At 40.2% G+C, this 139,313-nt stretch overlaps 5 protein-coding genes and 1 pseudogene across 6 annotated transcripts in view; 3 read left to right on the top strand and 3 right to left on the bottom strand.

Annotated features, from left to right (window-relative positions):
* Positions 1-15,587, bottom strand: part of LOC131943821 (neuroendocrine convertase 1) — an 18,266-nt gene extending 2,679 nt beyond the window's left edge. The window contains exons 1-11 of the mRNA XM_059304113.1: positions 15,297-15,587; positions 12,550-12,654; positions 12,176-12,292; positions 11,556-11,634; positions 7,991-8,028; positions 5,835-5,911; positions 5,204-5,292; positions 3,204-3,376; positions 2,865-2,987; positions 1,515-1,595; positions 1,254-1,354 (exon numbers count right to left, since the gene is read on the bottom strand). Coding sequence (XP_059160096.1) covers positions 1,254-1,354; positions 1,515-1,595; positions 2,865-2,987; positions 3,204-3,376; positions 5,204-5,292; positions 5,835-5,911; positions 7,991-8,028; positions 11,556-11,634; positions 12,176-12,292; positions 12,550-12,654; positions 15,297-15,476 — 1,163 coding nt within the window. The 5' untranslated portion in view covers positions 15,477-15,587. The remainder of the gene's footprint in view (positions 1-1,253; positions 1,355-1,514; positions 1,596-2,864; positions 2,988-3,203; positions 3,377-5,203; positions 5,293-5,834; positions 5,912-7,990; positions 8,029-11,555; positions 11,635-12,175; positions 12,293-12,549; positions 12,655-15,296) is intronic.
* Positions 15,588-16,827: 1,240 nt separating this feature from the next.
* LOC131943732 (neuroendocrine convertase 1) lies at positions 16,828-48,102 on the bottom strand. 2 transcript variants are annotated; one of them, XM_059303955.1, is made up of 19 exons: positions 47,543-48,099; positions 39,931-40,035; positions 34,631-34,777; positions 29,652-29,754; positions 29,036-29,073; positions 28,787-28,863; positions 28,243-28,331; positions 27,640-27,812; positions 26,927-27,052; positions 26,690-26,776; positions 26,338-26,438; positions 25,866-25,946; positions 24,925-25,077; positions 23,744-23,901; positions 23,153-23,286; positions 22,584-22,703; positions 20,313-20,444; positions 20,211-20,223; positions 16,828-17,817 (listed from the first exon to the last, which is right to left on the bottom strand). In XM_059303955.1, the coding sequence occupies exons 1-19, from the start codon at positions 47,723-47,725 to the stop codon at positions 17,807-17,809; spliced, it is 2,031 nt and encodes a 676-aa protein (XP_059159938.1). In that variant the 5' UTR covers positions 47,726-48,099; the 3' UTR covers positions 16,828-17,806. The 2 variants fall into 2 exon arrangements, with proteins under 2 accessions (XP_059159938.1, XP_059159937.1); XM_059303954.1 differs by lacking the exon at positions 20,211-20,223 and having other exon boundaries at positions 47,543-48,102.
* Positions 41,226-42,080, top strand: LOC131943733 (5-demethoxyubiquinone hydroxylase, mitochondrial-like; annotated as a pseudogene).
* A 27,697-nt stretch (positions 48,103-75,799) lies between the features above and the next one.
* On the bottom strand, positions 75,800-117,699 carry LOC131943815 (voltage-gated hydrogen channel 1). Its single transcript, XM_059304106.1, has 10 exons — positions 117,641-117,699; positions 108,356-108,677; positions 97,895-98,019; positions 89,581-89,716; positions 88,309-88,423; positions 87,356-87,409; positions 79,425-79,563; positions 78,555-78,670; positions 78,016-78,126; positions 75,800-75,865 (listed from the first exon to the last, which is right to left on the bottom strand). Exons 2-10 carry the CDS (start codon positions 108,598-108,600, stop codon positions 75,800-75,802), a joined length of 1,107 nt encoding a protein of 368 aa, XP_059160089.1. The 5' UTR covers positions 108,601-108,677; positions 117,641-117,699.
* Positions 115,931-116,329, top strand: LOC131943814 (coiled-coil domain-containing glutamate-rich protein 1-like). Its single transcript, XM_059304105.1, has one exon. It carries the CDS (start codon positions 115,997-115,999, stop codon positions 116,327-116,329), a length of 333 nt encoding a protein of 110 aa, XP_059160088.1. The 5' UTR covers positions 115,931-115,996.
* Positions 117,700-127,206: 9,507 nt separating the features above from the next.
* LOC131943786 (putative G-protein coupled receptor 139) lies at positions 127,207-134,704 on the top strand. Its single transcript, XM_059304063.1, has 3 exons — positions 127,207-127,346; positions 130,734-130,915; positions 133,885-134,704. Exons 1-3 carry the CDS (start codon positions 127,299-127,301, stop codon positions 134,702-134,704), a joined length of 1,050 nt encoding a protein of 349 aa, XP_059160046.1. The 5' UTR covers positions 127,207-127,298.
* The last annotated feature ends 4,609 nt before the right edge of the window (positions 134,705-139,313 follow it).

Here is a 139,313-nt window from a genome sequence, read left to right as displayed (position 1 = left end):
TCTATCTATCTATCTATCTATCTATCTATCTATCTATCTATCTATCTATCTATCTATCTATCTATCTATCTATCTATCTATCTATCTATCTATCTATCTATCTATCTATCTATCTATCTATCTATCTATCTATCTATCTGTCTGACAAGAACGCTCTAGAGAAAACACAAGCAATTTAAAAACATGCATAGTAATTCGAAAAACGAAGTATGACGTCGACACATTTAGCGCACAGAGTAGAAAATAATCTCAAGCCGGATAGTGCACACATTGATATGACGTCATTGATTATCGAGTAAACATTCAATACAAAGGCAATTTGGTGTAATCTAAGTGGTTTGCGTGAAGAGTTCCTTTCATACAATTCTTCGGGTAGGGGCGAAGCCCCACCCCCGCGTAAGAACGTTTGAGCCCCCCCCCCCCTCGGGGAGGGGGCGGACACTGGAAAAAGTATATAATTATATTTCGTTGAATGGGACGGTAGACATGTTTTTTTAGGGGGGTGGAATGGGGTGTGTGTGTGTGGGGGGGGGGGGTGGGGTGGTTTTAATTTAGACTTTTTCCTCCCCGGAGAGGGGTGGTGGTACTTGAAATTTTCGGTGGCGGGGGTAGAATTTTCGGGGAGGGGGCGGACACTGGAAAAAGTATATAATTATATTTCGTTGAATGGGACGGTATACATGTTTTGTGGGGGGTGGGGGTGTGGTGGGGGGTGGGGGTGGTGTGTGTGGGGGGTGGGGGGGGTGGTGTGTGTGGTGGGTGGGGTGGTTTTAGTTTAGACTTTTTCCTCCCCGGAGAGGGGTGGGGGTACTTGAAATTTTCGGGGGCGGGGGTAGAATTTTCGGGGAGGGGGCGGACACTGGAAAAAGTATATAATTATATTTCGTTGAATGGGACGGTATACATGTTTTGTGGGGGGTGGGGGTGTGGTGGGGGGTGGGGGTGGTGTGTGTGTGGGTGGGGGGTGGTGTGTGTGTGGGTGGGGGGTGGTGTGTGTGGGGGTGGGGGGTGGGGGGTGGGGGGTGGTTTTAGTTTAGAGAAAAGAGACAGCACTATCAGCCTAGCGCCCGGTGTATCCTTCCTCAACGGGCCATTTTTCTCGTATATATATATGTATATAATGTATATAACATATAATATTTGTGTGTGACAATATTAGAGATTTAGAGTGTTTGTGTGTAGATTTAAAATGTGTGCGTATATAACGTCAACACATTCATGTCTAGTATTCTCTTGTACCCAGAATGCCTCACTTTGATTCTAGAAGAAGTGCTAAAGCACCCGCAGCCATCGGTGCAGAAGCAGATGTCCCTGTGTGGCTATCTGTGCATCCGTTGTGAATATCTGAACTCACCTATATATATATATATATATATATATATATATATATATATATATATATATATATATATATATATATATATATATATATATATAGTGGTTTTGTAGAAGAGCCTAGTAAGTATCGAGTTGTTTTATGAGGTAAACACGAGAGGGACGTGTAGATAAATTACCACCCCCCTTCCGTAGCCGTTGCTGTAGGTGGTCGTCATGGTGGAGGCACAGCGTTCAGAGTAGCTGGGGATGGTGCCATGCTGGGGAGCAAACACGTACTGGTGGTTATGTAGGTACTAGACATGTGTGTGGGGGGGGGGGGGACTTACAAGTCACGTGACATCGACACTAACAAAAACTTCTGCTTCCGCCAGGTCCTATACTTAAATGTACCTGGCCAGTAGTTGTAATCGTTAACATGCTTACACTCACACCCATATCAACATGCAGAATAACACCTAATATTAAGTTAACATGTACACACCCATATATATATATATATATATATATATATATATATATATATATATATATATATATATATATATATATATATATATATATATATATATATATATAGGCCTATGTATGCGTGTGTGTATCGACAAAGACTTACTTCAGTAGCACTGTTGACACTGATGATGTGTGTGTGTCTGTGTGTGTGTCTGTGTGTGTGTCTGTGTGTGTGTGTGTCTGTGTGTGTGTGTATCGACAAAGACTTACTTCAGTAGCACTGTTGACACTGATGATGATGTGTGTATGTGTGTGTGTGTGTGTCTGTGTGTGTGTGTCTGTGTGTCTGTGTGTGTGTGTGTATCGACAAAGACTTACTTCAGTAGCACTGTTGACACTGATGATGATGTGTGTATGTGTGTGTGTGTGTGTCTGTGTGTGTGTGTCTGTGTGTCTGTGTGTGTGTGTGTATCGACAAAGACTTACTTCAGTAGCACTGTTGACACTGATGATGTGTGTGTGTGTCTGTGTGTGTCTGTGTGTGTGTGTCTGTGTGTGTGTGTGTGTCTGTGTGTGTGTGTATCGACAAAGACTTACTTCAGTAGCACTGTTGACACTGATGATGATGTGTGTATGTGTGTGTGTGTGTCTGTGTGTGTGTGTGTGTATCGACGAAGACTTACTTCTGTAGCACTGTTGACACTGATGAATGTGATGATGTGTGTGTGTGTCTGTGTGTGTGTGTGTATCGACGAAGACTTACTTCAGTAGCACTGTTGACACTGATGATGTGTGTGTGTCTATGTGTGTGTCTGTGTGTGTATGTGTCTGTGTGTGTGTGTGTGTGTGTCTGTGTGTGTCTGTGTGTGTGTATCGACGAAGACTTACTTCTGTAGCACTGTTGTCACTGATGATGATGTGTGTGTGTCTGTGTGTGTGTCTGTGTGTGTCTGTGAGTGTGTGTATCGACGAAGACTTACTTCAGTAGCACTGTTGACACTGATGATGATGTGTGTATGTGTGTGTGTGTGTCTGTGTGTGTGTGTCTGTGAGTGTGTGTATCGACGAAGACTTACTTCAGTAGCGCTGTTGACACTAATGATGTGAATGTTTGAAGCGTAACCGTCAGCGTTACAGTGGTCATGTTTACCTCCGTCACCTGAAGCCCAGACGTACAGGCTACCTTTGCCACCCCGACCCTAGATAGATGGGGTTAACAGATTAGACCTACAGCAAAACATTAACCCCCCCCCCCCCCAACCCCACAGATTAGCCATACATCAACCCATAAACGCGAGGTCTATGTTGGGCGAGGTCTATGTTTCTGTGTAAAAACCAATAAACTTTGTGTGAAGTCACATCACATCTACAACTACCTAACCAAACAGAAAGTTAGGATTAAATCAAAGGTTAACCTCTTTAACACCAAGCTCATAAGCTTTCTGTGCTATGAGGGATGGGCCATCCAGCAGTTCGCCGTTGTCCTGTGGCCCCCAGCTACAAGAATAGATGTCAACTTCCTCCCGCTTGTAAGCAAACACCTCGCCGTCCAGCCTTTTCGTCAAGGCACCGTCCAACACTCGAATTGCTTCAAAAACACGTCACATTTAGTAAACGAAACAATTTGAAAGTGAGTTGCTTTTGTTATGAAATTTGCTAAACAATCATACAGAGTTTTTAAAAATATTAATTTTGTGCTTTAATAAACTTCACTATAACAAAGAATTTTAAATAAATTACCAAATTACCAATGTAATGTACCTACTGTAGCACTAATGTAATGTACCTACTGTAGCCCTAATGTATTGGACCTACTGTAGCACTAATGTATTGGACCTACTGTAGCACTAATGTAATATACCTACTGTAGCACTAATGTAATATACCTACTGTAGCACTAATGTACCTACTGTAGCACTAATGTACCTACTGTAGCACTAATGTAATTTACCTACTGTAGCACTAATGTACCTACTGTAGCACTAATGTACTGTACCTACTGTAGCACTAATGTACCTACTGTAGCACTAATGTACCTACTGTAGCACTAATGTACCTACTGTAGCACTAATGTACCTACTGTAGCACTAATGTAATTTACCTACTGTAGCACTAATGTACCTACTGTAGCACTAATGTACTGTACCTACTGTAGCACTAATGTACCTACTGTAGCACTAATGTACCTACTGTAGCACTAATGTACCTACTGTAGCACTAATGTAATTTACCTACTGTAGCACTAATGTACCTACTGTAGCACTAATGTACTGTACCTACTGTAGCACTAATGTAATTTACCTACTGTAGCACTAATGTATTGGACCTACTGTAGCACTAGTGTAATATACCTACTGTAGCACTAATGTAATATACCTACTGTAGCACTAATGTACTGTACCTACTGTAGCACTAATGTACTGTACCTACTATACTACTAATGTACTGTACCTACTGTAGCACTAATGTACCTACTGCAGCACTAATGTAATGTACCTGGTGTAGCACTAATGTACTGTACCTACTGTAGCACTAATGTACTGTACCTTCTGTAGTACTAATGTACTGTACCTACTATACTCTTAATGTACTGTACCTACTGTAGCACTAATGTAATATACCTACTGTAGCACAAATGTACTGTACCTACTATACTACTAATGTACTGTACCTACTATAGCACTAATGTACCGTACCTACTATACTACTAATGTACTGTACCTACTATAGTACTAATGTACTGTACCTACTATACTACTAATGTACTGTACCTACTGTAGCACTAATGTACTGTACCTACTGTACCTACTGTAGCACTAATGTACTGTACCTACTGTAGCATTAATGTATTGTACCTACTATAGCACTAATGTACTGTACCTACTGTATCCACTGTACCACTAATGTACTGTATCTACTATAGCACTAATGTACTGTACCTACTGTATCCACTGTACCACTAATGTACTGTACCTACTGTATCCACTGTACCACCAATGTACTGTACCTACTATAGCACTAATGTACTGTACCTACTATATCCACTGTACCACTAATGTACTGTACCTACTGTACCTACTGTAGCACTAATGTATTGGACCTACTGTAGCACTAGTGTAATATACCTACTGTAGCACTAATGTAATATACCTACTGTAGCACTAATGTACCTACTGTAGCACTAATGTACTGTACCTACTGTAGCACTAGTGTAATATACCTACTGTAGCACTAATGTAATATACCTACTGTAGCACTAATGTACTGTACCTACTGTAGCACTAATGTACTGTACCTACTATACTACTAATGTACTGTACCTACTGTAGCACTAATGTACCTACTGCAGCACTAATGTAATGTACCTGGTGTAGCACTAATGTACTGTACCTACTATAGTACTAACGTACTGTACCTCCAATGTTGCTGTTGAAGGCTATGCCGACACCGCAGATGTGGTTGTCTGCCATCATGGAAACGACCCCAGCACACCTCGTACCGTGGCTTATAAAACACATTCTTTTAAAAACTAATGGTTATTGATGATCTTACTTACATTTTGTAAACTACAACTTATTGATGATCTTACTTACATTTTGTAAACTACAACTTATTGATGATCTTACTTACATTTTTTAAACTACAACTTATTGATGATCTTACTTACATTTTTTAAACTACAACTTATTGATGATCTTACTTACATTTTTAAACTACAACTTATTGATGATCTTACTTACATTTTTAAACTAAAACGTATTGATGATGTTTCTTACATTTTTAAACTACAACTTATTGATGATGGGATGTACATTTTTAAAGTACAACTTATTGATGATGTTACCTACATTTTTTAAACCTAACACTAATTGTTGATGTTATTTTTATGTCAAAACGTGGCTAGATTAAACTGTGTTCCTGGGAGGAGTCACTAATTAGATAAACTGTGACTCTAGGAGGAGTCACTAATTAGATAAACTGTGACTCTGAGAGGAGTCACTAATTAGATAAACTGTGACTCTAGGAGGAGTCACGCATGGACTCACTTGTTAGAATTCTCATTGTCATAACGGGGAGTAGGGTCGGTGTCATTGTCGAAGAAATCATGGCTGACGTTTGCATTCTGGGGAAGAAATACTATTGGTGACACACAACACTGGTGACACACAACACTGGTGACACACAACACTGGTGACACACAACACTGGTGACACACAACAATGGTGACACTAGGTGACACACAACGTTGGTGACACACAACACTGGTGACACACAACATTGGTGACACACAACACTGGTGACACACATCACTGGTGACACACAACAATGGTGACACTAGGTGACACACAACGTTGGTGACACACAACACTGGCGACACACAACATTGGTGACACACAACACTGGTGACACAAAACACTGGTGACACCAGGCGATACACAAAATTGGTGACGCACACTACTGGTGACACTAGGTGAAACACAACGTTGGTGACACACATTGCTGGTTATGGTGATTATACATATTTTTACACGGTCATGTAAAGTGTTGAAATGCAACGCTGGTCAAACTACATTGATGCTGGTGATACAATATTTGTGACACTATAGTCGTGACACAACAATGGTGAGACACAACATTTGTGGTGGTGACACACAACAATGGTATTATACAAAATAGGTGACACTTGATGATATACGACTTTAGTAACACAGAATTTTCTGATATTTGGTGACACACAAGTCGTGGCAGACATCATTAGTGGAACACAACATTTGTCAAAAACCTTTTTGTCAAAAACATTTGTCAAAAACCTTTTTGTCAAAACAATTGTCAAAAACATTTTTGTCAAAAACATTTTTGTCAAAAACAAACTTTTTTGGCAAAAAACATTTTGTCAAAAACATTTTGTCAAAAAACATTTTTGTCAAAGGTTAAACATCTTTGTCAAACATTTTTGGCAAAAAACATTTTGTCAAAAACATTTTGTCAAAAAACATTTTTGTCAAAGGTTAAACATTTTTGTCAAAAACATTTGTCAAAAACATGTGTCAAAAACATATTGTCAAAAATTGTCAAAAACATTTGTCAAAAACATTTGTCAAAAACATGTGTTAAAAACATTTGTCAAAAATTGTCAAAAACATTTGTCAAAAACATTTGTCAAAAACATTTTGTCAAAAAAACATTTTTGTCAAAGGTTAAACATTTTTGTCAAAAACATTTGTCAAAAACATTTGTCAAAAACATGTGTCAAAAACATTTGTCAAAAATTGTCAAAAACATTTTGTCAAAAACATTTTGTCAAAAATATTTTGTTAAAAACATTTTTGTCAAAGGTTAAACATTTTTTTCAAAAACATTTGTCAAAAACAATTGCCAAAAACATTTGTCACATTATGTGTCAACAAAAGTGGCAGAGAACAAAGTGAAGTTCCACTTTCAGACCGAACGAACCATAGGGCAGATGAAGTAGAGTTAATATGTGAGCTCGGCGTATGAAGGGATAATGTAGTTAGCATTATGCCCAGCCGCTTATATTTTCCCTAACGTGAGCCAGGTACTCGTCAGAGCTGAGTGGACTCAGAGACGTCCTGCAGTCTCCATTCATGACCGAGATACGAACTAGAGACCATCAGGCTAGCAGTCGAGCGCTCTACCGCCAGACCACGCCGTCCAAAACAGACCAAAGTAAGAACTTTAAAAATGATGTCGTGGACATTAATGAATAAAACACAAGTGGAGATGTATTATAACAGAGATAATAAGAGAAGGACAATAAACATATAGTGATGACAATAAACAAGGGGCGGAGTGGTCTAGCGGTAGAGAGCTCGACTGCTAACCCGTAAGTCTCGAGTTCGAATCCGGGTTCAAGTCAGTAGACCGTCCCTGAGTCCACCCAACTCAGATGGGTACCTAACTCACGTTAGGGAAAGTAAAGGCGGCTGGGCATAGTGTTTACCACACTATCTCTTCATATGCCGAGGTCACAGAAACAAGTGAACTCTACTTCACTTGCCCTATAGACCGTCAGGTTTGAAAGGGAAACTTTTTACTACTTTACTTTATGACAATAAACATATAGTGATGACAATAAACATATGGTGATGACAATGACAATAAACATATGGTGATGACAAAGACAATAAACAAATGGTAATGTGCTAAGAGACCTATCACATAACAATGCTGAAGCACTCACGTAATTGTCTTTCAAGTCTGGATGATTGAACTCCAATCCTGCAAAAATACGATTCGTTTATACTTATTTCTCTTGTTTGTTTCTACTTATTCCCCTTGTTTGGTTTTTACTTATTTCCCTTGTTTGGTGTGTATGGCCTACTTATTACCCTTGTTTGGTTTTACTTATTTCCCTTGTTTGGTTTTTACTTACTTCCATTGTTTGGTTTTTGCTTATTTCCCTTGTTTGGTTTTTGCTTCTTTCCCTTGTTTGGTGTGTAGGGCCTACTTATTTCCCTTTATTGGTTATGCTAATTTCCCTTGTTTGGTTTGTACTTATTTTCCTTGTTTGGTTTATACTTATTTCCCTTTTTACTTTCTCGTATATACGTAGTATAGAGAAAGTATTGTAATCGTGCAAAAAAAAAAAATCGAGATTTTTACAAATCTCGACGTTTTACACCTCACTGATACGGAAAAACATAATTTTGCAATCTTGTCCGTATGTCTGTGTGTGTGTGTGTCTGTCTGTCTGTCCGTGTGTAAACACGATAACTTGAGTACCGTTACAGCTAGGTTGATGAAATTTCATATATAAGTATTTTATCAAAATCGTAGATCCGTATCAACTTTTGAGCGATTTCCGATAACCGGAAGTGGTACTTTTCCTACTTTGAATTTTTCAAAAGCCTATAACTTGAGTACTATTTCAGATAGATAAATGAAATTTCACATGTAAGTAAAAGATCTAATTCTCTACCTTCTGTTAAATTTTGAGTAATTTCCGTTGACTGGAAGTAGTAATTTACGCTACTTCCGATTTCTCAAAAAACTAATGTAAATTTTTAAAGTACTAATAATATTGCGCACTATTATACGCGTTTTTATTCGGCGTTTGCTTGGTGCGCAATGTTTTTTTTTATGAGATTCTATTCTATTTTTAAAAGTTTAAGTATTTAAAATGGATTAAAAATCATAACTATATCCCCAGTTACCATCCCCTGTTGTTTTATATAAGAATATTCGAGAAAGTTTAGGGGAGATCACTACCGGTTTATTTGGTTTGTACTTATTTCCCTTGTTTGGTTTATACTTATTTCCCTTTTTTGGTTTGTACTTATTTCCCTTGTTTGGTTTTACTTATTTCCATTGTTTGGTTTTACTTATTTCCGTTGTTTGGTTTTACTTATTTCCATGAACTTAAACATGACCTTAACTTTAATGGTTTGACCTTAAACGTGAGATATTAAAACATGTGCATGCTCACGGTGTAAAGATTTGATACATTCGCATTTAACGCTCACGAAGTTTTTATTTGTATGGAAAACACAATCACGTTCTAAAAGATATTTTTTAAATATGGGTGCGACTAAGAAGGTGGTGAAGAGATACCTGAAGCACTGTATCAAAACGTGATTATCTGCAGCAAAAATAGTAGCATTAGCACGCAAAAACATTTATATCTTCGGGCTTCAATAAAATATAAGCTTGGGATAAAATTTCTTTTTATTTAGTTTTTTTTAAATTAATTTTTATATTGCCTGTATTTTTTTCCATTTAAAAACTTTTTTTTGATAAATCCATTTTTTAGAACTTGAATGGGTGTAGTACATTAGCGGCATTAGCGGTGTGTAACCCTACTCGTATTGTTTGGTAGATTATATTTATACGAGCCGTCCCGCGGCCTAGCATACGCCGCTATACGCCGCTATTTATTGACGGCTGAAGACTTCTCGAAAGACACAGTTGTCCGAATGGGGTGGGTGGGTACACGCTGTTGCGCATGCCTGGAGAGCGATGGATGGGGGAAGGGGGGGGGGGGGCTGGAGGAGGGTTAGTGAGTCGGCGTAGAGAATTATATTTGTATACGATGTATATAAATATGTATATAAATATGTGTACATATATGTATATATATATATATATATATATATATATATATATATATATATATATATATATATATATATATATATATATATATATATATATATATATATATATATGTGAGTGCATATATATATATATATATATATATATATATATATATATATATATATATATATATATATATATGTGTGTGTGTGTGTGTGTGTGTGTGTGTGTGTGTGTTTGTGTATGTGTTGATAGATACAGATATAGATATTGTTTTTAAAATCGACTGTGAGATGGAATGCGAGGGTAATGACACTTAAAGTGTGCCCGAGTAAAGTAAAACACCTGTTCCATGTCTAACTAGCACACGTGACACGTCCTAGTTTGTTCAAATAGACATGCCGACCAATCAATACAAACTATTCGATGGGAGTCTAGAGACTTTTGGAGCTGTGGGAGTCAATACATTTATAGTGGGAGTCGGATTTATAGTCGGATTTAGTACATTATAGTTTGAGTCAATAGCTTTATAGTGGGAGACGGTACATTATAGTGGGAGTCAGTAGCTTTATAGTGTGAGTAAGTAACTTTATACTGGGAGTCAGTAACTTTATACTGGGAGTCAGTAGCTTTATAGTCGGAGTTAGTAACTTTATCGTACGGACCAGAAAATCGATTAATAAGAAATGATAAATATTAAATTGAGAAATGATAAATTAAATATTTTTTTTTGTTAAAATATAAATATAAACAAAAAAGTATAACTCTACTGAGTATTCGTTACTCCTTATATCCACAAGTCAGCTCTCTTATAATGCAATGCTCTGATCTAGCATTAAACATGACCATTGTGGTAAAGGTTTTGTACATTGAACTAATTGCTCTCACTTTGAGTTGATTTATAGCAGACCAGTGATCGTGTTTAAAGCAAATATTCGCCGTGTACTGTCGACTTAATTAAGTACGTGAAGAACGTTATGTCATTTGTTTACAAAACATCGACGTACAATTACTGGATACTAAAAGTGTATTAATCTTATGGTACACATCATAGTTTTCTATTGAAGTAATACGCATCACAATCTTTGGTAGCGCTCAACACTGGAAATATTTTTAATCAATTTAAGCTATCTAATCTTTTACTGTTAAAAATCATAAGTATGGATTATTTTCATAGTTCAAAGAATATTTTTAAAAAATTGTTTTACTTGTAAAGTTAAATTAAATTTCTGTAATATTTATTTATCAATAATATATAGTATGATAGATGCAGTAGAGTTTTATGCCTATTAGGGGTTAAACGTGCAGGCGACCGATCTTATTAGGTACGGTGGGTTGATTAGTAATCAAGGCCCACCTAACAAACATTTAACATTTATTATCTAACCGCCATCAAGTATCAAATAACTAACCGTCATCAAGTATCACATAACTAACCGTCATCAAGTATCACATAACTAACTGTCATAAAGTATCACATAACTAACCGTCATAAAGTATCACATAACTAACCGTCATCAAGTATCACATAACTAACCGTCATCAAGTATCACATAACTAACCGTCATCAAGTATCACACAACTAACTGTCATAAAGTATCACATAACTAACTGTCATAAAGTATCACATAACTAACCGTCATCAAGTATCACACAACTAACTGTCATAAAGTATCACATAACTAACTGTCATAAAGTATCACATAACTAACCGTCATCAAGTATCACAATCGTGACATTTCTGCCGGTATAGCCCATCTCCCAACATTCCTTGACATTCATATGCGGTTTCTAGGATTATATATATATATATATATATATATATATATATATATATATATATATATATATATATATATATATATATATATATATATACATATATATATATATATATATACATATAAAATATTATATATATATACATATTTATTTATATAATTAAACAATATATATAATCCTAGATTTAGATTTACAGCCTATATATATATATATATAAATATATATATATATATATATATATATATATATATATATATATATATATAAATATATATATATATATATATATAGATAATCCTAGACAAATCATGTCTAATATATATGTATATATATATATATATATATATATATATATATATATATATATATATATATATATATATACACATTTATATACATTTATTTAGATAATTAAAAGAAATATATATTCCTAGATTTATATTTACAGCCTATTTATATATATATATATATATATATATATATATATATATATATATATATATATATATATATATATATAACTATACAGTAAACAGAGTTGCAGTCTTACATTGTCCTCAAACATTAGATACCACTCGTGCTTATAATCTGGATCGTTAAATCCCCTCTCTGTGTAAAATCCCCTTTTTTCTAGTTTGACAGTTTTTTGCTGCTCGGCTAAAGTCACCTGTAAAGGACAGACACATGCCGTGAGTGTTGACACAAAAACAACAGGATCGTATATTGTACTCACACATAGCCCGTCTCAGAGGCCTTGTTGGCCTACCCATAGTTTTATATGATCTAACCCCACATACATAAAACCTACGCTATAAAAAAAGTTAAATACCATACCCTGTCCGATCCCATTCTACCTGTCCCCACCCAACCTGCCGCACCCCACCGGCTCAAATGAGCCACCCCCACCCCCACCCCCACCCCTACCCTATCGTCCTCCAGGAGCCTCTTGGTGTTGGCTGTTGCTTCTCGTCGCGAACGTTTTCGTGTCCCTCGTCTCTCCAGCACATAGTGGTCAGGTATATACGTCATCTGAAACATAGTGGTCAGGTATATACGTCATCTGAAACATAGTGGTCAGGTATATACGTCATCTGAAACATATGGGTCAGGTATATACGTCATCTGAAACATAGTGGTCAGGTATATACGTCATCTGAAACATAGTGGTCAGGTATATACGTCATCTGAAACATAGTGGTCAGGTATATACGTCATCTGAAACATATGGGTCGGGTATATACGTCATCTGAAACATAGTGGTCAGGTATATACGTCATCTGAAACATAGTGGTCAGGTATAGACGTCATCTGAAACATAGTGGTCAGGTATAGACGTCATCTGAAACATAGTGGTCAGGTATATACGTCATCTGAAACATAGTGGTCAGGTATATACGTCATCTGAAACATAGGGGTCAGGTATATACGTCATCTGAAACATAGGGGTCAGGTATATACGTCATCTGAAACATAGTGGTCAGGTATATACGTCATCTGAAACATAGTGGTCAGGTATATACGTCATCTGAAACATAGGGGTCAGGTATATACGTCATCTGAAACATAGGGGTCAGGTATATACGTCATCTGAAACATAGGGGTCAGGTATATACGTCATCTGAAACATAGGGGTCAGGTATATACGTCATCTGAAACATAGGGGTCAGGTATATACGTCATCTGAAACATAGGGGTCAGGTATATACGTCATCTGAAACATAGGGGTCAGGTATATACGTCATCTGAAACATAGGGGTCAGGTATATACGTCATCTGAAACATAGGGGTCAGGTATATACGTCATCTGAAACATAGGGGTCAGGTATATACGTCATCTGAAACATAGGGGTCAGGTATATACGTCATCTGAAACATAGGGGTCAGGTATATACGTCATCTGAAACATAGGGGTCAGGTATATACGTCATCTGAAACATAGGGCTCAGGTATATACGTCATCTGAAACATAGGGGTCAGGTATATACGTCATCTGAAACATAGGGGTCAGGTATATACGTCATCTGAAACATAGGGGTCAGGTATATACGTCATCTGAAACATAGGGGTGATAGTATGTGGTTTTAGACTGTTATATAGTTGTACGTGAGATAGATATAACTTTTGCACGATCTCCACATATGTGACAGGTTGCTAAATGGGCGGTCGGAAAAATATCAGCAACGTGACGTAAAGTTTTGAATGTGTACGTGTATTAAAAATAAATACTGTTCAAAATAAGATTTATCCATGCTATCAAATTATGAATAGTAATGAGTTGCTATTATGTATGCAGAAATTAGATTTCTTAGTTAAAATTACTTTAATACTAGGCAAAGCCTTCCTATACCATAAAAAAGAAATTCTCACCATTGAAAATAATGTAGTGGTTTGAAAATCAAGGGCGTGGAGGGGGTGACCGACGAAAGCATAGAGGAACATAACATACAAATATACTTACACAAACACATATATCTACGCCTACTCTTACTCTTATGTCAATGCCAGCGCCTAAGCCTACTCATTCACGTACAAGTACACATACAACCACACCCACACTGACAACCAACAACCAACAACCTACAACCTAAAACCTACAACCTACAACCTAAAACCTACAACCTACAACCTACAACCTACAACCTAAAACCTACAACCTACAACCTACAACCTACAACCTACAACCTACAACCTAAAACCTACAACCTACAACCTACAACCTACAACCTACAACCTACAACCTACACCTACAACCTACAACCTACAACCTACAACCTACAACTACAACCTACAACCTACAACCTACACCTACAACCTACAACCTACAACCTACACCTACAACCTACAACCTACACCTACACCTACACCTACACCTACACCTACACCTACACCTAAACCTACACCTACACCTACACCTACACCTACACCTACACCTACACCTACACCTACACCTACACCTACACCTACACCTACACCTACACCTACACCTACACCTACACCTACACCTACACTTACACCTACACCTACACCTACACCCACACCCACACCCACACCTACACCCACGCCTACACCTACACCTACACGCACACCTTGTACATCCACACCCACACCCATACCCACATCCGTACCACAGTAGTTAGAAAAATGCGCAACGGAAAAATGAGCACATAAAAGACGCAAAGGAAAATTGTGCAAACAAATGCGCAAATAGAAATGTGCGCACACAGAACAAAACGAAAACAGTTACACTCACAGAAAAATAAATGATAGAAAAAAAACGAACGTAGGAAAATGGGCAAAAAAGTAATTCCTTCAAATTAAAAACACAGTAAAGCATTTGTGTGTGATCGTGCATGTGTGTTTGAGTTTATATATATATATATATATATATATATATATATATATATATATATATATATATATATATATATATATATATATATATATATATATAAGTTATTTTTGTATCGGTCAGTGTTTTACAACTATCACTTTTGTACAAATATCATTAGTGTACAAATATCATTTTTGTAGAAATATCATTATTGTACAAATATCATTAGAGTACAAATATCATTAGTGTACAAATATCACTGGTGTACAAATATCATTACTGTACATATATCCATGTTAATCTTGAACGAAGACTTACCGCTACCCAGGACAAAACTTACCGGTCTTATCAACGTGTAGCCATGCTGTCTTGCTACCTCCATGGCTACATCTAGCCCGCCTTTGATCCCAACAGCCCACTCGTTGAGGTAATGCAGGTCTTCACCATCGTCAGCAGTGGTCAGTTTATGCTGACTGTATATCCCCATTACCACCAGCAACGCTATCTCTAACTTGCCCATAATGTGACGGCCTGCTGTGTTGTATGTTTTCTCTGAGTGTTAGTTGTTCTATTGCCTGCATGTGTTGTTTGTGTTATGGCGTGTAAGTATTTTAAGACCATTTGATCCCGCCTGCTGATTGAGATATTAATACCATGTTTTAATCAAAGCCAGCTGCTGCCGGGGCCATCTTTCAATCAGTTCAGGTTTGCTTCAGTCGTAATACAGGCTGTCTCTCAGTTCTAACTAAAGTAGCGCCTCGTCTATATCTGGGTGGGCTTACATCATGATTAGTTATTGTGTAATCGCGTGTAATTGTGTGTAATTGGTTTGGTCTTGTTGGACTTCAGCACGTACATTTGCGACATCTGGTTGTCTTGGCAACGTCAATAGTGGAGTTATTGTTTACGTTCTACACGCTCATTGTCTAAACTCTGAACTCTGTACCTGCTCACACAGACCAGAAATACAGACCAGACATACAGACCAGACATACAGACCAGACATACAGACCAGACATACAGACCAGACATACAGACCAGACATACAGACCTCTAACAGACCAGACATACAGACCAGACATACAGACCAGACATACAGACCAGACATACAGACCAGACATACAGACCAGACATACAGACCAGGAATACAGACCAGACATACAGACCAGACATACAGACCAGACATACAGACCAGACATACAGACCAGACATACAGACCAGACATACAGACCAGACATACAGACCAGACATACAGACCAGACATACAGACCAGACATACAGACATACAGACCAGACATACAGACCAGACATACAGACCAGACATACAGACCAGACATACAGACCAGACATACAGACCAGACATACAGACCAGACATACAGACCAGACATACAGACCAGACATACAGACATACAGACCAGACATACAGACCAGACATACAGACCAGACATACAGACCAGACATACAGACCAGACCTCTAACAGACCAGACATACAGACCAGACATACAGACCAGACATACAGACCAGACATACAGACCAGACATACAGACCAGACATTCAGACCAGACATACAGATCAGACATACAGACCAGACATACAGACCAGACATACAGACCAGACATACAGACCAGACATATAGATCAGACCTCTAACACAGGTTCATCCAATCAAGACCCAAAACAAATCAATCCCGCTCATGTACGCAATGTGTACAGAATGAGGCCTTATAAAGTGAGTGCGACAATATGAAATATTTGGACCAGTATATGTATGAGACCAGTTCTGCTAGTAAGACGCAACAGGCGACACCACATAAAGTAGCAAATGGTACCACATATAATGAACACATATAATAACGGATGAAACCATATGTAAACAGTCAGAACATTTTATTTTGCAACACCAAACCAACGAATGCCAGAAAAATATCTGGTTTAAAAATAAATTAAAAACAGTCACCAAGTTTCTAAGTAAGAATCCGATCACAGCATTTAGTAAAATACAGTCAACAAATTAATCAAACAAATCATTCAGTTTTGTTGTCAGGTTTTTTAAAACATGAGTTTTTAACATTGCCTAGAAATGCAGAGTTGAGCGAAAATAAATAAAATATTTTCTTACGAAAAGAATGTCCCCAAGATCTTTGAAATAATCGTCGATTTGAATATAAGTAATTTCTCTATAGTTTTATTTTGCTTAAAAAATATCTTAAGTAGTTTCTCTATAATAGGATCCAGAAAATAAAATATAAGTATCTTTCTTTTAGTTGTATGGCACTTTAAAATTTAATATAAGTTCCTTCCCCTTAGTATGGAACACAATAAATATAACGTAAATTACCGCCCCTTATTTGCTCGACAACTTAACTTGCTCACCACTTAGTTGTATAAGATTGTAAAACTAATATACGTCACCTCACTTAAGTCGAATTTTACCGAAAATGTTTATACAGAAATTAATTTCTTTTATTTTAAGAACTATATATTACATAATTACCCCCTTTTGGTTAAATGATAGTTTCAAAATATATAATTTGCCTCCCCTAGGATTATAATAAACAATACATCAGTTGCTTCCCTTAGTTGTGTTATATTGAGTTAATAAGACTACAATGAGCTCTTGATTTCAACAACAACAACAAATGATGTCCAAGACAAAAGAATTATTCTTCTCTTGTGCCACAAAGATGACAAAACAGTTCACACTTTTTAAATAACTCTTGACCTGATTTTTATTCATTTTTCAATCACCTCTACTGAGTATACTTTTTGTTGTTGACAAATTGCCGAAACGAAACTATAAACTTAAAATTTCTGTCAGCAGCTGATTCAGAGGGACCTGATGAGCCGCTTTAACTTGAAGCTGAGGAGACGAAGACAAAATGTTAGTACCGGAATATGGAGAAGTCAAGTGAATAGATCAAATTAGTGTAGTAGCGAGGTAAATACGAATGCATACATATATACTAGCACTTGGTGTAATTATTAAGTATACATTAAATTTAATGTACAGAAACATTGAATAAGAAGTCCAATGTATGAATTCAATATACTTTCAAGTTATTTAAAAAACTAGAAAAAAAGCACGTACCGCAAATTAAATATATATATATATATATATATATATATATATATATATATATATATATATATATATATATATATATATATATATAAACCGCAACTTATATTTATATATATATATATATATATATATATATATATATATATATATATATATATATATATATTGTGTATTATTTTAAAGGAAAACTTAAGAGAGTAGGCATTTTAAAAATAAATTTTTAATTGTAGGGGAATCGGGTAAATGTATCTAATTAAGTCCATAGTGGCAGATGGTTCTGTTAAAATAGTCTCAGAATCTCTGATATTTCTAAACATGCATTACTGTATACTAGTAGTTCATTAACCAATAAAATAAAATAAAAACTATGCCAACTACAGGTGGACAAGATGTACTTGGACTAAGTCCTGGACTTCTTATGTTGGTCAAAGTTAAGTCACAAAAAGTTCTTTTTTAGTGGGGGTGGGGGGGGGGGGGTTGTGGTTTTTTTTCTTTTTGGAAGTGTTAATTTTGTAAGTAGTGGGATTAACTATGATTAAATCAACAAGTTTGATAATATTTTTTTTATAATCGCCAACTAAACAAGTTAAGCGTATTTATAAATAATAATTTTGTATACGTTGATAAAAATTAATAAAATGGTTAAAAATATAAAGCAGTAAGCCTTTGGTCTATATATTTTGGGAGAGCAACTTTACCAGTAGATGTACAAAGCAAGTTAAAAATCAAAGCAATAGAGAATAGCTTATACGATGAAGCATTGTTGATTAAATGGGCTAAGCCAAGCGATGGATACATGTTTAATATGAAGCAATATTAGCTGAATGAGGTAAGACAGTAGGTAGGTACAATGGTAGGAATTTTACAATAGCTAAAAGCAGTATGAGCGCGCTGTTATCACTAGATATAACTTACCACCTAACAACTATAATTTCCGGAATTAACGGAGGGGGGGGGGGGGAGATAATCCACGTAACCCAGAAAGTCATAAATCCTAAGTTATTTAACAAACCACCATTGACCACCATATACCAAACTGACCTTATAAACCACCATGTACCCACCTTATAAACCACCATGTACCCACCTTATAAACCACCATGTACCCACCTGACCTTATAAACCACCATGTACCCACCTTATAAACCACCATATACCCACCTGACCTTATAAACCACCATGTACACACCTGACCTTATAAACCACCATGTACCCACTTGACCTTATAAACCACCATGTACCCACTTGACCTTATAAACCACCTTGTACACACCTGACCTTATCAACCACCATGTACCCACCTTATAAACCACCATGTACCCACCTTATAAACCACCATGTACACACCTGACCTTATAAACCACCATATACCCACCTGACCTTATAAACCACCATGTACACACCTGACCTTATAAACCACCATGTACCCACTTGACCTTATAAACCACCATGTACCCACTTGACCTTATAAACCACCTTGTACACACCTGACCTTATAAACCACCATGTACACACCTGGCCTTATAAACCGCCTTGAACCCACCTGACCTTATAAACCACCATGTACACACCTGACCTTATAAACCGCCTTGAACCCACCTGACCTTATAAATCACCATGTACACACTTGACCTTATAAACCACCTTGTACACACCTGACCTTATCAACCACCATATACCCACTTGACCTTATAAACCACCATGTAACCACCTTATAAACCACCATGTACCCACCTGATCTTATCAACCACCATGTACCCACCTTATAAACCACCATGTACCCACCTGACCTTATCAACCACCTTGTACACACCTGACCTTATAAACCACCATGTACACACCTGACCTTATAAACCGCCTTGAACCCACCTGACCTTATAAACCACCATGTACACACCTGACCTTATAAACCACCTTGAACCCACCTGACCTTATCAACCACCATGTACACACCTGACCTTATAAACCACCTTGAACCCACCTGACCTTATAAACCGCCTTGAACCCACCTGACCTTATAAACCGCCTTGAACCCACCTGACCTTATAAACCACCATGTACACACCTGACCTTATAAACCACCTTGAACCCACCTGACCTTATAAACCACCATGTACACACCTGACCTTATAAACCACCATTTCTGACCTTATAAGAAACTCAAATCTTACCTGGTGGATGATACTGTGAGAAACACAACAATGGGTTATTTACTTGTCTAAGATCTACTCACTAGCTCTCAACAACAACTGATCTACAAGCCGTCAAGTTACCTGTCCCTCTAGATCACTAACCAACTGCAACATCTCCGACTGGACGTTGGGGTTTTTCACATTGTTGTTGTTGTGAAGCAGGGACTTCAGCTCGGCTATTTTTAGCTTGAGTTGACTTGGGTTGGGAACGTTCTGGAATATACAGGAGGAATTAGTTATCTAAATATTATCTTGTATCTGTCCGTCGATATGTCTGATCTCTGTCTGTATTTTATCTGCCTGTCAATTATATGATTTTAACAATTTTCTGTATATTTTTCTGCCGTATTTATGCATATCTATATAGATTCAAGGTCTCTGTCTGTCGTTTTTGTGTCTGTATGATGTCCTATAACGATCTAGAAAAAACAACTGAGTTAAATGTTTGGCTCGCCAGTCATGACATACATACTCTCGCTTAATGTGTATGTGTGTGATAGACAGAGAAAGAGTGAGAGAAAGAGAGAAAGGGAGAGAGAGAATGGTGTTAATTCTAATGTATCGGGTTTCTTTAAAACATAAAATAGATTACGTTATTTACAAGAATTTCAAACTTTGGATTATAATTAAATCACCCATTCCCTTAACACGTGAAGCGTATCATAATTTAGCTATGACGACCATGTTAATTATTAGCAACATTAGGCGGACGCACCAGGAAATTTATTTTAAATTACACCGTGTTTGTCACATTAAAAGTGGTTTTCTACCATAACGAAAACATGTTGTCAATATGTCCTCCCTGTCGGTTTGACTCTTACAAACAAGTAGCCAGAAAAATGTTCGCTCACTGAGGAAAAACTTTTTTTTTTTGCTCGGCGATATAATAACAATTAAAGTAACTGTCCGACCAAGAAAAATATATAATTAACTGAATGTCAGCAAACAAAATAAATAAGCTTTATAACCATATTTCATAAACAAACAGAAAAAACAAATATAATTTAATAAAGCAATTATCTGAAATGTCAACATAGACGCACATAAATGAAATATTAAATTACATTAAATATTTGCTTCTAACCAGTATCGGTAACAGAAGAGTTTCTTCCAGGCATCTCTTCGGGGGGGCGAAGCCCCCCCCCCCCCCGAAAATTTTTTACCGCCCCCCCGAACGAAATGAAATTTATATAATTTATATAGAAAATATATACTTTTAACAGTGTCCGCCCCCCCCCGAAGAAAGTCTACCGCCCCCTCGAAAATTTCAAGTGCCCCCCCCCCCCCGGAGAAAAAAGTCTGGAAGAAACACTGGGTAACAGAATTATTATAAAATATATACATCAAAATAAAAGTACCGTAAATTCCAAAAATAGTAGTATAGTAATAATTTACTCATAACAAACCATAAGTATATTTTACTTGAATTATATGTGTATATTTGTATATATATATATATATATATATATATATATATATATATATATATATATATATATATATCGTAAGCGTATCCATCAAGCATATACTAGAAAGAAAATAGAAAAATGAATTGTTCTGTTTCACCTGTTCCCCAGGTACCAACGCTTCAGTTGGTTGTTGATTCTCAACAGCTGGTGCCTATAAAATTAACTCAACTTTAAACTCGAAACTTGAGCTAAATACTGTTTTTTTTTTACTGGTGGGGCTATTTATAGTCATATCAACACGTAATATTTATTTCGGTTAACTCTAGAGGAAATACGCCAGGTGTTTATATAATTTCACATCCTGTCATACTGTCAAGGAATATAAGCACCTTGCGTATTAAATGTCGTCTTGATGACATGTACTGACCACCTAACGACATATAATGACCACCTAATGACATTGACCACTGGATGTCGTTTACTGTCCATCTAATGATATATACTGACCACCTAATTACATATACTGACACTAACATCACGAAGACAAACAAGCCCCACTGACCACTGGATGACATGTACTGACCACCTGATGTCATGCACTGACCACTGGATGTCATATACTGACCACTTGATGTCATCTACTGACCACTTGATGTTATGTACTGACCATTGAATGGCATGTACTGACCAATGGATTACATGTACTGACCACCTAATGACATTACTAACATCACGAAGACAAAAAAGCCCCACTAACCACTGGATGACATGTACTGACCACTTGATGTCATGTACTGACCACCTAATGACATGTACTAACATCACGAAGACAAAAAAGTCCCACTGACCACTGGATGACATGTACTGACCACTTGATGTCATGTACTGACCACCTAATGACATGTACTGGCACTAACATCACGAAGACAAAAAACCCACTAACCACTTGTGTCTCTGTCTTGCCGCATCCCTTGATGTTAGTCTGGTGCTTGGGCTTGTCCTTGGTGCCGTACAGGACTAGTTTGGCGCTGTTCAGTCTTCCACGGGCGGTGCCATTCACATTCTAGATCAGGGAAGACAAGCAACTTTTTAAACGATGCCAGAGTTGTCTCCGTTTGCTGAATAGTGCTAACGGTTATTAGGTCAAAGAGCAAACAGGTTATTCGGTCAAAAAGAAAACATGTCACTGGGTTGAAAAAAATAGGTCATTGGGTGAAACAGCATCAGGTCACTCAGAAAATAGGTCATTAGGTCCAATAACAAACAGGTCATTAGGTCCAATGTGCGGACGGAGTGGTCTAACGGTAGAGAGCTGGACGGTAAGTCTCGAGTTCGAATCCGGGCTCATGTCCGTAGATCGTCCCTGAGTCCACCCAACTGTGTGTAAAGGCGGCTCTTGATCGACAGGTTTGAAAAGGGAACTTTACTTTGTATTAGGTCCAATAACAAAAAGGTCATCAGCTCTTGCAACAGACAGGTCATGAGGTCATAAGGTCACCAGCTGTAACTTACCCTGTCCGCAACACGGAACCTCCATTTACCCTGTGGCCTCTCGCCCCAAGTGTGAACGCTCATGAGCGGCCATTGCTTGAAGCCTTTTTTGGATGTGTCGTAGGACCTCTCATAAAACAGGGTGGTCTTGGTGCCTGTAAGGATTGGTCTAAGTTAGACAGTCGTAGACTGTGGTGTGGGGGTGGGGCTGGTTGGTCTAAGTTAGACAGTCGTTGACTGTGGTGTGGGGGTGGGGCTGGTTGGTCTAAGTTAGACAGTCATAGACTGTACACTCAGGTCTTCACGGTGGGTGGTGTGGGGTGGTGCTGGTTGGTCAAGCGAGGGGTGGAGGAAGGAATTTCTTATGGAGGGGGGGGGGGGGGCTCATTTTGTAAATTTTTCACACACACACATATATCTATACACACACACACACACATATATATATATATATATATATATATATATATATATATATATATATATATATATATATATAAATATATATATATATATATATATATATATATATATATATATATATATATATATATATATATATATATATATATATACATGTCTCCGCCACTGGAAGGGTAAAGGTGTACCCACCCATAGGCGACTCTAGGTCGGCGTAGATCCTGCCCCTGTTCTCGTGGTCCACGTCGAAGACGACCTGGATGTGTTCCAGCCAGTTGACCTCGTTGTCCTGACCTTGACATCCGTCTGTTGAAAACTCCACCTCCACGAACTGGCCGGGGGTGATCTCCCTGGGTGAGATACGCATCATTTGACCTCAAATCTCAAAATCTCAATACATCTTTTCATAACTATTTATCTAAAAATAATTACCACATTTTTAGACGAAATATTAAGCTTAATTAACTAATATGCTAAACTTTTAAAGATAATCTAAAAGATCTGTAACTGATTAACTAAGATGTTTAAGTTTTTACATTTTAATTACAAATTTTAACTTCTACAGTTTAAGTTACACAAACAGTTTAACCTACGTTCTGGCTAAAATGTTTAAGTACTAAAGATAGCAGCGTAGCGCGTGTGGTGTTGTTACTGTACCCTATTCTAGAAAGTGTAACAATATGACCCCCTACAGTTGAAAGTCTAACCATATGACCCCTGCTGTCAGAAGTCTATGACCCCTGTCAGAAGTCTAACACTATGACCCCTGTCAAAAGTCTAACACCATGACCCCTACTGTCAGAAGTCTAAGACTATGACCCCTGTCAGAAGTCTAACACTATGACCCCTGTCAGAAGTCTAAGACTAAGACCCCTGTCCGAAGTCGAACACTATGACCCCTGTCAGCTAACACTATGACCCCAGTCAGCTAACACTATGACCCCTGTCAGCTAACACTATGACCCCTGTCAGCTAACACTATGACCCCTGTCAGCTAACACTATGACCCCAGTCAGCTAACACTATGACCCCTGTCAGCTAACACTATGACCCCAGTCAGCTAACACTATGACCCCTGTCAGCTAACACTATGACCCCTGTCAGCTAACACTATGACCCCAGTCAGCTAACACTATGACCCCTGTCAGCTAACACTATGACCCCTGTCAAAAGTCTAACACTATGACCCCAGTCAGCTAACACTATGACCCCTGTCAGCTAACACTATGACCCCAGTCAGCTAACACTATGACCCCTGTCAGCTAACACTATGACCCCTGTCAGCTAACACTATGACCCCAGTCAGCTAACACTATGACCCCTGTCAGCTAACACTATGACCCCTGTCAAAAGTCTAACACTATGACCCCTACTGTGGGAAGTTGCTGGTACTGGTTGGCTCCACAGTGCAGATGTGCTGCTCCCCCACATTCTCCCACTTCTCTGCTGCCTCTACCAGACCCAGGGCGTTGATCAGACCAAAGCCAAAACGTTCGTTGAAGCAGTAGCCAGCTCCGTTCTGTTGCCTAGGTCAAAACATTCAATGTTTTATTGGCCAGATAAAAATGTTAGCGTTTTGCCTGATCAAATAATAATTTTTGGGTCGAATGAATCGTTCCTAATATATATATATATATATATATATATATATATATATATATATATATATATATATATATATATATATATATATATATATATATGAAAACATTTTCTTTTGTCAAATAATTCATGCTTATCTCTTAAAATAATAATCAAATACTGTTGGTTGTTATTTAGATAATAAGTGGAGCGATAAAGTACAAGCTGTTTAGGTTGAAGGTTGATGATGCTTGTCTAATACAATATGTAAAGCAGCAATTAAATGTAGGCCACAAAAAACTTTCGAAACCATGACAACCAAAAGTAGGTCACCTACCAGCCAACTCTTGAAACCATGACAACCAAAAGTAGGTCACCTACCAGCCAACTCTTGAAACTATGACAACCAAAAGTAGGTCACCTACCAGCCAACTCTTGAAACCATGACAACAAAAAGTAGGTCACCTACCAGCCAACTCTTGAAACCATGACAACCAAAAGTAGGTCACCTACCAGCCATCTCTTGAAACCATGACAACCAAAAGTAGGTCACCTACCAGCCAACTCTTGAAAACATGACAACCAAAAGTAGGTCACCTACCAGCCAACTTTTGAAACCATGACAACCAAAAGTAAGTCACCTACCAGCCATCTCTTGAAACCATGACAACCAAAAGTAGGTCACCTACCAGCCAACTCTTGAAACCATGACAACCAAAAGTAGGTCACCTACCAGCCAGTCTCCGATGCCAGAGGTTCCATCCTGGAGGTGTGCATGACCAGGTGTTGGGCGTCACGCCAGGTGATGTTGTTGCTGGGGGAAACAGGTGGAGGTGGGGGTAAACAAATGTCTAATTAAAGGGGGGGGGAAGTTGTTGCATCGCCAGGTGATATTGTTGCTGGGGGAAACAGGTGAAATTGTGGCATTCTAACAGTCGAGTTGGGGGTAAACAAATGTCTAATTTGAGGGGGTGGGGGGAGGTTGTAGCTGAAGGAAACAATCAAGTTGGAGGTAAAAAAAAATCTATAATTAATAGGGAGGGGGAGTCACATAATGTTTTTACTCGGCCTTTAGCTCAGGAATATTTACTTTAGAGGTGACTTTACAATCTAAGCAGTACACATCAAATGTAACCCGTATATACTTAACAGCCCATGTGACTTGTCACTTATTTTACAACCCACGTGACCAGTGAGTGACTTACTTGGCCTGTAGCAGGAGAGCCAGGACACCAGCGGCCATGGGGGCGGCAGCGGAAGTTCCAGTGTGACCGTCGGTACACTTGCCGTGCAGGTCAGAGCTCACCTGGAAATAGGCCATCTATTTACACGACTTTTGTCTAAATAGCCCATCTACTTACACGACTTTTGTTTGGATTTAGAAACACGATTAACTTACAAACATGAGGCATTTTACATCACATTTTAAATCGTGACTATTGACATTACATAAATTAACATTATATAAAAAAATAGCTACAGTTAATGCGAGAACACATTTGTGCACCTAGTTTACAGTTTGGTAAAGAATGTCCAAGACGAATAAAAAAAACTGACCACTTTCTTCTCGGTGGCTGAGCCACTGCTGTAGGCTGCTGTGAGGGTTGAGGAGCATTTCTCCCCGTACCAGGGGCTCTTTCCAAACTGTAGGAGAGAGAGGAGGGTGTGAAAATAATTGTGGAGATAGCATGGTGACATTGTCATGGGGATAGTGTAGAAAATAGTCGTGGAGATAGTATGGCTAACTAGACGTGTGGCTACATAAACCAGAGCTAGTATCGGCCTTGACCTTACCTGTGAGGCGCTGCTGACGCTGATGGTGTAGATGCTGGAGGTGTAGCCGTCAGCGTTGCAGTTGTCGTTGATCCTCCCGCCGTTACCGGATGCCCAGGCGTATAGACTGCCCTTCCCCTTGCGGCCCTGCACTCACAGAGTAGACAAACATGCACAGGGTGAGGTGTGGGATTATCGTTTACATGGTGGAGCATTTATCTTGATTGGTTTATGAGTTAATTAGTTGATTAGTAAATTGTGCATTGTTGGTCAGAAAAGATATGTGTTCTTAGCTCTGTTAAAGCTGGTCAAATTGGAACAGTTGTACAAGTGTCTGATATATGACTTATATCACTATTATACTAGATGTAGGCCTGGATACGACTAGTTTTTTTCACGTTTGTATTGAGGTTTTGAACTGAGTGTAGTTCGGGTTTTTCAATTGTGTATATCAGTATTCCCATATTAAAGGGGTGGGTTCTGACAATAATCCTTGATTACCGCATCTAGTACTGTGGACTGGCTAGAAGGTGTTTACCTGTTTGATGCCTGTGGCTAGAATGTGTTTACCTATTTAATGCCTGTGGCTAGAATGTGTTTACCTGTTTGATGCCTGTGGCTACAATGTGTTTACCTATTTGATGCCAACCTGTAGCTAGAATGTGTTTAACTGTTTAATGCCTGTAGCTAGAATGTGTTTACCTGTTTAATACCTGTGGCTATAATGTGTTTACCTGCTTGATGCCAATCTCCAGACCTTTCCTGGCCAGGATGCCTGGACCTTCCACCGTCTTGCCGTCGTCGTTAGGTCCCCAGCTGGCGGAGTACACGTCGATGTACTCGCTGTTAAAAGACAGGGCATCACCCTCCAGGCGGTCAGTGACCCGACCGTCAAGCATGCGGACACCTGGGGTAGAAACCAGAGGTCACGGGAGTGTGTCAAGTGGGGGTGGGGGCAATCAAAGGTCACGTGATTATGTGTGTATGGGGAGGGGTAGAAACCAGTATTCTCAAGGGGCATGGGGACATTTGGGGTAGACATCATCTACCAGCAGTCACGTATGTGGGGGGGGGGGTGGTATCTTCCCCGTTAATATAGCAAAATAAACAACTAACGAAATTGAGCTCAACCGTTGGTTGATTAGCCCACCTCACCTACTCCTCCGACTCCCCTCTCTCACCTACATTATCTACCCCTCCTTATACTCCCCTCTATACTCTAGCTATACTCCCTCGGCTCCATATTAACTCTCGTACCTCCCTCCCATTGAAACTAAACCCTCTCCCTCCCATCAAGCGACCCTCCCTCCTCCCTACTCCCATACATCCTCTCTTACCTCCGATCTTGCTGTCGAAAGCTATACCAACACCACAGTTGTTGTTGTTGGCAACCATGGCGATCTCTCCAGCACACCTGGTGCCGTGTCTGGCAGAGAAACAAAGGGGGGGGGGTGAGGACATTAGTATCAGGGGGGTGACATGTCTTAGGGGTGGTGAGGACAGTCTTAGGGGGGGGTTAGGACATCAGTCTTAGGGTTGGACATTAGTCTTAAGGGGGTGAGGACATGTATCTTGGGAGGGGGGAGGACATCAGTATTAGGGTTGGACATTAGTCTTAAGGGGGTGAGGACATCTATCTTGGGGGGGGGGGAGGACATCAGTCTTAAGACTAGAGTCTAATGATATGAATCTGCCAAGATGTTCTTAACTTCCTAGGAGGCTGGACTTCTAAAAACTAGCCACATGGCGCTCTAGACAAGTCTAGGTCTAAGAATCAGTTGGATGTACAGCACTACCTCAAAGTTGGCGCCTAACCTAGACGGTAGTACAAATGTTATCCCATCCAAGATGGCGTCACATGCCCGGATGTTGAGAACTTACTTGTTTTCGTTGGTTGGGTCGTATCTGGGTGTGGGGTCATCGTCATTGTCGTTAAAATCATGTGAGGCCTTGGGGTCCTGTAGAGGTCAAGGTCACAGATTATTTCCAAAATTTATGAATGACAAATTATCAAAGAAATATAATCAAATTAACATGTACTTAAGCATTTTACTGTCTTGTTCAAAAGTGATGTAAATTAGCAGATATATTAGGTGTGAGAGATCACTTGAGTGCACGTCCAATACTTACAAAGTTGTCCTTTAAATCTGGGTGTCCTGCCTCCACTCCTGAAAACATCAAAATGTCATTTAGTTTCTGTGGTACAGTTAGGACTTTTAGTCTTTGGGGTATGATAGGTCTTTTTGTCTATGTGGTACAGTTAGGTCAATTAGTCATTGTTGTTGGTACAATAAGTTCTTTATGTTTTTTTTTTTGCGTAATTAGGCCTCTAGTATTGGTCTAATTTATTTAGTTCAGTTTATCTCAATATCAAGTATTTGTCAGTCTATGTAATCATTTTGACTTATCTCAACATTAACAGGCTTAAAATCACATTTACATGAAAGGTAACATACACGCCTGCATCTTCTTAAGCAAGTTATGGTATAGTATAGCTAGGCCCTGTACTGACCACACAATTTGAGATGTGGACCAAATTACCAAATTACCAACCTACCATCGTCCAGTACAGTGGACCAACCTCCCAACCTCCCAACCCACCAACCTACCAACATACCAACCTACCAACCTCCAAACCCACCAACCTCCCAACCCCCCCAACCCACCACCCTCCCAACCCCCCCAACCCACCAACCCACCAACCTCCCAACCCCCAACCCACCAACCTCCCAACCTCCCAACCTACCATCGTCCAGTATACAGACTGTGATGCCCTTGCCCGTGTATCCTCTCTTCCAGGCGTCACGGACTCTCAGATTGTCGCTGGCACCGTCACGTCTGCCATACTCCTGCAACATTTGGCACTTTTAGAAGGGTGGGGGGTGTACAGGGTGGGGGGGGGGGGGGGTGTACATGGTGTGGGTGGGGGGATTAAAGTTTGCACACTTTTAACAGGGGTGGGTAGTGTACAGGGTGGGGGTGGGGGGATTAAAGTTTGCACACTTTTAACAGGGGTGGGTAGTGTACAGGGTGGGGGTGGGGGGATTAAAGTTTGCACACTTTTAACAGGGGTGGGAAGTGTACAGGGTGGGGGTGGGGGGATTAAAGTTTGCACACTTTTAACAGGGGTGGGTAGTGTACAGGGTGGGGGTGGGGGGATTAAAGTTTGCACACTTTTAACAGGGGTGGGTAGTGTACAGGGTGGGGGTGGGGGGATTAAAGTTTGCACACTTTTAACAGGGGTGGGTAGTGTACAGGGTGGGGGTGGGGGGATTAAAGTTTGCACACTTTTAACAGGGGTGGGTAGTGTACAGGTTGGGGGTGGGGGGATTAAAGTTTGCACACTTTTAACAGGGGTGGGTAGTGTACAGGGTGGGGGTGGGGGGATTAAAGTTTGCACACTTTTAACAGGGGTGGGTAGTGTACAGGGTGGGGGTGGGGGGATTAAAGTTTGCACACTTTTAACAGGGGTGGGTAGTGTACAGGGTGGGGGTGGGGGGATTAAAGTTTGCACACTTTTAACAGGGGTGGGTAGTGTACAGGGTGGGGGTGGGGGGATTAAAGTTTGCACACTTTTAACAGGGGTGGGTAGTGTACAGGGTGGGGGTGGGGGGATTAAAGTTTGCACACTTTTAACAGGGGTGGGTAGTGTACAGGGTGGGGGTGGGGGGATTAAAGTTTGCACACTTTTAACAGGGGTGGGTAGTGTACAGGGTGGGGGTGGGGGGATTAAAGTTTTCACACTTTTAACAGGGGTGGGGGATACAGGGTGGGATGGGGAATTAAAATTTTGACACTTTTAGAACGGGTGGGTGGTATACAGAAAATTAGAACTTTAACATTTATAAGTGTGGGAGTGGGGGAGATTTAAACTTTGACACATTATTGATTAATATTGGACGGTGGGTGGGGGTGATGTAGAGAGAGGGTGGTGGGCTGTGTTATGTGGCGGGGTGAACCTTAAAACCTCATTCCATCCAACACAAGGGCACTAAAACCCAAACTTCCTATCGTGAAAAGCTAGAAATCCACAGTTACAGCCCTTTTGTCTGATATGGTAAGGCGATGGTTGTTCTGTGTGTGAGTATATATATATATATATATATATATATATATATATATATATATATATATATATATATATATATATATATATACATATATATATATATATATATATATATATATATATATATGTATAAAACCGCCCCTTCAAGAGTCCATCCTGTTTGATGTCATTGATGTCAATAACTGACTGTGTAGATAGGATGAGAAGGTGACGAGCACACTCTTAGTGTACTCATTAAAGGTCCAACATAAACTGGGAACTGCTTATCGTTGTCTACATGACTATGTAAAAACAGCTCCTGCCTTAACAGGTCTCATCATGTTTCTCAGGCTGTTGTTCTATACAGCCAACACATCACTGCTGTACCTGCGGTGATGTGGAGACTCTAACAGCTTCTCAAAAAGTTGTTTCGGCTGCTCCGGGGATTCGTGGGTGCAAAGTACCCCCCCCCCCTCCCAACCACACACACACACACACACACCGTTTTTACAGTAGAAGATTAACCCCAACATACTTTTTAAAAATACGCTTGTAATGTGTAGAATAAATCTTTACGTAATGTAGGAGAAATGCTTACACTGACAGTTCATTTATTTTGTGTAAGGGAAAATTCTTACATTGAGTAAACGAAAATTAATATCCTTTGTATGGAACAATTTTATACCGTGTCAGATACTTTTGTTATATCTGGTAAAGAACAATGCTACTACAGTGTAAGAGATGATTCTGTGTAAGGTACACATCTTATACTGTGTAAGAGACAGTTCTTTTACTGTGTAAGGAATATTTCTTATAATGTGAAAGGGACAGTATTTATACACTGTAAGGGACTTTTTATACAGAGTAAAACACAGTTCACCAACACATGTAAGCAAATAGAGAAAAAGATTTAAAATAAATTCTGGAATAAAAAACACTACATCACAATTGTTTACAAAACACGTTAAAATGTTTGATAAACAAGATTTGGTTTCAAACTATTTATTGATCTGATCTTTCCATGAGTCCATTTTTATTAAGTGTGTACCGTTGTACACATACACAAATTTTGACAAGTATAGAATTATTGTGTACAATTGTTTCTTAATATGTGTGGTGTGTTGTGATGTATACTGAGTCTAGATATGTGTTGTGTACATTAGCCTAGATGTGTGTTGTGTACATTAGCCTAGATGTGTGTTGTGTACATTAGCCTAGATGTGTGTTGTGTACATAAGCCTAGATGTGTTGTGTACATTAGCCTATATGTGTGTTGTGTTACATATGCCTATATGTGTGTTGTGTACATTAGCCTAGATGTGTGTTGTGTACATTAGCCTAGATGTGTGTTGTGTACATTAGCCTAGATGTGTGTTGTGTACATAAGCCTAGATGTGTGTTGTGTTACATATGCCTATATGTGTGTGGTGTACATTAGCCTAGATGTGTGTTGTGTACATTAGCCTAGAAGTGTGTTGTGTACATTAGCCTAGATGTGTTGTGTACATTAGCCTATATGTGTGTTGTGCTACATAAGCCTAGTTGTGTGTTGTGTACATTAGCCTAGAAGTGTGTTGTGTACATTAGCCTAGATGTGTTGTGTACATTAGCCTATATGTGTGTTGTGTTACATATACCATATGTGTTTTGTGTACATAAACCTAGATGTGTGTTGTATACATAAGCCTAGATGTGTGTTGTGTACATAAGCCTAGATGTGTGTTGAGTACATAAGCCTAGATGTGTGATGTGTACATTAGCCTAGATGTGTGTTGTGTACATTAGCCTAGATGTGTGTTGTGTTACATAAGCCTATATGTGTGTTGTGTACATAAGCCTAGATGTGTGTTATTGACCTGTGTTGAAGTTGGAAAATATCGCGTCAGCTTGAATTCACTAGACTCTAGCCGATGGCGATGATAAATGGGATTAGATATTCAGACTTTTTTCTGTGAGTCCACCTAGAAACAGATTAAACTTTCTAAGTGTCGAGTTTATCATAAGCTTTTTAAAAGAATACTGTTGGCCACATAAACCCACAACCCCCTCCTACCCCAAACCCTAAATGCCGAAGTTGATAAGGGACACAATTACACACATTGTCACACAAAAGTTGATAGTTGTTAAACAAAATAAAGGAAAATACTTAAAGGGAAGTAATAATTTTTTAAAATTATATTTGACGAGTTAAATCCCTTGAATAATTAAAACAGCAAGACACTTAAAACAATTTGATCAAGCTGATGTAATTCAAATAAACAGAGTTCAGGTCAACAAACTTTGACCAAACTGTACTGACCTAACATGTACAATAAATAAATTACGATTCATTACAGCCAGAAATCTAGGACAGTTAAAAATAGAGTTAAAAAGTCAGCTCAAGTCTACCAACGTAGTTGTCTCAGAAGTTCGCAAAGTTTTGTGTTACTACCAGTCATACTTTTAAAAAATATGTGTGTTATTTAATCGGGTGGTCACGTGCTAGACCCTACGGCTGTTTCTGACATGTGTTTGACCTGTATGTACTGTGCGCAGCTGCATGTGTCAGATGTCTCTCGTCAGCACATGCGAAAGCCTATACTTGATACCTAGATCTGTTTACAATTTATTCCGGCTTAATAAAAAATTGATTGACTTTCTGTTTCATCAGTATACGTGTATGCATTTTACAATCGACATTCCGATATGGCACACACACACACACATACATGCATACTGATATATATGTATATATATATATATATATATATATATATATATATATATATATATATATATATATATATATATATATATATATATATATATATATTTATATTTATATTTATATATCACCGTACGTCGTGGCTGTAATCCAGCCAGTTTCAATTTTAAATTTCTGCCTTGGGTAGTGCATATATATATATATATATATATATATATATATATATATATATATATATATATATATATATATATATATATATATATATATATATATATATTTGTGTCTACCCCTACTAGATATACAGCTTATATACAATGCTAATTATCTACGAAGTAGTAAATTAAAGCTCGTCATTAACAAAGTAGTTCTGTATCAATGCTCAAGTATTTTCAAGTTTACCTTTACAAACCGAAGATGCGTATAAAAACATGTTGCAGGTAAAAATGTATTTTAAAAAGTTGCAGGTAATAATGTAAAAACAATGTTGCACGTATAAATGTAAAAAAAAAAATGCGTGTAAAAATGTAAAAAAAAATGTTGCAGGTAATAATGTAAAAAAAAAGTTGCAGGTAATAATGTAAAAAAAAAAGTTGCAGGTAAAAATGTAAAAAAAAAAAAAGTTGCAAATAAAAATGTAAAAAAAAAGTTGCAGGTAAAAATGTAAAAAAAAAGTTGCAGGTAAAATGTAAAAAAAAAGTTGCAGGTAAAAATTTAAAAAAAAAAAGTTGCAGGTAAAAATGTAAAAAAAAAGTTGCAGGTAAAAATGTGAAAAAAAATTGCAGGTAAAAATGTAAAAAATGTAAAAAAAAAAAAAGTTGCAGGTAAAAATGTAAAAAATGTAAAAAAAAAAAAAAGTTGCAGGTAATAATGTAAAACAAAAAGTTCCAGTTAAAAATGTAAAAAAAACCAGTTGCAGGTAATAATGTAAAAAAATGTTGCAGGTAAAAATGTAAAAAAAAAATGTTCTCACCGAGACGTCAGGCAGCAAGTACCACTCGTCTGAATATCTGGGGTCGTTGAGTTGTCCTCCGTTGGTCACAATGTCCCTGACCAGCTCGCGGTCAACAAGGTCACGCTTGACGCGGGTCTTCTGCTGTTGCTGCTCTACAAACACTACCTGCAGGGTGAGGTGGATGGTTAGATGGTGTCGGCCAAAGTATGCCGGTTAGATGGTGCTACTAGGTCATGCCGGCTAAAGTATGCCGGTTAGATGGTGTCGGCTAAAGTATGCCGGTTAGATGGTGTCGGCTAAAGTATGCCGGTTAGATGGTGTCGGCTAAAGTATGCCGGTTAGATGGTGCCGGCTAAAGTATGCCGGTTAGATGGTGTCGGCTAAAGTATGCCGGTTAGATGTTGTCGGCTAAAGTATGCCGGTTAGATGATGACGGCTAAAGTATGCCGGTTAGATGTTGTCGGCTAAAGTATTCCGGTTAGATGGTGACGGCTAAAGTATTCCGGTTAGATGTTGTCGGCTAAAGTATGCCGGTTAGATGGTGCCGGCTAAAGTATGCCGGTTAGATGGTGTCGGCTAAAGTATGCCGGTTAGATGTTGTCGGCTAAAGTATGGCGGTTAGATGGTGCCGGCTAAAGTATGCCGGTTAGATGGTGCCGGCTAAAGTATGCCGGTTTGGATGGTGCGGCTAGTTCATGCCGGCTAAAGTATGCCGGTTAGATGGTGTCGGTTAAAGTATGCCGGTTAGATGGTGTCGGTTAAAGTATGCCGGTTAGATGGTGTCGGTTAAAGTATGCCGGTTAGATGGTGTCGGTTAAAGTATGCCGGTTAGATGGTGTCGGCTAAAGTATGCCGGTTAGATGGTGTCGGCTAAAGTATGCCGGTTAGATGGTGTCGGTTAAAGTATGCCGGTTAGATGGTGTCGGTTAAAGTATGCCGGTTAGATGGTGTCGGTTAAAGTATGCCGGTTAGATGGTGTCGGCTAAAGTATGCCGGTTTGGATGGTGCGGCTAGTTCATGCCGGCTAAAGTATGTTGGGTAAAGTAAGCCGGCTAAAGCATGCCGGTTGAAGTATGTCGATTTGATAATGCCGGCTAGGTCTTGCCGGATAAGTCATTCCTGTCAGTTATTTAGGGATAGATAGTTACGGTTGGTTCTTGCCGAAACAAGCCAGTTAAAACAAGTCGGTATTGAAAAGCCGGCTACAATATGCATGTTAGAATGTGCCGGCTAGAATGTGCCGGCAGGTCGTGCCGGTTAGATTATTCCGGTTAGTCCATGCCATAACATGCCGGTTAGAACCTCTCGGTATTGAAATACCAGGTTATGTTAAAACATAATTTAAGACTGTTTTTCAAAATACGCCGGCTAGATTTTGCCTGTTAAATCATATGGGTTAGATTTTGTCGGCTTAACATTTATTGAGCATTAAAAACACGCCGGTTAATTTATTATTATGCCGGTTGAAATATCAAAATTAAATGTTTCCCAGCGTGTTTGAGTGATGTGTTTGGTTGTATTAGGGTGTGTTTGGGTGATGTGTTTGGTTGTATTAGGGTGTGTTTGAGTGATGTATTTGGTTGTATTACGGTGTGGTTGAGTGATGTGTTTGGTTGTATTACGGTGTGTTTGGGTGATGTGTTTGGTTGTATTACGGTGTGTTTGAGTGATGTGTTTGGTTGTATTACGGTGAGTTTGAGAGATGTGTTTGGTTAAATAAAAAATTTCACCGTGTATTCGAATGTGTTTGGTTTGATCAAAGTATAGATAATCGATTCTAATCGATAGATGGCCGTGCTGGTTGTCCGGCGAAAATTCTAGAAGTTGACTGGATGCCGACCATTGTTCAGACGTCATAGAGATTTCTTAATACAACTCTTCCATTGTGTGACCCCCGCACGTGGTGGGCATGCGCAAAGTGCCGGAAATTGCTGTTTTCTCTGCGACTTAATTGGCCAATCGTATCCTTCATTCGGAACTTGGCATTTCCGGAGGCTGACGGCTCGCGCAAGACAACAGCCGAGCTGTCTGCCCAAAACTAATTTACATTCAAACGGCGATGCCAAGTTTCTATTGGCTGTCCTGGAAAAATTTCAAGTCCGGAAGATATGGAACGGTGGATTAAAGAAGGATTTTCATCCAGTCATTTCAATACACCATGACTTGGTACATCCAGTCATTTCATATGCCCTAGATGACTTGGTCCATTTTTTTGCCGAAAAATGAATTTAAATTTAGATTTAAAATATCTCTAAAATAAGACCACGATATACCTTATTTTGCTAGAAGGTGACGGCTAGGTCATGCCGGCTAAAGTATGCCGGCTAGATGGTGACGGCTACAGTAAGCCCAATAATAATAAATATACCTGGTCGTGCTTACATTAAATATAACGCAGTGGGTAGACGGGTGTTATAACGTTTTGTTATATAGTGTTATAAGGTTTACGATGGTGGTGAAGATTAGTGTTATAAAATGTTTATTTTGTTTGTTTTTTTCATCTGATATGCTAGCATAAAATATGTTATTTGATTTCCTTTTAAAGTTTAAAAAAATAAAACGTGCACGTTTTGGTGAGTGTGTTATATTACTGGCTTACATACTGTTTACGGTAACTTTAGATACGTTTTTATAGTTGATTTTAGTGAGGGAAGTAATTTTTCTTACATGTATCTGATTCTCATTATTTATATTAGCAATCACGATATTGTTTACTCAATTCCGTCGACTTCTGTCGTATGTGTGTGTATGGCGGGGGGGGGGGGGGGGGGGGGGGGCTACTATACATATTATATGTATTTGACTAGGGTTATAAATCTGTGTAAATGTTACATACGTTTAATAGTTATATGGTTAGGTATAATCTGGCTGAAAGTTCCCTTTGTTGTGTTTTATCAATGAACTATCGTTTCCTCATTGTCTGGGATTACACGAACCATGTCACAGGTAGGGTATAGGTCTACAAAAGCTACATTAGATTATCTAGTCTGTTTTAGATAAACTAATTAACTCTAACAGTTTAGTTCGTTTTACTAAGTACATTCGTATACGCAAGTCTGGGAACTAATGAAACAAATTAATGAAACACGTAATAATTGATACGCTTAAATAACATTAGCCTTGATTGGTTATCTGGTTAATTAAATATCCATGTCCAGATTTTATTTATGGTCTGTTTTCATATCCACGTCGTATTAGCTATAAGCCACATTGCCGCTACAGCGTTAAGCGAGTAACACTGGCTTCATTGGTCTATCTAAATAGTTCAGTGGTTTGTTTCAGCGTTATGTGAGTCCCAATAGCCTCCATGGTCTATCTAAATGATTCAGTACTTTACGTTTCAACGTTAAGCGAATCACAATAGCCTCTATTGCTAATCTAAATGATTCAATGTTTTACGTTTCAACGTTAAGCGAATCACAATAGCCTCTATGGTCTAGAATAATGATTCAATGTTTTACGTTTCATCGTTAAGCGAATCACAATAGTGCCTCTATGCTCTATATAAACTGTTCAGTGCTTTACGTTTCAACGTTGAACGAGTCACAATGGTGCGTCCCACGGAGCGGTTAAGTTCGTCACACCGTCATCACGGCGGCAGGTGGTTATCTCCCCCATCATCGATCTGGTCAAGCCGGTGATGAATGTTTTATTTTAGAGACACAACTTGCTCCCCCGTCTGTACATAACACGATATTAATTGGCGCAACACGCATTGCTTCCCTTGACTGATCGGTTGCTTCCCTTGACTGATCGGTTGCTTCCCTTGAATAGACAGTGGCTTCCCTTGGTTGATGTTTTGAGGTTGCACAATAAGATGTAAGAGAATATTGTTAAGAACATGACGTCTGTGGCTAACAGCTGTGTAATAGTGTAGATATGTCCGAGATATCTAAATGAGTACATCTGAGTGTAGTTATTACATGGGTGTCGTGAAAGAGAAATAAAGAGTTATGGGTATTTGTGGATATTGTTCATTATAATGGTACCTAGTTATTGTGATACTTCAGTTTATTTTGATATCCTCCCCCCCCCCCCCCCCAGATATTATGATATTGTCTAGGTATCATAATTGTGCTCACATCTCGTCTATTGGGTCACAAATAAGTTCATAAACCTCGCTACAACGAGGGACTCTCATAACAATCGGATCAACTCAATGTAATTGGTCCAACTCAGTAAAACTGGACACAGCCTGCACATACCCAGTAAAATTGTACTTACCCCAGGGACCCCAACCACAGATTAAAATTTTCACTATGCTTTTTTTTCTCTATCACAGCCTAATGTAGAAATACCTACCAATTATTTGAAAAAATTCAAAACACGAGTAGGATTTTTACAGCACCATTCCCGTGGACCTACCCAGTGCAACTGGACCTAACCAGACCACACTGGACCTACCAAGACCACACTGGACCTACCCAGTGCAACTGGACCTACCCAGTCCACACTGGACCTACCCAGTAAAACTAGACTCACCCAATAAAGCTGGACCCACCCTATAAAACTGGACCTACCCTATAAAACTGGACCTACCCTATCAAACTGGACCTACCCTATAAAACTGGACTTACCCTATAAAACTGGACCTACCCTATAAAACTGGACCCACCCTATAAAACTGGACCCACCTTATAAAACTGGACCCACCCTATAAAACTGGACCCACCTTATAAAACTGGACCCACCCTATAAAACTGGACCCACCTTATAAAACTGGACCCACCCTATAAAACTGGACCTACCCAGCGCAACTGGACCTACCCTATAAAACAGGACCCACCCTATAAAACTAGACTCACCCTATAAAACTGGACCTACCCTATAAAACTGGACCTACCCTATAAAACTGGACCTACCCTATAAAACCGGACCTACCCTATAAAACTGGACCCACCCAATAAAACTGGACCTACCCTATAAAACTGGACCTAACCTATAAAACTGGACCCACCCAATAAAACTGGACCTACCCTATAAAACTGGACCTACCCTATAAAACTGGACCTACCCTATAAAACTGGACCCACCCTATAAAACTGGACCTACCCTATAAAACTGGACCTACCCTATAAAACTGGACCTACCCTATAAAACTGGACCTACCCTATAAAACTGGACCTACCCTATAAAACTGGACCCACCCTATAAAACTGGACCTACCCTATAAAACTGGACCTACCCTATAAAACTGGACCCACCCTATAAAACTGGACCTACCCTATAAAACTGGACCTACCCTATAAAACTGGACCCACAGTATAAAACTGGACCTACCCTATCAAACTGGACCCACCCTATAAAACTGGACCTACCCTCACGTCCTCCACGAGTCTCTTGGTGTGATGGCTGGCACTACGACGCGACCTGTGTGGGACGTCGTTACGTTCTAGGATGTAGTGGTCTGGGATCGATTTCAGCTGAAACACAGGGTTGAGTTGGTTAGTGGCAGGTGTTAGTGGCAGGGGTTAGTGGCAGGTGTTAGTGGCAGGTGTTAGTGGCAGGGGTTAGTGGCAGGGTTTAGTGGCAGGGTTTAGTGGCAAGGGTTAGTGGCAGGGGTTAGTGGCAGGAGTTAGTGGCAGTGGTTAGTGGTAGGGGTTAGTGGCAGGGGTTAGTACACGGGTTAGTGGCAGTGGTTTGTGGTAGTCGTTTCTGCCCGAGGTTAGTGGCAGGGGCTAGTAGCAGAGGATATTGACAGGGGTTAGTGGGGCAGTGGTTAGTGGCAATGTTTAGTGTCACTAGTTTGTGTCAGTGGAGAATATATATAAATATATATATATATATATATATATATATATATATATATATATATATATATATATATATATATATATATATATATATATATATATATACTAAAACACTAGTTTTGGAATTGCTTGAGTTACTGCCCCATAAAAAACTTCACCTAAAGATATTTTACTGTGATTGTAGACTGTGAATGACGTCAAAAGGGGAGATAACAGCTGTATTGTAATTGGATAGATATGGGTGAGCTACATACGTAGGCGGGGGGATGGGGAGAATAGCCTAACGTGTGGCACACACACATGTGTGGATGTATAAATATATGGGTGTGTTCACACACACACACACACATATATATATATATATATATATATATATATATATATATATATATATATGTGTGTGTGTGTGTGTGTACACATATACATATATAGATATAAATAGGGTATAGGCCTAATTCTATTATTAAAATCCAATATATTAGCTAATTGCGCAAAAATTTCATTTAATGAAATGTTTATGTTAATTACTTCCCATGTTTGAACTCAAAATATGCAGGGGAGACAGCCAATAATTATATTCTTAAACATTGTTTAACACACGTAGTCATTCAATAATTAGAAAGCAAAAACATAGTTTCTCATAAATTTATTATATTAATAGGGAAAATTATTGTGTGCATTTTACTACTTTGTCTAATTTTATAATTCTAAAGTTTTAATATCACTATGATGATCTAATTTGGAAAGAAAACTTTTAATTACTTTATTTTTGAAGAACATCATTTTTCTTGTTATATGTGATTGAGTAATTGCAAGCTCTATAAGGTTTATTCAATGTCTGATGATAGTTAAATTTTTGTTTTAAAATGTCTGTGCCCATAGAAATTGAATGTTTGCTGTGTCAATTGAAAATCAACTTATGAACGAGATCTACAGTTAGGGATAGATCTATAACGAGTCGCTTATTAAGAGACAAGCCTTGTGTCTGAGAAAGAGAAGACGTACAACATGTTGCCAGTTGTGAGAAGGTTTTCTACAGCTCCTTTACGCGGCTTGAGCTCTTCATTAAAAGATGCAAATACCAAAGCTCTAATAGATAAGATTGTCAGAGTGGACCATGCAGGAGAGTTTGGAGCTGACAGAATATATGCAGGGCAACTTGCTGTCCTGGGAAAATCTGAAGTCGGTCCTCTCATGAATGAAATGTAGGAAGAGGAAAAAGTACACAGAAAAACATTTGAAAAGTTGATGGCAGATGACAGAGTCCGCCTTTCAGCTCTACCCTTCTGGAACATCGCAGGCTTTGCTCTAGGTGCAGGCACGGTTCTGTTGGGGAAAGAAGCTGCAATGGCCTGTACAGTAGCTGTAGAGGATGTCATAGGAGACCATTACAACAGCCAGATCAGACAACTTGTTGAGGACAACCCAGAGAAACACAAGGAACTATTAGAGATTGTTAAAAAGTTTCGAAATGAAGAACTTCACCACCATGACGTTGGACAGGAAAATGATGCAGAAAAAGGCCCCATTTTACAAAGTATTGTCTGAAGCTATCAAGATTGGCTGCAAGGGTGCAATTTGGATATCAGAAAAAAATATAATTCCGTACAGGCTAACAGAAAGGCATGCAAGCCCAAGGACTTATCAGTTGTGTAAATACATATTAAAATATGGTTTCTTTTTAATTTGTCAATAATAAATAAAATGAATGATAGAAACAAAAAAAAATTTTTACTCTCTCGTATATACGAAGTATAGAGAAAGTCTTGTAATCGTGCAAAAAAAATTGAGATTTTTTGCAAATCTCGTCGTATTAGGGCTCCCTGAGTCGGAAAAACATAGTTTTGCAATCTTGTCCGTATGTATGTGTGTCTGTGTGTGTGTGTGTGCGTAAACACGATAACTTGAGTACCGTTACAGCTAGATTGATAAGATTTCATATATAAGTATTATATCAAAATCGTAGATCCGTATCAACTTTTGAGCGATTTCCGATAACCGAAAGTGGTTCTTTTTCTACTTTGAATTTTTCAAAAGTCTATAACTTGAGTACTATTTCAGATAGATAAATGAAACTTCACATGTAAGTAAAAGATCTAATTCTCTACCTTCTATCAAATTTTGAGAAATTTCCGTTGACCGGAAGTAGTAATTTACGCTATTTCCGATTTCTCAAAAAACTAATGTAAATTTATAAAGTACTAATAATATTGCGCATTATTATGCACATTTTATTTGGCGTTCACTTGGTGTGCAATTCTTTTTTCTACGAGATTTTATTCTATTTTAAAAAGTTTAAGTATTTAAAATTAATTAAAAATCATGTTTTATATAAGAATATTCGAGAAAGTTTAGGGGAGATCACTCCCGGTTTATTTCAAAGTGAGAGCCATCCTACCAGTAGCGTAGCGAGGGGGGGGGGGCGGGGGGGGGACAGATGTCCCCGGGCGCCGACATTAGGGGGGGGCGCCAAATTGAAAGTATGTCACCGGGCGCCGGGAAGGGTCGCTACGCCTCTGCATCCTACATCTCAAGGTAAGTTGTCTGTCATTAGAAAAGGTTACTAAAAATCACTTTGGGGAGGGGTGAGAAGGATGAGTTTGCCAGATACCTAATTGAACGTATCTGCATTAAAAAAAACGAAAGTGTTTGGGTGTTGGGCTCTGAATTTCTCTGGAATAGTTTATTTTTTCGAGACATAAATTAGATTTAAATGTAGAAGGGTTGTAGAACAATTATCTCATGGCTGCTTATGCGCCGAAAAAAAAAAGTTCCCTTTTCAAACCAGACGGTCTATAGGGCAGTATTCTTATGTTTGTTAATTTCCCTTTAATTTTAGCATCATGAACACAAGAAATTTTATTCTGCACATGTTTTATTGGTGTGGATTTGTTGAGATTTTGTCAACTACTTTTAGATTAATTTTTATTTATTTTTTGTGAATTTAAAAAAAAAAATTGTACCCAATTGACATGAATCTTCAATAAAAGTAATTTTGAAATTCTTTTTCCAAAATAATTCCGCTTTTGTATTTGTTATTTGTCAGTTGTTACTATACTATACATTAAAAAATTTTTTAAATCAAATTAAATTTTCTTGCAATTGAAGACAAATAAGAAAACAAGGTAATTAAAAAGTCTAGTGACAATTTTAGCGCAATTTCCTTATGTTATCTAAAAATAGCTCTGTCGTAGCGTAAATCAAGAGCAGGGTTAGTAAAACCATTGGTTAGTTATTAAAACGTTTTTTATTACATTTTTTTTCAGTATTTTACATGTTTTATTTACAATAAAGTTACATGACTAAAAAACATTGCGCGCCTAGCTACCGAACGTGATGTCGCAGCCATTGAACGTGATGGCGCAGCTATTGAACGTGATGACGCGTGTGGTGTGGTTGGATAAAAATGCCTACTAATTCGGTCCAAATTTTAATTAATTAAAAAAAATTTTGTGACCGAACGAAAGGATATTTTTGAAAACTTTCTTCGGCAATATCTATATATATATAATTCTCTTCTGGGAGCCGCTAGAAAACAAGCTGTAAACGCTCTCCCTACCTCCCCACCCCTACATGGTTTTAGTGAGCTGTGTTCACTCTATTTACAAGCAGAGCCAACAATTTTAAACGTAAGGGGGGAGAGAGGGGGGAAGGAAGGGGGGGGGGTTATGGTCCTTAACGAGCTACTTATAGTGTTTTAAAGCAAATATTTTAAGTGGCAGCGTTGGTACTGTCGAATTCACAAATTATGAATTACTGAAAAGTAGAAAAAACAACAACTAAATAGCGGCGTATGTTATGCCGCGGGCCGGCTCGTTGTTTTAAATTATGGCAGGAATCGATTGGTACATGTTTCAAGTCGCTAAGTGGTCTGGTTGCCGAGATATGGGCCAAAAACTGCATTTTTTCGAGGTTTTTTGGCTTTTTCCGGGAAATCCATGAAAGAAACCCGGATTTTTTTGGGCCTATGTTCATCCTCGTAACTTGCTTAACATAATTGCTTTGGAACTAGTCCTCGATATTTCTTCGTTGAGGAGGAGATACGACTTAAAGCTGCGGACACACATCCATTCATTCATACATTCATACATCCAGAAATGACGGGTTAATAAACGCAATTCTCCAGAATGGAAATTGCGCTAAAAAATTAGTTAACAGATTTAAAAAGAAAGTAGAATAAAATATCAGAACCAAAAAAAAATTGTAAACAGATAAAGAGAAAACATTTTAAACCAATTCAGGTCTAGGAATCTATCGTCGGAGTTTAGATTCCCATATCTAGCAGACGTAAAGAGGTGATATTTAAACAAATAGAATGGAAACATTTGTCCCACAGGACGAAATATTTGACCGAGAGGTAAAATGTTTCTCCGATGGCTACCGGACTTTCACCGAGTTCGTGACGACGTTACATCACAGACCGACCACACGACAGGCGATAAGGACGCACCTGTCTGCTTCACACCACAGCAACACAAGAAATCGTTCAGCTTCGACAGCTGCACACTTAGACATACATAGATGTACATACATACATAGACATACATAGACGTACATACACACATAGACATACATAGACGTACATACATACATAGACATACATAGACACACATAAACACACATAAACACATAGACATACATAGACATACATAGACACATAGACATACATAGATGTACATACATACATACATAGACATACATAGACGTACTTACATACATAGACATACATAGATGTACATACATACATACATAGACATACATAGACGTACTTACACACTCAGACATACAGAGACGTACATACATACATAGACATACATAGACACACATACACACATAGATATACATAGATGTACATACATACATAGACATGTATAAACACATAGACATACATAGATATACATATATAAATAAACATACATACGTAGACGTGCATACATACATAGACATACATATACACATAGACATACATACATACATAGCCGTATAATACAGAGAAACGTACATAGAACTAAATTACTAATATACATTGAACTATATAGGCATACATGAGTATGTAGACGGTAGACATACATATACAGACATACATAGTCATACATACATAATACACAGACATACATGGAGAGACACATATGGACATACATGCATACATACATACATACATACATAGACAAATATGCACATTCATACAGAGATATGTATACATATACATACCTAGACATACATTCATACATTGATATATAAATATATACATACATACATGTAAGTTTAGAAATTTAAAACATTAGTTACACAAAACTTTGCATGTATTTCAGCCTTTTAGAATTTACATTAACTGTTATTAAAACAATTTAAAAACTCATTTTTCTTGAGATGTAGTTTTTTGGACCTACTGTATTTTTACACGTATATATATATATAACTTAAGTGTTCAGCGTAAGAAAATAGACACGACCTTTCAGAAAAAGCTGTCAGTATTGTTTCAAGATTCCTGACTGAAGTCAAACACCTGACCGTGACAGGGACTGTCGTTAATTGAATGAGCGGCACTAGACGATTGACTGCTCACTGAGATTTGGACTGCTCAAAGGGTTGCTTCAATATTTTAGTGAGGGTGGGGGCACAGTGGACTGGTGGTTAAAGCTAGATCACCACACAGAAATTGATCACCACACAGAAACTAGATCACCACACAAAGATAGATGTGAGAAACCAGATCACCTCAACAGTAGCTTGAAGTAGCTAATTTAACGAATGGCTGTTAGAAGCTATAGAAAGCTAGACGGTGTTAGCTGAGAGAAATCTAGATCAGATCACCGCTGGTAGACAGTGATAATACAGCTTTAGCCAGCAACAATGATTGAGTTTATCCAATAAACATTTACTGAAACGACGCACAACATAAACTACAAAGGCAATCATGAGCTAACTTAAGACACATTTAAAAGAAAAAAAATGTGTGCCCAAAATTAAGATATAAACTTTTTTACAGTCCTACTAAAAAAAATTTTTAAAGACGTATGTTCAACTATAATTTAAAAATTAAAAATTTAAGAAGTCAATTTTAATTTATAAAATTACCTTGCTAATCATTTCTACAAATTGATTAATCTATGAGATGTATTGTAAATTTTACCTTGCTACTTTTAAACTTATGACAATTGTAAGGATATACCTTAAAATAATTTATTAAAATAGTTTATTTCTTCTCAAACTTTTTTTTTTACACTTTCGATTCTGACGGTGAATGAAGCAGATGAACTAGAACCTCGGATCCGATTTAGAAATTGTACGCTCTAACATATGTGCCTTTAACTCAAATCTATCCACAACTTTACTCTTCACTTTTGAATATATTGTATTACAAAAGTTTTACTTGTTTCTGTAACGTATCACTAATACATGTAAAAAGTACACAACATTTTACAAAACGTGTAGCAAAAATCTCAACAAAATATTGGACGTTTAGACACATTGTCTTCGTCAACAGAACGATTGGTTAAAGAGATGATAGATGGATGAACAAGTTTGAATGAGGCAATACATTCACATGCATGTAACTGTGTTAATGCATACGCATACATAAAACTGTGACAATACATAAACAGACATAAATGTGACAATACATACACATACATATAACTTATTGCATCACATAAATAAAACTGTGACAACACATATACATACATGTAACTGGCAAAAAACTTCTTCTCACACCCACCCCTCACTCACCACGACATATTTTTTCTTCACATCATAGCTACATAGCTACAATGAAACATACTACAACACCGGGTATACCATTATTATAACGCCATCTTTACTCCTACATATGTAGCACCAGCTACAGCTGTAGCAGTAGCTACAGAAACAGTGTAGCGCTGGTTCAGTAGCTTCAATGCTAGTACTAATAATATTACTTTAAATTCAGATTTAGCTGGTAGCACTACTATTAGCTGGTAGCACTTCTAACAGCTGGTAGCACTTCTACAGCTGGTAGCACTACTTACAGCTGGTAGCACCAGTTACAGCTGGTAGCACTAGTTACAGCTGGCAGCTAATTTAGAGACTTCCTTGGGTCAAATTAGTAGGACGGCATTTGTATTGAGAGATGGGCTGGGTGAGGGAATGTGTGTGGAGGGGGGGGGGCGAGGTAGGACTTGAATCTAGACAAACTTACCGGTCTAAGTAGCGTATAGCCGTGCTGTGAGGCTACCTCCCTGGCTACCTCCAGCCCACCGTCTATCCCAACAGCCCACTCGTTGAGAAAATGACTGTCCTCATCGTCTGCAGTGGACAGCTGGACCCCGTGCTGCCCGAAGGGTAAAGCGATGAGCAGGAATACAAGACAATACTTGTCCATGTCTCTAGTCGTGTTCGTGCACGACTTGACTTAGGTCTATGACAACAGATAGCACGCCTTGCACTACCTTATAACTCCCTTGTGACGTCAAGGGAAAAAAATTATCTAATCGAACTGCTTTAATTCCCGACTTCCGGTTTTGGAGAGAAAAAAATGGCGGATGATTTTGAAATGAAAAATAACAACACTGATTAATTACAATTACTTAACCTTTAAAAATCACAACACTGTTTTATAGAATTTTATATCCAAGATTTAAATTTTGAGGTTGCTCCGCTGCATGAAAGCTCCAGCGGAGATTTTATCGTTGACTTTACGCCATGGTGAGTGGACAAAGTAGAGTTGTCGATGAATGTATATCTCCCATATGTCGAGGTTAATGAAAAAGACAGAGATGTTCGCTTGGCTGAACCATGGGACCAGATGTCGCAGTTCTCACACCCTGCGTCTGTCCCACTCACCTGAGGAAGAGCAACACACGGGAATATTAATACAATAGATACAACTACTCAAGTGTGTACATGTATTTAAGGACGTTTGTCTTCATTGACATATTGGTTGGGAGATTAATGTAAACAAGGCCTATTTAAAAATCAAGCGTGTGTTTGTTAACATTTTTGTACTGTAATAAATGTAAATAAAGTCTGTTAACATATAACATTTGTCTTGGTGAATTGTTGAGTCAGTAAAACAAATAAAAACAATAACAATTGACGGAGTTATGTCCCTGTATATTCTTTCATACCGCGATGTAGGGGGAAGATATCAAGCCTGTAGTGGGGGTGGGGCTTACTGGCATAATTAATGAGATGTAAACGTGCATGTTGTACTCACATGACGAGTTGTGAACTTGATGCTAAATGTAATATAGCATTTGTGAGCAGAAAATTATGGTTATATTCGTGACTTGTGATATATCAGTGAAAGTTGTGTGAATGTGTGTGTGTGTATTTATTTCAGTGTATGGGTGTTGTGTCAGTGTGTGTGTGTGTGTTGTGTCTGTAAGTGTTTAAATGTCAGTGTCTATGTGTGTGTTGTGAAATTATGTGTGTGTGTTTATTTCAATGTCTATGTATGTTGTTTCAGAATGTGTGTTGTGCAATTGTGTGTGTGTTGTGTTAGGGTGTGTTTTGTGTTAGTGTGTGTGATTTTGCGTGTATTGTATCAGTGTGTTTTTTGTGTGTGCTGTTTGTCAGTTTGTATGTGTTGTGCCAGTGTATGTGTGTCTTAATGTGTGTTTTGTGAAAATGTATGTGTGTAGTGTCAGTTTGTATGTGTTGTGCGAGTATGAAATGGTATTTAGTAGTTTATTCTATGCGAAAAACACCAACACATATAAATTACATCCAATCTGAACACATATTTTAGCTACAACAACAACACATATTTTAGCTACAGCAACAACACATATTTTAGCTACAACAACAACACATATTTTAGCTACAACAACAACACATATTTTAGCTACAGCAACAACACATATTTTAGCTACAACAACAACACATATTTTAGCTACAGCAACAACACATATTTTAGCTACAACAACAACACATATTTTAGCTACAACAACAACACATATTTTAGCTACAGCAACAACACATATTTTAGCTACAACAACAACACATATTTTAGCTACAGCAACAACACATATTTTAGCTACAGCAACAACACATATTTTAGCTACAACAACAACACATATTTTAGCTACAACAACAACACATATTTTAGCTACAGCAACAACACATATTTTGACTACAACAACCACACATATTTTGGTTACAACAACAACACATATTTTAGCTACAACAACCACACATATTTTGGCGCAACAACCACACATATTCTGGCTACAACAACAACACATATTTTGACTACAACAACCACACATATTTTGGCTACAACAACCACACATATTTTAGCTACAGCAACAACACATATTTTAGCTACAACAACCACACATATTTTGGCTACAACAACCACACATATTTTAGCTACAACAACCACACATATTTTAGCTACAGCAACAACACATATTTTAGCTACAACAACAACACATATTTTAGCTACAGCAACAACACATATTTTGACTACAACAACCACACATATTTTGGCTACAACAACAACACATATTTTAGCTACAACAACCACACATATTTTGGCGCAACAACCACATATTTTAGCTACTACAACAACACATATTTTAGCTACAACAACCACACATATTTTGGCGCAACAACCACACATATTCTGGCTACAACAACAACACATATTTTAGCTACAGCAACAACACATATTTTGACTACAACAACCACACATATTTTGGCTACAACAACCACACATATTTTGGCGCAACAACCACATATTTTAGCTACTACAACAACGACACATATTCTGGCTACAACAACGACACATATTCTGGCTACAACAACCACACATATTCTGGCTACAAGAACAACACATATTTTACCTACAACAACCACACCTAATGTGGCGACAGCAACGACACGTATTAAGCTTGTGACCTACGGCGTGTTTAGCCTGTATTTTTTATCATTAATGTAAAATGACCCATGACAAGTGCCCATATTGAATACTTTTAGCATGTAATTATTATCATTCGATATTTAGCATTTACATATTTATCTGATGCCATAAAATAATTTACCATACGGCATCATTTAATTTCTCGATCAGCATACAACACATGGTCTTTCATAGAGGAGGGGATTATAGAACAAATTAAAAGAACTACTAATTAAAAAATCAAAATCTAGAAAATGTTTTGATTAAGTTCAAATTTGTGATAGCTCTTACGAAATTGTTTGGCCGCTGTACATAAATGTATGTTTGATGTTTCAGTCAAGTGTGTAGTGTCTGTCATACGATTGTTAGGTCTGTCATAAGTTTGTTCTGCCTGTCATTGGTTTGCTCTGTCATAATTTTGTAGGGTCCGTCACTTGTTCTGTCAGTTCCATTGTTTGTGACATTGACAGCTATATTGACAACGACATTGACAGGGGCATTGACAACTACATTGACACGCTTTTGACAACTATATTGACAACGCTTTTGACAAAGACATTGACAAAGACATTGACAAAGACATTGACAAAGACATTGACAAAGACATTGACAAAGACATTGACAAAGACATTGACAGGGGCATTGACAACAACTGCGGTAGTGTCAACAGCCAAACATATTCCAGCCTCAGATTTCTACAGGACTTTTTCCGTGTTGATCTAAACATGGTAGGCCCTTGGCTCACACTACTCAGCTTTGTTTTCCGGAGGGGGAGAGTAGGGGAGGCACTAAATTTCCGAGGAGGTTGGGTGAAAAATGAAGGTGTGTGTGGGGGAGGGGGAGTTTCCTCCAGGAGGGATTCCTCAAAGCTATGTACCCGCCGCAACCCCCCCCCCCCTCGGGAATACCAATACTGTAACACCCCCCCCCCCCCTCTGACCAGCAATACAATGTACCCACTTGGACCACTAATACAGTGCACCCCCGGAAAATACAGTACACCACACCCCTTGACCACCTATCCAACGCCCTCCCCATCCCCATAACCACCAATACAATGTAACCATCATAGACTGAGGTGTGCTGTTAATGAAACGATTGACCGTCATTTTGTCGTCCCACAGCGCAGCTGTTAGCTTCCTAGCTCCAGGCTAAAAATAGACGTGAACAACGTCACGCTGGTGTATTTATATGGATACGAGTGGTAAGGTTTGTGAGGGGATAGTGGACCATAACTTGTGATGAGATTGGTGTAGGAGATAGTGGTCTATGCTATAATGTGTGGAGAGTTTTGTGTGGGCGATAGTGGGCTATAATATGTAGTGAGCTGTGTGTTGTGGATAGAGGGCTATAATGTGTAGTGTGTTGTGGATAGAGGGCTATAATGTGTAGTGTGTTGTGGATAGAGGGCTATATTGTGTAGTGTGTTGTGGAAAGAGGGCTATAATGTGTAGTGTGTTGTGGATAGAGGGCTATAATGTGTAGTGTGTTGTGGATAGAGGGCTATAATGTGTAGTGTATTGTGGATAGAGGGCTATAATGTGTAGTGTGTTGTGGATAGAGGGCTATAATGTGTAGTGTGTTGTGGATAGAGAGTGTAGAGAGAAGTGGGCCTTAGTCAAATGAATCCTCTATTAAGTACAGGCGAACGTTTTACTTAGGCATAATGTAAGTGTAACGAGACATAATACTTGACCTAAAATGTAAGTGTAACGAGACATAATACAGGACCTAAAATGTAAGGCTAACGATACAACACAGGACCTAAAATGTAAGTGTAACCATAGAAGACACAGGACCTAAAATTTAAGTGTAACGATAGATGACACAGGACCTAAAATGTAAGTGTAACGATAGACGACACATTACCTAAAATGTAAGTGTAACAATAGATGACACAAGGCCTAAAATGTAAGTGTAACGATAGAAGACATAGGACCTAAAATGTAAGTGTAACAAGACAGCACATGATCTAAAATGTAAGGGTAACTATAGATGACACATGACCTAAAATGTAAGTGTAACGATAGATGACACAGGACCGAAAATGTAAGTGTAATGATAGATGACACAGGACCTAAAATGTAAGTGTAACGATAGATGACACATGACCAAAAATGTAAGTGTAACGATAGATGACACATGACCTAAAATGTAAATGTAACGATAGATGACACAGGACCTAAAATGTAATTGTAACGAGACAACACAATAACTAAAATGTAAGTGTAACGATAGATGACACAGGACATGAAATGTAAGTGTAACGATAGATGACACATGACCTAAAATGTAAGTGTAACAATAGATGACACAGGACATACAATGCAAGTGTAACGATAGATGACACATGACCTAAAATGTAAGTGTAACAATAGATGACATAGGACCTAAAATGTAAGTGTAATGATAGATGACACAGTACCTAAAATGTAAGTATAACGATAGATGACATAGGACCTAAAATGTAAGTGTAACGATAGATGACATAGGACCTAAAATCTAAGTGTAACGATAGATGACACAGGACCTAAAATGTAAGTGTAACGATAGATGACACAGGACATGAAATGTAAGTGTAACGATAGATGACACATGGCCTAAAATGTAAGTGTAACAATAGATGACACAGGACATACAATGCAAGTGTAACGATAGATGACACATGACCTAAAATGTAAGTGTAACAATAGATGACATAGGACCTAAAATGTAAGTGTAATGATAGATGACACAGTACCTAAAATGTAAGTGTAACGATAGATGACATAGGACCTAAAATGTAAGTGTAACGATATATGACATAGGACCTAAAATCTAAGTGTAACGATAGATGACACAGGACCTAAAATGTAAGTGTAACGTTACATGACATAGGACCTAAAATGTAAGTGTAACGATATATGACATAGGACCTAAAATCTAAGTGTAACGATAGATGACACAGGACCTAAAATGTAAGTGTAACGTTACATGACATAGGACCTAAAATGTAAGTGTAATGATCGATGACATAGAACCTAGTTTTGATAGAACTCGAGATGTTGGTCAAAAAATGATGACGTAACAGAAGGAAAACTTTATAACATGCGATATTTTCACATTTTCTACACAAAATCAGCCATACCAATGAATATAGGGCTGGTAAGTAGGTCACCAACCAGTTCTACGGCTCAATAAAACCTGCATGAGCCATAGAACTGGTTGGTGACCTACTTACCAGCCCTATACCCGTAACTACATTCAACAACAAAATGGGAGATAACAAGGCGGTAACGATCACCTGACCAATCACTTTAGCTGGTGTAGACGCACGTTGTTGGCGAATATTTCGTTAACACAGGTGGACGGTGTTAGTACTGATCACGTGATTATAATTGGATAAACTGCTGGACAGATTAAAATAATGGAGATCAGTTTCAGGGGATAGGGGACTATTTGACTTTAAAATGTGTAGAAATCTGCATTGGCTACTATTCCTTTATTACAAGCTTTTATCTTACTTTCTCTGTCTTTTGGCGTATTTGGTCCATCATGGATCGAAACTGCCGAGAGAAATTTCGGCCACTTCTAACGGACCGATTAGTTTGAAATTTGGCACGTGGGTCAAGAATTGAACGACTCAATCTGACATCAAATTTCATATAATTGAATGCCTAATTATTTTTAAGTCATGTTATTAAATTGTTTAAAAAAATTTTTAAGTACTCCAGTTGCAAGTAAAAAGAAAAGCGTAGGTATTGACTACCTTTACTAAACATTAAGAAATGGCCCACGCTTTTCTCTTTAGTTATCTAAATAGTGTTGTATTATTATATATTTAATAAAATTCATTAATTTTCTTTTTAGTGCATAATTATAAAAAAAGTTTGTTATTTTTTTATGAATTTATTGTTTCTTTTTTGTTGCATTCAGGCATTCAGGGGGTGGTCCTGAAGGTCAAATTGTAATTGTTTTTATTTTATTTTGTTGCAATCAAAATGTTAAATTTCCGGGGTAAAAGTTACAACATCACTTCTTGCTTTAAATGTGACAACATAACTAAAATAGGTAAAATAATTTTCGCAGAGCCTAAACGGCCATTACAATGTGCTACGGTAATTTGTTACAACATCACCAGCAGCTTCAAACTTTACAACATAACTAGAAGCTTTACATGTAACATCACTAGAAGCTTTACGTGTAACATCACTAGAAGCTTTACTTGTAACATCACTAGAAGCTTTACGTGTAACATCACTAGAAGCTTTACATGTAACATCACTAGAAGCTTTACATGTAACATCACTAGAAGCTTTACGTGTAACATCACTAGAAGTTTTACATGTAACATCACTAGAAGCTTTACATGTAACATCACTAGAAGCTTTACATGTAACATCACTAGAAGCTTTACATGCGACATCACTAGAAGCTTTACATGTAACATCACTAGAAGCTTTACATGTAACATCACTAGAAGCTTTACATGTAGCATCACTAGAAGCTTTACGTGTAACATCACTAGAAGCTTTACGTGTAATATCACTAGAAATAAGTTTCTCAAATCCTAGATGGCCGTTACATTGTACCACAGTAATTTGTCCTCTCATTCAGTCCTCCAATCCAGTGATTTGGCATATTCATTAAAAAAGTCTTTACTGCTCTATTTCGTTTCGTAGCTGCATAGTTTTTAAGTATTTGTTTTCTTTTTTTTTTCTTCAAATTGTGTTATTCTTATTGAACGATCGATTTTCTCAACAATAATGCTAGAAGAATCACTGAGCTTTAGCCCACACGTCATACATTTCAAGGACTGTTGAAAGGGTTTTGTCTCTGACTGCCCAATCAATTCATTGGAGAACAGGAACAATGTCATCACAACTTTTTGACATTAGAGGTCTGTACCAGAATGTTGGTGCCACCAAATTGGCTAATTAGTCAAAAATTTAATTACTTCTCATGTTGTAAGTTTTGGATATCAAATAACACCCCTCGTTATTTTAAATTTTAAATCTCAGACACTCTTTACACTGGTCCACGCGCGTCCCCACCACCACCCCCACCCCGCCCCCACACCCCCCCCCCCCCTTAGCCGATATGGATGTCAACAAATATTAAATAGTGGCTTCTAAAACTTTTTTTCTTTCTTGTATTGGTTGATCTGTTTTATTTGTACTTGTGAGCAATGACAATTAAGTGAATCAACTCACATTTATCATTAAGTAATGATTTAGTATATTTTATTTCTTTAAATATAAGCTGTTCTACCATTAATTAAATTTTAAAAAAGAATACCATTGAACAACAACAGATTGTTGTCAAATGTAAGGCAACATAAGCATAGTTAAATTATCTATTTGATGAATTATTACGAGTTTTAAGTCTGGACTGTTTATCTTTTTCATTATGGCCTATGCTTATTCAAAAACGTGTTGTGTAGAAAAAGATTGTGTTAGACCAGGGGTCGGCAACCTGCGGCTCGCGAGCCGCATGCGGCTCTTTTGCTGTCAAGATGCGGCTCTCGAGCTCCTTGCACAAATATTAATAGTCATGTTATTTCATTTTCAAAACTCATATCAAATATCATAATGTAAAGAAAAACAACTTTGAACAGAATTAAAACACGTATCAGAGAACACTGAGAATATGTGCAGTAGAAAGTATACGGACAGCTGACAGCAGCTTGGGCACCAGGCCCAGCCCCACAGCCCCTTGGCAACAGACCCATGTTTGCCACTGCCCAAGGGTCGACTTTTTCGAAGAAAAAATGAACAGCTTCTAAAGTGGATTGGGATAGTCCTATGGCTATATTATTTGATTACTAAGTTTATTAATCTGGCGAAACTTGTGTATGCTTTTATATGAATAAATATTATTTCATATTTAAAACTATTTATTTAAAACACAAATCACAATTATTTACTTAATCCTAATCAAATAATAATATATTGAAATAAAAATGTTAGTGGCTCTTTAAAAACTGGGAAATTTTGAAAATTGTTACTTTTGGCTCTTCAGTCTCAAAAGGTTGCCGACCCCTGTGTTAGACAGCTGTGTATTTCCTCATTCAAGGGTTTTGTTCACAGTACATAGCATGATTGCAAGTTAATATTAACTTCAACAAAAGTTAAGTTAGTAAATTTACTCTAAATGTAAAGGCAAGCAACAGGATTAGAATTTTTTACTTTCTCGTATATACGAAGTATAGAGAAAGTCTTGTAATCGTGCAAAAAAAAAAATCGAGATTTTTACAAATCTCGACGTTTTACACCTCACTGATACGGAAAAACATAATTTTGCAATCTTGTCCGTATGTCTGTGTGTCTGTGTGTGTGTGTGTGTGTCTGTCTGTCTGTCCGTGTGTAAACACGATAACTTGAGTACCGTTACAGCTAGGTTGATGAAATTTCATATATATGTCTTTTATCAAAATCGCAGATCCGTATCAACTTTTGAGCGATTTCCGATAACCGGAAGTGGTACTTTTTCTACTTTGAATTTTTCAAAAGCCTATAACTTGAGTACTATTTTAGATAGATAAATGAAGTTTCACATATGAGTAAAAGATCTAATTTTCTACCTTCTGTTAAATTTTGAGTAATTTCCGTTGACCGGAAGTAGTAATTTACGCTACTTCCGATTTCTCAAAAAACTAATGTAAATTTTTAAAGTACTAATAATATTGCGCACTATTATACGCGTTTTTATTTGGCGTTCACTTGGTGTGCAATTAATCTGTCTACGAGATTTTATTCTATTTTTAAAACTTTAAGTATTTAAAATGTATTAAAAATCATGTCTATAGCCCGAGTTTCCATCCCCTGTTATTTTATATAAGAATATTCGAGAAAGTTTAGGGGAGATCACTCCCGGTTTATTTATAAAACAAAAGTTTTATGCAAATGTTAAGTAAAAATAAGTATTCTCTAATCAATAAGAAATAAAATTAAAATGTATATTTTATATTGATAGAATTAGTATAGGCCTTTATTCATTTTCGGAAAAATAGGATAATAAGAGAAGAACATTGGGTTTGTTGAGAAAATAAAATAAATGTTTTAGAAATATTAAAAGGTATCTAAATAGTTAGCACTTAATTTATTTTACTTTTTTAATCTGTTTATTTTTTTTTATAGAAGAAGGCTTTAAAGGATACTAGAATACCCGTCATCCGTTGGATAACTGTGGGTTTCGGGGGTCATCCATCAAAAAACATCACGTCTGTCACTCAGAGGCATAGCGAGCCTTCCCGGCGCCCGGGGACAAACTTTTCGATTTTAACCCCCCCCCCCCCCCAAGATTTCGATTTTCAACCCCCCCCCCCCCCCCCACTCAAACTTTCGATTTGAATCCCCCTCTACCTTTCAATTTATTTTTCCAAACCATTTTGGCGCCCCAACATATGTCCCCCCGCGCCCCCTCCCCCCCCCCCGCCTCCCCTCCCGCCCGCCCCCCCCCCCCTCCTCGCTACGCTACTGCAGTGTCACTTATCGTCACAAAAAACAGACCCCACATTCAAAAATATGTTTCTTATCTTTTAAAAACACCGAAAACACCGATTTCGGACTATCCCTTCATATACTGACGTCACATGTGACCTACTCAACTCTACTTCACCTGCCCAGTGTCCCGCCAAGTCTCAGACAACAAAAACGATTCCAGCCGAGCATGTCTCTGACCACACTATCCCTTCATTTGCTTAGGACAAAGAAACAGATGAACCCTACTTCACCTGCCCTGTGCCCCGCGAGGTCCTGATAGTCAACCTTATCATTCACATATAGGGCTTAAGAAAAAATAATTGAAAACGTAAAAAAAAAAAGTTCTATTAATGTTTATGACACTGACTTTAAAATTTAGCCTTCATTCTCCAAAGCAAATTTTAAAATGCTTTTCTGGCATATCTAGCCCTGGCCACCTATACCATGTTTAAATAATGTGAACACCCGCCATTTTGCTCGTGGTAAACATGGCCTAAAAATGGTCGGCAGACATGCGTCCGGTCCGTACGCCATATTGTTGTTAGCAGCCGACCACGCCTCCAAGTTAGTGAGTAATCCTACTATATCTAGATATAGAACCTAGATAACAAAAAAATCCCATGTATTCTCGAATTAGATGATCATTGAAGCTAAACAAAGATTTATATAAAATAATTAAGGCCCGAAATAGATTCTAGATGTAGAATTTACATTAAGTCTAGATCTAGAATTTACATTGAGTCTAGTGACCTAGATCTAGAATCTACATCTAGGCCCTAGGCTAGATTCTAGATTCATAACTTTCCTTCGACAGCTGATCTTTAGATCTAGAGAAATTTATTGTAAAACTAAATGAAAAAGACAGTTGAAAATTGATATAAGTGTTGGAACGTAATAAATACAGCAAACGGACGTATTGTTAAAGTTATGACCGACAGAAAATTAGATTTAGAACGCGTTAAACTTGTGAATGGGAACACAATTTTCTTCGATAGACGCCGCCATTTTATTGTACTAAAGAGTAAACAAAAACCTGTGACGTCACGGTCCCGCCGAGTGTAGTGGTCGTTTTAATCTTTTTAAAAAAAATGGGTTACTCTGCATATGAATAAATCAATAAATTAATTAACGTCTTTAAATAAATTTGTGATTAACAGTCTGTCTTAAAACAAAAAATTTTCTCTACCTACATACTATTTTACAGCTTTCCACGATGAGGGCAACCATGAGCAATAGTCAATCAGGCAAACAAACAAACAAACAAAAAAATAAATATTCAAACATGTAAACAAACTTGACTTTTAGTAGTATACTAGAATACCCGTCATCCGTTGGATAACTGTGGGTTTCGGGGGTCATCCATCAAAAAACATCTCGTCTGTCACTCAGAGGCATAGCGACCCTTCCCGGCGCCCGGGGACAAAGTTTTCGATTTGAACCCCCCCCCCCCTCAAACTTTCGATTTGAACCCCCCTCAACCTATCAATTTATTTTTCCAAACCATTTTGGCGCCCCAACATATGTCCCCCCCCCTTCCCCCCTCCACCTCCCCACCCCCCCCTTCCCCCCCCCCCCCGCCTCCCCTCCCCACCCCCCGCCTCCCCTCCCCACCCCCCGCCTCCCCTCCCCACCCCCCGCCTCCCCTCCCCTACCGCCCCCCCCCTCCTCGGTACGCTACTGCAGTGTCACTTATCGTCACAAAAAACAGACCCCACATTCAAATATATGTTTTTTTATCTTTTAAAAACACCGAAAACACCGATTTCGGACTATCCCTTCATAAACTGACGTCACAGGTGACCTACTCAACTCTACTTCACCTGCCCAGTGTCCTGCCAAGTCTCAGACAACATGTTTTTATCGTTTAAAAAACAATTCCAGCCGAGCATGTATCTGACCACACTATCCTTTCATATGCTTAGGACAAAGAAACAGATGAACTCTACTTCACCTGCCCTGTATCTTGCCAAGTTCAGATAGGCAACGTTATCATTCACATCTAAAAAAAAAATTGAAAAAAAAAATTTCATTGACATATTGGTCTAGAACCCGTGCCTCCTGCATGAGAGCTGGCTACGCTACCATTTTAGCTATTTACTCGTGACGTCACAAGTGAATTTTTATACTATACTATGTGTCTCCTTATGCAACTTGATTTACGCGTATAGATTCTAGATCTAGATCTAAAAATAAGTCTAGTAGTACTAACTTTCAAATTAAATTTTATCTTAAATAAGCCAAACAAAGATTTATATAAAATAATTAAGGCCTGAAATAGATTCTAGATGTAGAATTTACATTGAATCTAGTGACCTACATCTAGGCTAGATCTAGATCTAGATCTAGGCTAGATTCATAAATTTCCTTCGATAGCTGATCTTTAGATCTAGAGAAATTTATCGTAAAACTAAATGAAAAAGACAGTTGAAAATTGATATAAGTGTTGGAACGTAATAAATACAGCAAACGGACGTATTGTTAAAGTTATGACCGACAGAAAATTAGATTTAGAACGCGTTAAACTTTTGAATGGGAACACAATTTTCTTCAATAGACGCCGCCATTTTATTGTACTAAAGAGTAAACAAAAACCTGTGACGTCACGGTCCCGCCGAGTCTAGTGGCTTTTCAAATATTTTTAAAAAAAATGGGTTATTCTGCATAGGAATAAATCAATAAATTAATTAACGTCTTTAAATAAATTTGTGATCAACAGTCTGTCTGCATTAAAAAATTATTCTCTACCTGCATACCATTTTACAGCTTTCCAGATAGAGTCGAACATATCACAATTTTCGATCAGGCAAACAAATAAATATTCAAACATGTAAACAAAGTTGACTTTTAGTAGTATACTAGAATACCCGTCATCCGTTGGATAACTGTGGGTTTCGGGGGTCATCCATCAAAAAACATCACGTCTGTCACTCAGAGGCATAGCGACCCTTCCCGGCGCCCGGGGACAAAGTTTTCGATTTGAACCCCCCCCCCCCTCAAACTTTTGATGTGCACCCCCCCCCCCCCACTCAAACTTTCGATTTGAACCCCCCTCAACCTATCAATTTATTTTTCCAAACCATTTTGGCGCCCCAACATATGCCCCCCCCCCCTTCCCCCTCCCCACCCCCCGCCTCCCCTTCTCCCCCCCACCCCCCGCCTCCCCTCCCCTACCGTCCCCCCCCCCCCCTCCTCGGTACGCTACTGCAGTGTCACTTATCGTCACAAAAAACAGACCCCACATTCAAATATATGTTTTTTATCTTTTAAAAACACCGAAAACACCGATTTCGGACTATCCCTTCATAAACTGACGTCACAGGTGACCTACTCAACTCTACTTCACCTGCCCAGTGTCCTGCCAAGTCTCAGACAACATGTTTTTATCGTTTAAAAAACAATTCCAGCCGAGCATGTATCTGACCACACTATCCTTTCATATGCTTAGGACAAAGAAACAGATGAACTCTACTTCACCTGCCCTGTATCTTGCCAAGTTCAGATAGGCAACGTTATCATTCACATCTAAAAAAAAAAATTGAAAAAAAAAATTTCATTGACATATTGGTCTAGAACCCGTGCCTCCTGCATGAGAGCTGACTACGCTACCATTTTAGCTATTTACTCGTGACGTCACAAGTGAATTTTTATACTATACTATGTATCTCCTTATGCAACTTGATTTACGGCGTATAGATTCTAGATCTAGATCTAAAAATAAGTCTAGTAGTACTAACTTTCAAATTAAATTTTATCTTAAATAAGCCAAACAAAGATTTATATAAAATAATTAAGGCCTGAAATAGATTCTAGATGTAGAATTTACATTAAGTCTAGATCTAGAATTTACATAGAAACCTAGTGACCTACATCTAGGCTAGATCTAGATCTAGGCTAGATTCATAAATTTCCTTCGATAGCTGGTCTTTAGATCTAGAGAAATTTATTGTAAAACTAAATGAAAAAGACAGTTGAACATTGATATAAGTGTTGGAACGTAATAAATACAGAAAACGGACGTATTGTTAAAGTTATGACCGACAGAAAATTAGATTTAGAACGCGTTAAACTTGTGAATGGGAACACAATTTTCTTCGATAGACGCCGCCATTTTATTGTACTAAAGAGTAAACAAAAACCTGTGACGTCACGGTCCCGCCGAGTCTAGTGGCTTTTCAAATATTTTTTAAAAAAATGGGTTACTGTACGTATGAATAAATCAATAAATTAATTAACGTCTTTAAATAAATTTGTGATTAACAGTCTGTCTGCATTAAAAAATTATTCTCTACCTACATACTATTTTACAGCTCTCCAGATAGAGTCGAACATATCACAATTTTCAATCAGGCAAACAAACAAATAAATATTCAAACATGTAAACAAACTTGACTTTTAGTAGTATATAGATAGATAGATAGATAGATTATTGTCTCTAGTGGTCACGATATTATAATAAGTGAAATAAACCGGGAGTGATCTCCCCTAAACGTTCTAGAATCTAATATATATATAATATAGTTCAATTCTGTTTGTGATCGCGGACAACGGATTCCAAAATCTAAAGTGCTCATCGTCTAAATTCATGATTTAAAAAAATTAATATTGAAGGTGTTGTAAAACAATTTTCACTTTTCAAACTTATGGTGATAATTGTTGGCATGTCCATCAAATCAAAATCACATGTGAAATTTTGTTTGTCTATCTAAAACAGTAATCAAGTTATATGCTTTTGAAAAATTGATAATAGAATAAGTTCTATTTCCGGTTACTGGAAATCGCTGAAAAGTTGATACAGAACTACACATTTGATACGATACTTATATATGAAATTTCATCAACCTGGCTGTTACGGTATTGAAGTTATCGTATTCACAGACACACACATTCACACACACACATACATACACATACAGACATACGGACAAGATTGCAAAACTAAGTTTTTCCGACTCAGGGAGGTGTAAAACGTCGAGATTTGCAAAAATCTCGATTTTTTTTTTGCACGATTACAATACTTTAAAAAAAGACATAATGGGATAGTATCGAGTTTCTACATACATTACCCTTAAAGCACGGATTAATATTTTAATGTTACATTTAAAACTGCATGCGATTATTACCGATTATTAAATAAACATTAATTTTTTTAACTGAAAATTATTTTTATTGGTAGACAAATATCGTTTTATAATCTATTGTAACTCTAAACCTTAGAATTTCAACTTTAAAAACGTGTTTGAAAACTAAAATATGTCCGCCAAAAGTATGCAAATATCTGCCCCTCACCTTTGACCTTTGACTTGACCGTCGTCAAACAGTAGCCATAATGAGATCTTACTGAGGGCACCCCGTGGGTCCCGGGCTACACATTGCAGTCGTGTCAAACACGAAAAAACACAACACAACTATTTCCCATTTACCACTTTAAATATCACACAACTGGAGCTATGCTGGGTGTACTGTAACAGCAAACTGCGCTCATTTGCTTAATTGGTTTAATTAGACTGGAGCATCTGCTTTCTGGGGCTGACAAATATATAGTGACGGAGCTTGATTGTTTCTTTAATTTAATTGGCAACTTTGTTTTATATTCAGTCATTTCAGTAATTTTTAATGTTATATTGTACAAAATGGTTGTATAATTATAAGGCGTTAATTCATATCAAAATAGATCAGTAAACACAGAAATAAAACTAACAACAACACTAATACAACACTAATCTAGAGCATCAACAGCATTGATACCACACTAATCTACAGCAACAACATTGATACCACACACACACACATATATACATATATATATATATATATATATATATATATATATATATATATATATATATATATATATATATATATATATATATATATATATATATATATATATAACGAGTCCAAATATCTTTTACGTGTTTGGCTATGATACAGAAGTTAAAATGTATATAAATGTAGTGTTACAAAGTATGAAACATTACTATTATTGTCTGAATAATTTTCTTTAACTACACTACAAAAAATTAACTTTTTATACCTTTGTGTTTGTAAAATTAGTTTGTTTTAATTTGTTTCTGCAATGATCAATTTACCACATCATATATTTAAAACACGTCACGCAAACTATTAAAACAAAACAACAAAAAATTCTTCGCCCTTTTTGTTCTCATGGTTTTTACGCCGTCTATTTAATAACCAACATTGTCGCTCTATTGATTTGTTCAAAATTCTTAAATTTGCAAAACAAGTTCAAACAAATCTGCAAGTCAGTTGTTTTTTTTTTCTCTTTAACGACGGGCTTCTACACCTTGTATGATAAGTGTTCTAGGGAATCTACTGCTAGAGGCTGTTGTATAAGCTCCTCCACAAACTAGCACCGTCCAACTGTCTGTCTTAATAACGAATGAATACTAAAAAAATTAGTCTACTAACAATAACGAAACAATGAACGCTAAAAAAAATTTCTACCAACAGTAACAAAACAATGAATACTAAAAAAGTATTCTACTAACAATAACGAAACAATGAATTAAAAAAATTTTCTTCTAACAATGACGAAACAATAAATACTAAAAAATTATTCAACTAACAATAACGAAACAATAAACTAAAAAATTATTCAACCAACAATAACGAAACAATGAATACTTTTAAAAAATTCTACCAACAGTAACAAAACAATGAATACTAAAAAATTATTCTACTAACAATAACGAAACAATAAATGCAAAAAACTATTCTACTCACACTAATCTATGGCTTGAAGAAAATGAAGAAAAGAAAAACTCTCAAAACTTTTCTCAAATTCTTTCACAATCTGGCTTCAACTTTTAGGTCCAAATTGTGGGTGGGTAAAATGTTCTTAAAGAAAGGAAATATTCCCTGCTCTTATACAGAAGTAAACGACTGCACCTTGTGAAATTCTAAGTTTTTCTTTAAGAAGTTTCTGGTCTTGACGCGATGTGGAGTTTTATTTAGACGTCCTACGCCGTGACTACAAAATCTAAACTTTTGTTTCTGGTGTTCTTGTTTTTGTTTTCTCCTAGACCAGTGTGTGGGTGTTCTGGTGATCCTGTACCACACTGCCCCCGCCACAGCTCCATCTCCAGGCCGTCCTTCTGGCATCGCCTGGTTCCATTGCCGTGCGGAGGATTGTATCCGTGTGGAGAGCTAAGCGCCAGACTTATATCGTCAGACTGTTGTCGTCAGCGGCGGCGGGTTGGTGACGTGGTGAGGTGGTGAGGGGGTGAGGTGTCGTAGCATACCTCAGCGATCAGCTGACACCTGGATTTCATTCAACTCCAAACTTGAAATCAACCGTGACGTCATGATGAAGTCATAACGACGGATCAAATATTGTAGACGGAAGCGTGACAATCGTGAGATGTACTGGTCACGTTGACGTGATTACAGACGTGACACAATGACAGCAGACGACAGTGTGTGCCAATGCCACAAGAGGCTGACACCAAGTGTGTTGTCACGTTGTAAACCAGTTGGTATGTGTAACCAACAAAACAACGCTCTCGGTAAAGGTCGTGCCAATTACGGAGGTCGGAGGTTAAAGCACAGCTATTTATACCTCGCTACAGATTGAGTGGGAGTTCGAAGGTCAACACGCACCCAAAGACCACAAGTCAAAATTTGTTTCATTTGCAATTTTTGTCGGTCTTCAGTTAACAACGGGTGAGGCTGGTCTGCCTTTTGTATTGGTTAAAGTTGGTGTGGATCCATGATCCGGCTAATACATTTGACGTATTGGTTAAAGTTGGTGTGGATCCATGATCTGGCTAATACATTTGAAGTATTGGTTAAAGTTGGCGTGGATCCATGATCCGGCTAATACATTTGACGTATTGGTTAAAGTTGGTGTGGATCCATGATCTGGCTAATACATTTGAAGTATTGGTTAAAGTTGGTGTGGATCCATGATCCGGCTAATACATTTGACGTATTGGTTAAAGTTGGTGTGGATCCATGATCTGGCTAATACATTTGAAGTATTGGTTAAAGTTGGCGTGGATCCATGATCCGGCTAATACATTTGACGTATTGGTTAAAGTTGGTGTGGATCCATGATCCGGCTAATACATTTGACGTATTGGTTAAAGTTGGCGTGGATCGATGATCCGGCTAATACATTTGACGTATTGGTTAAAGTTGGCGTGGATCCATGATCCGGCTAATACATTTGACGTATTGGTTAAAGTTGGTGTGGATCCATGATCCGGCTAATACATTTGACGTATTGGTTAAAGTTGGCGTGGATCCATGATCCGGCTAATACATTTTACGTATTGGTTCCAGTTCGCGTGGATCAGAAGATTTCACAGAATAAAATAATGAAAAAACGTGTAATAACTACCTTTTTACAAGCTTTTATTACAAGCTTTTATTTAACTCACTTCCTCTGTCGACAGTCTGTCGTCAGTCTAGACGGAAACGCAGGAGTGAAAATTCGGACAGTTCTACTTGACCGACACGATTCACAGTTGGCACGTGGGTCAAGACATGAAGACAATGCAATCTGAAACTAAATTTGACTTAATTGGATGCCTAATTGATTTTTTATGAATTAATTAAAATTTGGACCGAATTAGTAGGCATGTCTAGCCAACCACACCACACGCGTCATCAATAGCTGCGCCATCACGACCACGTAATGGCTGCGTTCAAAAACCATTGCGCGCCTACTGAACGTGATATTCAGTAGGCGCGCAATGGTTTTTAGTCATGTAACTCTATTGTAGATAAAACATGTAAAGTACTGAAAAAAAAATTCATAAAAAACGTTTTAATAACAAGCTTTTATGTAATGATGCACTAAAAAGTAGAAAATAAATTATAGACTACTATTTAAATAACTATAAAGAAAAGCGTGGGTGTCTTCCTTAACATTAGTAAAGGTATCCAATAGATACTAAAGTGACCCACGCTTTTCTTTATAGTTATTTAAATAGTAGTCTATAATTTATTTTCTACTTTTTAGTGCATCATTACATAAAAGCTTGTTATTAAAACGTTTTTTATGAATTTTTTTTTTACAAGCTTTTATTTAACTCACTTCCTCTGTCTGTCGTCAGTCTAGACGGAAACGCAGGAGTGAAAATTCGGACAGTTCTACTTGACCGACACGATTCACAGTTGGCACGTGGGTCAAGACATGAAGACAATGCAATCTGAAACTAATTTTGACTTAATTGGATGCCTAATTGATTTTTTATGAATTAATTAAAATTTGGACCGAATTAGTAGGCATGTCTAGCCAACCACACCACACGCGTCATCAATAGCTGCGCCATCACGACCACGTAATGGCTGCGTTCAAAAACCATTGCGCGCCTACTGAACGTGATATTCAGTAGGCGCGCAATGGTTTTTAGTCATGTAACTCTATTGTAGATAAAACATGTAAAGTACTGAAAAAAAAATTCATAAAAAACGTTTTAATAACAAGCTTTTATGTAATGATGCACTAAAAAGTAGAAAATAAATTATAGACTACTATTTAAATAACTATAAAGAAAAGCGTGGGTGTCTTCCTTAACATTAGTAAAGGTATCCAATAGATACTAAAGTGACCCACGCTTTTCTTTATAGTTATTTAAATAGTAGTCTATAATTTATTTTCTACTTTTTAGTGCATCATTACATAAAAGCTTGTTATTAAAACGTTTTTTATGAATTTTTTTTTTACAAGCTTTTATTTAACTCACTTCCTCTGTCTGTCGTCAGTCTAGACGGAAACGCAGGAGTGAAAATTCGGACAGTTCTACTTGACCGACACGATTCACAGTTGGCACGTGGGTCAAGACATGAAGACAATGCAATCTGAAACTAATTTTGACTTAATTGGATGCCTAATTGATTTTTTATGAATTAATTAAAATTTGGACCGAATTAGTAGGCATGTCTAGCCAACCACACCACACGCGTCATCAATAGCTGCGCCATCACGACCACGTAATGGCTGCGTTCAAAAACCATTGCGCGCCTACTGGTTTTTAGTCATGTAACTCTATTGTAGATAAAACATGTAAAGTACTGAAAAAAAATTCACTATAACTATAAAGAAAAGCGTGGGTGTCTTCCTTAACATTAGTAAAGGTATCCAATAGATACTAAAGTGACCCACGCTTTTCTTTATAGTTATTTAAATAGTAGTCTATAATTTATTTTCTACTTTTTAGTGCATCATTACATAAAAGCTTGTAATTAAAACGTTTTTTATGAATTTTTAAATTATTATCTTTTATTTCCTTTGTATACCCATCCCTAGAGAAAAATATTCCTGTTAACTTCCTGTTAACTTTCTAATATGTCGGGGAATTAAAAGCTTCTTTTTTTTATAAAGGTAATTTTTTTCAACCTTTTTGTCTCTAGATATTGTAAGTCTTTTAACTTAAGAATCAACAATTGTAGATCTTGTGCATTTATGGGTCAACAGCCCGCAAGAACAGGAAAACTTTCCTTTACATCGGGTCGACTAACTCCATATGACTAGTATCTGTGGTTCAATCCCCTCCATACGACTATTATCTGTGGTTCAATCCCCTCCATACGACTAGTATCTGTGGTTCAATCCCCTCCATACGACTAGTATCTGCCAATGTGTAAACAAAATGTATGAACCTCTATCAATTCACCAGACTTGATTTCGCCCAACTATCCCGCACCCACCCCCCCCCCCCCCCCATCTTTGTGAGTGTGTGGAATAGCGTAATCTGTAAATTAATGTCTGATTTTATTGGAAATTATAATTTCTTGTAAATAACTTGATTGCAATTACTTTTTAAAGAAATCGTTCAATTAGACATTGGTCAAGATCAGGTAAAAAAAAACGGCGAGAAGACATTGACCACATGCCGATGTTGAAGTTCTTGTCATAAACGAACGAAAAAAAACTCTAATCCGCCTTCGTGTTCAGTGTGAGCGTTTGTCTGACTTTGTTCGCATAATTTGTGTGTCGAGTGATTGGTGTATTTTGTGGATGTGTCGCATCCAGTGATTTGTGTTGTGTGTCCAGTCATTTGTGTTGTGTGTCCAGTGATTTGTGTCGCGTGTCCAGTGGTTTGTGTTGTGTGTCCAGTGGTTTGTGTTGTGTGTCCAGTGATTTGTGTTGTGTGTCCAGTGGTTTGTGTTGTGTGTCCAGTGGTTTGTGTTGTGTGTCCAGTGGTTTGTGTTGTGTGTCCAATAGTTTGTGTTGTGTGTCCAGTGATTTGTGTTGTGTGTCCAGTGGTTTGTGTTGTGTGTCCAGTGGTTTGTCCAGTGGTTTGTGTTGTGTGTCCAGTGTTTTGTGTTGTGTGTCCAGTGGTTTGTGTTGTGTGTCCAGTGGTTTGTGTTGTGTGTCCTTCTATTTAAAAACCTTCCAGTTATGTGGGACCATGCGGACGTATCACAACATCCACACATAAAGTACTTATTTATAAGAATCCCCTAACAAATTAACCACCGTTGTAATTAATTAGGGTTCACCTTTCCTTAGTTTATGGACCAGATTTTGTTAACCACAAAATGGACCAACTTTTTTACCACCAGATGGACCAATTTTCTATCGACCAGTATTGACCAGTAGATGGACCAAATGTTGTCCACGTCTGCTGAGGACTTGGTGCGCGTGCTGTAGTGTGACGTGGCCAGCCAATCAACGACGAGTTCAACGCGTCTGCAACACACACCGATCTGTCAAAACGTTCATCCGCCCTAATCCCACCCCCACCTAGCTACTCCCCCACCCCACAATCCTAGCCCCACCCGTCCACATTCCTCCCTTCCACCTCCTCCACCCACCCTATCGGTTTATCCCCTGTTATATTAACACTAGCTGCATCCCGTGCTCCGCCACGGTAAATCTTTTTTAAATGTACCAACTTGTGAACAGAACAAAACTAAACACAACACAAACGAACGCAAACAAACAAACGAACGCAAACAAACAAACGAAAAAAAAACATAACACTCATAACATAAACACAATTTAAATGCAATAAAAAAGGCATATTGCTCACAGTCTAGCCCGTAGCGCCAAATCGCGCCCTTTCCGAGCGCCGCCGGACGCGTCTGACACAGTGAATGACTATAAAACAGACCCTTTCCGGCGCCCGGGGAAAAACTTTCAATTTCAGAACAAAACTAAACACAACATAAACGAACGCAAAAAAAAAACAACGAAAAAACAAACACAACACTCATAACATAAACACAATTTAAATGCAATCATAAAGGCATATTGCTCACAGTCTAGCCCGTAGCGCCAAATCGCGCCCTTTCCAGTGATTTGCACCCCCCTCAAACTTTCGATTTGCACCCCTTTCCCCCCCCCCCCGCCCTAAAACTTTCGATTTCCACCACCCCCCCCTCGTAAATTTTTTCCAACCCACTTTGGCGCCCCCTAAGGGATATTTTAAATACTGCCTATTATTTATACTGTTTTACCTACAATATTTCACTTTATCCATTCACGCATTTTTTTTCCAGTACTTTAAATTTTAAAAATTTACAATTGAGTTTCATAACTAAAACCATTGCGCACCTAATGAACGTGATGACGCGCCTATAATAGTGCTGAATAGTTGATTAAAAATTATAAGTAATAAACAGTAGGGCCTACATTCAGTGAATAAAATAAATAAATGATTGCCTTTTATCAATCCATGCTAATTATAATTTTCTAACAATAATTTCCTCTTACACATCCGAATAATTTGCATTCACATTTTGCTAATTATATTATTGCAACACTAATTCCTTCTATGACGAACGTATATTTGCATTCACATTTTTTATTAGCGTGAGTTTAATGTATTTTTAAATTACCTCCTTTGTCAAAATTAGAAAAGAGTTAAATTAATTTGATTTTTCTACCCGACTGTTATTACGTTATTAAAATGTTTACATCTTTTCAAGGCATAAATAAGAAAATAATATTTGACATTGATCTTTTTAATATGTTTTAGCAGTGTGCGTGTATTTAATATTCTCTTTACGTTATGCAAAATTGTACAAACAGTGGAAATTATAAAATAGCTCTATGCCGCTATATAAACAAACCCTACTCTAATACTTAAAATAAGACACTGCGGTGCACTGAAAAGCACAGCATGGTGCGAATGTTTACTTTTATAGTCCCAAAATCTATAGCGATGACGGACGGAAGGAAGGAAGGAAGGACAGACACAGCCCGCTTATATTATAGATTATATTATAGATTGCGACAAAATGTTTTGGTCGCCATTGTTGTTTTTTCAAGGGAAACAACTATGAACCAACTCCGTCAAAAATGTAATAAAAAATTTGATTCCTTTGTCTTGATATTTTAAAGCCATGTTTCTAAACATAGAATACATAGTGAGCAAAATGTCGACTTTGTTACTGGAACTCTGGGAAATATCTTGAACAGCATTGCTGTTAGCTGTTGTCTGCTGTTGTGTGCTGTTTGCTGTTTCCTTTATCATGAACGGTTGTCACCAGCTGACTTTCAGTGGTTGTCATTTCATTGTTTCACCTATAGATGATGTCGCCTTTTTGTTTCACATATAGGTGGTGTCACCTTTTGTTTCACACATAGATGGTGTCACCATTTTGTTTCACATATAGTGTCACCATTGTTTCACATACAGATGGTGTCACCATTTTGTTTCACATACAGATGGTGTCACCATTTTGTTTCACATATAGATGGTGTCACCATTTTGTTTCCCATAAAGATGGTGTCACCATTAAGCAACACACAAAGTGTGAGAGTGAAATGTTCTAAGGCGGAGGTTTTAAGTAAATTACACTTCCGTGCCTGACGGTCCATAGGGCTGGTGAAGTAGTTCGCCTGTTTTCTTGGTCGCATGAAGAAGGTTTGCTGTGTTTAAATATTATACAAATATAAAGTTAAATGAGGTTTTAAAGTGTGTAAATATGTCCATATTTGTGTGACATAACATGCAGCTGACCTCTAGTCGACTCACAGCTGATCAGAAATCAATGAACTCATACATCTATGTGTGATAAGATGAATAAATACGGTTTTATATCAATTCTGATCTAATTTAAAAAAATTTCTAGATTTCTTTACTTTTCTATTTTAAACACACCAAAGCGTAAAGGTGTTAAATTTCGTAGCAATATCTCTTGCCATTATTACACAATTAATTTCACCAAATACTTAATTAAGAAATGTTACGGGGAAAAACACCTACAAGCATTGTTATGAAGATTTTTTTTTAAACCGGAGTTAGAACAACATGGTTACAAGGAGGCGATATTCGAGTTTGGTTTTTCTCCTTTTTACTGTGTCTATAAGCTATAAATACTAGACATGACACTATTAAATTTTATTGTTTAAATTCTATTTTAGCTCAACTTTCGTCAACTGTCAACTAAATATTATGAGTAGGTTCATGGTTGGTGTGTTGGCAAGATGGCAGCCAATAATGTCTTAGACAGCCGGAGTCCGTGAATTACTCTCTTCCGTAGTCCCAGGTCACTTCATTTAGGTCAGTAGTTCGACTCATGTTGATTAGATTTTTATTTAATTAGGAAAAATTGAAGTCGGTGATTTCAAATGGATAAGTTAACGTAATCTCTAGTTGAATCCACGATTGGGTACAGATTCTACAAACGAAATTACGTCATACATTTCAGCGATGACGTGGCACTCAACTTACTTTCACGCATTCGCAGCAACACAACAAGACATTTTTATTGCTGAAAGTTTGTTTTTATTCCCTGGAAGCAAAGACAAAAGCAAGTACTTGCAGCAGGCGTATGTTCTGTACTGCAAGGATCTAAAAATAGGAGTCTGAAGTTTAGATGCTGCATTGTATAGATCGGCACAGAATACAGCGTTTTGTACTACGGTAATAAAAATGAATATGTTCTGAGCTTTTCATCAAGGCAGTGAACTCCGTGTAATTTCAGATAAAAACGCCCCCCCCCCCCCCCAAACAAGTCTTTGTGTTCCTCCCTCCCCCTTCTCCTTGCTACGTACACAGTTTTCAATAAAACATACAACGAGTTCTATTATCTACAACAGTTCAAAGGTCAAACGATGAACGTCACTCACTAACACAAGATCATCTAACACAAGTCATCAGCTGAGTACAAAGGCGCTAATTTAAAAAATATTCATTAAAAACAATGGACGACAACTACCAATGAAACCCTACCACACTTCCGGTGTTCTGGTGTACCACGTGACGTCTAATTAGCTTTGCTGAAATAATTAGATACGAAGTTGTTGAACTTATTCAAAGCGGTTGCGATAAATAAAATATCTAACAACGACATAGCAGTATAGACGGGCCTTGTTTCGTTTTAGCAAAGAGATGGTGCTTAAACTGATGGTTGAAAAATAGCATCAAGTTCTGATTCTTGCCAAAATCTATCGCAGTTCCTACCAAATAGGTTTTTCATTGGTTATTTATGGAAGGTTTTTGTTAATCTTTTGATGTTCTTTTTTAGATGTTTTGAAGGAGTTCTTTAAGAAAATTTTGTATGAAATCTTTCTGATTTTGTTTTGTGAAATTTGAAAAAGAAATTGGAATAATTCCTAAAATTTTTACACTCCAAAAAAAGGGCGTTAAATTAAAAATGTAAATTAGAGGGTCTCTTAATTTGTGGAAATGCGAGTGACGTCACTCAGCAAAATATATTACACGAAGTGAGGCAGGGGTTCGTTGATGACGTCGTCCTTTTGTGACGGTATCAGTACATAGCATGAGTAAATGACAAATCTTCAAAGACAATAGAATCAACATTCAGATTATTGCTACATTAAATTGGCTAATTAATTAGCCGCACTGGCTATCAATTAGCCGAGATAAATTATGTTTATGGCCACAAAAACATCTGGACAGATAGACATGCAAGAATTAACAGGCGTGTGATCAAGGCCTACCCACCCACCCTGAATTGATTTCATGTTGTAACCCCCCCCCCCCCACCCACCAGCAAACCACACGATACATCACCCACATAAAACAAAATAGACCCTAAGATTCCTTACCCCCACCAAACACAATACAATAAGCTCGCTAGAGAGAGAAAAAAAAGCAAAAAACTCCTAACCTACAACTGAAAGTTATTTCCACAGTTACTTCCCTTCGCTGATCGTCATTCATGTATTCACTCCCCTTACGGGTTGCTTAGCTGTTGTACAATCATTCGTCAAAAGAACAGGAATATTTTCAAAACATAAGTGAATTGTTTTAAAGTATGAAGCATCACAAAACGTTTGAAAAAAATATCAATCACAGAAACCATCAACAGTAACGAGATGTGGTGAGACAGCATTGATGAATAATTCAAATGAGCTTTATCACTGAGCAAGCTATATTGCCAGTAATTAACTTTGATTAGTGTTATAAATAATTTGTTAATTATAACTGGTTATTTGTTTCATGAAATGTTATGTGAAACATGGTTGGTTATTTACTGAGCAGGCATGAGTCACTGGACACTGTCTAATATCAAGACTGGCTATTGGTTATTAATAAAACAATTAGCTATTTCTACCACTGGCAATTGGCTATTGTTTGGCTATAGGCTAATGTTTAATAAGCGTAACGAGTAAATTTAAAAAAAAAAGATCAGCTAAATTTAACATAGTCAATAATCAAGGATCGGAGAACTGAAATGTAAGGCAAGTCAAGTAGTAAACTAAAGTCATTCAGTCAGTCAGGTGGACAGACAGGGTTAGACTGCAGACGTGTTAACTTGACTGCAGACGTGTTAAACTTGACTGTAGACGTATTAAACTTGACAGCAGACATGTTAAACTTGACTGCAGACGTGTTAAACTTGACTGGTGTTAAACGTGACTGGTGTTAAACTTGACTGCAGACGTGTTAAACCTGACATCAGACGTAGCTACCCCAACAGTGGAGGCTGGACACCAAGGACAACTCTGCTAACCAGCTGACGTCACCCACGTGACTTGAAGCAGCAGGTCAAAGGTCAAATCAACTTTAGCACTAAAAGTAGACACAACCTGTCTGTCTGACACAACCTGTCTGTCTGACACAATCTGTCTGTCTGACACAACCTGTACGTCTGATACAACCTGTTTGTTTCGACACACCTTGTCTAGACACAATCTGTCTGTCTGTCTCATGCTACATACAGACTGTCTGAAAATGGACCATGTAAATAAGATCGTAAAAGAACAATGACCCCCAGACGATGACCTTGGCTAACATCAATTACCCAGTTAAATATCATTTTGTTCTAGCTCAAAAAATAATTCGATGTCTCAATTTAAAAAACAAAAAAAAAATAATTTTAAATGCCTTAATTTAAATTAATATCAAATTTCGTAGTCAAAAGTTCGACAACCTTACAATGAACAAAAAATATTTTAAAATTTCCTCAGTTATTTCCCTTTGTCCGATTGTTGAAATAACGTGAACCAATTCTTGTGTCGTCTTGTTCTCTCGCGTGTTTTTCCGGCGTCAAGCGAGAACTCCATCCACGACGCAAAGAAAGGGTCTGCTGTGCGACGATGTCTGTCTGTCATTCCATGACAGTCTGTCATGCTCATGACAAACGAGATAACATTTTGCAACAAAATTAAAGTATGGCACTGTCAATATCTTGCAAAACACCATCTTGCACCCAAACAGGTAACGCTGATGTATACAATGTATCGTAACGTCTGGAGCATCTAAAAATAAAGTGACCATCGTCTGCTGGCCAAGACAAATATACGTCACAAAATATCCAGATTTCTATACGGAAGCTCATATGCTACAATACTTAAACTAATCTAAAACATGAAGTAAGTTATATCCTTTAGATCAAAAGGGCTTTAGGATATTGAGCTGATAGACTGTACACAGAAAGACCCCAACGCTTCATAAATATAGGTCACGTGATGCTCAGCATCGACCGGAAGTTGACAAATCTGAGATGTTTGGTTTCACTTTCTCGAAATGACTTCCTGATGAGTGAGTTGTGAACTGTTTGTCAGAATGTGGTTCAGGGACTGAGGTGCTGACAGGAGCCGTGCATTAAGTACGTCATCGCCTCGTCTTGTATGGTTTGTACGTCATCGCCTCGTCTTGTAATAGTCTGGAGACACAGGAAGTGCCAGATGTTTTTTTTATGTTTTGTCGCTGAGGTCACGTAGTTCAATTTCGTGCATGTTGTTCTCGAATAGGCAGTTGTTCTGTTGGAGGAAACAAATGGTGAGTACAACGTCGCAAAGATGTCATCAGATGTGAATAGGGCTGGTAAGTAGGTCACCAGCCAGTTCTATGGCTCATGCAGGTTTTATTGAGCCTGAGAAGTGGTTGGTGACCTACTTACCAGCCCTATTACATCATTACCTTGTCGTCATTTAGAAGTGAACCTTTAAGCTTTTATGTATAACGAGCCGACCCGCTGCGTATTATACGCCGCTATTTAGTTGTTTTTTTTTTCTACTTTTCAGTAATTTATAATTTGTGAATTCGACAGTACCAATGCTGCCATTGAAAATATTTGCTTAAAAACACTACCCCCCCCCCCCCCCCCCACGTGAAAGCAGCCTCCTCTTAGTTACCTCCTCTAAGTTTAAAATCGTTTCAAACTAAATTATCTGCCCCTAATAGCCGTCACCAAACCCGTCTCTGTGATTGTAAAATGTAAACAGAGTGAACACCGCTCACCAGATCATGTGGGGGTGGGGTGGGGGTGGTAGTGTTAGTGATAGAGAGGAAGAGAGGGGACTGCAAAGGCGCGCTTGCAGCTTGTTTTCTAACGGCTCGAAGAAGAGAATTATATAGATAGATAGATACTATCAATGAATATTGGAAACGGAGTTTTCAGATGGTAGAGCTTATGACTGTAGTAAAGAAGCTGGTGACACTTAAACTTTACCTGAGCTAACACCTGAGACTTTACCTAACTAAGACCTGGAATTTTACCTGAACTAAGACCTGGGACTTTACCTGAACTAAGACCTGGGACTTTACCTGAACTAAGACCTGGGACTTTACCTGATCTAACACCTGGGACTTTACCTGATCTAACACCTGGGACTTGCTTGAACTAACACCTGAGATAAGACCTACCACCAAACAAATTATCTCACCTGAGATAAGACCTACCAACAAATGGTCTCACCTGAGATAAGACAAATGGTCTCATCTGGGATAAGACCTACCATTAAACAAATGGTCTCTCCTGGGATAAGACCTACCACCAAACGGTCTCACCTGAGTGTCAGACTGTATGGTGAGGTCACCACTTAATCTCACCTGAGTGTCAGACTGTATTGTGAGGTCACCACTTAACACCTGGTCTCACCTGTGTATCAGACTGTATGGTGAGGTCACCACTTAATCTCACCTGAGTGTCAGACTGTATTGTGAGGTCACCACTTAACACCTGGTCTCACCTGAGTGTCAGACTGTATGGTGAGGTCACCACTTAACACCTGGTCTCACCTGAGTGTCAGACTGTATTGTGAGGTCACCACTTAATCTCACCTGTGTATCAGACTGTATTGTGAGGTCACCACTTAACACCTGGTCTCACCTGTGTATCAGACTGTATTGTGAGGTCACCACTTAATCTCACCTGAGTGTCAGACTGTATTGTGAGGTCACCACTTAATCTCACCTGTGTATCAGACTGTATTGTGAGGTCACCACTTAATCTCACCTGAGTGTCAGACTGTATTGTGAGGTCACCACTTAATCTCACCTGTGTATCAGACTGTATTGTGAGGTCACCACTTAATCTCACCTGTGTATCAGACTGTATTGTGAGGTCACCACTTAATCTCACCTGAGTATCAGACTGTATTGTGAGGTCACCACTTAATCTCACCTGTGTATCAGACTGTATTGTGAGGTCACCACTTAATCTCACCTGTGTATCAGACTGTATTGTGAGGTCACCACTTAATCTCACCTGTGTATCAGACTGTATTGTGAGGTCACCACTTAATCTCACCTGAGTGTCAGACTGTATTGTGAGGTCACCACTTAATCTCACCTGTGTATCAGACTGTATTGTGAGGTCACCACTTAATCTCACCTGAGTGTCAGACTGTATTGTGAGGTCACCACTTAATCTCACCTGAGTGTCAGACTGTATTGTGAGGTCACCACTTAATCTCACCTGTGTATCAGACTGTATTGTGAGGTCACCACTTAATCTCACCTGTGTATCAGACTGTATTGTGAGGTCACCACTTAATCTCACCTGAGTATCAGACTGTATTGTGAGGTCACCACTTAATCTCACCTGTGTATCAGACAGTATTGTGAGGTCACCACTTAATCTCACCTGTGTATCAGACTGTATTGTGAGGTCACCACTTAATCTCACCTGTGTATCAGACTGTATTGTGAGGTCACCACTTAATTCTTTATTCATGTGCCCCACGTCCCCACTCAGCTCTTTGTTCATCCTTTTGCCCCGTAGTACACCGTTTTCTCTCTGTAATACATGACAGTCAGTTATCAGGCAGGCATCGTCTGTCATACAATATACATCAAATGTCCTTCTAGCATATTCTGTCATACAGCATACATCAAATGTCCTTCCAGCATATTCTGTCATACAGCATACATCAAATGTCCTTCCAGCATATTCTGTCATACAACATACAACAAAAGCCCTTATATCGTCGTCTGTCCAACGACTTTATTAATATTAGGCCACATAAATATGATGAGACAACCCACAATTTGACGTCACCAGATAACCCACAGTGTGACGTCATCAGATAACCCACAATGTGACGTCACCAGACAACCCCAGTGTGACGTCACCAAACAACCCCAGTGTGACGTCACCAGACAACCCACAGTGTGACGTCACCAGACAACCCCTAGCATGACGTGAGCTGGCCAGAGGTCACTGACCTCCAACTTGTCCACCTTGTGCTGAAGCCTCTTGTTCTCGTGCTCCGCGTGACGCAGCGCGCGCTTCATGACGTCAATTTTTTTCTTGGCGTCCAGCTTGACGGACAGGATGACGCCTGGGGGTGGGGATACAGGGGGTTAGTGGTGTGACGTAGATGTGGTCAATGGTGTGACGTTTGGGGTGGTCAGTGGTGTGACGTGTAGTATGGTTAGTGGTGTGATGTGTGGGGTGGTCAGTCGTGTGACGTGTAGGATGGTTAGTGGTGTGACGTAGATGTGGTCAGTGGTGTGATGTGTGGGGTGGTCAGTCGTGTGACGTGTAGGATAGTTAGTGGTGTGACGTAGATGTGGTCAGTGGTGTGACGTAGATGTGGTCAGTGGTGTGATGTGTGGGGTGGTCAGTCGTGTGACATGTAGGATAGTTAGTGGTGTGACGTAGATGTGGTCAGTGGTGTGACGTAGATGTGGTCAGTGGTGTGACGTAGATGTGGTCAGTGGTGTGACGTAGGTCTGGTCAGTGGTGTGATGTACGGGGTGGTCAGTGGTGTGACGTAGATGTGGTCAGTGGTGTGACGTAGATGTGGTCAGTGGTGTGATGTTTAGTGTTGTCAGTGGTGTGACATAGGTCTTGCTAGTTGAGAGAGGTATGTGGTGGTTAGTGTTGTGACGTATAAGTGGTTAGAGGTATGACGTAATGGAGGTTTGTGTTGTGATGTATAGTTGGGTACTTAACATATCATATCATTAATAATTTGGGGGACCTAAAAAAAATTCCATTTATAATTCGGGTGACCTTAATGACCTACCATTGATAATTCGGGTGACCTAAGGGACCTACCATTAATAATTCGGATGACCTTAATGACCTACCATTGATAATTCGGGTGACCCTCCAGAGCCGCAACAAGACCATGAGACCCGCGGCGTCCTGGGCAGCGCTGGCCACTGAGATAAAGCTGAAGACCACGTCCAGCGTGAAGGAGACGATGACCACGATGGCGTCAAACACCTGGGGGAGATATAAGATAGGAGGGTCACAGGGGTCACGGGCAGACACGGGTAGACATGGGGGTCACGGGCAGACACGGGCAGGCATGGGGGTCACGGGTAGACACGGGGGTCAGGGGCTGACAGGGGGTCACCTGCAGACAGGGGGGTCACGGGCAGACACGGGGGTCACGGGCAGACACGGGGGTCACAGGGGTCACCTGCAGACAGGGGGTCACGGGCAGACACGGGGGTCACAGGGGTCACCTGCAGACAGGGGGGTCACGGGCAGACAGGGGGGTCACGGGCAGACACGGGGGTCACAGGGGTCACCTGCAGACAGGGGGGTCACGGGCAGACAGGGGGTCACGGGGGTCAAGGGCTGACAGGGAGTCACGGGCAGACACGGCGGTCACGGGCAGACACGGGGGTCACAGGGGTCACCTGCAGACAGGGGGGTCACGGGCAGACAGGGGGGTCACGGGCAGACACGGGGGTCACAGGGGTCACCTGCAGACAAGGGGGTCACGGGCAGACAGAGGGGTCACGGGGGTAAAGGGCTGACAGGGAGTCACGGGCAGACACGGGGGTCACGGGCAGACACGGGGGTCACAGGGGTCACCTGCAGACAGGGGGGTCACGGGCAGACAGGGGGTCACGGGGGTCAAGGGCTGACAGGGAGTCACGGGCAGACACGGGGGTCACGGGCAGACACGGGGGTCACACGGTTCACGGGCAGACAGGGGGTCACGGGCAGACAGGGGGTCACGGGCAGACAGGGGGTCACGGGGGTCACGGGGGTCAAGGGCTGACAGGGTTCACGGGCAGACACGGGGGTCACGCGCAGACACGGGGATCACGGGCAGACAGGGGGTCACGGGCAGACAGCGGGTCACGGGCAGACAGGGGAGTCAGGGGCAGAAACGGGGGTCACGGGCAGAAACGGGGGTCACGGGCAGACAGGGGCAGATACGGGGGTCACAGGCAGACAGGGGAGTCGCAGGAGGCACGGGGTCGATGGCTATTGTAGATAGCGTGCAGATAGAGGCGACAAAGGCAGACGTTGAACAAATACAGACCTGAGGCAGAAACTCGGGGAATGTGGGAAAGTGTCACTTAGAATAATTAGCATATTTATCGACTTGAAGATTTGACGTCTACGTTTCTTGGTAGTGGTTCTAGACAGTGCTTTCTTTATGTGCTAGACATATGTGGCCATGTACAGCCCCACATGTGGCCATGTATAGCACCACATGTGGCCATGTACAGCACCACATGTACAGCACCACATGTGGCCATGTACAGCACCACATGTACAGCACATGTGGCCATGTACAGCACCACATGTACAGCACCACATGTGGCCATGTACAGCACCACATGTACAGCACCACATGTGGCCATGTACAGCACCACATGTCGCCATGTACAGCACATGTGGCGATGTACAGCACCACATGTGGCCATGTACAGCACCACATGTACAGCACCACATGTACAGCACCACATGTGACCATGTACAGCACCACATGTGGCCATGTACACCACCACATGTGGCCATGTACACCACCACGTGTGGCCATGTACAGCACCACATGTGGCCATGTACAGCACCACATGTACAGCACCACATGTGGCCATGTACAGCACCACATGTGGCCATGTACAGCACCACATGTGGCCATGTACAGCACCACATGTGGCCACGTACAGCACCACATGTGACCATGTACAGCACCACATGTGGCCATGTACAGCACCACATGTACAGCACCACATGTGGCCATGTACAGCACCACATGTGGCCATGTACACCACATGTGGCCATGTACACCACATGTGGCCATGTACAGCACCACATGTGGCCATGTACAGCACCACATGTGGCTATGTACAGCACCGCATGTACAGCACCACATGTGGCCATGTACAGCACCACATGTGGCGATGTACAGCACCACATGTGGCCATGTACAGCACCACATGTGGCTATGTACAGCACCGCATGTACAGCACCACATGTGGCCATGTACAGCACCACATGTGGCCATGTACAGCACCACATGTGGCCATGTACAGCACCGCATGTACAGCACCACATGTGGCTATGTGCAGCACCAAATGTGGCCATGTACAGCACCACATGTACAGCACCACATGTGGCTATGTACAGCACCGCATGTACAGCACCACATGTGGCCATGTACAGCACCACATGTGGCTATGTACAGCACCATATGTGGCCATGTACAGCACCACATGTGGCTATGTACAGCACCGCATGTACAGCACCACATGTGGCCATGTACAGCACCACATGTGGCCATGTACAGCACCACATGTGGCCATGTACAGCACCACATGTGGCCATGTACAGCACCACATGTGGCCATGCACAGCACCACATGTGGCCATGTACAGCACCACATGTGGCCATGTACAGCACCACATGTGGCCATGTACAGCACCACATGTGGCCATGTACAGCATCACATGTGGCCATGTATACCACATGTGGCCATGTACAGCACCACATGTGGCCATGTACAGCACCACGTGTGGCCATGTATACCACATGTGGCCATGTACACCACATGTGGCTATGTACAGCACCACATGTGGCCATGTACACCACATGTGGCCATGTATAGCACATGTGGCCATGTACACCACATGTGGCCATGTACACCACATGTGGCCATGTATAGCACATGTGGCCATGTACACCACCACATGTGGCCATGTACAGCACCACGTGTGGCCATGTACAGCACCACATGTGGCCATGTTCAACACATGTGGCCATGTACAGCACCACATGTGGCAATGTACAGCATCACATGTGGCCATGTATACCACATGTGGCCATGTACACCACATGTGGCCATGTACAGCACATGTAGCCATGTACAGCACCACATGTGGCCATGTACAGCACCACGTGTGGCCATGTACAGCACATGTGGCCATGTACAGCACCACATGTGGCCATGTACACCACATGTGGCCATGTATAGCACATGTGGCCATGTACAGCCCCACATGTGGCCATTTACAGGACCACATTTGGCCATGTACAGCACCACATGTGGCCATGTATAGCACCACATGTACAGCACCACATGTGGCCATGTACAGCACCACATGTGGCCATGTACAGCACCACATGTGGCCATGTACAGCACCATATGTGGCCATGTACAGCACCACATGTACAGCACCACGTGTGGCCATGTACAGCACCACATGTGGCCATGTACAGCACCGCATGTACAGCACCACATGTGGCCATGTACAGCACCACATGTGGCCATGTACAGCACCACATGTACAGCACCACATGTGGCCATGTACAGCACCACATGTGGCCATGTACAGCACCACATGTACAGCACCACATGTACAGCACCACATGTGGCCATGTACAGCACCACATGTACAGCACCACATCTACAGCACCACATGTGGCCATGTACAGCACCACATGTGGCCATGTACAGCACCACATGTGGCCATGTACAGCACCAGTTGTGGCCATGTACAGCACCACATGTGGCCATGTACAGCACCACATGTGGCCATCTACAGCACCATATGTGGTCATGTACAGCACCACATGTGGCCATGTACAGCACCACATGTGGCCATGTACAGCACCACATGTGGCCATGTACAGCACCACATGTGGCCATGTACAGCACCACATGTGGCCATGTACAGCACCACATGTGGCCATGTACAGCACCACATGTGGCCATGTACAGCACCACATGTGGCCATGTACAGCACCATATGTGGCCATCTACAGCACCATATGTGGCCATGTACAGCACCACATGTGGCCATGTACAGCACCACATGTGGCCATGTACAGCACCACATGTGGCCATGTACAGCACCACATGTGGCCATGTACAGCACCACATGTGGCCATGTACAGCACCACATGTACAGCACCACATGTGGCCATGTACAGCACCACATGTGGCCATGTACAGCACCACATGTGGCCATGTACAGCACCACATGTGGCCATGTACAGCACCACATGTACAGCACCACATGTACAGCACCACATGTACAGCACCACATGTGGCCATGTACAGCACCACATGTACTGGCCTGATGTAGCACCGCCCACGTCCTATGTGGCACTCGGCCTACATCAACCAGAGACCAGAACAAACATGGCCGACACGGCCAACATCGATGACAGTCACTTTTATGTCGGCCCGAGGATGAAACATGTTTGCTCGCCCCGAGTGGTGGTGGGGGGAGGGGGTGAATGGACGGCTGGGCTTTTGATCAGCTTTTTGCCCGTCCGGCAGATGGCTAGCTCACATGGTAGCTGTGTTATATAAGTCTTGTGTCATGTGGCAGCTGTCTTGTGTCATGTGGCAGCTGTCTTGTGTCATGTGTCAGATGTCTTGTGTCATGTGTCAGCTGTCTTGTGTCGTGTGTCAGCTGTCTTTTGCCATGTGGCAGATGTCTTGTGTCAGTCTTTTGTCATGTGTCAGTTGCTGTCTTGTGTCATGTGGTAGCTGTCTTGTGTCATGTGTCAGCTGTCTTGTGTCATGTGTCAGCTGTTTTGTGTCATGTGGCAGATGTCTTGTGTCATGTGGCAGCTGTCTTGTGTCATGTGGCAGCTGTGTTGTGTCATGTGGCAGCTGTCTTGTGTCATTTGGCAGCTGTCTTTTGTCAAGTGGCAGCTGTCATGAGGCAGCTGTCTTGTGTCATGTGGCAGCTGTCTTGTGTCATGTGGCAGTTGTCTTGTGTCATTTGGCAGCTGTCTTTTGTCAAGTGGCAGCTGTCATGTGTCAGCTGTCTTGTGTCTTGTGTCAGCTTTCTTGTGTCACGTGTTAGTTGTCTTGTTTCATGTGTCAGCTGTCTTGTGTCATGTGGCAGCTGTCTTGTGTCATGTAGCAGCTGTCTTGTGTCTTGTGGCAGTTGTCTTAAGTCATGTGACACAACAATAACAAACGGACAACATTAAATATCCGGACAACAAACGGACAACATTAAATATCCGAACAACGTTAAATGTCCAGCTCAAGGACAGCAACTCCACACCAAAACGCTGACGGCTAAATGTAACATTAGAGCCTCAATGACGTCATTTGATGCGGTGGTCACTACTAGTAGTGGACATTAGAACAAGATGGCGGCTCTTTGGATCATTTACAACTGTGGACACACCTATTATCCACTGCATCCTTACACAAATCCACTACAACACACTTTAACCCGCGGCAACCCGCTACAACCCTCTACAACCCAGTACACATTCCAAAGATCCATTCAAAACGACAGCCCGACCTGTCAGTTATTCTGACTTTCGATAGACAGACCTGAAGACAATTTGACAGACAACTTGATAGGCAGACATCTTCTGTGATACAATTTGAACCTTTGACAGACAATCTTCTGGTAGACAGACACAGCTGTCTGATATCGTAAGTCATCACCTCACCACAGTGACGTGAGACTTCAGCGAGATGTACTTTTTTTGGGCAAGTGACCACAGTCGTGGGCCTCCTCATCACATGACCCCACAAAACTTGAATCCTCTCCTCAGGTTACCCCCACCCCCCAAAAAAATGTGCCTCTCTTCGGAAGAGCTCATAAAAAATTCAAAGCAAATGATCTGTAATAGGTATGCTGCCTTAAAATGCGCCTACAATTTAGCATCCTCTCAACAAACGATCATAGAAATGAACACCTCCTCAACAGACGACCCCAGAAATGTACACCCCCTTAACACACGACCCCAGAAATGTACACCCCCTCAACAGACGACCCCAGAAATGTACACCCCCTCAACAGACGACCCAAGAAATGAACACCCCCTTAACACACGACCCCAGAAATGAACACCCCCCACCCCTCAACTAATGATACGTTGCAAGAATTTTCGCCATGACCGGAGTGGGGGGACTGTGTGAGACTTGACCTACATTTGTTATCAGAACTTGTATGCAGCCGCTTGAAGAAATCGATTTCAGCGGCAAATCGATCGTAAATCTTGGAGCAGGAGAGATGATAACTAGTGTGCTCACGCTGGCTGTGATTCACATACACATACAGGCACGCGCGCTCTGTTATCATATGGTCATGACTCACGATCACATACACATAAGATATGGGTGTATATTCACAGACATACAGATATACATCAGCACATAGGCAAATACAAATAAAATCTACAGACATATCTACAGAGAAGTAAACTTACATAAATAAAGCTTTTATAAATATGTAAATACATACAGACATATATACACACATTTAGTCGACGTGTGACATACATATTTTGGTAATGCCCTGATGCTATATAAAATAATATTAACTAATTCATATGTATATATGTATTTGTGTGTAAAGGTATTTCGCAATGTTGACTGTGTTCTCGTGATACGCAGCAAGCAAACAGCTGATCTTGGCTTGCATTAAAGCGGCTGTAGGATCAGATAGGCAAGTCCGGAGCTTCTAATCATGATGGATGTCTTTTCTCATGTGAGAGCCACTGGTTAATGGGCTGCATAGTGGGGTGGGGTGGGGTACTGTGGTGAGGTAGTGTGGTGAGGTAGTGTGGTGAGGTAGTGGAGTGAGGTAGTGTGGTGAGGTAGTGTGGTGAGGTAGTGGAGTGGGTTAGTGTGGTGAGGTAGTGTGGTGAGGTAGTGTGGTGAGGTAGTGGAGTGGGTTAGTGTGGTGAGGTAGTGTGGTGAGGTAGTGTGGTGAGGTAGGGTGTTGAAATAAACTTAACCCCAGGAAACTAGCAGTGCCGATTTGTTATGTTACCTACTTTATACCGTAGTGTCACCAACAATGTTAGACGGTGTCTGATTACCACACACTGAGGTATTTATCGTAATTAAAATGAAACAAAAACATTACAACTCCAACACCTGATCCCCACCACCTGACCCCCAACACCTGACCCCAACACCTGACCCCAACACCTGACCCCAACACCTGACCCCAACACCTTACCCTAACACCTGACCCACCTGACCCACCTGACCCAACACCTGACCCCCAACACCTGACCCCAACACCTGACCCACCTGACCCCAACACCTGACCCACCTGACCCCAACACCTGACCACAACACCTGACCCCAACACCTGACCCCAACACCTGACCCCAACACCTGACCCCAACACCTGACCCCAACATCTGACCCTAACACCTGACCCTAACACCTGACCCCAACACCTGACCCCAACACCTGACCCCAACACCTGACCCCAACACCTGACCCCAACACCTGACCCTAACACCTGACCCCAACACCTGACCCCAACGCCTGACCCCAACACCTGACCTCAACACCTGACCCTAACACCTGACCCCAACACCTGACCCCAACACCTGACCCCAACACCTTACCCTAACACCTGACCCCAACACCTGACCCCAACACCTGACCCTAACACCTGACCCTAACACCTGACCCTAACACCTGACCCCAACACCTGACCCTAACACCTGACCCCCAACACCTGACCCCAACACCTTACCCTAACACCTGACCACAACACCTGACCCACAACACCTGACCCCAACACCTGACCCCAACACCTTACCCTAACACCTGACCCCAACACCTTACCCTAACATCTGACCCACCTGACCCCAACACCTGACCCCAACACCTGACCCCAACACCTGACCCCAACACCTGACCCCAACACCTGACCCCAACACCTGACCCCAACACCTGACCCCCCACCACCTGACCCCAACACCTGACCCCAACACCTGACCCCAACACCTGACCCCAACACCTGAGAGACTGACAGACAGTTCTCACCTCGGCAGGTTGCTTCAGCAGGTGTTTGCCTTCTATAAAAACTTTGAGTGAAACCTGCAAGCAGAAAGGTGAGACTAGAGTGAGACTAGAGTGAGACTAGAGTGAGACTAGACTGAGACTAGAGTGAGGCTAGAGTGAGGCTAGAGTGGGACTAGAGTGAGACTAGAGTGAGATTTGATCTAGATTTGCTGTAAAGATTGCTAATCCTAGTGACCAGATGGTCAAGTTATCTTAAGGAGCTTAATCTGTTTAAACATGCTTAATCTCAGAGCTAGCCAGTCAAGAAAGATTTGGTGATAAATTGACGGATAAATCTGAGTTGATACTTCAGCAAATACAAGAATTAATCCACTGACAAAGTAGACACTATGGACATTTTCGAGAATGTGGACATTTGTGGACAACATGGACATTTGTGGACAATGTGGACATTTGTGAACAGAGTTTCTTCCAGGCATCTCTTCAAAGCCCCCCCCCCCGAAAAATTTTTACCGCCCCCCCCCCCCCCCCGAACGAAATGAAATTTATATAATTTATATAGAAAATATATACTTTTAACAGTGTCCGCCCTCCCGAAGAAAGTTTACCGCCCCCCCCCCCCGAACGAAATGAAATTTATATAATTTATATAGAAAATATATACTTTTAACAGTGTCCCCCCCCCCCCGAAGAAAGTTTACCGCCCCCCCCCCACCCCCGAAAATTTCAAGTGCCCCCCCCCCCCCGGGAGAAAAAAGTCTGGAAGAAACACTGTTTGTGAACATAAGTGGACATTTGTGGAAAATGTGGACATTTTTGGACATTGGTGGACAAAGCGGACAAAGTGGACAAAGTGGACAATATAAACATTTGTGGACATTTGTGGACATATGTGGATATTTGTGGACATTTCTGGACATTTGTGGACAATGTGGACATTTGAGGACACTGTGGACATATTGTACTGTACTCACCTCTATCATGAAGAGAGACAAGATGGCCAGACTCAGTGCGTGGAGGACGTGTTCAGCCTTCTCCTTGTTGGTGTGGTGGTGGGGTGTGGCGTGGCCATCTGAAATGTTATGGGTACTGGGGGTGGGGGTGGGGGTGTGGGGAACATTAAGTGGTTGGTGTGGTGGTGTGGTGTGGCGTGGCCATCTGAAATGTTGTGGGTACTGGGGGTGGGGTGGGGGAACATTAAGTGGTTGGTGTGGTGGTGTGGTGTGGCGTGGCCATCTGAAATGTTATGGGTACTGGGGTGGGGGGTGGGGAACATTAAGTGGTTGGTGTGGTGGTGTGGTGTGGCGTGGCCATCTGAAATGTTATGGGTACTGGGGGTGGGGGTGTGGGGAACATTAAGTGGTTGGTGTGGTGGTGTGGTGTGGCGTGGCCATCTGAAATGTTATGGGTACTGGGGGTGGGGGTGGGGGTGTGGGGAACATTAAGTGGTTGGTGTGGTGGTGTGGTGTGGCGTGGCCATCTGAAATGTTATGGGTACTGGGGGTGGGGGTGGGGGTGTGGGGAACATTAAGTGGTTGGTGTGGTGGTGTGGCGTGGCCATCTGAAATATTATGGGTACTGGGGGTGGGGTGTGGGGAACATTAAGTGGTTGGTGTGGTGGTGTGGTGTGGCCATCTGAAATGTTGTGGGTACTGGGGGTGTGGGGAACATTAAGTGGTTGGTGTGGTGGTGTGGTGTGGCGTAGCCATCTGAAATGTTATGGGTACTGGGGGTGAGGGTGGGGGATCATTAAGTGGTTGGTGTGGTGGGGTATTGTCAAACATGACCTATTTGTTGTCTAACATGACTTACCTGTTGTCTAACATGACCTACCTGTCCAACATGACTTACCTGTTGTCTAACATGACTTACCTGTTGTCTAACATGACCTACCTGTCCAACATGACTTACCTGTTGTCTAACATGACTTACCTGTTGTCTAACATGACCTACCTAACATGACCTACCTGTCCAACATGACCTACCTGTCCAACATGCCCTACCTAACATGACCTACCTGTCCAACATGCCCTGTCTAACCTGACCTACCTGTTGTCTAACATGACCTGTCTAACCTGACCTACCTGTTGTCTAACATGACCTACCTGTCCAACATGACCTACCTAACTTGACCTACCTGTTGTCTAACATGACCTACCTGTTGTCTCACATGACCTACCTAACTTGACCTACCTGTTGTCAAACATGGCCTACCTGTTCGACATGACCTACCTAACATGACCTACCTGTTGTAAGATTCTAGACTGGAGTTCCAGACTACCAGTTTGTGATCATCTGTGTGTCCATGCGCATGTTCGTCAGTGTGTCCATGCGTGACGTTGTGTGACGTCGAATTATCTGGCTCGTGACTCGCTTCTGGAACTGTTCGTTAAATTAATTAATTAGTCATTAAGATGGGGTCTTAGGGTCAGGGTAGGTGTTTCAATCTTGCGTTTGGATTGGTGTGATGTTGTAAATTATGCACAGGCTACAGTTTCGGTGTTCATACATTTAGAATGTTTTCATACATTAAGACTTCCTACTTTAAGACTTCCTACTTTAAGACTTCATACTTTTAGAAAAAAGCAAATTCCTCCTACACTTCAAAATGTTTCAAAACTTTATTTTTTTGAATGACATTTCTAAAATCGTTGAAAAATGTGAGACGTATTTAACGTGTCTTTGTTTAAATACAGTAGTGCAAACAACTAGATCTGTCTCCATAGGATGTGGAACACTAAGGCAGTCAACAAAAATGGTGGAAAAAATGTCGGACTATGTCACGTGATGATTTCAGAAAATGTTTCATGGTCTAAAAGTTTCACGAAAATAATCCAATTTTTAATTAAAGCCTTTCAGAGCTAATTAATGAGAGCAGAGTTTAGACCGTTAATGAGATCATTCTTTAGACTGTTGAACTCCTCAAGTTTCAAATGTGACATGACTGGTATTCCCTTGTGTGTGAAATATGCAACCAGCGTCTCCGTTAATTAGTTAAGTGAATTGCTTAATTAAGGTAAATTAATTTTAAATTCCACGATGATGGATCATAGATCAAATTTTTGTGTAAAAATTGAGAAGAAAGTTGGGAGGCAGACAAAAAGAAATTTCACGATTTAGCAGACTTTAGGCAGACACAGACAAAAGTTAAGCGTGGACAGACAAATGTTGAGCGTGGACAGACAAACGTTGAGCGTGGACAGACAAAAGTTGAGATTGGACAGATAAAAGTTGAGATTGGACAGACAAAAGTTGAGCGTGGACACAGACAAAAGTTGAGCGTGGACGGACAAAAGTTGAGTTAGACAGACAAAAGTTGAGCGTGAACAGACAAAAGTTGAGCGTGGGCAGACAAAAGTTGAGCGTGGACACAGACAAAAGTTGAGCGTGGACAGACAAAAGTTGAGTTAGACAGACAAAAGTTGAGCGTGGACAGACAAAAGTTGAGCGTGGACACAGACAAAAGTTAAGCGTGGACAGACAAAAGTTGAGTTAGACAGACAAAAGTTGAGCGTGGACAGACACAGACAAAAGCGTGGACAGACAAAAGTTGAGCGTGGACAGACAAAAGTTGAGCGTGGACACAGACAAAAGTTGAGCGTGGACAGACAAAAGTTGAGCGTGGACAGACAAAAGTTGAGCGTGGACAGACAAAAGTTAAGCGTGGACAGACAAAAGTTGAGCGTGGACAGACAAAAGTTGAGCGTGGACAGACAAAAGCTGAGCGTGGACAGACAAAAGTTGAGCGTGGACAGACAAAAGTTGAGCGTGGACACAGACAAAAGTTGAGCGTGGACAGACAAAAGTTGAGTTAGACAGACAAAAGTTGAGCGTGGACAGACAAAAGTTGAGCGTGGACACAGACAAAAGTTGAGCGTGGACAGACAAAAGTTGAGCGAGGACAGACAAAAGTTGAGCGAGGACAGACAAAAGTTGAGCGTGGACAGACAAAAGTTGAGCGTGGACACAGACAAAAGTTGAGCGAGGACAGACAAAAGTTGAGTTAGACAAACAAAAGTTGAGCGTAACAGACAAAAGTTGAGCGTGGACAGACAAAAGTTGAGCGTGGACAGACGAAAGTTGAGCGAGGACAGACAAAAGTTGAGCGAAAACAGACAAAAGTTGAGCGAGGACAGACAAAAGTTGAGCGAGGACAGACAAAAGTTGAGCGAGGACAGACTAAAAGTTGAGCGTAGACAGACAAAAGTTGAGCGAGGACAGACAAAAGTTGAGCGAGGACAGACAAAAGTTGAGCGAGGACAGACAAAAGTTGAGCGAGGACAGACTAAAAGTTGAGCGTAGACAGACAAAAGTTGAGCGAGGACAGACAAAAGTTGAGCGAGGACAGACAAAAGTTGAGCGTGGACAGACAAAAGTTGAGCGTGGACAGACAAAAGTTGAGCGAGGACAGACAAAAGTTGAGCGTGGACAGACAAATGTTGAGCGTAGACAGACAAAAGTTGAGCGAGGACAGACAAAAGTTGAGCGAGGACAGACAAAAGTTGAGCGAGGACAGACAAAAGTTGAGCGAGGACAGACTAAAAGTTGAGCGTAGACAGACAAAAGTTGAGCGAGGACAGACAAAAGTTGAGCGAGGACAGACAAAAGTTGAGCGTGGACAGACAAAAGTTGAGCGTGGACAGACAAAAGCTGAGCGAGGACAGACAAAAGTTGAGCGTGGACAGACAAATGTTGAGCGTAGACAGACAAAAGTTGAGCGAGGACAGACAAAAGTTGAGCGAGGACAGACAAAAGTTGAGCGAGGACAGACAAAAGTTGAGCGAGGACAGACTAAAAGTTGAGCGTAGACAGACAAAAGTTGAGCGAGGACAGACAAAAGTTGAGCGAGGACAGACAAAAGTTGAGCGTGGACAGACAAAAGTTGAGCGTGGACAGACAAAAGTTGAGCGAGGACAGACAAAAGTTGAGCGAGGACAGACACAGACAAAAGCGTGGACAGACAAAAATTGAGCGGTGACAGACAAAAGCTGAGCGTGGACAAACAAAAGTTGAGCGAGGACAGACAAAAGTTGAGCGTGGACAGACACAGACAAAAGTTGAGCATGGACAGACAAAAGTTGAGCGTGGACACAAACGTTGAGAGTGGACAGACAAATGTTGAGCGTGGACAGACAAAAGTTGAGCTAGACAGACAAAAGTTGAGCGAGGACAGACAAAAGTTGAGCGAGGACAGACAAAAGTTGAGCGTGTACAGACAAAAGTTGAGCGTGGACAGACAAAAGTTGAGCGAGGACAGACACAGACAAAAGTTGAGCGTAGACAGACAAAAGTTGAGCGTGGACAGACAAAAGTTGAGCGAGGACAGACAAAAGTTGAGCGAGGACAGACACAGACAAAAGTTGAGCGTAGACAGACAAAAGTTGAGCGAGGACAGACAAAAGTTGGGCGAGGACAGACAAAAGTTGAGCGGTGACAGACAAAAGTTGAGCGAGGACAGACAAAAGTTGAGCGAGGACAGACAAAAGTTGCGTGTGGACAGACAACAGCTGAGCGTGGACAGACAAAAGTTGAGCGTGGACAGACAAAAGTTGAGCGAGGACAGACAAAAGTTGAGCGAGGACAGACAAAAGTTGAGCGAGGACAGACAAAAGTTGAGCGAGGACAGACAAAAGTTGAGCGAGGACAGACAAAAGTTGAGCGAGGACAGACAAAAGTTGAGCGAGGACAGACAAAAGTTGAGCGAGGACAGACAAAAGTTGAGCGAGGACAGACAAAAGTTGAGCGAGGACAGACAAAAGTTGAGCGTGGACAGACAAAAGTTGAGCGAGGACAGACAAAAGTTGAGCGAGGACAGACTAAAAGTTGAGCGTAGACAGACAAAAGTTGAGCGAGGACAGACAAAAGTTGAGCGAGGACAGACAAAAGTTGAGCGTGGACAGACAAAAGTTGAGCGTGGACAGACAAAAGTTGAGCGAGGACAGACAAAAGTTGAGCGTGGACAGACAAATGTTGAGCGTAGACAGACAAAAGCTGAGCGAGGACAGACAAAAGTTGAGCGTGGACAGACAAAAGCTGAGCGTGGACAGACAAAAGTTGAGCGTGGACAGACAAAAGTTGAGCGTGGACACAGACAAAAGTTGAGCGTGGACAGACAAAAGTTGAGTTAGACAGACAAAAGTTGAGCGTGGACAGACAAAAGTTGAGCGTGGACACAGACAAAAGTTGAGCGTGGACAGACAAAAGTTGAGCGAGGACAGACAAAAGTTGAGCGAGGACAGACAAAAGTTGAGCGAGGACAGACAAAAGTTGAGCGAGGACAGACTAAAAGTTGAGCGTAGACAGACAAAAGTTGAGCGAGGACAGACAAAAGTTGAGCGAGGACAGACAAAAGTTGAGCGAGGACAGACAAAAGTTGAGCGAGGACAGACTAAAAGTTGAGCGTAGACAGACAAAAGTTGAGCGAGGACAGACAAAAGTTGAGCGAGGACAGACAAAAGTTGAGCGTGGACAGACAAAAGTTGAGCGTGGACAGACAAAAGTTGAGCGAGGACAGACAAAAGTTGAGCGTGGACAGACAAATGTTGAGCGTAGACAGACAAAAGTTGAGCGAGGACAGACAAAAGTTGAGCGAGGACAGACAAAAGTTGAGCGAGGACAGACAAAAGTTGAGCGAGGACAGACTAAAAGTTGAGCGCAGACAGACAAAAGTTGAGCGAGGACAGACAAAAGTTGAGCGAGGACAGACAAAAGTTGAGCGTGGACAGACAAAAGTTGAGCGTGGACAGACAAAAGCTGAGCGAGGACAGACAAAAGTTGAGCGTGGACAGACAAATGTTGAGCGTAGACAGACAAAAGTTGAGCGAGGACAGACAAAAGTTGAGCGAGGACAGACAAAAGTTGAGCGAGGACAGACAAAAGTTGAGCGAGGACAGACTAAAAGTTGAGCGTAGACAGACAAAAGTTGAGCGAGGACAGACAAAAGTTGAGCGAGGACAGACAAAAGTTGAGCGTGGACAGACAAAAGTTGAGCGTGGACAGACAAAAGTTGAGCGAGGACAGACAAAAGTTGAGCGAGGACAGACACAGACAAAAGCGTGGACAGACAAAAATTGAGCGGTGACAGACAAAAGCTGAGCGTGGACAAACAAAAGTTGAGCGAGGACAGACAAAAGTTGAGCGTGGACAGACACAGACAAAAGTTGAGCATGGACAGACAAAAGTTGAGCGTGGACACAAACGTTGAGAGTGGACAGACAAATGTTGAGCGTGGACAGACAAAAGTTGAGCTAGACAGACAAAAGTTGAGCGAGGACAGACAAAAGTTGAGCGAGGACAGACAAAAGTTGAGCGTGTACAGACAAAAGTTGAGCGTGGACAGACAAAAGTTGAGCGAGGACAGACACAGACAAAAGTTGAGCGTAGACAGACAAAAGTTGAGCGTGGACAGACAAAAGTTGAGCGAGGACAGACAAAAGTTGAGCGAGGACAGACACAGACAAAAGTTGAGCGTAGACAGACAAAAGTTGAGCGAGGACAGACAAAAGTTGGGCGAGGACAGACAAAAGTTGAGCGGTGACAGACAAAAGTTGAGCGAGGACAGACAAAAGTTGAGCGAGGACAGACAAAAGTTGCGTGTGGACAGACAACAGCTGAGCGTGGACAGACAAAAGTTGAGCGTGGACAGACAAAAGTTGAGCGAGGACAGACAAAAGTTGAGCGAGGACAGACAAAAGTTGAGCGAGGACAGACAAAAGTTGAGCGAGGACAGACAAAAGTTGAGCGAGGACAGACAAAAGTTGAGCGAGGACAGACAAAAGTTGAGCGAGGACAGACAAAAGTTGAGCGAGGACAGACAAAAGTTGAGCGAGGACAGACAAAAGTTGAGCGAGGACAGACAAAAGTTGAGCGTGGACAGACAAAAGTTGAGCGAGGACAGACAAAAGTTGAGCGAGGACAGACTAAAAGTTGAGCGTAGACAGACAAAAGTTGAGCGAGGACAGACAAAAGTTGAGCGAGGACAGACAAAAGTTGAGCGTGGACAGACAAAAGTTGAGCGTGGACAGACAAAAGTTGAGCGAGGACAGACAAAAGTTGAGCGTGGACAGACAAATGTTGAGCGTAGACAGACAAAAGCTGAGCGAGGACAGACAAAAGTTGAGCGTGGACAGACAAAAGCTGAGCGTGGACAGACAAAAGTTGAGCGTGGACAGACAAAAGTTGAGCGTGGACACAGACAAAAGTTGAGCGTGGACAGACAAAAGTTGAGTTAGACAGACAAAAGTTGAGCGTGGACAGACAAAAGTTGAGCGTGGACACAGACAAAAGTTGAGCGTGGACAGACAAAAGTTGAGCGAGGACAGACAAAAGTTGAGCGAGGACAGACAAAAGTTGAGCGTGGACAGACAAAAGTTGAGCGTGGACACAGACAAAAGTTGAGCGAGGACAGACAAAAGTTGAGTTAGACAAACAAAAGTTGAGCGTAACAGACAAAAGTTGAGCGTGGACAGACAAAAGTTGAGCGTGGACAGACGAAAGTTGAGCGAGGACAGACAAAAGTTGAGCGAAAACAGACAAAAGTTGAGCGAGGACAGACAAAAGTTGAGCGAGGACAGACAAAAGTTGAGCGAGGACAGACTAAAAGTTGAGCGTAGACAGACAAAAGTTGAGCGAGGACAGACAAAAGTTGAGCGAGGACAGACAAAAGTTGAGCGAGGACAGACAAAAGTTGAGCGAGGACAGACTAAAAGTTGAGCGTAGACAGACAAAAGTTGAGCGAGGACAGACAAAAGTTGAGCGAGGACAGACAAAAGTTGAGCGTGGACAGACAAAAGTTGAGCGTGGACAGACAAAAGTTGAGCGAGGACAGACAAAAGTTGAGCGTGGACAGACAAATGTTGAGCGTAGACAGACAAAAGTTGAGCGAGGACAGACAAAAGTTGAGCGAGGACAGACAAAAGTTGAGCGAGGACAGACAAAAGTTGAGCGAGGACAGACTAAAAGTTGAGCGCAGACAGACAAAAGTTGAGCGAGGACAGACAAAAGTTGAGCGAGGACAGACAAAAGTTGAGCGTGGACAGACAAAAGTTGAGCGTGGACAGACAAAAGCTGAGCGAGGACAGACAAAAGTTGAGCGTGGACAGACAAATGTTGAGCGTAGACAGACAAAAGTTGAGCGAGGACAGACAAAAGTTGAGCGAGGACAGACAAAAGTTGAGCGAGGACAGACAAAAGTTGAGCGAGGACAGACTAAAAGTTGAGCGTAGACAGACAAAAGTTGAGCGAGGACAGACAAAAGTTGAGCGAGGACAGACAAAAGTTGAGCGTGGACAGACAAAAGTTGAGCGTGGACAGACAAAAGTTGAGCGAGGACAGACAAAAGTTGAGCGAGGACAGACACAGACAAAAGCGTGGACAGACAAAAATTGAGCGGTGACAGACAAAAGCTGAGCGTGGACAAACAAAAGTTGAGCGAGGACAGACAAAAGTTGAGCGTGGACAGACACAGACAAAAGTTGAGCATGGACAGACAAAAGTTGAGCGTGGACACAAACGTTGAGAGTGGACAGACAAATGTTGAGCGTGGACAGACAAAAGTTGAGCTAGACAGACAAAAGTTGAGCGAGGACAGACAAAAGTTGAGCGAGGACAGACAAAAGTTGAGCGTGGACAGACAAAAGTTGAGCGTGGACAGACAAAAGTTGAGCGAGGACAGACACAGACAAAAGTTGAGCGTAGACAGACAAAAGTTGAGCGTGGACAGACAAAAGTTGAGCGAGGACAGACAAAAGTTGAGCGAGGACAGACACAGACAAAAGTTGAGCGTAGACAGACAAAAGTTGAGCGAGGACAGACAAAAGTTGGGCGAGGACAGACAAAAGTTGAGCGGTGACAGACAAAAGTTGAGCGAGGACAGACAAAAGTTGAGCGAGGACAGACAAAAGTTGCGTGTGGACAGACAACAGCTGAGCGTGGACAGACAAAAGTTGAGCGTGGACAGACAAAAGTTGAGCGAGGACAGACAAAAGTTGAGCGAGGACAGACAAAAGTTGAGCGAGGACAGACAAAAGTTGAGCGAGGACAGACAAAAGTTGAGCGAGGACAGACAAAAGTTGAGCGAGGACAGACAAAAGTTGAGCGAGGACAGACAAAAGTTGAGCGAGGACAGACAAAAGTTGAGCGAGGACAGACAAAAGTTGAGCGAGGACAGACAAAAGTTGAGCGTGGACAGACAAAAGTTGAGCGAGGACAGACAAAAGTTGAGCGAGGACAGACAAATGTTGAGCGTGGACAGACAAAAGCTGAGCGAGGACAGACAAAAGTTGAGCGTGGACAGACAAATGTTGAGCGTGGACAGACAAAAGTTGAGCGAAGACAGACAAAAGTTGAGCGTGGACAGACAAAAGTTGAGCGTGGACAGACAAAAGTTGAGCGTGGACAGACAAAAGTTGAGCGTGGACAGACAAAAGTTGAGCGTGGACAGACAAAAGTTGAGCGTGGACAGACAAAAAATGAGCGTGGACAGACTAAAAGTTGAGCGTGGACAGACAAAAGTTAAACGAGGACAGACAAAAGTTGAGCGTGGGCAGACAAAAGTCTTACATTTGATGATCTCCATGTCCAGCAGGAGTTCCAGGACAATAATGACGCAATCAGCCACGACCAGGAAGATGACGAAATATTGCACGACGTTTGTCTTCAGGTAGGCGGCGAGTTTACCCTTACATCTGGGGGGTCAGACACAGGGGTTAACATGGGTCATCATAGGGGTCACTGTCTGGGTCATCATAGGGGTCACTGAATGGGTCATCATAGGGGTTAACATGGGTCATCATAGGGGTCTCTGAGTGGGTCATCATAGGGGTCACTCTATGGGTCAGACACAGGGGTAAAACATGGGTCATCATAGGGGTCACTGTCTGGGTCATCATAGGGGTCACTGAATGGGTCATCATAGGGGTTAACATGGGTCATCATAGGGGTCTCTGAGTGGGTCATCATAGGGGTCACTCTATGGGTCAGACACAGGGGTAAAACATGGGTCATCATAGGGGTCACTGAATGGGTCATCATAGGGGTCACTGTATGGGTCATCATAGGGGTTACTGTATGGGTCATCATAGGGGTCACTGAATGGGTCATCATAGGGGTCACTCTATGGGTCAGACACAGGGGTAAAACATGGGTCATCATAGGTGTCGCTATCTGGGGCATAACAGGATTTGTATGAATCATAACATGGGTCGTTTCATGGGTTATTGGGGTCGTAGAGGTATGGGTTATATGGAGAATCACGGGTCTAGAACTCATGACATCTGTAGTTCTAATATGGGAAACATTTATTATATAACTCAACAGGTATAACATTTATTACACAACTAATTCAACGGTATAACATTTATTGCAGAACTAAAAAGGTACAACATTTGATATAATCACTAACACCAACAGCAATCTAACCAGACAACACCAACACAAAACGACGACACCAACAGAAACATGATCAGACGACGTAGACACAAGACTTAGACATGAGACGTAGACACAAGACTTAGACATGAGACGTAGACACAAGACTTAGACATGAGACGTAGACACAAGACTTCGACATGAGACGTAGAATCAAGACTTAGACATGAGACATAGACACAAGACTTAGACATGAGACGTAGACACAAGACTTAGACATGAGACGTAGACACAAGACTTCGACATGAGACGTAGAATCAAGACTTAGACATGAGACATAGACGCAAGACTTAGACATGAGACGTAGACACAAGACGTAGACATGAGACGTAGACATGAGACGTAGACACAAGACTTAGACATGAGATGTACACACAATACTTAGACATGAGACGTAGACATAAGACTTAGACATGAGACGTAGACACAAGAATTAAAAAATGACGACACCAACAGAAACATGATCAGACGACATAGACACAAGACTTAGACACGAGACGTAGACACAAGACTTAGACATGAGACGTAGACACAAGACTTAGACATGAGACGTAGACACAAGACTTAGACATGAGACGTAGACGCAGTTAGACATGAGACGTAGACACAAAGTAGACATGAGACGTAGACACAAGACTTAGACATGAGATGTAGACATAATACTTAGACATAAGACGTAGACACAAGATTTAGACATGAGACGTAGACATGAGACGTAGACACAAGACTTAGACATGAGATGTACACACAATACTTAGACATGAGACGTAGACATAAGACTTAGACATGAGACGTAGACACAAGAATTAAAAAATGACGACACCAACAGAAACATGATCAGACGACATAGACACAAGACTTAGACACGAGACGTAGACACAAGACTTAGACATGAGACGTAGACACAAGACTTAGACATGAGACGTAGACACAAGACTTAGACATGAGACGTAGACGCAAAGTTAGACATGAGACGTAGACACAAAGTAGACATGAGACGTAGACACAAGACTTAGACATGAGATGTAGACATAATACTTAGACATGAGACGTAGACACAAGATTTAGACATGAGACGTAGACACAAGACTTAGACATGAGACGTAGACACAAGACTTAGACATGGGACGTAGACACAAGACTTAGACATGAGACGTACACACAAGACTTAGACATGAGACGTAGACACAAAGTTAGACATGAGACTTGGCCATAAAGCTGAATTAGACACAAAACTCTAACATTAACAGACTAGATTGCGACAAAATCAGTTACGCAATACACAAAATGCAACACAAAATTGTGCAACATTGTACAGGATAGAGCTCTTTGATGCACATCTTTTTTAGCTGATAGCGGGGGTTGTTGGGTGGGGGTTGTAAGGTGGGGATGTCAGGTGGGGCTGTGTGGTGGGGAATGTAAGGTGGGGATTGTGAGGTGGGGGTGTGATGTGGGGTTATGTGAGGTGGGATTTTAAAGTGTGGGTTGTGGACTGAGTATAAACCTTTGCTACGCCACATAAATTGACTGTCATTCCATTTCCAACCCACCTTTTCCACACCTCACTATGTCACGTGATGCACACAAAATGGCGGCCAAGCCATGGGATTTAGAGATCGGTGCAGCCATGTCATGTGTAAAAACCATCACGGCATTCTGGCAGAGTTACACAGGCCACGGCTCAAGTAGATTCTAGACTACGGGTCAGGTTATTTATAGATTCTAGACCATTGATCTATTGACCACTGGTCAAGTAGATTCTTGACCAACCGTCAAGTAGGTTATAGACAAGTGGTCCAATTATTTCTTGACCGCTGGTACATTCGATTTCAGACCATCCATTCGAGTAGATTCTATACCATGGCAGATTTTAGCAGCTTTTTAGACCACTGGCAGGTTTTTAGACCACTGGCAGGTTTTTAGACCACTGGTAATTTTTTATACATCTGGCAGGTTTTTAGACCACCGACAGGCTTTTCGACCACTGGCAGGTTTTTAGACCATTAGCAGGTTTATAGACCATCGGCAGGTTTTTAGACCACTGGCAGGTTTTTCGACCAGATATTTCAAATACACTACCGCGACCTGCGACATAAATTGATGTGAAAAGTTCCAAAAGCTAAAATGTCATAGGTCTGGTTAATGTCAGTTAAAAGTGGACAATCGATATTTCAGAATGTCAGTGTATTTCAGATTAGCCAGGTCCCAAGTGTCATGGTTGACTTGTCATGTCATATCTAGCTAGCCATATGTCATATTTCACTAGTCATATCAAATCTAGCTAGCCATCTGTCGTATTTCACTACACAATTCATGATTGGATTTGAAGAAATCGATTACGGCCATGTTAAAATATTGTCGTCCACATAGACGTCCACTAACTTATGAGGACGTCATGTTTAATCCACAATACAAGACGTCAACTAAATTATTAGGACGTCACATTTAATCCACAATACATCCGCATCTTTCGTTTAAATCTCCCACCTCTATTTAAGATTTAAGAAATCATTCATTAACCTACAAATACATAGAGAAGACTCTATGTAATTTTTGTAAGGAAGAGCTCGCTACTGCTCGAAAAGGTATGTTCGCCTTTTTTAAAAGATGCTGGGTATCTAATAACGCTGAGTAAACTCGTGGCATTTAAAAAAATATCAGCTGTCATTATAATATCTATATAACATGTTGATTACATGATATAACACAAGAACGAGTGGACATAGACAGCTACAGAATTTATTTTTTGTGAATCGAAAAATGTTGTGTTTGATAAGATGTCGCCTGTGTTCTGGCCAGGAGCTAGCTGGCATATCACGGCAGATTTAGGACCAACACGCAAACCGGCAAGTATCGATCCAAACCACACTGACCTCAATACTTCGCTAGCCCTGTGTTGGCCATTCGATCGCAAATCTAGGGGAGAGAATCAGGGAAAAGTTGGAGATAATACTGTAGTGTAAGGCGTGGAGACAGCCTTAAGATGCCAAAATTTATTGCTGTGATGTTTGGCCGATTGCCACTGATTAAATGAAAATCTTTGGTAGCGTTTGGCTAAGTGTATCTGGCAATTAGCTGATTAATTAGGATGATAGCTGGGTGGTAATTAGAAAACGGGAGGCTGGTAATCGGGTTATAGAGAACAGATTTTAAGTTTAAAATTTGTGATCGTGCACACATCACACAACACGATGTGGGTGGGGTCTGTTTTCTCCTGTTTTATTTACAGATTATGTGTTTACATAAATATTTTGAAATACCTCGTGAAATTAAAGAGTTAATTCATAAAAATGCTCCTATCTTATTTTTTTCTTGTTTATTATTTTGTGTGGTAGAGAGGGGAAGGGGCGGGGTGGTTGTATGACTCAGAGGGTATTTATAACGTGACGTACAACGAATAATGTGTTTAATAATAAGCTAATTTTGTGTTAAATAATATTTGCAATTATTCTTAATCCCTCTGCTAATCCCCCCCCCCGCGCTATACACACTTACACACACATTAATATCATCACGATGCAGTAGCACTTTACCTCTCCTCCGTTGATTACAAATAGCCCCTAAATCTAACCCTAACCACAAGTTCATAGTAGGGTTATTATTAAGGTTAAAAGTGGGGTTAGGTTAGGGTTAGGAAATATTCAGACCGGAATAAGCTTATTCTACACTTTCCTGGTTTCCTAAGCAACGCAAGAAACCCGATTGGTATCGAACTATGTCGGCCTTTCCAGATCTCTAGAATCCCAGGCCTCTCGATGTACAGGTAAATTAGTCCATAGGTATTCTCGCGGGAGGGGGGGGGGGGTAATTACACTCTGGGGAAATTGACCGGATAGTAATTGACATAGGGTTGTAATTGACATGGGGTGTAATATACTTGGGGTGTAATTGACAGAGGATTTATTTATATGTTGGTGTAATTGACGTGAGAGGGTAAATAACTTGGGGGTGGAATTGACGTGGGGTGTAATTAACTTGGGGTGTAATTCATCTGGAATAAAGGCAAAAGGTGATGTCCTTGATTCATTTCTTACGTCTCTGTTTGCTTGAAACCCGCGTCCAAGAGATAGTTGAACAAAACCTTGACGTCTTTTTAATAATTTCCAAATAATATGCAGAAGTAATTTGTGAATGTACTTATAAATATTTTGATGATAGGTGTCTCAACTTTCAATGGATAAAAAGTGTATTGTGGATACACTATTTTCTATGGATTACGGTGGATTAAAGTTTCAGTGTCATGTGGATAAATTGTTCAATGTATATGGATTAAAGTGTCAGTCATAGCGGGCTTAATATGTCAATAATCTATTGAATATTTCGTCATATTTTGAACAATGGCGTCGACTTTTGTGGGTGCTAATTCAAGAGTCGCTGTACCGATCACAAACCATTGGTTATTTCTCAAAGATAAATTGGATAAACTGATATAATAGGTATAACCCAATACTATATTGGATCAATATATATTATATGTATATCTCAATGTTATATACGATAAACTGATATAATGGATTATATATAAAAAGTCTTTTGATGAAGTGATGGAATAAGATATCTCAGTAATATATAATCAACTGATAAAATCAACTGATAAAATCAACTGATATAATCAACAGATATAATCCACTGACATAATCAACAGATATACCACCATAAGGATGGACCAAGATAACACAAAACGATACATGTACATCGCTATTTGCAATACGTATATCGGATGTTTCATAAAGTGAGTGTTGTGCTGCACTCTGTGACCAACACTAAAGCTGTTGTCATGGTTTTCTGCAGGTATGTGCAGGTAATCAGGTGGGGGAGGGCAGGGGGAGTGCTACATGTAGAGGCCTACAGCAGGCCTGCCCTTGTGCTACCCTGGCCTGGCCTTTTGGGACCCTGTTCTACCCTAACCTGCCCCTATTGCTACCCTAACCTGCCCCTATTGCTACCCTGGCCTGCCCCTGTGCTACCCTGGCCTGCCCCTAGTGCTACCATGTGCTACCCTGTCCTGCCCCTGTGCTACCATGTCCTGCCCCTATTGCTACCATGTCCTGCCCCTGTGCTACTCTGTGCTACCCTGACCTGCCCTAGTGCTACCATGTCCTGCCCCTATTGCTACCATGTCCTGCCCCTGTGCTACCCTGGCCTGCCTCTAGTGCTACCCTGTGCTACCCTGTGCTACCCTGACCTGCCCTAGTGCTACCCTGTGCTACCCTAGTCTGCCCCTGTGCTACTCTGTGCTACCCAAGCCTGCCCCTGTGCTACACTGTGCTACCCTGGCCTGCCTCTAGTGCTACCCTGTGCTACCCTGGCCTACCCGTGTGCTACCCTGTGCTACCCTGTCCTGCCCTGTATTACCCTGTGCTACCCTGTCCTGCCCCTGTGCTACCCTGTCCTGCCCCTGTGCTACCCTGGCCTGCCCTGTGCTACCCTGGCCTGCCCCTTGTGCTACCCTGTGCTACCTGTGCTCCCTGGCTTGCCCCTAGTGCTACCCTGTGCTACCCTGGCTTGCCCCTAGTGCTACCCTGTGCTACCCTGGCCTGCCCCTGTGCTACCCTTGCCTGCCCATGTGCTACCTTGTGCTACCCTGGCCTGCCCCTTGTGCTACCCTGTGCTACCTGTGCTACCCTGGCTTGCCCCTAGTGCTACCCTGTGCTACCCTGTGCTACCCAGGCCTGCCCCTAGAGCTACCCTGGCCTGCCCCTTGTGCTACCCTGTGCTACCCTGGCTTGCCCCTAGTGCTACCCTGTGCTACCCTGGCCTGCCCCTTGTGCTACCCTGGCCTGCCCCTGTGCTACCCTGGCCTGCCCCTTGTGCTACCCTGGCCTGCCCCTGTGCTACCCTGGCCTGCCCCTTGTGCTACCCTGTCTTGCCCCTGTGCTACCCTGGCCTGCCCCTGTGCTACCCTGGCCTGCCCCTTGTGCTACCCTGTGCTACCCTGTCCTGCCCCTGTGCTACCCTGGTCTGCCCCTGTGCTACCCTGGCCTGCCCCTTGTGCTACCCTGTGCTACCCTGGCCTGCCGCTGTGCTACCCTGGCCTGCCCCTTGTGCTACCCTGGCCTGCCCCTTGTGCTACCATGTCCCGCCCCTGTGCTACCCTGGCCTGCCCCTGTGCTATCCTGGCATGCCCTCTGCTACCCTGTGCTACCATGGCCTGCCCCTCTGCTACCCTGGGCTACCCTGTGTTCCCTACATCAATACGCCGATCGATAAACACGTCAATTCACGATCAATCAGGGCCGGTGATTAGGTCAGAGGCGGCCAGGGATGGATGCGTGGGTGAGCAGGACTGTGGTCCACATAGGTTTGGTGGTCCGTCTATTTTATGTGGTCTAGATAGGTTTGGTGGTCGTTTGTTTTATGTGGTCCACGTCTGTTTTATGTGGTCTAGATAGGTTTGGTGGTCCGGCTGTTTTATGTGGTCCAGATAGGTTTGGTGGACCGTCTGTTTTATGTGGTCTAGATAGGTTTGGTGGACCGTCTGTTTTATGTGGTGTAGATAAGTTTGGTGGTCGTTTGTTTTATGTGGTCCACGTCTGTTTTATGTGGTCTAGATAGGTTTGGTGGTCCGTTTGTTTTATGTGGTCCACGTCTGTTTTATGTGGTCTAGATAGGTTTGGTGGTCCGGCTGTTTTATGTATAATAGATAGGTTTGGTGGTCCGTTTGTTTTATGTGGTCCACGTCTGTTTTATGTGGTCTAGATAGGTTTGGTGGTCCGGCTGTTTTATGTATAATAGATAGGTTTGGTGGTCCGTTTGTTTTATGTGGTCCACGTCTGTTTTATGTGGTCCAGATAGGTTGGGTGTTCCGTCTGTTTTATGTGGTCCAGATAGGTTTGGTGGTCGGTCTGTTTTATGTGGTCCACGACTGTTTTATGTGGTCCAGATAGGTTTGGTGGTCCGTCTGTTTTATGTGGTCCAGATAGGTTTGGTGGACCGTCTGTTTTATGTGGTCCAGATAGGTTTGGTGGTCTAGATAGGTTTGGTGGTCCGTCTGTTTTATGTGGTCTAGATAGGTTTGGTGGTCGGTCTGTTTTATGTGGTCTAAATAGGTTTGGTGGTCCAGCTATACTGGTGATACATGTAGAGGCCTACAGCAGGCTGTATTGGTGATAGGGACCTACAGCAGGCTGGATTGGTGATAACAGCCTACAGCAGGCTGTATTGGTGATAGGGGCCTACAGCAGACTGTATTGGTGATAGGGGTCTACAGCAGGCTGTATTGGTGATAGGGACCTACAGCAGGCTGTATTGGTGATAGAGACCTACAGCAGGCTGTATTGGTGATAGGGACCTACAGCAGGCTGTATTGGTGATAGGGGTCTACAGCAGGCTGTATTGGTGATAGGGACCTACAGCAGGCTGTATTGGTGATAGGGACCTACAGCAGGCTGTATTGATGATAGAGACCTACAGCAGGCTGTATTGGTGATAGGGACCTACAGCAGGCTGTATTGGTGATAGGGACCTACAGCAGGCTGTATTGATGATAGAGACCTACAGCAGGCTGTATTGGTGATAGGGACCTACAGCAGGCTGTATTGGTGATAGAGACCTAAAGCAGACTGTATTGGTGATAGGGACCTACAGCAGGCTGGATTGGTGATAACAGCCTACAGCAGGCTGTATTGGTGATAGGGGCCTACAGCAGGTGTGTTGGTGATAGGGGCCTACAGCAGGCTGGATTGGTGATAGGGGCCTACAGCAGGCTGGATTGGTGATAGGGGCCTACAGCAGGCTGTATTGGTGCTACATATAGAAACTTGCATCAGGCTGTATTGGAGTTCCCAACTATCTACAAGCCTACAGCTGTGCCCAAACAATGCAACATGCAGGATTAGCCGCAGGTGTCGGGACATTAACATTCCTTTCAAACACCTCGGTCAGGACTTGAGATTCAGGTGTGAGCTTATGTTGTGTGGTGGGTCATGTGTGAAGTCATGTGTGAGGTCATGTGTGAGTTCACGTCATGTGTTAGGTCATGTGTGAGGTCATGTGTGAGGTCAGGTCATGTGTTAGGTCATTTGTGAGGTCAGGTCATGTGTTAGGTCATGTGTGAGGTTAGGTCATATGTGAGGTCAGCTCATGTCTGAGGTCAGGTCATGTGTTAGATCATGTGTGAGGTCATGTGTGAGGTCAGGTCATGTGTTAGGTCATGTGTTAGGTCATGTGTGAGGTCAGGTCATGTCTTAGGTCACATGTGAGGTTAGGTCATATGTGAGGTCAGGTCATGTGTTAGGTCATGTGTTAGGTCATGTGTGAGGTCATGTGTGAGGTTAGGTCATATGTGAGGTCAGCTCATGTCTGAGGTCAGGTCATGTGTTAGATCATGTGTGAGGTCATGTGTGAGGTCAGGTCATGTGTTAGGTCATGTGTTAGGTCATGTGTGAGGTCAGGTCATGTCTTAGGTCACATGTGAGGTTAGGTCATATGTGAGGTCAGGTCATGTGTTAGGTCATGTGTTAGGTCATGTGTGAGGTCATGTGTGAGGTTAGGTCATATGTGAGGTTACGTCATGTGAGGTCAGGTCATGTGTGAGATCAGGTTATGTTTCAGGTCATGTGTGATGTCAGGTCATATGTGAGGTCAGGTCATGTGTTAGGTCATGTGTGAGGTCATGTGTGAGGTCATGTGTGAGGTCATATGTGAGGTCAGGTCATGTGTGAGGTCAGGTCATATGTGAGGTCAGGTCATATGTGAGGTCAGGTCATGTGTTAGGTCATGTGTGAGGTCCAGTACACATTGGAATGAACACAGGCAGGTAACAATATCATGTGATTCTCTACTAGCCATCGATACAGTAAATCCTTTACAACAAACCAACGTGACAAACTTAAACACATATACACAAAACTTGACCGTACACATCCATAGCACAACCTAGAACATACGCATACATTACAATTAGGCAAATATCGTGAACATACACAAATAATAACACAGCTACAAATCTTGAACATACATAACACATAACTACGAACATACACAAACATAAAAGATATGTATATATCGTATAAATGCACATACATAACACATAGGTACACATCTTGAACATACACCATACTCATACATAACACAGCTACCATTCTTGAACATACATATACATAACACATAGTTACACATCTTGAACATACATATACATAACACATAGTTACACATCTTGAACATACACATACATAACACATAGCTACACATCTTGAATATACATATACATAACACATAGCTACACATCTTGAACATACACATACATAACACATAGCTACACATCTTGAATATACACATACATAACACATAGCTACACATCTTGAATATACACATACATAACACAAAGCTACACATCTTGAATATACACATACATAACACATAGCTACACATCTTGAATATACACATAAATAACACAAAGCTACACATCTTGAATATACACATACATAACACATATGTACACATCTCGAACATACACATATACAACACATAGCTTCACATCGTGAACATACACATACATCACACATACGAAGACTTCTTGAACATACACATACATAACACAGATCCAGACAAACCGTACACGTAACACAGACCTCATCTACCGAGAGTACTCACGAGTTGGGGTCAAGGACGTGCGAGTGATGTGACTCAGCCACGCTGGACGAGTCATCACTGGCGTCATCATCCAAGACGTCATTCAAGCTCTCGTCCTCTCGGTCCTCATCCGGCGTCCTGTCGTCCTGCAGCATCCCGCCCTCCATCTTCTTCCGCTCCAGCCTCATGAGGTGCTTGTCCTTGTGGACGCCATTGTTACCTCCCATCTCCAGCAGGGTGACCTCTTGACCTCCGCCCTTATCCATCCCGCCTAGACCATAGTTACCATCACTCGCTGCAGTAACAGCTCAAGGTAGGAGCGGTAGGACAGCGGTCAGCGGCACTAGAGGAAATGATATCCAAAGTTATCCAGTTTCCTAACAATATCCTAGGTTATCCATTTACTAACAATATCCTTGGTTATAAAGTTTCCTAACAATATCCTAGGTTATCCAGTTTCCTAACAATATCCTAGGTTATCCAGTTTCCTTAAGGATATCCTAGCTTATTCAGTTTCTTAACACAACAATACCCTAGGTTATCCAGTTTCCTAACAATATCCTAGGTTATCCAGTTTCCTTAAGGATATCCTAGCTTATCCAGTTTCTTAACACAACAATACCCTAGGTTATCCAGTTTCCTAACAATATCCTAGGTTATCCAGTTTCCTAACAATATTCTAAGTTATCCAGTTTACTAACACAACAATATCCTATATTATCCATTTTCATACCACAACAATATCCTAGATTATCCTGGTTCCTAACACAAAATATCCTAGATTATCCATTTTCCTAAAATAACAACACCCTAGATTATCCAGTTTCCTAAAATAACAACACCCTAGATTATCCATTTTCCTAAAATAACAACACCCTAGATTATCCAGTTTCCTAAAATAACAACACCCTAGATTATCCAGTTTCCTAAAATAACAACACCCTAGATTATCCATTTTCCTAAAATAACAACACCCTAGATTATCCAGTTTCCTAAAATAACAACACCCTAGATTATCCATTTTCCTAAAATAACAACACCCTAGATTATCCATTTTCCTAAAATAACAACACCCTAGATTATCCATTTTCCTAAAATAACAACACCCTAGATTATCCATTTTCCTAAAATAACAACACCCTAGATTATCCAGTTTCCTAAAATAACAACACCCTAGATTATCCATTTTCCTAAAATAACAACACCCTAGATTATCCATTTTCCTAAAATAACAACACCCTAGATTATCCATTTTCCTAAAATAACAACACCCTATATTATCCATTTTCCTAAAATAACAACACCCTAGATTATCCATTTTCCTAAAATAACAACACCCTAGATTATCCATTTTCCTAAAATAACAACACCCTAGATTATCCAGTTTCCTAAAATAACAACACCCTAGATTATCCATTTTCCTAAAATAACAACACCCTAGATTATCCATTTTCCTAAAATAACAACACCCTAGATTATCCATTTTCCTAAAATAACAACACCCTAGATTATCCATTTTCCTAAAATAACAACACCCTAGATTATCCAATTTCCTATCACGACAATATCCTAGATTATCCACATTTTCTACCCAACACAAAAAGTCCCTAATGAATCCACGCTATTTAACATACAGTAACGTATATTCTTACATCTTTTAAAAGAACCAAATTTTTTTCTTAACCGTTTTAAGGTGTGTAACATTTGCAACAATATCATTAACCGTTTTAAGGTGTGTAACATATGCAACAATATCATTAACCGTTTTAAGGTGTGTAACATTTGCAACAATATCAGCCTGTTTCGACTGATTCTGTTGATTTCAACCAATATAACACTATCCTAAATTATCCTAACTTTATATTGTCTGGGGCCACTTCTGTTGTTTTTAACCAACATAACATTATCCTAAATTATCCTAACTTTATGTTGTTGGGGCCACTTCTGTTGATTTCAACCAATATAACATTATCCTAAATTATCCTAACTTTATGTTGTTGGGGCCATTTCTGTTGTTTTTAACCAATATAACATTATCCTAAATTATCTTAACTTTATATTGTTGGGGCCACTTCTGTTGATTTCAACCAATATAACATTATCCTAAATTATCCTAACTTTATGTTGTCTGACGATCTCGTTTTAGCTAGTCAGCCGTCAGTCTAAAATTGTGCGGATCGGAAAATGTGTAACTCATTCTTTCTAAGCCTGCTGCAGTAACTTAGGACATTCTGGCATAGGCTTCTGTACTAGAGAGTCTGTTAGGTAATTATGCTCACTGTTAGGCTAATATGGCCACGCAATTATCGATAGGGCCACTTTACTATCACTATGGCCATTTTACTATCACTATGGCCATTTTACTATCACTATGGCCATTTTACTATCACTATGGCCATTTTACTATCACTATGGCCATTTTACTATCACTATGGCCATTTTACTATTGCTATGGCCACTTTACTACCACTATGGCCATTTTACTATCACTATGGCCATTTTACTATCACTATGGCCATTTTACTATCACTATGGCCATTTTACTATCACTATGGCCATTTTACTATCACTATGGCCATTTTACTATTGCTATGGCCACTTTACTACCACTATGGCCATTTTACTATCACTATGGCCACTTTACTATCACTATGGCCACTTTACTATCATTATGGCCATTTTACTATCACTATAGCCACTTTACTATCACTATGGCCACTTTACTATCATTATGGCCACTGTTAGGTTAATATGGCCACTTATCTATCACTATGGCCATGTAATTTTCGATTCGTCCACTCAACAATAACACTTTTCTATAGATGCTATAGACTATCAACTGCCACGTTGTAAGACATACACACTGTACTAAAGTAATGATTGAAAATTATAATCCACAGACAACAACACAACCTCCGCACTCATTAATTAAGCTAATTACCACGGAGCTCAATACCTTGCGTGAAAAAAATAATCCTAACCGCTAGACCACACGGCCTAACCTGCGGCCTGGGTTAACATGGGTAAACCACAGGAAAACTTTCCTCATGTTTCCAGACGTTTGGGTGTGTTATCCTATCGGTAAACCAAGATCCCAGTCTTGGTGTGTTATCCTATCGGTAAACCAAGATCTCAGTCTTGGTGTGTTATCCTATCGGTAAACCAAGCTCCCAGTCTTGGTGTGTGTTATCCTATCGGTAAACCACGATCCCAGTCTTGGTGTGTGTTATCCTATCGGTAAACCACGATCCCAGTCTTGGTGTGTTATCCTATCGGTAAACCAGGATCCCAGTCTTGATGTGTTATCCTATCGGTAAACCAAGCTCCCACAAGTGCCACGAGACGATCCAGGTGGCAAACAATGTGGAGCAGCCTGTCCTCCGGCAGTCTGTACACCAGGCCGGCTGGAACCAAGGCCGAGACCATCCCCCTCCTCCCCACCCCAGCGGCCCCGTCTGCTAGCAGGAGAAACAACAAATTGCGGGGCGCGTGCAATTCATCTTCGATCGAATGAGATCGATGCTGGTTCGTCTTCTTCCTTCGAATATGTCGAGGTTCGTTTTCCTTCGTGTATGTGAAGGCTCGTTTTCTTCCTTCGTGTAAGTGGAAGTTCGTCTTCCTCCTTCGTGCCTAGTATAAACATGGCAAGTATTAAGTATCAAATGTGTATCAACTTGTCTGGTTCCTTCAAATATTTGATTTCTGAAAATCAATATTTATCAATATCCTCCCCCCCCCCACCCTAGCCTACCAAAACCTCCCCACCCTACAGCTGATAACCCAATACCTCCCCACCCTAGTCTACCAATACCTCCCCACCCTACAGCTGGTATACCAAAACCTCCCCACCACACAGCTGATAACCCAATACCTCCCCACCCTACAGCTGGTATACCAATACCTCCCCACCACACAGCTGGTATACCAATACCTCCCCACCACACAGCTGATAACCCAATACCTCCCCACCCTACAGCTGGTATACCAATACCTCCCCACCACACAGCTGATAACCCAATACCTCCCCACCCTACAGCTGGTATACCAAAACCTCCCCACCACACAGCTGATAACCCAATACCTCCCCACCCTACAGCTGGTATACCAATACCTCCCCACCCTACAGCTGATAACCCAATACCTCCCCACCCTACAGCTGGTATACCAAAACCTCCCCACCCCACAGCTGGTAACCCAATACCACCCCACCCTAGTCTACCAATACCTCCCCAGCCCACATCACCTCCCACAATGCATCATCTAGTCTCCCCTGTAAGAGAACATCACTTAGCTTATTGACGTGATTCTACAAGAACTTGGCCCATAATTCTCCCTCGTTCCATTCGATGCCGTCTCATATAGCCGTGAAGGCCCTAGGATTATCGGAGCTTTACAAAACCAAGAGCTGGCACATATGCTAGACAGCCAGTGGTCATGCGTTATATATGGTGCTCATGCGTTATATGGTGGTCATACAAGGGGGTGTAGGACAAAAGGCCGACATCCAAAAGGCCGACAAGACAAAAGGCCGACACGGACAAAAGACCGACTTGGACAAAAAGCCGACAGCCCCAAGGCCGACAGACCCTGTATATATATATATATATATATATATATATATATATATATATATATATATATATATATATATATATATATATATATATATATATATATATATATATATATATATATATATATATATATATGTGTGTGTGTGTGTGTGTGTGTGAGAGAGAGAGAGAGAGAGAGAGTGTGTGTGTGTATGTATAAAGGGTTACACAAGTGTATTGTGTCAGGGTTGTGTACCCTCCTGTAAATTGAAAACTTCCAAAGTTGCTTGCCTGCTGCACCACCGTTTATTGCCGGCCATAAAATACGTCATGGGCACTTTAGCAGGGGCGGTGGGGGGGGGGGGCGATCGGTTGAGGTCAGGAAAGATTTTACAACAGTGGCGTTGACGAGAGGTTGGTGGTAGGCAGGGGCGGAGTTGGCGTGCAAGCATCAAGACAACTTAGAACTTGGTGGGAAAATTAGAGAGAGGGGGTGGAGTGGTAGAGAGCGAGAATGACAGTGTGTGTGTGTGGGGGGGGGGGGTTGAGAGAGAGAATGGGAGTGTGGGGGAGAGAGAGAGAGCGTGTAGAGCAGTGTGGAAGAGAGAGATTGGGAAAGATCGAGAAAGAAAATGAACGAAAGAATAAGAAAGATAGAGCTAAACTTATTGTCTTTTTTCTGGGCACATAAACGAAACCCCAGGCAGAAAATTACTTTCAGAGAAGACAACTAATTATTTAATTATTTCTTGCCCCTCAGATTTTTGCACTACGTAACTGTAACCTTGACCTTGTTATCACCCCTCCCCAAACAACCTCCCACCCCAAATTGACAATTTTCTCAGAGTATCACAAAATAGCGAACTGGTGATAACGTTTATCATTGGAGTCAAGAATCTGTGATAGTATTTCATTTCTGTTGACTTACTGGTTCTCCATGAATTATGGAGGTGGTTCTATATGAATTATCAAGGGATTTTTACCTTGAAACAAAATCAATCAATTGCCTGTCAGCTCTTGAGCTCCATTGTGAGGTTATGACACACTTTGAGATGTGTGTTGGGGACTTTTGTTGTGTTTAAACCAGGGTTTATGGTTTTTGTAGTGTTTGGGTTTTATGGCGTTCTGGGCAGAATTCAGTTTGGTGGGGGTGGGTTGTGTGGGTTGTGTGCGGCAGTTAATGGCGTGTGTGTTAGCCGTGTATAAATCGTGTGTTGGTCGGTGTAGGCCGTGTGTGGATCTGTGTGGGTTGTGTGTGTGTTGTGTGAGGAAGTTAATGGCGTGTGTGTTAGCCGTGTATAAATCGTGTGTGGGTTGTGTGTGGGTTGTGAGTGGGTTGTGAGTGGGCCGTGGTTAAAACAAACCCGGGCAGTCGTCGGTTTTCTATTGTGCCGTATGCGGTTCGTATATGGGCCTAATTTGTGTCCTATATGAGGTTGGTGTGGGCTGTATGTGGGCCGTATGTGTGTCGTAAATGGGTTTGGCCTGTGCTGTGCTTTAGAAAACTTTTGTCAGCTATAGACGCACCATCAATGAAAAAAAATCACAACTTATTTTAAAAAAACTAATAAGCAAAGAATGCCATTCGTCGATGTGGCATTTGTGGCGATTGATAACGTTTCAGACAGAATGTGCATGGGATGCTAAAAATAGAAAGTAGGTTAAATCACCAGACCGAGTCGTATCAAAAGTTGACCAATACAAAAAGTCGTTACAAAATAGACCTTAAAAATGCTGGCCAATACAAATTACCGTCACAAAAGTTGACCAACACAAAAACCTTGACAAAAGTTGACCAAGACAAAAAACCTTGACAAAAGTTGACCAAGACAAAAACCTTGACAAAAGTTGACCAAGACAAAAACCTTGACAAAAGTTGACCAAGACAAAAGTTGACCATCAATCTAGGCTGCTGTTGTTGACAAGCCCTCCAGTCCCACTCGAGAAACTGTTAACCAGGGGAGTTAACCAGGGGAGTTAACCGCGACCAGCGATTGGACGAGCGGCGAGTGGTAATCATGTTACGTCACTTCCGTCTCCATCTGGCCACGGGGGAGGCGTGAGCGTGTCGGACCTTTTGACCTGCTCACACTTTGGTTAGCTGGGAGGTGCTCACGCTAGCCGGTGAGGCTAGCACTAACGTCATCACTGGCCACTGGTCAGTGGGCCACACTAAACTAGATGGCTGTGGGCAGCACTAACGTCATCACTGGCCACTGGTCAGTGGGCCACACTAAACAAGATGGCTGTGGCCAGCACAAACTCCATCACTGACCACTGGTCGGTCATAGTAAATGGGACAAAATAAAAAAGGCGACTGTGGGCAGCACTAACTTTATCACTGACCACTGGCCAGTGGGCCACACTAAATAAGGCGACTGTGGCCAGGACTAACATCATCACCGACCACTGGTCAGTCACAGTAACTGGGCCAATATAAAAAAGGCGACTGTGTCCAGCACTAACTTTATCATTGACCACTGGCCAGTAAATGGGCCACACTTGGAAAAGTCGATTACTAAAGCAGCCTCTCTGATAACTTTAGAGTTGATCAAGAAGCTCTAGGACATGCAGCTGACCTCATCTGTAGGTACTTAATCCAACGTGACCTCCGTGAGTACTGCATGCTGCTGCGGTACTGTGTGTAGGTGGCTGAGACTATCACTGACCAGTGGTCAATTCCCAGACCTTAACACAGGGCGAGACAACACATTGCGGTGCGGGGATAATTACGGCGTTAATTAAGCTTAAAAAAACATAACTCTTTAAAAATTTTAAATCAACAATTCCCATCACACTTCTCACCCCCCCCCCCCCACACACACACACACATCCCTGCCCTATTAACAAAAATTGTCATGGCCCCATAAATGACACCAAACTAAACATAGAATCCTCACATCTTTATAACCACACCAATATTCAATATCGTCACACAACGGTCGTCCTACCATTATCGACACCTAGTTACGCCAAATGTGATACATTTGTCTTGGAACATGCACCATTGTGATTGTAATCATTAAGTTAAGTGTATGATCTCGTTCTTTGTCGTGGAAGGAACAACAGCGTTTCTGTCGTCGTCCGCTGAAAACCACACAATTTTACAATGCCTGGAACAAAGGATGATGTTGCTGTTGAGTCAGAAACAAAAGAGACCACAGAGCCAATTGTAGTAAAGACAGTTGAAGATGTGAAAGGCAAAGCTGATGAGGCTGATGCTGAAGCAGAAGAACAAACAGAAGAAAACACAAAAACAGAAGATTCAGAAGAAAATACAAATGAAAATGCTAGCTCAGAAGAGACAGAATCAAAAACAGAAGAAACAACAGCAGAAAAGCGATCTGTAGATGAAAAAGAAAGTGAAGATGCAGAAGATGAAAGTCCGAAGAAAAAGGCAAAGACAGACTCAAATGAATCATCGAATGGCAGAAACAACTGAATCTGCTTAGTTCTATTATATATATAATTTTTTTTTCCTTTTCATTTTGAACTTAATCACAAACTTGTAAAAATGTGTTTATCATCATGTTCAGGAGAAAACTGAGATATTTATAATCAGGTTGTACACTTCATCATGGTTCTCATCATTTGTACTGTTCTTGTAATAAACATCTTAATGTTTTAAAAAAAAAAAAAAAAAAATAAGTGTATGCATGTATGGCTTCAGTAGTTGTAGGTATGGTACCAGTTGCCAATAATTCGTCAGTCGAAGCACATCAGAGCGTTTGCCTATCTCAGTGAGCCATTGTTGTAATCAACAGGGTTGGCTACTCATGATTGATCTTTAGCCAAAAGCATTCGTGAGAAACGTACGGCACAAAATACGACGTAGGTTTAGTATCTCATTAACTTTAATTAAGATTTATTATGCTAATTACTTGTATCTCCTTAACTTTAATTAAGATTTGTTATGCTAATTACTTGAGAAGAAATGACAACAAGAAAAAAATTACATTAAAGTCTTGGATAAAATCAGCTTAAAAACAAGATAAAACAGTAACTAAAGTCCATGAGAGAAAACTCCATAAGACTGAAACTAACATAACATTAAGGTCAAGGCTACTAGGCAACCCGGATGTGGCTGTTAAATGGACGGTATTTGGTAATGTCATAATTGATTAGTAAATAAATAATTGATTAGTAAATAAATAATTGATTAGTAATTACAAGACTACTAACATGTTTAAGGGGATGTACGGACAAATGTTTAATCTTTAATGGCAAAGTATTTTAAGACAAGGTTCTAAATTATTAGATTTTTTTTAAAAAGATTCTGTGTGTGTGAGTGTATTTAGCGGTTTTTGATTATATGATTCATAAAGTGTGTATATTCCATTACGTGTGTCACAATGAACTATATGTGTACATGTCACTATGTGTCACAATGAATTATATGTGTATATTCCATTACGTGTGTCACAATGAATTATATGTGTATATGTCACTATGTGTGTCACAATGATTGTGTATATGTGCGTATGTCGAACAGCTGTGACATATGTTCCCAACATAAAAAGCCCCCCCCATTAGTCTCCGCTACCACACATCATAGATCTGGTAACAAAAAGACTTTCTGTGTAGTTTTTACATCTCACTTCTTTAAAACAAAAATTCTCTCGCACGTTAGATTCGAACTCCCCGGCAGAAAAATGTTTAATCTAAACGTTTAGAGGGGGGGGGGGGGTTGTTATCTAAAGTGCATATCCTACGAATCGTGTTATTGATAAAAATATAAGTTCAAATATCCTACCTGAATACTGGACGGTGGTGTCTTATCTCACGTCAGTGGACTGTGAACGTTCAGTGGTGTCTTTTCTCACGTCAGTGCTAGCAGACGACCAGAATATAGCAGACGTCACAGTCGTCACGTTGAGCATGTATCTCGGTCACGTTAAAAAACGAGTGATCACGTTGTATCGTGACCTACCAGCATGTAAACATCACGTGACTTAAACAACCCTATGAGAATATTCAGCGTTCAATGAACTCTACGAGTCAACATCAGCCCGCGCCAATCTCGTCATTACGTCTGCTACGCCCACCCCCACCTGTCTGATAAAGACAACCACTGTCCACCCAACCATTTCCCATGCACCCATTCAACCGTGACGGCCCCGTGTGTGATAAATGTCGTCAATCAACCTTGACACTATGCACTTTTGCCTACGATCACTTGGCTATAAATAGCAACAACTGCGCCTGTTTGATTGGTTGGTTGTTACCAAGCCAATAAGTTTAAACAACTCTCGGCCTAATTTAGTTCTTACAGTACTGAGGGGGAGGGGGGGGGGGGGGTTCAATCAAGTGCCTTGTTCAATCTTTGAGGGTTCACAACATCTCCAGTGTAAAGATTATGTATCCATGTGAAGTAGGACCCACAATATTTCCCCATGTTAATCAGGACCCACCAAATATTCCCATGAAAATATAGGCTAATAATAAATTCCCCTTAAAATATAAGCCCATACCATATTCCCATGAAAATATAGGCCCACAATATCTCTACCTTACAATACAGGCCCATACTATATTCACCTTACAATATAGGCCCACAATATATTCACCTTACAATATAGGCCCACACAATGTTCCCATGGAAATCTCCAGTGGTCCGTAGTAGGCCCACAATTTTCTTCTTTTAATGAATGTGGGGTTAATTGGAGTTGGTGTTAATGAATGTGGGGTTAATTGGTGTTGGGTTTAATGAATGTGGGGTTAATTGGTGTTGGGGTTAATGAATGTGGGGTTAATTGGTGTTGGGGTTAATGAATGTGGGGTTAATTGGAGTTGGGGTTAAGGTGTGGGGTCATTTGTGTTAGGTTAAAGCGGGGGGCTGCTAAATGTGGAGTGAATGTGTGGGGTTGCTGTATTTGTTGCTGTGTGTGGATTTATGTGGGTTACTGAGTGTTGAATTAGGTGTGGGTGTGGGAGAGTTATGTGTGAGGTTGTGTGTGAGCTTGATGTGTGTGAGCTTGATGTGTGTGGGATTAATGGGTGTGGGATTAATGTGTGTGGGATTAATGTGTGTAGATTACAAGAGAGAAGTACTGTGTGTTGTAGGCTTATCTATGTGTGGTGTAAATGTGTCGGCTGTGAGGGGAAATGTGAGGGGAGATGTGACAGTCTATGTAACACCTTTATGTGTGGGTGGGTCAGTTGAGAGCTTTCAAATAACCAGAAAACCCACCCCTCCCCATTATAGAAAGGTTTAGCCATCAGAAAACCCACCCCTCCCCATTATAGAAAGGTTTAGCCATCAGAAAACCCACCCCTCCCCATTATAGAAAGGTTTAGCCATCAGAAAACCCACCCCTCCCCATTATAGAAAGGTTTAGCCATCAGAAAACCCACCCCTCCCCATTATAGAAAGGTTTAGCCATCAGAAAACCCACCCCTCCCCATTATAGAAAGGTTTAGCCATTGTTTCATACTGTATGCCTACTTGTTAGCACATTTTTAAAGACCTGTTCGTTAAAAAAAAAAGAAACAGAAATAGAATCAAGTTTACAGTTTGGTTTATAAAATATTGCTGTGGAATCTCTAGACTCTAGGTCAGGTCAGCCATTTTAGCTTTCCTCCCATGTCTACATCAGCTGACATGTATTGTCCTCGAATCTATAAATAGCTTTTCCTACTTGAAGTCAGACGAAACTATTGGCTAATGCTGTTAGCGTTACACCCTAGTTCTGGCCAACTTCTCAGAACTTGTTCATGCCAGTTTTTAGAGTAAATATGATACCACTCAAGATTACACAATAACAAATACTATAGAATAAATGCATGTCTACATAGGCATATATATTTACATGTTATTGTATATCATACATAATATATGCGTGCATATTAAAAGAATATATGTAATATAATTATATCTACGTGTATATATATGTATATATATATATATATATATATATATATATATATATATATATATATATATATATATATATATATATATATATATATATATATATATATATATATATATATATATATATATATATATATATATATATATATATATGTATATATATATGTGTGTGTGTGCGTGTGTATATATATATATATATATATATATATATGTGCATGCGTGCGTGAGCATGAATAAATGCGTTTGCGTATGTATATCGGTGTGTTTGTTTGTGTGTGTCTGCGTGGTTCCACATCAAAACATCTCAGTGACAACATTTATGCCCCACCTGACAAAAAGTTCCAATAGCTCGATCATAAAGTATTTGAACTATTGATTTAAATGGCATCAAATTTTCAAACCAATCATTTATGATTGGCATTTAATTAATTTTTTGACAAGGACAAAAATAGTTATGTTTTTGTTGTACTTATGATTTTAATCAATATTTCAACCAACGCTTTTTAAAATTGCAGGACATTTTTATTTAAAAAAAAAAGTTTGTACTAAAAATTGTTGAATGTATTTACTTTTTTTTTTGTTTAGAGGAAAATATTCACAATCTTTAGATATTTCTACTATTTTATTTTTCATTATTTAGTCCTCTAGGTGGTTGGTAAGTTCCCAAACAATTCCTCTTGGCTTATTCTCAGTGGCCCTTCTCATAATCCAGTCCATTACCACCAAAAAGATGGCAGGTGATATGACACAGTCCTGTCTGACTCCTGTTTTTACCTTGAACCATTCACTTTGCTGATTTTCGTGTCGCACACAACATTGGTTGTCATAGTACATGTCCTTAAGTATGTTTATGACTTTTCCTGGAAAGCCATATAGCTCTAGTATCTTCCACAATGATGGATGGTGAATGCTATCAAATGCTTTCTAGAAATCTATGTAGTTGATGTAGAGAGACGAATTCCACTCCAGTGACTGTTCCACTATAGTGCGCAAGACAAATATTTGGTCGTTACATGACCTGTTGGCCCTGAAGCCAGCTTGTTCTTCACGGAGGATCCCATCAATTCCTTTCCTCATTCTTTGTAATAGGACTCTGCAGAAGACTTTCCCTGGTACTGACAGAAGATTAATGCCTCTCCAGTTCTCACAAACATTAAGGGGAGAGTTTGAGAGAGAGAATGACAGTGTGTGGGGCGGAGTTTGAGAGAGAGAATGGGAGTGTGGGGGAGAGAGAGTCGCCCTTTTTGGATAATTTGATGATGATTCCCCGTTTCCAAGAATCTGGGACATTTTCTTCATTCCATACTTTATTGAAGATCCCTGATAGAGTTTCTGCACCTTTTTTTGGGTCTGCCTTTAGCATCTCCGCAGTGATTCTGTCCTCTCCTGGGGCCTTATTGCTTTTTTATTTTTGGATAGCTTCTATTATTTCTTGTTCTAGGATGGGTCCTCTATACATTTCGATTTTATTCCTACACGATACAAAAAAGTAGCCACCTTCACATTTTTCCATCACTCCCTCCTCCCTCATGTTGCATTCGTCACAGGCAAACTTTCCTCAACTAGTTCAACGGTTTTAAATAGTTTGTCAAGAAAGACAACCCAGGTTTTTTAAATTTTTAATCCAATTTTAAAGTTATCTCTCTTACTTGATTATGAATAAAATGTTCAGAATTTTACAATTTTATATATTTTATATCTATTTTTTTTTTAGTTTCTTCTGTCAGTGTTTCTTTGATTGACAACATAGTCCAAATTTGCACAGAGCCGTAGCTAGAGGGGAGTGGTGGGGCGACCATAGGGGGCGCCAAAAGGGGTCTGGAAAAAAATCAAAAGCTCAATTTAACTTATTAAGCTGCAGTTTTGAATTATAGATTGTCAAAGTTAAGAAATTTAACAGCTACACGCCTTTACATACCGATTTAACTGTTTTCCACCTTGATTGTTTAATTTTAAAGCATATGACAGGATAAAACCACTTTCCAGCTTTTCCAAAGACTAAAATTTTACAAAAAAAGTGAGTTAAACTTTACTTTTAAAAAAAAAAAAAAGTTTGTGACGTTTAAAACCCGCTCTACAACTTTGTCCAAGATGGTGCGTGGGGGGGGGGGGGGGGGGGGGGGTGGCGCTTTTTCGCCTACAAAAATTGTAAGGCTTGTACTGGATAGGTGAGCAGATAACTCTTTAAACACTTAGAATAGAAACCAATTGTATTAACGCTTAATTCTACGATTTGACCACCCAGTTTTGTTAAGAAATGACGTGATTCTAAAAATGCTCTCAATTTCAGCGTGAGAGATTAGATACTTTTACTTGATTGCATTACATCTTGCCTGGATCACTGTATTAAAGAGAAACAAATACCACGGATTCTTGAATCGCTATCCGTTCAGTAAAATATCATACGGAAGAAGTGAGTGGGTGGAAGACGATACTCTTGCCGAAATTTTAAGAGAGAAGAAAATTAATATATTGTACCGAATAGATAATTTTTTATGGCTTTTTACAAGCTTTTATTTAACTCACTTCCTCTGTCGTCAGTCCAGACGGAAACGCATGAGTGAAAATTCGGACAGTTCTACTTGACCGACACGATTCACAGTTGGCACGTGGGTCAAGACATGAAGACAATGCAATCTGAAACTAAATTTGACTTAATTGGATGCCTAATTGATTTTTTATGAATAAATTAAAATTTGGACCGAATTAGTAGGCATGTCTAGCCAACCACACCACACGCGTCATCAATAGCTGCGCCATCACGACCACGTAATGGCTGCGTTCAAAAACCATTGCGCGCCTACTGAACGTGATATTCAGTAGGCGCGCAATGGTTTTTAGTCATGTAACTCTATTGTAGATAAAACATGTAAAGTACTGAAAAAAAAATTCATAAAAAACGTTTTAATAACAAGCTTTTATGTAATGATGCACTAAAAAGTAGAAAATAAATTATAGACTACTATTTAAATAACTATAAAGAAAAGCGTGGGTGTCTTCCTTAACATTAGTAAAGGTATCCAATAGATACTAAAGTGACCCACGCTTTTCTTTATAGTTATTTAAATAGTAGTCTATAATTTATTTTCTACTTTTTAGTGCATCATTACATAAAAGCTTGTTATTAAAACGTTTTTTATGAATTTTTTTTACAAGCTTTTATTTAACTCACTTCCTCGTCAGTCGTCAGTCTAGACGGAAACGCAGGAGTGAAAATTCGGACAGTTCTACTTGACCGATACGATTCACAGTTGGCACGTGGGTCAAGACATGAAGACAATGCAATCTGAAACTAAATTTGACTTAATTGGATGCCTAATTAATTTTTTATTAATTAATTAAAATTTGGACCGAATTAGTAGGCATGTCTAGCCAACCACACCACACGCGTCATCACCTTCAATAGCTGCGCCATCACGTAATGGCTGCGTTCAAAAACCATTGTTCAGTAGGCGCGCAATGGTTTCTAGTCATGTAACTCTATTGTAAATAAAACATGTAAAGTACTGAAAAAAAAATTCATAAAAAACGTTTTAATAACAAGCTTTTATGTAATGATGCACTAAAAAGTAGAAAATAAATTATAGACTACTATTTAAATAACTATAAAGAAAAGCGTGGGTGTCTTCCTTAACATTAGTAAAGGTATCCAATAGATACTAAAGTGACCCACGCTTTTCTTTATAGTTATTTAAATAGTAGTCTATAATTTATTTTCTACTTTTTAGTGCATCATTACATAAAAGCTTGTTATTAAAACGTTTTTACAAGCTTTTATTTAACTCACTTCCTCTGTCTGTCGTAAGTCGTCAGTCGTCAGTCTAGACGGAAACGCAGGAGTGAAAATTCGGACAGTTCTACTTGACCGATACGATTCACAGTTGGCACGTGGGTCAAGACATGAAGACAATGCAATCTGAAACTAAATTTGACTTAATTGGATGCCTAATTAATTTTTTATTAATTAATTAAAATTTGGACCGAATTAGTAGGCATGTCTAGCCAACCACACCACACGCGTCATCAATAGCTGCGCCATCACGACCACGTAATGGCTGCGTTCAAAAACCATTGCGCGCCTACTGAACGTGATATTCAGTAGGCGCGCAATGGTTTTTAGTCATGTAACTCTATTGTAAATAAAACATGTAAAGTACTGAAAAAAAATTCATAAAAAACGTTTTAATAACAAGCTTTTATGTAATGATGCACTAAAAAGTAGAAAATAAATTATAGACTACTATTTAAATAACTATAAAGAAAAGCGTGGGTGTCTTCCTTAACATTAGTAAAGGTATCCAATAGATACTAAAGTGACCCACGCTTTTCTTTATAGTTATTTAAATAGTAGTCTATAATTTATTTTCTACTTTTTAGTGCATCATTACATAAAAGCTTGTTATTAAAACGTTTTTTATGAATTTTTTATGAATTTTTTACAAGCTTTTATTTAACTCACTTCCTCGTCAGTCTGTCGTCAGTCTAGACGGAAACGCAGGAGTGAAAATTCGGACAGTTCTACTTTGACCGACACGATTCACAGTTGGCACGTGGGTCAAGACATGAAGACAATGCAATCTGAAACTAAATTTGACTTAATTGGATGCCTAATTGATTTTTTATGAATTAATTAAAATTTGGACCGAATTAGTAGGCATGTCTAGCCAACCACACCACACGCGTCATCACCTTCAATAGCTGCGCCATCACGTAATGGCTGCGTTCAAAAACCATTGCGCGCCTACTGAACGTGATGTTCAGTAGGCGCGCAATGGTTTTTAGTCATGTAACTCTATTGTAAATAAAACATGTAAAGTACTGAAAAAAAAATTCATAAAAAACGTTTTAATAACAAGCTTTTATGTAATGATGCACTAAAAAGTAGAAAATAAATTATAGACTACTATTTAAATAAATATAAAGAAAAGCGTGGGTGTCTTCCTTAACATTAGTAAAGGTATCCAATAGATACTAAAGTGACCCACGCTTTTCTTTATAGTTATTTAAATAGTAGTCTATAATTTATTTTCTACTTTTTAGTGCATCATTACATAAAAGCTTGTTATTAAAACGTTTTTTATGAATTTTTTTTTTACAAGCTTTTATTTAACTCACTTCCTCTGTCGTCAGTCTTGACGGAAACGCAGGAGTGAAAATTCGGAAACTTCTACTTGACCGATACGATTCACAGTTGGCACGTGGGTCAAGACATGAAGACAATGCAATCTGAAACTAAATTTGACTTAATTGGATGCCTAATTAATTTTTTATTAATTAATTAAAATTTGGACCGAATTAGTAGGCATGTCTAGCCAACCACACCACACGCGTCATCACCTTCAATAGCTGCGCCATCACGTAATGGCTGCGTTCAAAAACCATTGCGCGCCTACTGAACGTGATGTTCAGTAGGCGCGCAATGGTTTTTAGTCATGTAACCCTATTGTAAATAAAACATGTAAAGTACTGAAAAAAAAATTCATAAAAAACGTTTTAATAACAAGCTTTTATGTAATGATGCACTAAAAAGTAGAAAATAAATTATAGACTACTATTTAAATAACTATAAAGAAAAGCGTGGGTGTCTTCCTTAACATTAGTAAAGGTATCCAATAGATACTAAAGTGACCCACGCTTTTCTTTATAGTTATTTAAATAGTAGTCTATAATTTATTTTCTACTTTTTAGTGCATCATTACATAAAAGCTTGTTATTAAAACGTTTTTTATGAATTTTTTTTTTCATAACAAGTCTTAATACCGAAATTTACATATAGTAAAGGTAACTAAACCTACTAAATGATGTAAACATGGTACAACACGACGACTGCTACTGCTTTGTTACTTTGTTTCAACCTAAATGATAATTGAAAACTGTAAATTTACAAATGATAATGGCGCAAATTCATAGACGTTTGGATTATAAACTTATAAGTTTGCTAGACTAAGGTCATTCAATTGACATATAATTGCAAATTATCAGAAACATTTATATTACACATCGGAATACGACATGAGTATTTCGTTGACTGGTTGATTGTGTAATGAAACAATCTAGAGGAAACAAACTGGAATGGATATAACCGATCGAATTCTTGGATTTTTCAATTTGTGCGCTGCCTTCACGCACAAAGTCAACGACAAATGCAGAACAAATTGTACTGGTTGAAGAATCAGTAATAAACATTTAATTATAGTGACAACATTTATCCCCTGTTAATCTGCTGAAGATGAATTAAAGATAGTTTACCGTTGTAAATCTAATTGAAGACCACCAGCCTTTTTAATTTTTACAACAGATGAAATACCGTCTCGGGGAAAGTGTAAACTGGTGTAAAAATACTCTAAGGAAAATTGTCATATCTAATATATATATATATATATATATATATATATATATATATATATATATATATATATATATATATATATATATATATATATATATATATATATATAAATCTCAGAAAAAATGTCACAGCAAAAATGTTTAATGGGAAATAATATCAGAAAAAAATGTCACATGTATAAGGGGAAATAATGTCAGACAAAATGTCACAACAGAAATCGCAGAAAGTTAAAACAATATTGCGACAGAAAAAGTCATCGGACATTTTTTTAAAGACTTTTTAATAAGTCACAAATTAAAACAACGAGGAAAGAATGGAGAAAAAAGAGAAGATAATCAACATTGGAAGAAGAAAAAAAAAAAATAATCAACATTGGAAGAAGAAAAAAAAATCAAGATTGGAAGAAGAAAAAATAAAAAATAATCAAGATTGGAAGAAGAAAAAAAAAATCAAGATTGGAAGAAGAAAAAATAAAAAATAATCAAGATTGGAAGAAGAAAAAAAAAATCAAGATTGGAAGAAGAAAAAAAATTCAAGATTGGAAGAAGAAAAAATAAAAAAAATCAAGATTGGAAGAAGAAAAAAGAGAAGATAATCAGCATCTGATCGACAAAAAAAATGAAAGAGGAAGTCGCGGGCAATTAGCTCGGCACTCACGAGTCGTGCACCAGCTACCGCCCTCCCCCCACCCGTACTCTACCCCCTATTCAACCCCTCCCATCCCTCCCCATCACGTTTGTGATCTGTTGATGGAGGTCTTGACGTGACAACTAATTACCCCATCAATATCCCCAGCCCCAGACATACACCATCACGTGACTCCATGTGCAATGTTTCTTCCAGTGTTGCTTCAAGCCAAACATGAGGTTATACTCACTAGGATATTACTTAACTCTGTCATACGTGTGTTTAAATATATGTATACATTCACAGATATATCGTAATGGGAGTGTAGGTACGTCTAATATGTGTATGTCATAGATTTAGCACATAAAAATAATAACACGCACAAAAAAAATAATGTCGAACAAAATATAGAGTAAATACTAAAATAAATTTGAGATTTTTTTTTCAATGGTCATCAGCTGACCAGTAGCAGGAAGTTATTTCTGGAACTGACCAGCAACTGGAATCGATGGCTGGAGGTGACCAGCAACAGGAAGTCATGGCTGGAACTGACCGCTAGTCATGAGTGACCAGTTGGTGGAGGATGTGGCGAATTATTTCCTCTGGACGGTAAGTAGACTACATCACTATTGTATGTTAAAGTTAGTGTGTGTGTATATATCAAGTTAGTGAGTGTGTATATATCAAGTTAGTGTGTGTATATATCAAGTTAGTGTGTGTATATATCAAGTTAGTGTGTGTGTATATATCAAGTTAGTGTGTGTATATATCAAGTTAGTGTGTGTATATATCAAGTTAGTGTGTGTGTATATATCAAGTTAGTGTGTGTATATATCAAGTTAGTGTGTGTGTATATATCAAGTTAGTGTGTGTGTATATATCAAGTTAGTGTGTGTGTATATCAGTGGACGGTAAGTAGACAACATCACCGTCCTATGTTAAATTTAGTGTGTGTGTATATATCAAGTTAGTGTGTGTGTATATCAAGTTAGTGTGTGTGTGTGTGTATCAAGTTAGTGTGTGTATATATCAGTGGACGGTAAGTAGACTACATCACCGTCCTATGTTAAATTTAGTGTGTGTGTATATATCAAGTTAGTGTGTGTGTATATCAAGTTAGTGTGTGTGTATATATCAAGTTAGTGTGTGTATATATCAAGTTAGTGTGTGTGTATATATCAAGTTAGTGTGTGTATATATCAAGTTAGTGTGTGTGTATATATCAAGTTAGTGTGTGTGTATATATCAAGTTAGTGTGTGTATATATCAAGTTAGTGTGTGTGTATATATCAAGTTAGTGTGTGTGTATATCAAGTTAGTGTGTGTATATATCAAGTTAGTGTGTGTATATATCAAGTTAGTGTGTATATATATATATATATATATATATATATATATATATATATATATATATATATATATATATATCAGTGGACGGTAAGTAGACTACATCACCATTGTATGTTAAAATTAGTGTGTGTGTATATAGCCTATACAGGGCCGGCGCAACCTAAAAGGTTAACTAGGCTGTCGCCCTGGGCGCCATCCCTAGTGGGGGTGCAAAAGGTTTAATTGCTATTATCAAAAAGTACCTAATAATTAATAACTTATAGAAAGGAGTAGCGATCTATTTCGGCACCCAGGCCGAGAGTATATCGAGTAGTCGAATTTATCGTAAGTTAGATGATTTCAATTCAGCGCGGAGCACACTACAAAGAAATGTAGACCTTCTCTAGTTTAAAATATATTTACACTCTTAAAGTATTATTATATAATATTAAATAGGATGTAATTTATAACTAACCGTAAAATTTGTTTTTGTTTTTTTTTAAATTATAATTTGTTAGATTTAATCAATAATTCTAAAAATGTCTAAAACCCGTGATTGATTTTTTGAAAGACGTCCCTTTATGTAGGGGATCCAAAATTTTCTTAGAAACTTCATTCAAAATACACAATTAGGCGCATGTCATCAAATTGAACAGAAGTATGTTATAATAAAGCTACCACTTTTAGACTTTCTAATAAAACCTACAGTTAAGTACTCAATAGGTAAAATATATTGTTTTTTTTCAGATTACATAGCTAATAAAAGATTTGTTATAATTGTAAAGAAATTTATAGCGTTTTATTGTGTTTTTAAACATGTCTGAGTTACACTTGGTTAATTTAGCTATTCTTATGACAGTTATTTCCCTTGAATAAAATTTTGGCATTCGGATTTTCAAATGGGAGATAATTCATTGCTTAACTTTACATTCGTTTCAAATTCCTACACCTTAGGTTCACCGCTTACATATAAATACAACTTTAAATAATTATATGCAATTGTAAAAATTATTTAGAGCTTAAGTTCTAAACAAAATAGTTTGGTAGGGGTTTTTTTAGCATTATCAAGTTGAAAAACAAATACATTAGTAGCCGTTGTAGATTGCAATTCTTAATGTTAGTAGACATACAGTCTTAGACGTAAATTAAACATTTAATTAATAGTCTTATCATACTTTTCAACCGCTCCTAAAGGATTCATATATAACAATTTAAGGTTGGAATCTATAATATTTATAATCTTTTATTTTTCAAAACAATTTAAAAAATTGTTAAATAGTCACACAATATAGACAATTTACAATTATAACTAAAGACAATCAAACTTAAAACAGGTAAGTTCCGTTTTTTGGAACTCACCTTGGGAGGTCTGCAAAGAGCCCAAATCTACAAGAACTTTATTTCCAGTGTTTCTTTTTTTTCAAATTTTTTCTCCCGGGAGGGTGGAGATGCACTTAAAATTTTCAAAGGGGAGGGGGGTGGCTATGTCGTAAAGTACAAAGTAGACTCGTGGAATAAGCAACAATTTCAATAAAATGCGATTACGCTTGCAAACTGTAATTTAAGGAATTAGTACAAACTTTTGAAACGAAGGAGGCAAGATAAAATTTGATTTTGATGTTTACTTATAACATGTATGAAATTGATAAAAAATTAATATATCACTTTTAATTAAATGTTTTCTTAAACATATGTTTTAGTAATTAATGTGTGTAAGAGGGGGCGTTTTAAGAAGTTTTGCCTAGGGCGCTAAATAGACTGGCGCCGGCACTGTATATATATATATATATATATATATATATATATATATATATATATATATATATATATATATATATATATATTACACCAGCACAGCTGAAAGTGTATTTTATAAATAAAAATCACGAGTTTACACCAACTCCCCTCCCCCACCCCTAAAAAAACACTCTTACACACTTTTCCAACCCTAAATTATGCTGAGTGTGTAACGGAAGTGATGTAATAAAGAAAACTTAAGAAACCTGTGCCCCAGCCGTGAGTACATCCGGTCAGGACACTCCAGGGGGTGACTCTCGCTATAGACGGGGAGGGCTCCCTGTAGCGTAGATAACAAGTTCTTGAGAACAAGGGTAACCTGGCCAGTAGATCTACTTGAGAACAAGGGTAACCCGGCAAGTAGATCTACTTGAGAACAAGGGTAACCTGGCCAGTAGATCTACTTGAGAACATGAGTAACCGTCATGGCTGTGAATTTAGACTTGGTGGCTAGCCTATTCTGTAGGTTTAACATCGCTGACGTGAGGAGAATGTCACTAGTGTCATCAGATGTCACAGATGTCAGTGTGCCATGAGTCTAGTGTCACCAATTTCTGATTATCTAATGTCAGCCTAATGTCACTGACATAAGGCTAGTTATGTACTGACACCACACGTTTAAGTTTTCATTTTGATGTTTTTGTTCCCTACCCTCCCACACCCCCCACCCCTACATACCCCCACACCCCACCCCCACATACCCCCACACCCACATACCCCCACATACCCCCAACCCCCACATACCCCCACACCCACATACCCCCAAATACCCCCACACCCACATACCCCCAACCCCCACATACCCCCACACCCACATACCCCCAAATACCCCCACATTCCCCCACACACCCCACATACCCCACCCTGCAGGTGATGTCCCCAATTCTGCTGACGATAGGAACTATGGGCAACATTTTGTCAATTGTCGTGCTAACCAGGCGAACCTCCCAGACGTCGGTGTACCTGATGGCTCTATCTCTGGCCGACATCTTGGTGCTCAACACGGGTCTGCTTAGACAGTTCATCAAGCGGGTCAGTGGCATCGATGTCAGGTAATGATACAATGTCAGGATACAATGTGATACAGTGTCATGATACAATGTGATACAATGTCGTAATACAATGTCGTGATACAACAACATGATACAACGTCATGATATAACGTTATGATACAATGTCATGATACAACGTCATGATTCAACATCAGGCAATAATACAAGTTTATGATACAACTTGATGATACAACGTCATGATGCAACATGGTGATACACGATGAAATAACGATACAAGTTCAGGTAATGATACAACATGATGATACAAACAACATGTCATGATACAATATCTGATTATGGTATAGCATCAGGTAACGATGTAAATATCAGGCAATGTACAACGTGAAGATACACCATGATGATACAACATCTGGTAATGATACAAAATTAGTTAATGGTACATAATCGTTTCATAATATAATGAAAATCGGGAAACCATACAAATTCAGGTAATGATACAAAATCAAGTAATGATACAAAATAAAGTAATGATGTAAAATTAGGTAATGATATAAAATCAGGTAATGATTCAAAATCTAGAAATTATACAAAATCAGGTAATGATACCAAAATCAGATAATGATATAAAATCAGGTAATGATATAAAATCAGGTAATGATACAAAATCAGGTTATGGTATAAAATCAGGTAATGATATAAAATCATGTAATTATATAAAAATCATGTAATTATATAAAATCAGGCAATGGTATAAAATCAGGTAATGATATAAAATCAGGTAATGATATAAAGTCAGGTAATGATATAAAGTCAGGTAATGATATAAAGTCAGGTAATGATAAAAAGTCAGGTGATGATATAAAGTCAGGTGATGATATAAAGTCAGGAAACTAAACATCCGGTAACACTAAACACTGACACTTGGCATTATGAAATGATGGCACTAATCTGTTTCACATTTCATGTTAAGCTAGAGTTCCTGACTGTATTAACGTCGAGCCAATACAAATGTTTGCGTAATTATTTTTAATTAGTAGATGAGAAGGTTGCCACATCACGTGATACACACGTCGTGACAGGAAGTGAGCGACTCAAGCTGCGAGCTGCCGAATGTCATGTGACCTCAGAAATGTCAGGTGTCCGTCAGGTGACCTCTGGAACGTCATGTGACCTCTAGATTTTCAGGTGACCTCTGGAATGTCAGGTGACCTCTGGAATGTCAGGTGACCTCTGGAATGTCAGGTGACCTCCGGAATTTCAGGTGACCTCCGGAATTTCAGGTGAACTCTGGAATGTCAGGTGACCTCCGGAATTTCAGGTGACCTCCGGAATTTCAGGTGAACTCTGGAATGTCAGGAAACTTAATATCTTTAATTAACGATTGTTAATTAGAAGCGGCAACATGTTTAATTATCACCTAGTGCTACCTTACGTTCTGAAGTATCTTTTAACCAGCCTCGCAGTAGTTTTGTAAATCCATGCATCCTTGTATAAGACTTTTAGAACACAGCACACACAAAATACACGTTGATCACTAGCTTTTTCTCCTTAGAGGGAACGTTGGGCTGCTACCTTTGGAGTTAGTCCCTAGAGAGAGCTGTCTTTATTCTTCTAAGTGGTAGTAGACAGCGTGAGGTGTCTTTATTCTTCTAAGTGGTAGTAGACAGCGTGAGGTGTCTTTATTCTTCTAAGTGGTAGAGGGCAGTGTGAGGTGTCTTTATTCTTCTAAGTGGTAGAGGGCAGTGTGAGCTGTCTTTATTCTTCTAAGTGGTAGAGGGCAGTGTGAGCTGTCTTTATTCTTCTAAGTGGTAGAGGGCAGTGTGAGCTGTCTTTATTCTTCTAAGTGGTAGAGGGCAGTGTGAGCTGTCTTTATTCTTCTAAGTGGTAGTAGACAGCGTGAGGTGTCTTTATTCTTCTAAGTGGTAGAGGGCAGTGTGAGCTGTCTTTATTCTTCTAAGTGGTAGAGGGCAGTGTGAGCTGTCTTTATTCTTCTAAGTGGTAGAGGGCAGTGTGAGGTGTCTTTATTCTTCTAAGTGGTAGAGGGCAGTGTGAGCTGTCTTTATTCTTCTAAGTGGTAGAGGGCAGTGTGAGCTGTCTTTATTTTACTAAGTGGTAGTAGACAGCGTGAGGTGTTTTTATTCTTCTAAGTGGTTGTAGACAGCGTGAGGTGTCTTTATTCTTATAAGTGGTAGAGGGCAGTGTGAGCTGTCTTTATTCTTCTAAGTGGTAGAGGGCAGTGTGAGCTGTCTTTATTCTTCTAAGTGGTTGTAGACAGCGTGAGGTGTCTTTATTCTTCTAAGTGGTAGTAGACAGCGTGAGGTGTTTTTATTCTTCTAAGTGGTAGAGGGCAGTGTGAGCTGTTTTTATTCTTCTAAGTGGTAGAGGGCAGTGTGAGCTGTTTTTATTCTTCTAAGTGGTAGAGGGCAGTGTGAGCTGTTTTTATTCTTCTAAGTGGTAGAGGGCAGTGTGAGCTGTTTTTATTCTTCTAAGTGGTAGAGGGCAGTGTGAGGTGTTTTTATTCTTCTAAGTGGTTGTAGGCAGTGTGGGGTGTCTTTATTTGACTAACACATCTCTGTGGGGATTGTGCCAGACATGTGCCAGTGTTTTTTTTTCAGGGAACTCTCGGGTAGTGAGGCATTACCCCCACCCCACACCACCACCGTAGAGCGTCCAACACCCCACCGGCAGAAAAATGTCTAAGTTGATAGTGAACATATTATGTAACGCTAATGCGGTTCGCTTATACACACTTCATACTCTACATTACATACATCAACTATACCCACTTTTATCTTTAACCATTTCTTCAAACCAGAGTTTCAGGTATCTCTCCAGGAGGGGGTGGGGGTGGGGTGTATTGAGGTTATTCAAAAATGTACTGGTAATTAAGAAATGAATTATGAACAAACATTTTGGAAAACATCACTTCATTAAAACCAATTGCAAGCCTTATATTATAACGCTGAGTTTTTTTTTAAAAACACATGTTTGTATGATCTCTCTATCAGGTTGCTGTCAGAACCCGGATGTAAGATGCACGTAATGACCGTCTACTCCTCCCTGCACATCTCCGTCTGGATCCTGGTCGCCTTCACGTGCGAGCGCATCATCTCCGTGTTCGCGCCGCACAAAGTCCGCTCCTACTGCACCCGTCTCACGTCGACAGCGGCTGTTGCGGGCATCACGTGCCTGCTACTGGCTCTCAACAGCCACTTCGTGTACGGCATGGGGCGGGGCGGGAACCACACCCTGATCACGTGTTCGGAACTCTACCCCGAGTACGAAAACTTCCTGTCCTTCACGTGGCCGTGGATAGACTTCTCCGTCTTCTGCTTAGTGCCATGTGTTGTACTTTTGGCGGGAAACACCAGCATTGTTCTGGGAGTTCTTGCCAGCAAACGGAAGTCCCGGCGGGTCGGGCCCATCCTTGAGGCGTCAGCTCAGCCGTTGCCTAGAAACAAGACGTCATCCATGACGGCCGTGTTGCTTATGCTGAACCTGGTGTTCGTGCTAACCACTGCGCCAGTCAGCCTGTTTTTTATCCTCTACCCCTCGTGGCAGGAGAGGATTCGAACCGAGCAGGACGTTGCTCGCGCCAACCTCGTATTCGCCGCAGTCAACTTGTTCCAGTACCTGAACAACGCTCTCAACTTCCTGCTGTACTGTGGCTCCGGTACCAAGTTCAGACAGGACCTGGCCGGTATATTTAGACGGGGACAGTTTGTGATTCATGGACGGCCAACTACAATCACCCATGGACGGCCAACTACAACCATGGCCACCAGTTTTATACGAACAGTCAGGCTAGGGAGGTCTCAAGTTTATTAGAAGTCATGTGATTTTTTGGTCACGTGATCGAGAATATATCGTTTGTTTTATCACGGGCTGATTACTTCAATTAATTAACATTTTAAGCAGTTTTGTCAGTAATTAATAACTAATTGAATACTTAGTTTATTGATGACAAAGCACTTGTTAAATTTTCTACTTTCTTATTACATCATACACATAACCTTTTCTTGCATGCATTCGGGGACTCAATGAACACAGCGCACCTGAGTTTACCCAGCTTTAATGAGTACCTGACTCGATTCAGATGGGTAAGATGCCTGGGGATAGTCCTGACTACATTATCCCTTATTATGCCGAGGTCAAAGAAAACAGATGAACTTCATCTGCTCCATCAACTGTCAGATCTTACAAAGAATTTATCTTTTTTTTTTACTTTCACATTCAGATGCTCAGTTCACGATAATAAATTTAAGTGGTTTCCCTTTAAAATGGTTGCGACACAGTTTGTAAAATATGTTAAGAAAATTATCGTTAATTTGTATAATGACTCAAAACATTTGTTGTACTAATTGTGTTATTGGTTTTTGTTTTATAAACATTTAGCCAGAGGTTAACCATACATTATTTGTGCGTTGTTGTTTTTTTTAATTATTCCTCCCTCTCCCACCTCCCCACCATAAAAAAAATGTTAATCGTTTCAATTAAATGCTTTAGAATGCACTAGTATAAAGGCTTAATAATGTATCTATTGACGGCTTTAGACTTTCTGCACTTTAAAGTTCACCACTTAATCCAAGGCCAAGAATTGATTTAAAACAAGACCACACACATCCTATAAAAAAAGCAACATCTCATTCATAAGATAACGCTCAGGTTATTCATAAGATAGCCCTCAGGAGTTGAATATTTCTGGAAGAAAATCTGCGCGCCACTTGTGACGTAATCATCCGCCCCTGCCCGGCGTCTGGTTGTAACCAGTGGACTGTAACTTGACCTTTGGTCAGTGTCTGCTGACCTCGGTGACCCCCAGCCGCTGAGCACCACCTGTTCACAAAGAAAACACTCCCAGCGTCTGACCTGGGAATTCCGAGGGTCGTCCCGCGCCACACCCTATTTATCATCACCACATCAGTCAGTGTATCCACACGTCAGTGTATCCACACGTCAGTCAGTGTATCCACACGTCAGTGAATCCACACGTCAGTCAGTGTATCCACACGTCAGTGTATCGACACGTCAGTCAGTGTATCCACACGTCAGTCAGTGTATCCACTCGTCGGTCAGTGTATCCATACGTCAGTCAGTGTATCCACACGTCACTGTATCCACACGTCAGTCAGTGTATCCACACGTCAGTCAGTGTATCCACACGTCACTGTATCCACACGTCAGTCAGTGTATCCACACGTCAGTCAGTGTATCCACACGTCACTGTATCCACACGTCAGTCAGTGTATCCACACGTCAGTCAGTGTATCCACACGTCAGTCAGTGTATCCACACATCAGTCAGTTTATCCACACATCGGTCAGTTTATCCACACATCGGTCAGTTTATCCATAGGTCTGTGGATCTACACGTTTCTGTATCCACATATCCCGACAACTTTTATTTACACTTCCACACATTTCTTGTATCAACATGTCCACACATTTATACCAACACAGCTAATTACTTTTTGTATCCACATGTCCATTTTATATCCACATAGCCACACATTTTACTATCCACATAACCACACTTTATCAACATACACAATCCACATATACACATAATATATGTATTCACAAATCCACACACTTGTGTATCCACACATTTCCTCTACAAATATAACCACACATTATCCAAACATTTCATGTATCCATATATCCACATACTTCGTGTATCCACACAACCACACGTCTAGTTATGACGCCTGGCTACCTGACATTTGCCTTCTAATTATAATCTACCTGACATTTGCCTTCTAATTATACTCTAGCTGACATTTGCCTTCTAATTATACTCTACCTGACATTTGCTGATGACATCTTCAGACGTGGCCGAGAAAACATCTTCAAATTCCAGGAATGGCAACCGTCTCCTGACACCCCCCCCCCACCCCCCCCCCCCCCACCACCCATCTTTATTCTCTAGACAGTAGATGTGGGTAAACCAAATGAAGAGAAGGAACTGTCGATGATGGGGGGGGGGGGGTGTAATCTCTGCCTCTTGCCATAGAGTATAGACGGTCTATGGTCGGTGGGGGTGGGGGGGGGGGGGTCGTGCAGAAGCACGCACAAGTTCCATCTTGGTAGGGAGGGGTCTTGTAGTTGAGGGCCGAGTCAATACCATCTTGGCTGAGATGGGGGGGGGGATAATTGAGGGCCGAACCAACACCATCTTGTCCACCTCTACAACACCATCTTGTCCACCTACACAGCTTAGGCCACGGTTGTTGACCAACCCAATTTAACTCGAAATCTGAAACTAAAGTACAAAGGTCAGAGGTCATCCCAGGGGCAGGCGCGTGCCCCACCCAGACATCCACTAGCCGTCGGACAATGACGCTGGGCCGGGGCTGACCGCGGGCTAGCGCTGAGGGGCCCGGGTGAACTGGGACAGACAACAAGCTATGACATAACAGGCCAGAAAAAAATGTGGCTGACCCCGGCCACGGGGAGGGTCAGATTTTGTTCACAACAAACCAAGTGAGGTGTGGCTTCTGACGTCTGCCGTGTCAAAGGTGCAGAAGTCGTTGTTAGCTGGCGTCTGCTTCGTGATGTTTCTTGTGTGTTGCTGGTTCATGGTGTTTATTGGGTGTTGCTGGGGTCTGGTTCATGGTGGGTGTTGCTGGCGTCTGGTTCATGTTGGGTGTTGCTGGGGTCTGCTTCATGGTGGGTGTTGCTGGGGTCTGCTTCATGGTGTTTGTTGGGTGTTGCTGGTTCATGGTTTGTTGGGTGTTGCTGGGGTCTGGTTCATGTTGGGTGTTGCTGGTTCATGGTGTTTGTTGGGTGTTGATGGGGTCTGCTTCATGTTGGGTGTTGCTGGGGTCTGGTTCATGGTGGGTGTTGCTGGTTCATGGTGTTTGTTGGGTGTTGCTGGTTCATGGTGTTTGTTGGGTGTTGCTGGGGTCTGGTTCATGGTGTTTGTTGGGTGTTGCTGGTTCATGGTGTTTGTTGGGTGTTGCTGGGGTCTGGTTCATGGTGTTTGTTGGGTGTTGCTGGTTCATGGTTTGTTGGGTGTTGCTGGTTCATGGTGTTTGTTGGGTGTTGCTGGTTCATGGTGTTTGTTGGGTGTTGCTGGTTCATGGTGTTTGTTGGGTGTTGCTGGTGTCTGGTTCATGGTGTTTGTTGGGTGTTGCTGGTTCATGGTGTTTGTTGGGTGTTGCTGGTTCATGGTGTTTGTTGGGTGTTGCTGGTTCATGGTGTTTGTTGGGTGTTGCTGGTTCATGGTGTTTGTTGGGTGTTGCTGGTTCATGGTGTTTGTAGGGTGTTGCTGGCGTCTGGTTCATGGTGGGTGTTGGGTGTTGCTGGTGTCTGGTTCATGGTGGGTGTTGGGTGTTGCTGGCGTCTGGTTCATGTTGGGTGTTGCTGGTGTCTGGTTCATGGTGTTTGTTGGGTGTTGCTGGTGTCTGGTTCATGTTGGGTGTTGCTGGTGTCTGGTTCATGGTGTTTGTTGGGTGTTGCTGGGGTCTGGTTCATGGTGGGTGTTGCTGGTGTCTGGTTCATGTTGGGTGTTGCTGGTGTCTGGTTCATGGTGTTTGTTGGGTGTTGCTGGTGTCTGGTTCATGGTGGGTGTTGGGTGTTGCTGGTGTCTGGTTCATGGTATTTGTTGGATTTTGGATGATGTATGATTGGAAGTATTTTGGATGTCGTGTTTGATGCAATGTTTCTTTCTCCGGGGGGGGGGGGGGGTTGAGAAGGGGCGCACTACAAACTTTCGGAGGGGGCGTACTAAATTTCCCGAGCGAAGGGAGACACTGATAAAAGAATATACGTTCTACATAAATTCTTTTCGTTGGTGTGGTGGGGGTGGGGGCGAGGTAGCCGTACTTCTCTCCCCTCCCGAAGAGATGCTTGAAAGAAACACGGTTTGATGTGTACCGTATGTTGGATGTATGTTTATGTAGTATCTTTCGTGTTGAATGTCCTATGGTATAGCCATGTAATAGATAGTATGTGTTGTATATTTAACATTTTTTCGCTAACATAAAACACACGTATGGCAACTGACCGGCCAATCCGCCATTTCCCGTCTAAACTTTAAATACAATTAACACACAACTGTTCAACAACTACACGGCAACTCGACACGCATAAGTTAATGTTGTTATTTTTCTAAAAGAGTTCAAAAATTTTCTAAATATTTTAAATTAAATGCAACTTAAAACAGAGAACTTATTAGAGAACTAATTATACACTTGTTGCAGATCACCACTACAAGTTTATTTTTTTTTAAAGCAATAGCTTGACGTCATACTCTCTGGCCCATAACCCCGTTAAACGTCACTAAAAGCTAAGTGATGTGTTGATGTGTAAAGTCAAACTCAGTGTTGATGTGTGACTTCAACACAGCCGGCACTTGACAACAACGTGCCAATTTTCTTCAAGCAAGTTCTCCATCTCTATAAAGTCACTCGCCATGTTTGATGACGTCATAAAAC

Source organism: Physella acuta, unplaced genomic scaffold (genome assembly GCF_028476545.2).
Source record: "Physella acuta isolate Inbredline_101_S28 unplaced genomic scaffold, ASM2847654v3 ptg000466l, whole genome shotgun sequence".
NCBI classification, from domain to species: Eukaryota; Metazoa; Mollusca; class Gastropoda; family Physidae; genus Physella; species Physella acuta.
This window is presented reverse-complemented; position numbering and strand designations above follow the sequence as displayed.

Excerpts from the sequence above, each read along its gene's own strand:
- LOC131943732 (XM_059303954.1), bottom strand. The coding sequence starts at position 47,725 with ATGGACAAGTATTGTCTTGTATTCCTGCTCATCGCTTTACCCTTCGGG. Across the intron at positions 28,332-28,786 it reads GACCCAACCAACGAAAACAA|ACACGGCACCAGGTGTGCTG; the intron begins GTAAGTTCTCAA and ends TTTCTCTGCCAG. Across the intron at positions 22,704-23,152 it reads GGTTCCGTGTTGCGGACAGG|AATGTGAATGGCACCGCCCG; the intron begins GTAAGTTACAGC and ends TCCCTGATCTAG.
- LOC131943815 (XM_059304106.1), bottom strand. The coding sequence starts at position 108,600 with ATGGATAAGGGCGGAGGTCAAGAGGTCACCCTGCTGGAGATGGGAGGT. Across the intron at positions 88,424-89,580 it reads AGTCTAGAATCTTACAACAG|TACCCATAACATTTCAGATG; the intron begins GTAGGTCATGTT and ends CCCCACCCCCAG. Across the intron at positions 87,410-88,308 it reads TGTCTCTCTTCATGATAGAG|GTTTCACTCAAAGTTTTTAT; the intron begins GTGAGTACAGTA and ends TTCTGCTTGCAG.
- LOC131943814 (XM_059304105.1), top strand. The coding sequence starts at position 115,997 with ATGCCTGGAACAAAGGATGATGTTGCTGTTGAGTCAGAAACAAAAGAG.
- LOC131943786 (XM_059304063.1), top strand. The coding sequence starts at position 127,299 with ATGAGTGACCAGTTGGTGGAGGATGTGGCGAATTATTTCCTCTGGACG. Across the intron at positions 127,347-130,733 it reads CGAATTATTTCCTCTGGACG|GTGATGTCCCCAATTCTGCT; the intron begins GTAAGTAGACTA and ends CCCACCCTGCAG. Across the intron at positions 130,916-133,884 it reads GTCAGTGGCATCGATGTCAG|GTTGCTGTCAGAACCCGGAT; the intron begins GTAATGATACAA and ends TCTCTCTATCAG.